The sequence below is a fragment of the Nyctereutes procyonoides genome, unplaced genomic scaffold (genome assembly GCF_905146905.1).
Source record: "Nyctereutes procyonoides isolate TBG_1078 unplaced genomic scaffold, NYPRO_anot_genome, whole genome shotgun sequence".
NCBI classification, from domain to species: Eukaryota; Metazoa; Chordata; class Mammalia; order Carnivora; family Canidae; genus Nyctereutes; species Nyctereutes procyonoides.
Genome location: NW_026575125.1, coordinates 45304169 through 45426064, shown reverse-complemented (window position 1 = coordinate 45426064; position 121896 = coordinate 45304169). Strand labels below are relative to the sequence as shown.

Below are 121896 nucleotides of genomic sequence, written 5' to 3'. Positions count from 1 at the left end.
GACCTTGTAATCCAACTGTTGACTTGCAAGCTTGTTTCCTGCAATGGCTGGCAATTTTCCCACTGAAGAGTCCCTCTTCACCAGTGTATCCTTAGGGCCTAAGCCACCATCACTTAGGAAATTGGTGTGCACACACATTATTTTCTTGTTTAAAGTGATGGACTCTTTAAGAAAATGAAATAGTATGAGGATTCCCAGAGAATATTCTAGAATGTCAGAGAATAGCAGCGCCATCTTGAAGCCTGTGTGTGGAGTTCCATTCATTCAACCTCTTCTCCCACCCCCACCCCCAGGCTGTAGTCAGAAAATCCTGGGGTCTTGTGTATGAAAATCCTTGCACCGTATTGAAGCAAACTGAACTGTAACAGTGACAGTGGGGTCAAAAAAGAGTTCAGAGGTAGCTGGGAAGTTGATAGAACCTTTACGGAGGAACTAGGTTTGAGGGACTAAAGACATAACTCCGGGGTAGTAGAGGATGCAAAGTGCAACTTTCCGGCCCTGAAACTCAAGCCACTGGTCTTCCCCAAGCCCATGTCCTCACTTGGGGATAATAACAGAGCTTTCCTCACAGAGTGAAGAGAATAAACGCTTTGGAGAACGTGCAAAACAGCCTAGCCCACTGAATCTGCTCAGTGAGCAGGAGTGGCTGTGAGTACTCCACCCGTTCCCAGGCTGAAGTCCGCCCCCACCGCCACCTATTAGTTTTGCAGTTTGCAGTCAATGAGTTCACTCCTCTCATAGGACGAGAAAGCTGCATAGGGGGAGTGGGGGTTGGCAGGAAAGGAGGGGGTGGAGGAGGAGTGAGTGAATGTGCGTGTGTTTGTTGGCAGCAGGGGTGGAGGGGTGGGGGGGGAGTGCTTAACTCCCTGTTTACCGGGAGACGGAGAAGGCTAAGCAGGTTCTGGCCCCACTCAAAATGGAGCCAAGGGACTGCCTCGCCTAAGATGGTGGCTTAAGGTCCTCAGTTTCGATTGCGTACCTAGAGGAACCGTGCAGGTCCAAAGCTAGCCGAATCCCGTCCCCTTTTCTCAAAGTGGCGCCCCGCCTCTGCTGGCGTCACGCGGGAGCCGCTAGCGCCTCCCTTCCCCGCCTCTGCCGCGATTACCTCGTGTGCCCAGCCCTCATAAGATGGCGGTCAGGTAGCCTCCCAGCGGCGGCGCCGCCACTCTCAATATGGTACCTGTTTACCCCATATTTCTCCTCCCCTCTCCGCTTCAACTTCCTCCTTGTTTTGAATAAACTTTATTGACTACTTCGAATTGCCTATCACTGCCACCGGGCTTCTCCCAGCGACTTTTTGGGCAGTTATTCCTCCGACCTGGCCGCCGGCTCATCTCATTCCTGGTTGGTGTGCTCGCGGCGATCTCCTGCTGGCCCAGCGACGACGCCGTTTGCTTGTTCACCGGGCAGCCACCGGACTAGGCCTAAGCCACGGGCTCTAGTAGGCCCTAACGGCCGGGCCCGGAGCAAAACCGTGGGGAAAGCTGCTCTGAAGCACCGCCGGGAGCCCAGGGCCGCGCGACCCAGCGGGTGGTTCTGGAGGAAGACTAGCGAGGTTCGCTGCGTTGCCGTGACGATCCCAGAATTCGGCGCGCGCTGCCGGTGGGGCCGGAACTGCTGGCCGATCGTCCGCTGAGTTAGGCGCCCAGGCACTCCAGAGAGCCCGGCAGCCGGCGCGTCGCTGGAATTGAATTCCGCGAGTGTGAGCAATCCCTGCGGCTTTGCAGATGAGGAGGTCTCTGTAGGGCTCGGGACGAAAGACATTCTTGTCAGGTTTGGGGCGTGAGGAGGTTCCTGTCATTTTGGGAGGCGTGAAGAGATCTCGTAAGTTTCGGGGGCTGCAAGAATATTCCTGTCAATCTTGTGATCTGTTAGGAGATCTCTCAGTTTTGAGGGATGAGGGAGTCCTCGTCACTTTTGAGGGGGCTGTGAAGAAATGCCTGCCGGTTTCTGAGCGGTGGGGGGGAAAATCCTTGTTTAGTTGCAGCAATGTGAGGAAATTCTAGTTTCAGAGGTTTAAAGGAGATCCTTTCTAGTTTTGGGGGTGTAGAAGGAACCCTGTTGTCTTTGAGGTAGAGGACGATCTGATCAGTTATGAAATTGAGATTTATTTCATTTGTTGGGGATGATGAGACTCCTGACTGAATGGGGATGGAATGACTTTGAGAGGGAAGGAGAAGACCATTTAAACTCTCAGCATGACCCCAGAACTGTGATTTGAGTTGGGCGCCTAGTCTTGTTTGCCTTGTTCCTGAAGGCATCGAGGTAATTCTCGAGTAATATCTGAGCCAACTTCCAGGGATCCCTCGTCTCTCTCTAGTTGCCCCTATGGGGGGGGGGGGTGAGAAGGGGATTTTTTTTCTAAGGTAACTCAGCCTATTTCTTAAGGCTCTGGTTTGCGTCATAATGAAGAAAGCCCTGGGAAGAAAGGTTGTGAGCAAGGAGAGAGTACCGTGAGGGTTTAAAGAAGCTTCCTTGAAAAGGCGTCAGATGTTTCCCTGAAACCCGGAAAGAAGTTATCACTGACTCTGGGTGCAGAGGGAGGAAGGAGGGAGGGGAAAAGAAAAACTCGACGGTCAAACGCCGCCGTCCTTTATTTGTTAAGGAAATTCTGGAGGCGGTGGACTTTTCTCCGATTGCCCCCTACAGCCACACCAGCTGTGTTGCATCCCGGCAGCATTAACTGCCCATTTGTGAACTGAGGGTTGGTATCCTGGGGGACCTGATTCACAAGGTAAAAAGTGTTGTCTGTGTCCAGCCATCGTCCAGAAAGAACGCGTACTGCTGTCTCCTGCTTCTCTTGACGCTACGAACCTGGCTCGCCGCAGAGCGCTCCAAGGCCAGACGAAGATGGCCTCAGTGCCAGTGTATTGCCTCTGCCGGCTGCCTTATGATGTGACCCGCTTCATGATCGAATGTGACATGTGCCAGGACTGGTTTCATGGCAGGTAAGGAGGGCAGACCAGGCTGGACAGGTGCTCGCTTGCTTCCTCCTTTCTCAGCTCTCTTTTAGATTCCGGCTCACAACACCCCCCCCCCAGGTCCCCTCCCGCCCTGGTTAAGAATTAGTGGCAACCCCCCTTCCAGACCCAGGTTCTCTTCATCCCTCCTTGCAGACTGGGGCTAGCTGACTGTTGGCCTCTGGGGTCTCCCCTTTTTTCTCTTTTCCTGCATATGTTTCTTCTTTGCTCCCTTTTGACTTTTTTTTTTTTTCAAATTTAGAAATATTTTCAGCCACAAAGAATGTATCATTTTTGTATTCTGGCAATTTTGTTTTGCCTTAGACTCTGGCTTTGTGGGATACAGTACAATATTCTTGAGATAATTGAGTCCAACAAACAGATTTCAGTTGTGGCTTTGCAACTTATTATCAGAGTGTCCTTGGGTAAGTTGCTTTGCTTCTCTGAGCCCCATTGTCTTCGCCTATAAAATATATTTAATATGTCTGTCCTTATTATTTAACACATTTTGCATGCAATGAGTGGAGGCAGAAATGCAATAGTATTTATATTTCTTCAGTATTTATCTGCAGAACCATCCAACTAAATTGAATTAAGCAGAAGAGATATTCGGTAAAACAGCAGGAGTAAAACCACTAATAAATTTCCTCCAGTTAACCATGTGTGCACATAAGCACCTGTCACCCAGGATCCCAGAGAGGTTAGTGTGTGGGGGAAAAAATTGCTGCTATCCCATTATTGGGACTTAAACTCCCAGGTATGGAAAGAAAACCATGGGAGGAATTTTTGTACTGGAGTACAACAGAACAGTATATGGTGCCCTCCTCCTGTTACATGTGAGATTCTACAATTTTCAGTTGTCACTAGTCCCTTCCAAATGAGTTACTTTTGTCACACCCAAGATCAAACTGCAAGTGCTGGTACTGCTAAAATTCTGCTCTCGGCAGGGATTGCCCCTTGCAGCACATTCAAATTCATGTTCAGCTGATCTTTATTGAGTATTTACTACATGCCAGGTGTGAAGTTCTGTCTGTGTCTTCATGTTCTTTCCTTTAAGAGGGGACAGACCCACAGGGTGGGGCCTTTTTCTTTCCTCTAGAAATAAGCAGGATTAAGATGATTTTCAGGATTCCTGGTATCTTTGCTAGTGCTGATCAAGTCACTCCTCTGTTTAAAATTGTTTTGGTGGTTCTCCTACAGAAAAAATGCAGTCTCCTTTGTGTGACAGACAAGCCTTTTTGTGGTCTACTCGTTCAGTCTCATTTCCCACCACTCCTCCTCCTGGTTCTTTATTTATGTCCCAGCAAGAATGAACTACTTATAGTTCTGGGAAAATTTTATACTCCTTTATGCCTCTTTCTTTGTGCATGTTATTCCTACTAATGTCCTCCCTTTTACAACTCACAGCATACCTCCTCTGTAAAAGTTCCTTCTGGTTCCCATCGCACTTTGTGTACATCCTTATTGAAAGTAATTATTATATCACATCATAGTTATAAGTACACCTATGTCACTCATTAGCCAGAGCTACTTGAGGGCAGAGAGCTCAACTTTTCATTTTTGGGACCCTCAGAACCTAGTTCAGTGATAAACACGTAATAGATACTGAGTGCCTTTTTGAATGAATGAATGAATGAATGAATGTGTCTTCTTAAATAAAAGCTATTGCCTGTGGCCTTTGGATTCTGTGAGAAGTGTGTAGGTTCAAACCTGGGAAGCGAACTTCTGCCCAGAATATAGAGACCCTAACTGCGCATTCTAGGAACTGAAAACTGGAACACATGCTTTCTATGTGCCAGACCCCATAGGGACTTTGCAAAAATTATTATTATTTTTAAAGATTTTATTTATTTATTCATGAGAGACAGAGAGAGAGAGACAAAGAGAGAGAGAGAGAGAGAGAGAGAGAGAGAGAGAGAGAGAGAGAGAGAGAGGCAGAGGGAAAAGCAGGCCCCTTTCAGGGAGCCTGATGTGGGACTTGCCCCGGGTCTCCAGGATCATGCCCTGAGCTGAAGGTGGCACCAAACCGCTGAGCCACCCAGGCTGCCCACAAAAATTATTTCAATCTACACCAACACTGAAAGATATTTCTTTTTTTTTTTTAAAGAGTAGGTCTTTTTTTTTTTATTTATGATAGTCACACAGAGAGAGAGATAGAGGCAGAGACACAGGCAGAGGGAGAAGCAGGCTCCATGCACTGGGAGCCTGACGTGGGATTCGATCCCGGGTCTCCAGGATCGCGCCCTGGGCCAAAGGCAGGTGCCAAACCGCTGCGCCACCCAGGGATCCCAAGATATTTCTTTTTTAAAATAATATTTTGGGTTTTTTCCTGATGATATATGTGAGACATGCTCCTTGTAGAAGAGACAAAACAAGAAAGAAATAAAAATCATCTATGGATCTGTTATCTTGCATAATCCACTGTTAAATGTTTTGTTGCATTAACTCTTATATTTTGACTTAGAATATAAAACTATGTTTTTTAAACACAGAATTATAAATATCATTTTGTAGCCTGATTTTTATTCTTACTTAACATTATAATGTATTTTACCAGGTCGTCAAGTACTCATCTAATCCTCATTTCTGATAGCCCACCATATATATGTGTCATCAATTACTTGGTCATTTCCTCTGTGGTTGGATACTTACCATTATTTCTACTTTTTTATAATATAATGTGATATGAGGGAAACTTTGGGGATTCTGGAAATGTTTTTTTTTTTGGAAATGTTTTTTGTTTTGATATGGGGTGCTGGTTAAAACAAAAAAACATTATGGTGAACATTGTTGCACAATAGAGACTTGACATTTATAACAAACACAACTGAGGACTTTAAGAATTCCAAGTTAACAAATATGGAAATGGGTTTATGGGCCAGGGTCCTCCTCAATCACATTTCTGTGGTGAGTCCTGTGTTTCTGTGAACACCTAGACAGGTTAATTGCCTTAATGTTTTTTTCCATGAAAGAGACCAAGTTTTTATTTCTTTTCATGCTTCTCTCTATGGGGTAGCAGAAAACAAGGAAGCCAGCTGAGAATCAGGTCTTTGGTGGGTTGCTCTTGCTTACTCAGTGCATTGTGTTCATGCACATGCATGTACACACACACCAGGCTCCCTGTGCTTCTTTTAAGATTATACTTAAACACAATTGCAAGTTCCTCAGTGTTGTGGATTTTTCATGGTTGCTCACAATAATTAAACTCACAAATGCCTATAGGTGATAGAAATTTGGCCGCATCTCTGATGATTTCCATAGGCTAGATTTCTTCAAGTCCAGTTAGGGATTAGTAATGCCAAGTTACTTCCTGGAAAGGTTATAATAAGGAAGGTGACTTCCATTTTGCTGATGAGAATCTAGAATTCATGGAATTACTTTCTGAATCTGGATTTGAACTTAGAGTTACCTGGCTCCAGAGCTTAGGTTCTCGAACGTGGAAAAAAGTTGGTATTAGCTTTATTTCTCCTACTGTAAAGGGTAGGTTTTTGCTAATCACTTTGATTGGTAGAGCAGTGGTTCTCAAACTTTAGCATTCATCAGAATCACTTGAGAGACCTATTAAAAGACAAGATAGGGGATGCCTGGGTGGCTCAGTAGTTGAGCATCTGACTGGCTCAGGGCGTGGTCCTGGTGTCCTGGGATCAAGTCTCGCATCGGGCTCCCTATGGGGAGTCTCTGCCTCTCTCTCTGTCTCTCATGAATAAATACATAAAATCTTAAAAAAAAAAGACAAGGTAAGTAGGCCACACTTTCAGGGATTCTGATTTAGTGGGTGAGTTGGGGCTACCCTCAGAACCACTGATATAGACCATTATTCTGTGTCGATTCCTTCTCTTTCTGTGGAGTGTGACAGCTTCTGATGTTGGGGGATGTGCAGGCTAACATACCATTATTGTACCCTGTTCTCAAAGTGTAGTTCATTAGTAGAATTTGTTAAAAATGTGAATTCTTGGATGCCTGGGTGACTCAGTGGGTTAAGTGTCTGCATTCGGCTCAGGTCATGCATGATCCCAGGGCCCTGGGGTTGAGCCTCACATTGGGCTCCCTGCTCAGTGTGGAGCCTGCTTCTGCTCCTGCTCCCCATGCTTGTGTACTCTCTCTCTCAAGTGAAATCTTTTTTAAAAATAAGAATTCTTGGGCTGGGATCCAGGAATCTCTAATAGAAAGATTCTGATGCACTCTAACTTTTGACAGTCGTACATTGGTGGAGAATTAGGTGGTGAGCATTTATCGATGTCTAGGGCTTTGGCAAAACCTCACCGCTTTGCAGTTTTCCTATCTATAAAGGAAGCATTGGTTGGCACATCCAATGTGGATGTGACTGGAGGTGACTCTAAACTCTAGAAGAAATGGCACTGGCTTCAGAACTGGGTTCGAATTCTGACTCTTTTCAACAAAGGATTTCATCTCTGAAGTCTCAGTTTCCCCAAGAATGGTTGTGATGATTTTTTAAAAAATCTTATTTATTTACTTGAGAGAGAGAGCAAGAGAAGTGGGGAGAGGCAGGCTCCTAGCTGAGCAGGGAGCCCCACATGTGGCTTGATCTCAGGACCCCAGGATCATGACCTGAGCCAAGGCAGACTCTTAACCAATTGACCTAGCCAGGTGCCTGCCCCCCTTTTTAAAGGTTTTATTTGGTTGTGATGACTTAAATAAAATGATAATAAAAAGATACTATAGGCCTTTGTTTACTGAATACTAGCTAATGTGCCCCCCACTATGTTAAATACTTTGCATAGTTATCTTTATTTAATCTTTAAAAAATTTAATTGTTTTTAAATTATGGATTATATTTAATAGTTTTAGAACTGTTAAAGTTATTTATTTAATATTGAGTATGTTGTGGTAGTTTGTGCTTTCCAAGGAATTAATACATTTCATTTAACTTGTCAAATTTTTTTTAAGATTTTGTTTATTTATTTATGAGAGACACAGAGAGAGGCAGAGACACAGGCAGAGGGAGAAGCAGGCTCCATGCAGGGAGCCTGACATGGGACTCGATCCCGGGTCTCCAGGATCACGCCCTGGGACAAAGGGGGTGCTAAACCGCTGAGCCACCCAGGCTGCCCTAAGTTGTCAAATTTAAGTGTGTAGAGTTGTTCACAGTATTCCCGTATCATTTTGATATCTGCAGGCCGGCTGTGTGGTGATATTTCATTCCTGATATTGAAAATTTGTATCTTCTCTTTTCTTTCTCAGACTCAGTAGACATTTGTCAGTTTTATTGAATTGATCTTTTCAAAGAACAAGCTCTTTTTGTTCATTAACATTCTCTGTTGTCTTTCTGTTTTCAATCTCATTGATTTCTGTTTTTATTATTTCCTTCTGCTTGCTTTGGGTTTATTGTGCTCCTCTTTACCTAATTTCTTGAAGTAGGAGCTTAGGTTATTGATTTGAGACTTTTCCTGTTTTCTAATGTAAGCACTTAGTATTATTTTTTATATTTAATAAACTTTTTATTTACTTTGGGGGGAGGGATTTATTTTATTTTTATTGTAATTCGATTTGTCAACATATAGTATAACACCCAGTGTTCATCCTATCAAGTGCCCTCCTCAGTGCCCATCACCCAGTCACCCCATCCCTCCCCAACCTCTCCTTCCACTACCCCTTGTTCATTTCCCAGAGTTAGGAGTCTCTCATGTTGTGTCACCTTCTCTAATTTTTCCCACTCATTTTCCCTCCTTTCCCCTACAATCCCTTTCACTATTTCTTATATTCCCCGTATGAGTGAAACCATATGATGATTGTCCTTCTCCGATTGACTTACTTCACTCAGCATAATACCTCCAGTTCCATCGTCAAAGCAAATGGTGGGTATTTGTCCTTTCTAATAGCTGAGTAATATTCCATTGTGTATATATTCCACATCTCCTTTATCTATTCATCTGTCGATGGACACTGAGGCTCCTTCCACAGTTTGGCTATTGTGGACATTGCTGCTATAAACATTGGGGGTGCAGGTGTCCTGGCGTTTCACTGCATCTGTATTTGAGGTAAATACCCTGTAGTGCAATTGCTGGGTCATAGGGTAGCTGTATTTTTAACTCTTTTAGGAACCTCCACACAGTTTTCCAGATTGGCTGTACCAGTTCACATTCCCACCAACACTGCAAGAGGATTCCCCTTTCTTCACATCCTCTCCAACATTTGTTGTTTCCCGTCTTGTTAATTTTCCCCATTCTCACTGGTGTGAGGTGGTATCTCATTATGGTTTTGATTTGTATTTCCCTGATGGCAAGTGATGCAGAGCATTTTCTCATGTGCTTCTTGGTCATGTCTATGCATTCTTTGGTGAAAATTCTGTTCATGTCTTTTGCCCATTTCAGGATTGGATTGTTTGTTTCTTTGCTGTTGAGTTTAATAAGTTCTTTATAGGTCTTGGATACTAGCCCTTTATCTGATATGTCATTTGCAAATATCTTCTCCCATTCTGTATTATTAATTTTCCTCTTAGTACTGATATAGCTGTGTCCCACCAATTTTGATATGTTTTCCTTTTCATCTAGTTCAATGTAATTTTTAAAAGACTGATATATTTATTTCAGAGAGAGAGGGAGGGAGGCTGGTGGGGGAGGGGGTGGAACAAGGGACGGGAGAGGGAGAGGAAGAGAATCTCAAGCCTAGTCAACCCTGAGTGCAGAGCCTGATGTGGGGTTGGATCTCAGGACTCTGAAAGGGTGACCAGAGCCAGAAGCAAGAGTCAGGTGTTTAACTGCCTGACCCACCCATGTGCCCCTAGTTCAGTGTAATTTTTAATTTCCTTGGAGGCTTCATGTTTGATCTATGAATTGAATATCAGTGTGTTGTTTAGTTTCCAATTGTTTGTAGATTTTCCTTTTATTCTGTTACTGATTTCTGGTTTGGATTCATGGTCAAAGAATATACTCTGTATGATTTCAGTTTCTTTAAATTTATTAAGGTTTAGTGGCTCATTGGTTAAGCATCTGCCTTTGGCTCAGGTCATGATCCTGGAGTCCCGGGATGAGGTCCTGCGTAGGGCTCCCTGCAGGGAGCCTGCTGCTCCCTCTGCCTATGTCTCTGCCTCTCTCTCTCTGTGTCCCTTATGAACAAATAAATAAAATCTTTAAAGAAACATTTGAGGTTTGTTTTATGGCCTGGGATATGCTCTGTCTTGATAAATGTTCCATGGTCACATGAAAAGAACCCTGCTATTGTTGGGTTTTCTATAAATGTCGATTTACTCCTGTTGGTTGATGGTGTTGCTGAATTGTTCTCTGTCCTTGCTGATTTTCTTTATTTTCTTTTTTAAAAGTTTATTTCTCTTTTTTTAAATAATCTATTTTTTATTGGTGTTCAATTTGCCAACATACAGAATAACACCCAGTGCTCATCCCATCAAGTGCCCCCTCAGTTCCCATCACCCATTCACCCCCACCCCCTGCCCACCTCCCCTTCCACCACCCCTAGATCATTTCCCAGAGTTAGGAGTCTTTATGTTCTGTCTCCCTTTCTGATATTTCCTACCCATTTCTTCTCCCTTCCCTTCTATTCCCTTTCACTATTATTTATATTCCCCAAATGAATGAGAACATATGTTTGTCCTTCTCCGATTGACTTATTTCACTCACCATAATACCCTCCAGTTCGATCCACGTTGAAGCAAATGGTAGGTATTTGTCATTTCTAATGGCTGAGTAATATTCCATTGTATACATAAACCACATCTTCTTTATCCATTCATCTTTCGATGACACCGAGGCTCCTTCCACAGTTTGGCTATTGTGGACATTGTTGCTAGAAACATCGGGGAGCAGGTGTCCCAGTGTTTCATTGCATCTGAATCTTTGGGGTAAATCCTCAGCAGTGCAATTGCTGGGTCGTAGGGCAGGTCTATTTTTAACTCTTTGAGGAACCTCCACACAGTTTTCCAGAGTGGCTGCACCATTACACATTCTCACCAACAGTGTAAGAGGGTTCCCTTTTCTCCACATCCTCTCCAACATTTGTGGTTTCCTGCCTTGTTCATTTTCCCCATTCTCACTGGTGTGAGATGGTATCTTATTGTGGTTCTGATTTGTATTTCCCTGATGGCAAGTGATGCAGAGCATTTTCTCATGTGCATGTTGGCCATGTCTATGTCTTCCTCTGTGAGATTTCTGTTCAGGTCTTTTGCCCATTTCATGATTGGATTGTTTGTTTCTTTGGTGTTGAGTTTAATAAGTTCTTTATAGATCTTGGAAACTAGTCCTTTATCTGATATGTCATTTGCAAATATCTTCTCCCATTCTGTAGGTTGTCTTTTAGTTTTGTTGACTGTATCCTTTGCTGTGCAAAAGCTTCTTATCTTGATGAAGTCCCAATAGTTCATTTTTCCTTTGTCTGTTTTTGTGCCAGTACCACACTGTCTTGATGACCACAGCTTTGTAGTACAACCTGAAATCTGGCATTGTGATGCCCCCAGCTATGGTTTTCTTCTTTAAAATTCCCCTGGCTATTCGGGGTCTTTTCTGATTCCACACAAATCTTAAAATAATTTGTTCCAACTCTCTGAAGAAAGTCCATGGTATTTTGATAGGGATTGCATTAAACGTGTAAATTGCCCTGGGTAACATTGACATTTTCACAATATTAATTCTGCCTATCCATGGAATATTTTTCCATCTCTTTGTGTCTTCCTCCATTTCTTTCAGAAGTGTTCTATAGTTTTTAGGGTATAGATCCTTTACTTCTTTGGTTAGGTTTATTCCTAGGTATCTTATGCTTTTGGGTGCAATTGTAAATGGGATTGACTCCTTAATGTCTCTTTATTCAGTCTCATTGTTAGTGCATAGAAATGCCACTGACTTCTGGGCATTGATTTTTGTATCCTGCCACGCTGCCAAATTGCTGTATGAGTTCTAGCAATCTTGGGGTGGAGGCTTTTGCGTTTTCTACGTAGAGTATCCTGTCATCTGCGAAGAGGGAGAGTTTCACTTCTTCTTTGCCAATTTGAATGCCTTTAATGTCTTTTTGTTGTCTGATTGCTGAGGCTAGGACTTCCAGTACTATGTTGAATAGCAGTGGTGAGAGTGGACATCCCTGTCTTGTTCCTGATCTTAGGGGAAAGGCTCCCAGTGCTTCCCCATTGAGAATGATATTTGCTGTGGGCTTTTCATAGATGGCTTTTAAGATGTTGAGGAATGTTCCCTCTATCCCTACACTCTGAAGAGTTTTGATCATGAATGGATGCTGTATTTTGTCAAATGCTTTCTCTGCATCTATTGAGAGGATCCTATAGTTCTTGTTTTTTCTCTTGTGGATATGATCTATCACTTTGATTGCTTTGCGAGTGTTGAGCAAGCCTTGCATCCCGGGGATAAATCCCACTTGGTCCTGGTGAATAATCTTCTTAATGTACTGTTGGATCCTATTGGCTAGTATCTTGTTGAGAATTTTTGCATCCATGTTCATCAGGGATATTGGTCTATAATTCTCCTTTTTGGTGGGGTCTTTGTCTGGTTTTGGAATGAAGGTGATGCTGGCCTCATAGAACGAGTTTGGAAGTATTCCATCCCTTTCTATCTTTCGGAAAAGCTTTAGTAGAATAGGTATTGTTTTTTTCTTTAAACGTTTGATAGAATTCACCGGGGAAGGCATCTGGCCCTGGACTTTTGTGTCTTGGGATGTTTTGATGACTGCTTCAATTTCCTCCCTGGTTATTGGCCTGTTCAGGTTTTCTATTTCTTCCTGGTCCAGTTTTGGTAGTTTGAGGTTTTCCAGAAATCCATGCATTTCTTCCAGATTGCCTAATTTATTGGCGTATAGCTGCTCATAATATGTTTTTACAATCGTTTGTATTTCCCTGGTGTTGGTTGTGATCTCTCCTTTTTCATTTGTGATTTTATTAATTTGAGTCTTTTCTCTTTTGTTTTTAATAAGGCTGGCTAATGGTTTATCTATCTTATTAATTCTTCCGAAGAACCAACTCCTGGTTTTATTGGTCTGTTCCACAGTTCTTCTGGTCTCTATTTCATTGTGTTCTGCTTGATTCTTCATTAACTCTCTTCTTCTGCTGGGTGTATGTTTTGCTTAACTTTCTCCAGTTCCTTTAGGTGCAAGGTTAGCTTTCTATTTGAGTTTTTTCCAATTTTTTGAGGGATGCTTGTTTTGCGATGTATTTCCCCCTCAGGACTGCTTTTGCTGTATCCCAAAGATTTTTGAATGGTTGTATCTTCATTCTCATTAGTTTCCATGAATCTTTTAAATTCTTCTCTAATTTCCTGGTTGGCCCTTTCATCTTTTAGCAAGATGCTCTTTAACCTCCACTTGTTTGAATTTTTTCCAAATTTCTTCTTGTGATTGAGATCAAGTTTCAAAGCGTTATGGGCTTAAAAATATGCAGGGTACATTCCCAGTCGTTTGGTATGGGTTGAGACCTGATTTGTGACCCCGTATGTGGTCTATTCTGGAGAAAGTTCCATGTGCACTTAAGAAGAATGTGTACTCAGTTGCGTTTGGATGTAAATTTCTGTAAATATCCGTGAAATCCATCTGGTCCAGCATAGCATTAAAAGCTCTTGTTTCTTTGGAGATGTTGTTTTTTGAAGGTCTGTCATTTGCAAAAAGTGCCGTGTTGAAGTCTCCCAGTATTAGTGTATTATTAGCTAAGTATGTCTTTACTTTGCTTATTAATTCATTTATATACTTCGCAGCTCCCACATTCAGGGCATATATATTTATGATTGTTAAGTCCTCTTGTTGGATAGATCCTTTAAGTATGATATAGTGTCCCTCTGCATCTCTTACTGCAGTCTTCGGTATAAGCTTTAATGTATGTGAGATGAGAATCGCTACCCCTGCTTTCTTTTGGGGACCATTGGAATGGTTAATGGTTCTCCAACCTTTCATTATCAGGCGGTAGGTGTCCTTAGTTCTAAAATGAGTCTCTTGTAGACAGCAAATAGATGGGTCTTGCTTTTTTATCCAGTCTGAAACTCTGTGCCTTTTGATTGGATCATTAAGCCCATTCATGTTCAGAGTTGCTATTGAAAGATAATGAATTTAGTGTCATCATGATACCTATTCAGTCCCTGTTTTTGTGGATTGTTTCTTTGGGCTTCCACTTTCTTTTACAGAGTCCCCCTTAATATTTCTTGCAGAGCTGGTTTGGTGGTCACATATTCTTTCAGTTTCTGCCTGTCTTGGAAGCTCTTTATCTCTCCTTCTATTCTGAATGAGAGCCTTGCTGGATAGAATATTCTTGGCTTCATGTTCTTCTCCTTTAGGATCCTGAATATATCCTGCCAGCCCTTTCTGGCCTGCCAGGTTTCTGTGGAGAGGTCTGCTGTTAATCTAGTATTTCTTCCCATATAAGTTAGGGATCTCTTATCTCTTGCTGCTTTAAGGATTTTCTCTTTATATTTGGAATTTGCATGTTTCACTCTTAAATGTCGAGATGTTTTATGGTTTTTATTGATTTTAGGGGGGGAATCTCTCTATCTCCTGGATCTGAATTCCTGTTTTTCTCCCCAGATTAGGGAAGTTCTCAGGTATGTTTTGTTCAAATATGCTTTCTGGTCCTCTGTCCCTCTCGGCGTCCTTTGGAACTCCACTTAAATGTAGATTTATCCCTCTGAGCCTGTCATTTATTTTTCTTAACCTTTTTTCATGGTCTTTTAATTGTTTTTCTCTTTTTTTCCTCAGCTTCCTTCTTTGCCATCAACTTGTCTTCTATGTCACTCACTCATTCTTCTACCTCGTTAAACCTTATCATTAGGACCTCCAGTTTGGATTGTATGTCATTTAATTGATTTTTAATTTTGGCCTGATTAGATCTAAATTCTCCAGTCATGAATTCTCTTGAATCCTTTATGCTTTTATCCAGAGCCACCAGTAGCTTTATAATAGTGCTTCTGAATTGGCTTTCTGACATTGAATTGTAATCCAAATTCTGTAACTCTGTGGCAGAGAATACTTTTTCTGATTCTTTCTTTTGTTGTGAGGTCTTCTTTCTAGTCATTTTGCTCAGTGCAGAGTGGCTAAAAATGAGTTGTTCTGGAAAAAGGAAGAAAAAAAGAGGAAAACAAAAACAAAAAAAGACAAGGAGGGGTATCCTCTGGTTCTATGTACTGTAAATCCCTCGACTTGCCCTGGAGCTTTCCAGGGCTGCTTGGTCAAGAACTTGCTCTTCCGGGATCTCTGTGTGGCGCAGTGGTTTGGCGCCTGCGTTTGGCCCAGAGCGTGATCCTGGAGACCCGGGATCGAATCCCACGTCAGGCTCCCGGTGCATGGAGCCTGCTTCTCCCTCTGCCTATGTCTCTGCCTCTCTCTCTCTCTCTGTAGGACTATCATAAATAAATAAATAAATAAATAAACAAACAAACAAACAAACATATAAAAGAACTTGCTCTTCCCCTGTCCTTGTAGCTCATCTTCTGGGGTGGGATCTGTTGTGCTGATTCTCAGGTGTATGCACCTGGGGGAGCTGGCCCACCCCCTGACAGGTGCTCGGCTTTGTGGGAGCTGTTTATCCTGTGAGGCCCCTGTTCCATGGCTGCCCGACCGTCTCAGGTACAGGGTGACACCAGGAGGGACAACCCCACTGGCGGCAGCCGGGTCCCCAGCCCTGGCGTAAGCTCCAGCAGTAACTATCACAGTCTCCCAGTCCGCACTGGTCTGGATGCTCCTTGGGGGTGGGGGGGGAAGGTGCTGATCTGCACAGCTGGAGGGTGCCGGGTGGCAGGAGTGTTCTCGCTGTCCTGTGCCCTCCCCGCCTCCCTCTGTGGGGGGAGGGAGTGCTGGATCCCGGGCTGTGTCCCCCGGCGCCCTGGGATCCAGGGTCTGCGCTGTTAGAATCGTGTTCCAGGGCCCCGCAGCCCCCTCTCCCCAGAGCCGTTGCCCGAGCTTCTCCCAAGGTCCCGCCAGGCACGCACTCCAGCCCTTCACTGAGATGGGCCCATAGTCTGTGGTGCTCTCTCCCCCTGGGAGCACTTCCTCTGTTAGTGACTCCGGAATCTGGAGGCTCCACTGCCCCTCTTGTGGTTCTGCCAGGTTTCCCTGCTAAGCGCCTTTCCATCCGGAAAGAATCCGGTGGGATTTTTTAAGTTCCTGCTTCTCTGGGGCTGGGCTTTCCTGTCCCGGAGCCTTCGCAGTGGCTTTCGCCTGGCTCCTCGCGGGGGGGGGGGGGGGGGGGGGGACGACGGGACGGGGGGGAGGGGGGCTCACCCACTTGATTGGGGGGGCCCTCACCCACTTGATTCTTTTTTATTTTTTCTGTCTTCCTACCTTGTTAGAAGCACAAACTCTTCTCTCTGTAGCGTTCCAGCTGGTCTCTAAATCTCAGGCCGAATTCGTAGGTTTTCAGGATGATTTGAAAGTTATCTAGGTAAGTTGGTGGGGACAGGTGACTTGGGTATCCTACTCTTACTCCATCTTGCCCCGCCCCCTCCTATAAGTCACATCTTAACGTTTTTTTTTTTTTCTGTTTTTTTTTAAAGATTTTACTTATTTATAAGAGAGAGAGAGAGAGAGGCAGAGACACAGGCAGAGGCAGAAGCAGGCTCCCTGTATGGAGCCCAATGTGGGAATCATCTTGATCTTGGATTCTGGGATCTCGCCCTGAGCTGAAGGCAGAAGCTTTAACTGCTGAGCCACCGAGGGGTCCCTAGTTTTTCTTTTTTAAAATTTTTTTAAAAAAATTTATGATAGTCACACACAGAGAGAGAGACAGAGACAGAGACATAGGCAGAGGGAGAAGCAGGCTCCATGCACCGGGAGCCCGACGTGGGATTCGATCCTGGGTCTCCAGGATCGCACCCTGGGCCAAAGGCAGGTGCTAAACCGCTGCACCACCCAGGGATCCCCCTACTTTTTCTTAATGACTTATTTAACATAATGCCCTCAAGGTCCATGCAGGTTGTTGCAAATGGTAGGATTTCTTTTCTTATGGCTTAATGAAATATTATTCCACGTGTGTGTGTATCATATTTTCTTTGTCCATTCATCTTTTGGTGGACGTTTAGGTTGTTTACATGACTTGGTTATTGTGAATCAGGCTGCAGTGAACATGGAGTTGCAGATATTTCTTCAACATAGTGATTTTGTTTTCTTTGAATGTTTACCTAGAAGTGGAATTACTATATCATGTAGTAGTTTTATTTTTAATTTTTTGAGGAGCCTCCATACTTTTTTTCATATTGTCTGTACCAATTTTTTGCTACTATTTTGTTGAGAATTTTTGCATCAATATTTGTCAGGGATATTAGTGTGTAGTTTTCTTGTAGCATCTTTTAGTGTCTTTATTTGGCTTTGGTATCAGGATAATGCTGATCTCCTAAAATGAATATGAGAGTCTTCCCTCCTCTTTGATTTGTTTTGAAGAGTTTGAGAAGAATTGAAATTAATTTATTTAAATATTTGGGTAAAATTCTCTAGTGAAGCCATCTGGTCCTAGGCTTTTCTTACTGGAAGGGTTTTTTTTTTTATTTTTTTTTATTTATTTTATTTTTTTTTAAATTTTTTTTTAAATTTATTTATGATAGTCACACACACACACAGAGAGAGAGAGGCAGAGACACAGGCAGAGGGAGAAGCAGGCTCCATGCACCAGGAGCCCGATGTGGGATTTGATCCCGGGTCTCCAGGATCGCGCCCTGGGCCAAAGGCAGGCGCCAAACCGCTGCGCCACCCAGGGTTCCCGGTTTTTTTTTTTTATTGCTGATTCAGTCTCCTTACTAGTAATTCAGATTTTCTATTTTTTCCCCAATTCAGTCTTGGTAGATTGTATGTTTCTAAGAACTTAATTCATTTCTTGTAGTTTGTCCAATTTGTTGGTGTAGAGTTGTTCATAGTTCAATTTGTTTCCTTTATGTTGTTCAAATTGTGTAATATCTATTTTATCTTCTGGTTTACTGTCTCTGTTTTTCCTCTCTTCATTTTGCTGTCGAGCCCATCCAGTGAATTGTCATTAATGTTATTGTAGCATTCAGTTTTACTAGTGCCATTGGTTCATTTCTGTATCTTCTACTTTGCAGAAATTCTCTATTTTTTTTGCTGACATTTTCTATCTGTTCTTTAGTTTCAGGCATATTTGTAATTGTTTACTGAAGCATTTTTTGATTACTCCTTTAAAATCCTGGTCAGATAATTCCAACATCTGTGTTATCTCAGTATTAAGACTATTGATTTCCTTGCTCATTCCAGTTGTGATTTTCCTTGTTCTGGATATAATGAGTGCTTGTTTTCATGATATCCTGGATATTTGCGATATTATGTTAGGAGATTCAGGGTATTTTATCTTCTGTTTTTGCAGGCGTCTTTAGACGCTACACTTTAGAGGCAAGGGAAGGAGGTATCACTTAGTTACTGACAGGTGGGAGTGGAAGTCCAAGTCTCTTGGTCTCTGTTGACACCCACTACTTTAGGTCCCCCTGCCCCGAGTCAGGTTGCCTTCTCCTCTCCATCTAAGTTCATACATCCAGTAAGTGGCAAAGGTGAATCAAATCCAGGCAGTTTGGCTCCCAACTCTGTGTTTTTAACCTCTGTGCTATAGTGCCTCTGAATACTGTACAGGATGCCGTGAGTGATTGTGGGGATTGTGTCACATTTTTTGACAACATAGGTATAATTCGTAGCTCAGTTTTCTCCCCAGTTCCTTTTATGCAGGCTTCAAATTCACTGGTTTTCCCCTCATCCCCTTAGCCTGCTCTCTTACTTCTTACCACTTATGAAACTTTTGGTATCACTTGTCCATCTTCCTCTCTAGAATGTCCACTCCATGAGGGCAGTGGCTGTTCTCAATCAATATTTATTGAATTTTTTAAAAAGATTTTATTTATTTATTCAAGAGAGAGAGAGAGAGAGAGGCAGAGACATAGGCAGAGGGAGGAGCAGGTTCCTTGCAGGGAGCGTGATATGGGACTCCATCCCCGGACCCGGGTTCACACCCTGAGCCAAAGGCAGCCGCTCAACTGCTGAGCCACCCAGGTGTTCCAATATTTATTGAATTTATGCATTTACCCCTTTAAAAAATATTGGTCGAATGTCTATTGTAGACAAGACTCTCTGGTACACACGCTGGGGATAATTCATCTTAATTTTGAGACCTGGTGCTGTGATAATTGGCCTCTTCACTAAGGAAGCAAGTTAGCACATAGGCACCCTTGGTCCCAGGTGATAATTATTGAGACAGTGCAGCCAGAAGTCTGATTTTCATCCATCTGTCCTCCTGATGTGAGGACTTATCTAGCCCAATGAATGTTTGTTGAATTGAAGAATAAATAAAACAGATCTGGGAGATGGATAAGGGGAAGACTTCTGGTGAGCAAGATCAATGCTTTCTGTCAAAAGTAGTCGGGACAGATAGCAAGTAAATGAGCAGTTGCAAGTCTACATCGTGAGTGTTGAAATAGGGATAGTGTTCATGTGGTGCCATGGTGGCAGGGAAGAGGAAGAGCAGGAATGTTCTAGGCACAGGGAGCTATGTGTGATGAGACCCAGAAACCAGAAAAGCATGGCACTGAGAGTCCAGCTGGGTTTTTAGAGCAGGGCTGACTTCATGAGCATGTGACCAGTCACACAGAGCCTCATATTTGGAGGGAGACCAGTCACACAGAGCCTCATATTTGGAGGGAGACCCCCATTTTGAGGTTTAATGCTCTGTGGTTGTTGTCTTGAAATTCTTAACAACTTTACCTTTGAATTTATGTTTTCTTTATGAAATTCAGTGGGACAGTGGAGTGTGTCCTAGGGACTTAGAGCTTTAGCTCATATGTGGTCCTCCCCTCCTTCTGCCTCCCCACTCCCTAAACAGGTTCTTGGTTGGCTGTTTAGGGTTCTAGGCCTGGGTGCAGGTGCAAGAGAGTTAGGGTTAGGTGCATCCATCCTATGCACTGAGTCACAGGGAGTGGCCTGTGCTTGCCCCTTGAGTTTCCTCATGCCAAGGGAGCATGACAATAAATAACAAATAAAAAGCCCCATGACAAGTTGAGAGAGATTGCAGAAGAAAGGAAAAAGGGTTTTTTTTTTTTTGCTGTTTTATGAATAGGGGGCCCCTGATTTTCAGTTGCACTGGGTCTCACAAATTGTGTAGCTGATGCCAGAGGCCAGAGGTAAGGCCAGAGAGGCAAGGCCTTTTAGACTATGGTAAGCTTATACTTTACCTTAAGAAAACCAGGAAGCCTGTGAGAGGTTCTCAGCAAGGATTGACAGGATCAAATTTGTGTTTTTAAAATGATCACTTTGGCTCTGGTTTGGAGAACCAGTTGGGTGAGGACAGAGTAGAGGCTAGGGACCCACTTAGGAGGGCAGGAGAGTAATCCTGCCAGTTAGAGATAATAGAGGCCTGGATCAGGGCAGGGGGGGTGGTAAGGATGACAGCAGGGCACAGTTGATATCTAATCAGGAGATAGAATGATAGGACATAATGGTAACTTGAATGGCAATAGCACATACAGAGCACTTACAGTGTACCAGGCACTATTGTAAACACCTTATATGGATTAACTCATTTATTTTTGATAACCTTATGATGTACATACAGTTTTTATCCCCACTTTAGGGATGAGAAAACTGAGGCACAGAGAGGTAATAGCCCAAGATCCCACAGCCAATAATGGCAGGTACAGACAGGATATAAACCCAGGCAGTCTGAGGTTATGGTGCCAATTGCCAAGAGAGGGAGCAGGTTTAGGGTGCAGACAGAGGGAGAAATTGAATTTACCTTTGTGAAATTTGAAATATGTAAGGAGGCTATCTAGTAGAAGTACTGGGAGGCATTTCGAGGGAGGGGTCTGAAACTCAGAGGCATCTGGCTTGCTGTTACAGGTGTGTAGAAGGCACATGAAACTCTGGCAGTAAGATCAACAGGGGAAAATGAGGAAAGAAGAATGCCTAGACAAGAAGGCCTAGGAAACATCAACCTTTAAGGAGTGGGCAGGAGAAAAAGAGTGCAGTGGGAAACAGAAGGAGCAGCCAGAGACATAATTAAGATCACATCACATCCCTGCTCGTTATTGTCCCATGGATTTGCACGGATTCACATTTGTAGCCTCTCCCATTGTCAATATTCCTCACCAGAGTAGGAATATTTACCATTGACAAATCTACGTTGACACATGATTATCACCCAAAATCCATAGTTTACATCAGTGTCTACTCTTGGTGGTGTACAATTCTATGGGTTTGGACAAATGTATAATGACATGAATCTACCATTATAGCTTTTTCATATCATACAGATAGTTACACTGCCCTAAAAAAAATTCTCTGTGCTATGCCTGTTTGTTTCTCTCCCCCTCCTAACCTCTGGCAATGGCTGATGTTTTTACCAACCCGATGGTTTTGCCTTTTCCAGAATATCATATAGTTAGAATCATAGAATGTGTACTTTTCAGATTGGCTTCTGTCACTTAAAAATATGCATTTAAGTTTCCTCCATGCCTTTTCATGGCTTGATAGCTCATTTCTTTTTAGCGCTGAATAAACATTTCATTGTTTGGTTGTACCACAGTTTATCTATTCACCTACATCTTAGCTGCTTCCAAATTTTGGCAGTTATGAATAAAGCTGTTATAAACATCCATGTGTAGGTTTTTGTGTGGATATAGTTTTCAATTCCTTTGAGTAAATGCCAAGGAATGTGATTGATGGATTGTATGTTAAGAGTATGTTCAGTTTTGTAAGAAACTGCCAAACTGTCTTCCAAAATGGCTGTACCATTTTTGCATTCCCACCAGCAATGAATGAGAGTTCCTTTTCCTCTGCCTCCTTATCAGCATTTGGTCTTGTCAGTGTTCTGAGTTTTGGGTATTGTGATAGATGTATAGTGATATCTCGTTGTTTTAATTAATGTTTCCCTAATGAAATATGATGTAGAGCACCTTTTCATATGCTTATTTTCCATCTGCATATCTTCTTTGGTGAGGGTTCTTTTTTTTGATGAGGTTTCAATAGAGATCTTTTTGCCCATTTTTTTTCCAATCGGGTTTGTTTTATTGTTAATTTTTAAGAGTTCTTTGTATATTTTGGATAACATCCTTTATCAGATATGTCTTATGCAACTATTTACTTCCAGTCTTTGGCTTGTCCTTTCATTCTCTTGACAGTGTCTTTTAAAGATCAGGGTTTTAATTTTTACTAAGTCTATTTTATCAATTCCTCCTTTTCATGGATTATGCCTTCAGTGTTACATCTAAAACATCATTATTGCTGTACCCAAGCTCATCTAGGTTTTTATCCTGTTATCTTCTAGGAGTGCTATAGTTTTGCATTTTACATTTAGGTCTGTGATCCATTTTCAGTTCATTTTTGTGATGTGTACAAGGTCTGTCTAGATTCATTCATTTGCATGTAGATGTCCAGTTGTTCTAGTACCATTTGTTGAAAAGACTATCTTCTACCTTTTCTCTTTTGTCAAGGATTAGTTGACTGTATTTATGTGGATCTATTTCTGGGATCTCTGTCCTGTCCTGTTGATCTGTTTGTCTATCTTTCATCACTACCACACTGTCTTGATTACTGTAGCTTTTAGTAAGTCTTGAAGTTAGGTAGCATCAGTCTTTCAACTTTGTTGTTTTCATTCGATATTGTGTTGGCTATTCTGTGACTCAGATATTTTGGACAGTGTGAATTTATTGTGGCACCGATCCAATGGGTGATTTTTCTCTAGCCATGTCCAATAGTCTAGTGTTACATAGTTGGATTGTGTCAAGGTTGGAATTTGCACATGGTGGGTGATGGAAAGGCAGTGGAGCAAGGGACTTGAGGATATTTATAGGAGAATAGCTATAGTGAGGAATGCTGGAATCTAAGCTAGATTGGGGAAGAAGGGTGAAGTTAAGAATAGATGAAAAGCAGGATCAAAGGGTTTTAAAGGCAAAGAACAGGTGAAATGAATGAGAGCTGGATGATTACTTATGGTCACATTGTGTGATGTATGAATTTCATATACCAGATGTGGAGCAATTGCAAGTGTTGATAAGGTCTGGGTGATGACCATGAGAATTGATAGCTGAAGGGGGAGTAGGGACAGCAGCATCTGAAGATGAGAATGTCAAAGAGCTAAGGGGCTACAATGTTGGGCCTCTGCATCAATACTGATGTCATGTGGGATATTGGCAGGACTTAGGATGGAGAGGAAACTGTGAGCAGGTTCTTTAATGAGTGAAAAGGAGTATGTTGGGGAATTGAGTAGCTGATGATAAAGAGGAGTGGGAAGAGGCATGGCTAGATGATATGAAGCCCAGAAGAGTAAGAGATCTTACATAGGGGTAGAGGAGAGTTGTTCTCAAAGTCTCACCGGAGAATGAGGGGAATATCTACCCCCAGCACAGCCCTGAGTTATAAGGGTCTGGTAGAAAGCACAACTTCTACCTGACAGGTCTGTACCACAGTGCTTCTTAGGCATTTTGTGGCTAAGGACCAGGTTTGTTTGTTTCTTTAAATTTCCAATTCCTAATGGACCAATCATTTGGTAAAATAAAAATTGAATTGCTAGAAAAGTGGTTGAACAAAAAAAAGGTATACAAAATACAAATCCCAATTTTTTATTGTTAGATTCAACAATAGCCATAAAATTACTCAGCCAAATTGCCATAAAAGTTATTGGATGGTTACTCTGACTTTTTGTACTTATGACAGACCTGTAGTAAACAGCTTACAGATCAGCATTAGTCTGTGGACCACACAATATGGCACTCCTATAGAGAAAATGGCTTTCTTCTAGGAGAAGCTTCCATCAGTTAAGCCAGGATGGTGAAGAAGAGGTTTGTTGTAGGGGATGTCAATTAGAGAGGTTTGTTTACCAAGGAATGGGGTTGCTGGAGGTACAAGAGAAATGCTGATGACCAGTGAAAGTTTGGGGGTAGAAAACACATATATGGGATGAAAGTTTAGGAGAGAGGAACAACTGGAGGGGTTCCTTAATGAGCAGTGTCCAAGGCCAACAGGGTGTGAGACAGAAAGCATAGAGGCCAGGGAAGTGAGTTAATGAATGTTACAGGGCCTATGGAATATATTTAAAGAAAGTTGAAGCAGGTGAAAGGTGAGGTGTGCTTCTCTGTGCTCACCGTGCTAAGCACTTTTATTATACATTCTCTGAGCCCTTAAAAAAAACTCTACCAAATTGATGGTGATATCCTCAGTTTATTGATATGCAGCAGGTTTTACAGGCATAGGATTATCGATTGGGATGGTGGTAGGGTCCTGATCCCAGGAAGTCAGTTGATGAACATGATCTTGGACAAAACAGAGTTCTGCCCTATTTTTTAATGCTCCCTGCTGTGTGTGACTGTCCAAATAATTTAGGAATTTGATCTTAGCCAGAGTTATTAGGAGGGCTGTTGATGACTTCTTTGGTTAGGAAGGGTTTAGTTTTGTAAGATTACCACCTCACAGACATGCAAACTCAAATTTTCAAAATTAAATATTTTTTAGACATTACAGTATGAAATAAGTAACACATGTTCATTGTAGAGAATTAAAAAATACAAATAAGAGAAAAATGATTACTTGTTATACTTCACTCAGAACCACTATCAATTAAAATACTCTTCAATTCTTTTCATTTAGTCAAGTAAAATAGCTCAGTAAAGTTTAAGTTTTTGATTATATGTTGAAGTAAGAATATTTTGGATATATTGGTTAAAATAAATCTTATTAAAATTAATTTTATCTGTTTCTTTTTACCTTTTTAATGTGGCTACTAGAACATTTAAACATACATATTTGGCTCACATTATATTTCTTTTTTAAAAAAGATTTTATTCATTCATGAGAGACAGAGGCAGAGTCATAAGCAGAGGGAGAAGCAGGCTCACCATAGGGAGCCTGATTTGGGACTCGATCCTGGGCCATGGAATCACGTTCTGAGTCAAAGGCAGATGCTCAACCAGAGTCACCCAGGCGTCCCTCACATTATATTTCTATGGGATGGCACTGTTCTAGAATCTCTTATAGCTTTAACCATTCTGAGTCTTTAAAAAAAAAAAGATTTATTTATTTATTTATTTGAGAGAGAGAGAGAGTGAGTGTGTGAGCCAGTTAACAGACTGAGCCACCCAGATGCCCCTTGACCATTCTGAGTATTTTTTTAAAGATTTTTTGTTTGTTTATTCATGAGAGAGAGAGAGAGAGGCAGAGGGAGAAGCAGGTTCCCCCAGGGAGCCCGATGCAGGACTTGATCCCAGGACCCCGGGACTGCAACCTGAGACAAAGGCAGATGTTCAACCCCTGAGCCATCAGGTACCCCTACCATTCTGAGTCTTTTTTTTTTAAAGATTTTATTTATTTATTCATGAGAGACACAGGCAGAGGGAGAAGCAAGCTCCAATGCAGGGAGCCTAATGTGGGACTTGATCCTGGGTCTCCAGGATCACACCCCGGGCCAAAGATGGCGCTAAACTGCTGAGCCACCCAGGGTACTCACCATTCTGTATCTTAATGAAGCTTGCTGTGTACATTTTTAGCTCTGGTATAATTGTTTTATTTTTTTTATTATTTTTAAAAGATTTTATTTCTTTATTTCAGAGAGAGAGAGAGAGCATATGTGAGTGGGGGAGGAACAGAGGGAGAGAGAATCCTGAAGTGGACTCCTCACTGAGTGTGGAGCCTGACATGGGGCTCAATCCATGACCCTGAGATCATGACCTGAGCTAAAACCAAGAGTTGGACTCTTAACCCACTGAGCCACCCAGGCGCCCCCATGATATAATTGTTTTAGACCAGCGTTGTTCAATATACTTTTTGTATTAATATGTTTGATAATCTGCCCGGTATGGTAACTTGTAGCCACATGTGGCTACTGAGAATTTGAAATATAGCTAGTATGATGTAGGGAGTGCATTTAAAATTTTATATAACTTGAAATAATTGAAATGTAAATAGCTATGTGTACTGGACAGCACAGTTCTAGACCTTATGAAAAATAACATTTTCATAAACCTTGGCCGATTTTTCTCTTTTCTAGTTGTGTTGGTGTTGAAGAGGAAAAGGCTGCTGACATTGACCTCTACCACTGCCCCAACTGTGAAGTCTTACATGGGCCCTCCATTAGTAAGTAGATCTTGAGGTTTCCAAGAGAAGGTGGTCCAGAGGTGAGACAAAGCTAAGGAAACTTGGAAGGGAGATTGCCTTTGCCTGAGCACTTGGGAAATAGCAAAAGCCTGTGCAGGCCCCACAGGCTAGCAGCTGCCCCACTGAGAGGGCAGAAGTACAGAGCTTTACCTCCCTAGGGACTTCCCCTGGAGGAAACCTCAAACTCACTAGGAACTTTCCTTGAGTTTGTGAGGGCCTCGTTGGCTTCAGGTGCTCCAAGAGGTTGCTAGATTGGAAGAGAATCAGGATCTGTTGAGGCCTTTATTCCTGGAACCATACATAGCTCATGGACGTTCTGACTCACAGTCTCTGTCTTTTTCTGGCTTAGTGAAAAAACGCCGTGTATCTTCAAAAGGGCACGATACACACAAGGGGAAACCAGTGAAGACTGGAAGCCCTACATTCATTCGAGAGCTCCGGAGTAGGACCTTTGACAGGTGAGGGTTGGTACATGCCAGGGCTCTGGGAGGCTAGGATCTGTTTCTTTCCAGCTTTCCCACTGGCTGCCCTATCAGATGCCTCCCTGACTTGGGAATGTCTGCAGGGCTCTGCCTGTTCCCTCTGGGGAGGGATCTTCTGTTTTAGTCATTTTCTAAGAAACATTGTTAGAGTTTCATTTGACATGCAGTGTATGTTAATGTCCGCTTGTAAAAACTTCTGGTAGATTGGGAATCAGTTTTTGCCTCTTAGGAGAGGGTATTTGCATTCACCCAAGAAATGCTTCAACTAAGAGTCTAAAGATCAGAAAGTTTAATTCTCTCATTTTGAGAAAAGGAAACTCTTTTTAAAAAATATTTTATTGGGGATCCCTGGGTGGCTCAGCGGTTTAGCGCCTGGAGTCCCGGGATCGAGTCCCACGTCGGGCTCCCGGCACGGAGCCTGCTTCTCCCTCCTCCTGTGTCTCTGCCTCTCTCTCTCTTTCTCTCTCTATGTCTATCATAAATAAATAAATAAATCTTTAAAAAATATTTTATTTAAATTTAATTTTCCAACATATAGTATAACACCCAGTTTTCATCCCATCAAGTGCCCTCCTTAGTGCCCATCACCCAGTTACGCCATCCCCCCACACTCCTCCCCTTCTGCAACCTTTTGTTTCCCAGAGGTGGGAGTCTCTCACGGTTTGTCTTCCTCTCTAATTTTTCCCCCACTAAGTTTCCCTCCTTTCCCTTAGAGTCCCTTTCACTATTTAAAAGGAAGCTCTTTAAAATTTAAATGTTTGAGTGATCATGTATTTCTTTTAAATCCAAAAAATTTTTCCTTTTTAATCTGTTTTTTTAATTTTTTAATTTTTATTTCTAAATTAAACTCTGTGCCCAAAATGAGACATGAACTCACAACCCCAAGATCAAGAGTCACATGCTGTACTGACTGAGCCAGCCAGGTGGTTTTTTCCCTTTTAAAAATATTAAAATGGGCTTATTAAAAATAAATTACATGAAAAAAATGAGTTAGAAAAGTAATGAATAAAGCGCTCTCTTTTGCTTAGTTTTTAATTCATGCAACCATTTTCAGCTTTCCTGTAATTGAAATGTTATTTAGAATTATGTATCTTCAACTTAATATTCCTTGATTTGTTTATTCAGGGGCAGCGAGTCTCCTTTCTACTCCCTCAGATCCCTTCCCTAGTTACCAACGTCTTGTGCGTTTTTTAAGAAATAGATTTTGCTTAAATAAACGTCTTTGTGTGTGTGTGTGTATCCTGCTTTTTTAAAAAAGCATAAATACACTCTGTATTCTGCATCTTGCTTTTTTTTAGCCTAAATTATATATCTTGGAGATTAATCCGTAACAGCATATACAGATGTTTTTCATTTTTCATGGGTGTTTAGTATTCCATTGTAGGGATATATAATTTATTTAACCAGTCTTCTATTAATGAACATTTAAATTGATTCTAATATTTTGCTGTTAGAAAAAAGTGCTGCAGTGAATGTCTTTGTACTTAAGTTTTTGCATATGTGGGTAAGTATATGTGTAGCTTTACTACCTAAAAGCGAAATTGCTAGATCAAAGACCATATGCTTTAAAAATGTTGATGAAAACACTAATTCAAAAAGGTATATGTACTCCAGAGTTTCCTTGTAGGAAATTTTAATCTTAATTTTTATGTAGTCAATTTTATTTATTACTATTTTAAATTACTACTGGGCCTGGTCTCATGTTTTTTCTGCTATTCTATGACTTCATTTTTTTCAATTTAATCTTAGATCCATCTAGAATTATATAAAGAATGAGATAGACATTGACCTTAATATTTTTCCAGATGTCTGTTTCAACACAACTTGGTCAATAGTTTATCTTTCTCCAGCATGGTTTTTAAAAAATGTTTTCTAGTTAACTAAGTATGTGTTGAGAAAGTGGTTGTAAAAATTGTTTTTTTTTAATCAGTCTTATCATTTTTTCTTTTTTAAGTTTATTTTAATTCCACTGTAGTTAACATACAGTGTTATATTAGTTTCAGGTGTATGATATAGTGATTTCAACAATTCTATGCATTACTCAGTACTCATCATAATAAGTGTAGTCTTAATCCTTGTCACCTATTCACCAATCCCCCACCTATCTCCCCTCTGGTAACCATCAGTTTGTTCTCTATAGTTAAGAGTCTGTTTTTTGGTTTGTCTCTTCATTTTTCCTTTGTTTTGTTTCTTAAATTCTATATGTAAGTAAAGTCATATGGTATTTGTCTTTCTCTGATTTATTTCCCTTAGCATTATACTCTGTAGGTCCATCCATGTCATTGCAAAAGGCAAGATTTCATTCCTTTTTATGGTTGAATAATAGTTATTGTGTGTGTGTGTGTGTGTGTGTGGATAGATATATAGATAGATGGATAGCACATCTTTATCCATTTATCTAGTTCTTAAAAATACTATTTTTATTTTTTTACGTGTTCTTAAAAGATTTTATTTATTTATTCATGAGATACACACAGAGGCAGAGACATAGGCAGAGGGAGAAGCAGGCTCCCCGGAGCCTGATGCAAGACTCCATCCCAAGACCCTGGGATCATGACCTGAGCCAAAGGCAGATGCTCACCACTAAGCCACCCAGGTGCCCCTATGTATTATTTTTAAAGATTGTATTTATTTATTTGACAGAGCATGAGCGAGGGGGAGGGGCAGAGGGAGAAGCACTCCTTGCTGAGCAGGGACCCTGACTTGGGGCTAGATCCCAGGACCCTGGGATCATGACCTGAGCTGAAGGCAGATGCTTAACTGACTGAGCCACCCAGCTGCTCCTATCCATTTGTCTATTGAATGACACTTAGGCTGCTTCCATAATTTGGCTATTTTAAATAATGCGGCAATAAATATAAGGGTGTATATACCCTTTTGAATTAGTGTTTCTGTATTCTTTGGGCAAAATACCCACTAGAGTGATTACTGGATCATATGGTAGTTCTATTTTTATTTTTTTGAGGCACTTCATAGTGTTTTCCATAGTGGCTGCACCAGTTTCTATTCCCATCAGCAGTGCATAAGGGTTCCTCGTGGTGTGTTTGTCCACATCCTTGCCAACACTGGTTTCTTTTATTTTTGATTTTAGCCATTCTGACAGGTGTGAGGTGATATCTCACTATATTTTGGATTTGCATTTCTCTGGTGATGAGTGATGTTGAACATCTTTTCATGTGTCTGTTGGCCATGTGTATGTCTTCTTTGACATGTCTTCTGCCCATTTTTAAATTGGATTACTTGTGTTTTTTTGTGTTGAGTTTTGTAAGTTCTTTATATATTTTGGATACTAACCCTTTATTGGATATGTCATTTGCATATTAGTCTTTTCTATTTGCCAATATATTTTTTTTTAATTTTTAAAAAGACTTTATTTATTCATGAGAGACAGAGAGGTAGAGATATAGGCAGAGGGAGAAGCAGGCTCCCTGTGGGGAGCCCAATGCAGGACTCCATCCCGGGACTCCGGGATCACACCCTGAGCCGAAGGCAGACGCTCAACCACTGAGCCACTCAGGCATCCCTTTGTCAATGTTTTAAATGGGTGATGCTGCTTTGGGTTTGAGTAAATTAGTTAAATTTGCAGATACATCTTTTTTTTTTTTTCTGAGAAGGCTGTTGGCTAATTTTTTCTCTTGCCATCCAAAGAAGAGTACCCTATTGACAAAATATCCTTGGTTAAGCTCCCCACCTCTGCCAATGACCAGGCTTCTTGCCTAGGATAGGTCATTTCTTCCTTGGCACATGAGGTGTATGCCATTAGTTGCTAACCCACCTTAAGGTCCACGAAGGAATGCCCCACCTCTTGGCTGAATGGCAACATCTATGAGGCCTTCAGTGGCAGAGCCTCTGGGGCTCAGTCTTTCTCTCATGTGGCCCACAGCTCAGATGAAGTGATTCTGAAGCCCACTGGAAGTCAGCTGACTGTGGAATTTCTGGAAGAGAATAGCTTCAGTGTGCCCATCCTAGTCTTGAAGAAGGATGGATTGGGGATGACGTTACCCTCACCATCATTCACTGTGAGGGATGTGGAACACTATGTCGGTAAGCATCATGGACCCTTTTAACTGTGACATTGTTTATTCCCATCAAGTCCTGTGACTCTTCCCCTCCAGTTTACCTTTGCATTTCTTTTCAGTCATCTTGGAAATCTGAGGTAAAGTGATTTATCCAGAGTCATTCTTTGGCAAAACTAGAACCAAAATCCTGCTTTTCTTTTCCTTTTCCTCCTCATAGGCCACAACCCCCCCAGGCTGAGCACCACCCCCTCCCCCACCTTTTTCTTACCTGGGGAATTCCAGGGATCTTGGTGGTCTCTCTACTGTTGAGATGAGAAAACCTTTGACTTTCACCCTCATGTTCCAGTTGTCTTCTGGGCATGAGTTTTTGGAGATAGGAAGAGAAGTGAGAAAATTGGGCCCGGGCACGTGGATTATATCATGAGTGAGGCTGTATGTCAGGCTCTTCTGTTGCTCTAGCAGGCCTGGACCCAGCACATAGATCTAAGGAGAGTGTGAGGGATTCCTACCCCTGCCTCCCAAACATACACACACAAATATAGTGTCTGAGGTGAGAAGTTTTGAGTGTTTGTCCATTCTAGGGACAGGTGAGGAGGGGAGGGAGGCTTCCCTGGTCCAAGACCACTTGGTGCAGAACTCATCCCTTTATTCTAGGTTCTGACAAAGAGATTGATGTGATTGATGTGACCCGCCAGGCCGACTGCAAGATGAAGCTCGGTGATTTTGTGAAGTATTACTATAGTGGGAAGAGGGAAAAAGTCCTCAACGTCATTAGTTTGGAATTCTCTGATACCAGGTAGGAGGGACAGGGGTAAGTAAAAAGCATAACAAAGTCCTGGAACTTGTGATATACTGAGTATAAGTGTTCCTTTCCCTTCCTCTTGGTCGTTTCTTCCTTTGGGATGATGAGCTATTTTACACGTTCTAGGGTAGATGGGTCACATTATGACAACCAAATTGTGTTTCTCTTCTACAGTTTCTATCAATTGAATAGAGAATACAGTACCTATTTTAATTATTTTTTGTCTCCTTCAAGACCTAGGACAGCTTTCTGTGACCTTTTTTGGGATTTAGATTGTGGCATGGTCACTGTTTAACTCCAAGGATAGGTCCTCTGTTCCTGGAAATAGACTTGCTGAATTAATTACAAGTAGTTTCTCTAAGGATAAGGTTTCTTAGATTTAAAAGAAAAAAAAAGCTGATAATCTTTAAATGATTCTGTGTGGACTCATGCACTCAGTAGATACATGTAGTCTTCTCTGTGCTCAGAACTGTAGGAGATCTCCTAAAATTGTAACATATCTTTTTGCACTTAGAAAGCTACTGTCTGATTACTTTTTTAACTTTCAATTTTGACATTAGAGATTTACAGGAAGTTGCAAAAAATATGCAGAGAGGTCTTGTGTATTCTTAAGCTAGTTCCTGTGAATGGCAACATCTTACATAACTGTAGTACCATTAAAACCCTTGCTGTTGGTTTTAACATACGGAGTTAACAACCTGACGGAGTTAACAACCTGAGGATTTTTTTAAAAATGTATGTTTGAAACTCACTTCATATTGAAATACTATTTGAATTAGCTTCCAGAGGTACAGAGGGGAAAAAAAAATAGACAAAATTAGAACCAAAGGAAAATAAAAGTGGGAAAATAGAATGCATCTGGTGGGTATTCTGTACACAAAATATATGTATGAGTGTTTGGATAGTTGGTAGAGAAGGACTGTAGAGTTTTCTGTGAATTTCCTGAAGGTCAGGAAAGGGAGGGGAGTGCAAAATTATAAGGTTTGTGGTTTTATATAAGGTAAAAACACCCAGATGTTTGGGGGAAGCACTTCTTTACCTGAAACTGAGCCCTTGAGAGGTTTCTCTAATGGTTCCTCATAAAGAAGACACTATGAGATGGAGACAATACAATGATTGTTTTTGACCAATTGCCAAATAAGTGGACCCAGGTCAGGGGAGCTATGAGCATTTAGTGGAGGAAATGATCTCCTTTGACTGGGAAATGCTGTGGAGCTAGTACTTGGGACTTCTAGAGCTGAGTGGAATGAAGATGCTGACCAGACTTACAAAGATAAGGGTCTTATTGTCCTTGAGGAATTCTGTGGAAAGAGCTTCTTTTTCTTACTTGACTCTCACTGGGATGGGGAACATTTTATTCAGTCTTTAACCTTAAATTCCTAATCAACTGACATCTACTTTCCACCCCTTCCTTGCTAGGCTTTCTAACCTTGTGGAAACTCCCAAGATTGTTCGGAAGCTCTCATGGGTGGAGAACCTCTGGCCAGAGGAGTGTATATTTGAGAGGCCCAATGTGCAGAAGTACTGCCTCATGAGTGTGCGGGATAGCTATACAGACTTCCACATTGACTTTGGTGGCACTTCGGTCTGGTACCATGTCCTCAAGGTAGGAATGAATGTGACTTCTAGAGGCAGCCTGGCCTTGGGCCTCCCTGTTTGTTTCAGGTGGCACCACAAAATAGGCTGCTGAGGTCTAATCTGCCTCCCAGATTCTATTTGGGTGACATTTCCATATAACTACTCTATTGGGGTTGGGTACTTGGTGGATATGCCATATAAACTGTCTCTACAGTTTCGATGCTTAATATTTTTTTGAATAGCCTAAAGTTTTCTCTGACTGTTAGTCTTAATTAAGCCAATCCATACTTCTATCACTATGTATGGAAATGCCTGTATTTGCTGTATAAGTTCTTGGTAACATGAGAAATTTCCCCTCCCCCCATCTTTATTGAAGCATAATTTATGTATGATATAATTAGTCTATTCCAAGTGTATAGTTTGATGAGTTTTGACAATTATATGTAGTCACATAACTGCCACTATCATCAAGATAGAGTATATATGACAATTTTTTAAATATAAACTGTCCCATGGGTAGTTTCACTTTTAGTGGTTGTTAAAATTTTGTAATTAGCATATTGATTGTGAGTGACTATGGAAGGATTTTTGAAGTCTGGAAAACAAATTTCCTAAGTAATTTTTATTCTTTTCCACCATCATACTATTTATTTTTCTTATCCAAAATGCCAGGGAAAGAGCAGAAAATTTGGATATGGCTCTTGTCCAAATGATCATGAATCCTTTTTTTTATTTTTTTTTTAATTAATTTATTTATTTATTTATGATGGTCACACACAGAGAGAGAGAGAGAGGCAGAGACATAGGCAGAGGGAGAAGCAGGCTCCATGCCTGGAGCCCGACGTGGGATTCGATCTCAAATCTCCAGGATCACGTCCTGGGCCAAAGGCAGGCGCTAAACCGCTGCGCCACCCAGGGATCCCTGATCATGAATCCTAAACTAGTTGTTGCCATTGGTTTAGCATGAAATTAGAGCATGTAAATCACTATTATGCAAATGTTAGATTTAACTTTTTAATTTTATTTTGAGAGAGAGAGAACACAAGTAGGAAGGCCAGAGGGAGAGGAAGAGAGAATCTTAAGCAGACTCCGCACTGAGTGTGGAGCCCCTTGTGGAGCTTGATCTCACCACCATGAGATCATGACTTGAGCTGAAACCAAGAGTCAAACACTTAAATGACTCATTTAAGTGCCACTCAAGTGCCCCTAACTTTTTTTATTTTAAAATAATTCCTGTTTTATAGAAAAATTGCAAAATGGTAGAATTCCTCTGTGCCCTTCACTTAGATTTCCCAATGTCACCATTTTATTATATTCTTTCTCTAAAGCAAACATAATAGTTCTATTTTTTTCTAAAACTTTTGAGAGTGGTTACAGATGTGGTGTCTCTTTATCTGCTGATAAATCAGTGTATTTCTTGAAAACAAGGGCATTCTCTTATATAACCACAGTATAGTTATCAAATTCGGAAGATTGATATTGATATAATGCTATTATCTAACCTACAGATCTGATTCAAATTTCTTCACTTGTACAATAGGTAATTTTTAGTGTTGTTGCTTTTCTACATTGAAATTTATTTTCATGAAATACTGGTTAAACTAATCAAGCTGTAGGTTGGGGATATTTTCGTACTAGTGGGATTTTGTTTCTTTTCTGCCAAATAATCTATCTGATGATTGTCCAGGCAAAACATAATTAAGAAATAAAATGTTATTCCAACAGATAATCACTTAACATATAATCTTCTAGAAGTCCTTAAGCAATTACTGAACTTTAAAACTTTTATTAGCTTTGATTGCAAGTGTGAGAAGGAACATTCTCTGTAAACGGCATTTAAAGGCAAATTCAATTTTCTATTCATCAATAATGTGGATTTAAAATCTCCTAGGGAAAAAAAATCTCCTAGGGCTAGTAGTATTGATCTATTCATCTGTAGAAGCCATTTCTCATTTGGTATTGCATCTAAAATAGGAGCTTTGGGTGTACATTTGTCCTAAGTTGAACAATTTTGTTTGAAATGCCCTTTCCAAATAATTTTTGTCAATCTTATAGAAGCTGAAAAGCACAAAGTGTACTACAAAGGGACCTTTTGAAGTTTTTCAAGTTCACATAAAAATGATTCTTGGATAGGTTTGGGAAAGAATTCTGTCATATTACATGGTCTTGGGGCATGAGACAGAATATTCTTTTGGAGACCCTCTGGAGGATTTTTCTGGAAACTCTTGATATTTTTGGCACTTCAACCTCTTTTTATTTCAGGGTGAGAAGATATTCTACCTGATCCGCCCAACAAATGCCAACCTGACTCTCTTTGAGTGCTGGAGCAGCTCCTCTAACCAGAATGAGATGTTCTTTGGGGACCAGGTGGACAAGTGCTATAAGTGTTCCGTGAAGCAAGGACAGACACTTTTCATACCTACAGGTCTTCCCTGGGCCCCTCTGGGATGGTTTCAGGAGGGCAGGAAGAGAAAGGGAGGTTGTGACACCAGAGCCAACCCCTTCCCATGATGTATTGATCTGATTATGTGGGATATTCCTTCCATATCAGCTGACTCAGAACTGGACCTCAAGAAAATTCACATGATGGCCAGTGGGCAGCATGATTACTTGATGAGGCTGCAAGTGAGAAGGTCCAGGAAGAGGTTGATGGACTCCCTTGCACTGGGCTGATGTCACTTTGGTGGACAGAAAGAGAATATATCTCTCAGCCCCATGACTCTAGGGATAGTGGCTGGGAGGCTGGCAATGCAGGCTATAAATCAGAATGACCTGGAGTGAGGGTAGGACTTTTCCTCCCTAAACAATACATGCCTAGAATTATGAATTTGTAGGTCTAGGGTGGGATCTGAGTGTGTGTTTTGAAAAAGTGCTCTCAGTTGTCTCAGTTTGGGGAAGCTGACATCTTTATTGAGTTTTCCATGAACCCAGTATGTCTTTATCTATATAGATTTTCCTTGATTTTTTAATCTTCATTCTTTGATTTCAGAATTAACGTTAAATTTTCTCAAAACTGGTAGAATTCTCTAGTGCAGTCACATGGACCTGTAGATTTCTTTTTTGAGGTTTTAATTTAACATTTGATTTCCTTAAACTTCGGTAGGCTATTCAAATTATCTGTTTCATATAGAGTGAGCTATGGTAGTTGTACTTTTCAAGGAATTGGTCCATTTTATCAAAGTTGTCAAATTTATGTAGAGTTGTTTGTAGTATTTCCTTACTATCCTTTTGATGTCTTCCATGTCTTTACTGATATTCTCTGCTTCATTCCTGATATTAGTTATTTGTGCCTTCTCTTATTCTGTGTCAGTCTTGATGGAGGTTTGCCAATTTTTGAAGTTTTTAAAGAAACTTTATCTTTTGCTTTTATCTTTTTCCTTCCTTCTGCTTGCTGTCTTGAGACAGAAGCTTAGATTACTGATTTCAGATTTCCCTCTTTTCTAATGTAAGCATTTAGTGCTATAAGTCCCCCCTCAGCACTGATTTAACTGTCACATATTTTGATATATTGTATTTTCATTTTCATTTAGTTACATGTACTTTTAGAAAAATTGGATGTAATTCACACACCATAAAACTTAACATGTTAGGAGCGCCTGGATGGATGGCTCACTCCGTTAAGCACTGGACTCTTGATTTTGGCTCAGGTCATGATCTCAGGGTTGTGAGAAAGGGAATAAAGGGGAAAGGAGAAAAAATAAGTGGGAAATATCAGAAAGGGAGACAGAACATGGAAGACTCCTAACTCTGGGAAACGAACTAGGGGTGGTGGAAGGGGAGGAGGGCGGGGGGTGGGGGTGACTGGGTGGCAGGCACTGAGGTGGGCACTTGATGGGATGAGCACTGGGTGTTATTCTGTATGTTGGGAAATTGAACACCAATAAAAAATAAATTTATTATTAAAAAACAAGGGTGCAGTTCAGCTTTTTTTTTTTTTTTAGAGGAGAAAGGGGAGCAGAGGGAGGGGCAGAGGGAGATCTGATGTAGGCCCCACACAGAGTGCAGAGCCCCACATAGGGCTTGAACTCACAACCCTGGGCCATGACCTGAGCCATAGTCAAGAGTTGGACACCTAACCAACTAAGCCACCCAGGTGCCCCAGTGCAGTTCAGTTTTTTTAAAAAAATATATTTACAAGGTTGTGTATCCATTACCACTATCTAATACCAGGAAATTTTCATCACTTCAAAAAGAAATCCTGTACCCATTAGCAGTTATTCCTCATTCCTTCCACTCCTCCTCCCACCCCTGTCAACCACCTTTGTCCATTTTTTTAGATTTTTAAAATTTATTTGTGAGAGACACAGAGAGAGGCAGAGACATAGCCAGAGGGAGAAGCAGGCTCTACGCAGGGAGCCTGATGTGAGACTCGATCCGGGGACTCCAGGATCACGCCCTGAGCCAAAGGCAGACGCTCAGCCACTGAATCACCCAGGTGTCCCTTGTCCATTCTTTGTATATGGATTTGCCTGTTCTGAGTATTTCATATAAAAGGAATCATTCAGTATTTGGTCCTTTGTGTCTGGCTTTTTCACTCAGTAAAATATTTTCAAGGTTCATCCATGTTATAGCACTTGTCAGTACTTATTCTTTAAATGGCTGAATCATATGCCACTGCATAGATATACCACATTTTGTTTATCCTTTCAACATCTTAATAGATATTTGGGTTGTTTTCACTTTTTGACTGTAATGAATAATGCTGCTGGGAACAATCATGTATGAGTTTTTGTGTTAATGTATAATTTCAGTTCTCTTGGGTACATACCTACAAAAGGAATTGCTGAGTCATATGTTAACTCTGTTTTAACTTCTTGAGGAACTGCCAAAATGTTTCTAAAGCACCTACACCATTTTACAGTCCCACTAGCAATTTATGAGGGTCTCAACTTTTCTACATCCTCCCCAACACTTGTTCTTGTCTGTCTTTGTGATTATAGCCATTCTAGTGCATGTGAAGTGGTATCTCATTGAGATATTAATTTATGTTTCCATAATGACTGTAAATGTTGAACATTTCATGTGTTTATTGGACATTTGTATATCTTTTTATGTAGAAGTGTCTATTCAAAACTTGCCCATTTTTTAATTAGGTAATTCGTTTTTTTTATTATTGAGTTGTAGAAGTTCTTTATATATTTTGGTTATTAGACCGTATCATCATATATGTGATTTGAAAATATTTTATCTCTTGTCACTTTCATGAGAGTGTCCTATGAAGAACAAAAGTCCAGTTTATCTACTTTTTTTTATCTACTTTTTAAAAAAGATTTTATTTAGGGATCCCTGGGTGGCGCAGCGGTTTGGCGCCTGCCTTTGGCTCAGGGCGCGATCCTGGAGACCCGGGATCGAGTCCCATATCGGGCTCCCGGTGCATGGAGCCTGCTTCTCCTTCTGCCTGTGTCTCTGCCTCTCTCTCTCTCTCTCTCTCTCTCTCTCTGTGACTATCATAAATAAAAAAAAATAAAAATAAATAAAAAATTAAAAAAAAAAGATTTTATTTATTCATGAGAGACACACAGAGAGAGGCAGAGACATAGGCAGAGGGAGAAGTAGGCTCCCCAAGGAGAGCCTAATGCAGGACTCCATCCCAAGACCCTGGATCACAAACTGAGCCAAAGGCAGATGCTCAACCACTGAGCCACCCAGGTGTCATCTCCTTTTTTCTTTATTTGCTTGTACTTTTGGTGTCATATCTAGGAGATCATTGCCTGATTCATAATTTAAGGTCATGAAGATTTACCTTTGTTTTCTTCTAATAGATTTGTAGTTATGGTTATTACATTAGGTCTTTTATCCATTTCAAGTCAACTTTTGCATATGGTATGAGGGAAGGGTCCAATTTCATTCTTTTTCATGTGGCTGTCCAGTTGTCCCAGAATCATTTGAAAAGACTATTATTTCCCCTTTGAATTGTCTTGCTACCTTTGTCCAAAATTAATTGACCATAGATGTATTGATTTATTTCTGGGCTTTGAATGAATTATATTCCATTGATCTTTATGTCTATCCTTATGACACTATCACACTATTTCAATTACTCTACATTTGTTGTATTTTTTTATTTACTTTTTTTTGTAAGTTTTAAAGGAAGGAACTGTTAGCCCTCCAACTTGGTTCTCCATTGTCTTTATTTTGTTGAGTCCATCTGTTTCATTATTTATTTCAGATATGGTATTTTCCAGTTCTAAAATTTCCATTTGTTTCTTATTTATATCTTCTTTTTCTTTTTTCTTTTTTTAAATTTTTATTTATTTATGATAGTCACACACAGAGAGAGAGAGAGGCAGAGACATAGGCAGAGGGAGAAGCAGGCTCCATGCACTGGCAGCCCGACGTGGGATTCAATCCCAGGTCTCCAGGATTGCACCCTGGGCCAAAGGCAGGCGCTAAACCGCTGCGCCACCCAGGGATCCCTATATCTTCTTTTTCTTATTTTATTTCAAGCATGTTTATACTTGTTCATTGAAGCATTCTTATGATAGCCCCTTTAAAATTGTCATATAGAAAAAAAAATAAAATTGTCATATAGGGATGCCTGGCAAGCTCAGTCAGTTAAGCATCTGCCTTCAGTTTAGGTCATGGTCTCAGGGTCCTGGGATTGAGCCAAGCATCAGCCTTCCTGCTCAGTGGGGAGTCTGCTCGTCCTTCTCCCTCTGCCTCTCCCCCAATTGTGTGTGCGTGCTCTCTCTCTCAAATAAATAAATAAAATAAAATAGTCATATAGTTTTAACATCTTTGTCTAATATTATATTGTATAATTCTGGATTTTCTTTTCTGTTGCACAGATCTGTTTGTCTATTCATATATCAATATCATGTTGATTTGATTACATTGGTTTTATATAGAATGTTTAATATATGGTGAGACAAGTTACCTTCCCCCACACCCATCTGCTTTTCTCTTTCATAGTTTTCTGTGCCCAGGTATTTATTCATTTATTTATTCATCTTTGAATCCTTTGCCTAATAGAGTGTCACATAATACCTTTTCGACCCTGGGCACTTAATAACTGTTTGATGAATTGAATTTGCCTATCAGAGATTTGAATTGTATTAATTCACTTATTGGTATGAAGTCCCATGAACTGGGTATAATCGAGTTTATAAGCATTGCATATCTACTGAATCCTCCGACATTGGGCTAAGTGCTAGAGACAAAAGATCAATAGGCCATTTCAGTATCATGTTTTGAATATTTTTTTGTTTTGAATATTTTATATGTTTTTGAATGTTATATAAATGGAATCATACTAGATAATAATTCTCAACTTGCTTTTTCTTCTGAACACTATTATGAGATTCACGTTGATACATGTTCACTCATGTTACTTACTTTCCAGTATTCTGTTGTATGAGTATATGGCAATTTATCCATTCTCCAGTGGATGTACATTTCATGAAGGATTTTGTGTGGGGATGACATGGACAGATTTATTTTTATTTATTTATTTATTTATTTATTTATTTATTTATTTATTGTATTTTAGATCTGTCATTTAGGGTTGAGATGTGGAGGATAGATTTCAGAGATTGAGATTAGTATAGAGAGCAGTGGTTTGCAAACACTTTGGACTCAGGACCCCTTTATACTCTTTAATATTACTGAGGACCCAACAGAGTTTTTATTTATGTGGTTTATATTCATCAGTATTTACCGTATTATAAATTAAAACAGAAAAATTCAAAATACTTGTTTATTAATTGAGAAATTATAATCTCATTATGTGTTAGCATGAATAATTTTTATGAAAAATAACTTTTCAAATAAAAATCTAGTGGGAAGAATGGCATTTACATTTTTGCAAATCTTTTTAATGTCTGGATTAATAGAAAATGACTGGATCCTCAAATCTGCTTCTGCATGTTGTGATATCCTGTCATTTACCCTCTGGAAAACTCCACTGTATACCTGTGAGAGAATGAGGGTAAAAAAAGACAACCTTTTAGTATTATCAAGGGCATAGTTTTGACCTTGCTAGGCTCTCAGGGAGTCTCAGAGTCCCAGCATTCCCTGGACCATACTTTGAGAACCACTGGTGTAGAGAAGCCAGTTTGAGGCTGTTGCAAGTAGCCTAGGTGACAGATAATGAGGGATCTGAACCAAGGCATTGGTAGGAGGGATGGATGGATGGATGGATGGGGAAAGGGAGATGAATATGAGAAAGGTTTAAGAAGAAAAATTAGGTCTCAGAGGGCAGTGTAGAGTCAAGGGCAAGGAGAATGATTGAGTTCCAACTAGATGCATACTTTACAACCAACCTGTGAAGTAGATGTTTAGCTAGAAAATGGCAGACTTTGAACTCAGGTTTGTTCAGCACAAGAGCTCTTTGTTTTATTTAGTTAAAAGGGAGAGACTTGGCAAGGAGGTGATGCCCTTTTAAGAGATGAGAGAGAAGATGGTTGAGGCAGCAGAGAGACTTGAAGTCGAGGGGGGGGGAAATAGGAATTTAATAACCCCATATAAGTTGGTCCAGTTCAGGTTTCTAATGGTGGCAGCATAGGTGATGGGAGAGTGGAGGAGCCAGAACTTTGAGTCAATGCTGGCTTGCCTGCTCTAAGGAGTTGTGTTTGAGCTGAGTGGGACAGTGCTGTCCAGAGGAAGTAAGGCACTCTGCCAGCTATGATTTTGTCATGTTACACTGCAGGATGGATCCATGCTGTGCTGACCCCCGTGGACTGCCTCGCCTTTGGAGGGAACTTCTTACACAGCCTTAACATCGAAATGCAACTCAAGTGAGTGCTGAAGCCATTGTGATCCCACGTTGGCCATTCCCATCTGCTGGGGTCCTTGGGTTCTCCCCTCTAGTGAGGAGTGCAATATAGAGGATGCGAGATGATCAGAAAGAAATAGATATTGGTTCCTGATAATGATCAGTGTGAGGATGAATACCCCTTCCTCACTTAGTCATTTATGTGACTTTGGGCAAGTCCCATAACCTTTGAGCTCAAGTTCCCTAACCTACAAAGTTGGATTTGACTGGGTAGTGGTGATGATTAGAGTTAATGAATACAAAGCATTCAGAACAATACCTGATACATAGTAGGTGCTCAGTAAACAGGATCTCTGTTGTCATGTGCTTCTTCTAGAGCCTATGAGATTGAGAAGCGGCTGAGCACAGCAGACCTCTTCAGGTTTCCTAACTTTGAGACCATCTGTTGGTATGTGGGAAAGCACATCCTGGACATCTTTCGAGGTATGGATCCCTTTGCCAGCTGCCCCTTTTGCCCTGCTTCCCTGGGTCTGAGCATGCATGCATGTGTATGTACATGCACATAACCGTCACCTCAGTGAAGATGCAGTACTGTTCCATCACCACAGAGATCTCCCTAGTGTGCTACTCCTTTATAGTCTCACCTACGCATTCCCCTTGCACTGTCCATAACTTCTGGAAACTGCCAATCTGTTTTTCCATCTCCATAATTTTGTCATTAAAGGATGCTATAAAAATGGAATCATATAGTGTGTAATCTTTTGAGATTGGCTCTTTTACTAAGTATAATGAAAGGTAGAGTGCTGATTTTAACTTTATTTAGCAAAGGTGGGTGAGAAAATTGAATCACAGTGAAATTATCCCTATTTCCTGCTAATTGAAGACTAAATCTGGACAGTCTGTTTCCTGAATGTGCTTTCTGGGGATGGGGACAAGGCCCAGTCCTGACCATCCTGGCACCATTGTGTTGGTTCCCAGGTAGAAGCCAACCTGCTGGGATTCCTCTTTCCTGGTCTATTTTGAAATAGAGCAGCTCCCTTGTTCAGACCTGGGATTCTTCAGGATAACTTGACCATAAGGAATCAGCATTTTAAAGTTGCAAAGAACTTCAGAGGCCAGGGTGCCTGAGTGACTCAATTGGTTAAGCATCTGATTCTTGGTTTCAGCTGAGGTTGTGAGATCAGGCCCCCTATTAGGCTTTGCGCTCAGTGGGAAGTCTGCTTGAGATTCTTTCACCTTCCTCCCTAATCCCTCCACTCCTCACCCTGCTCATGTGCGTATGCACATATTCTCTCTCTCTCTCTCTCTCTCTCTCTCTCTCTCTCACACAAATAAATAAATAAATAAACAAACAAACTTTAAAAAAAGAACCTCAGAGGCCGGTGAGTAGAGTTTCCTTCCCACTACTTCAAGCCCTCATTCTGCCACCTATTCAGGTTATCACTCAAGTGTTCAGTCAGAGGCTAGATGACTAACCACTTATTACCTGTTCTGAACAGTTTAGTTCAGTAGAAAATTCTGTATTGAGCCAAAATTTGGCTTTTTGTCATAACCTCCTCCTGGAGTAACTTAGAATAAGGGTATTTATTAATGGCCCTTCAGATCTATGTAGGTGGCAATCATGGTCCTCCTGAGTGGTTACTTTCTCTGTCAAGAGTCAGACAACCTCCAGTGTGGTAGAAGGAACACAGGCCTCAGATTTAGATAGACACAGCTTCAGTTTTGTGCCCTTGGTTAAGTCTTTTTGCCTCTTTGAGCCTTCGTTTCCTGAACTGTAAAGTGAAGATGATGATATTTGGCTTAGAGGGTGGGTATAAGGATTAAATGAAAGAGTAGATATTAGATGTCTGGCATGTAGAAGGTACTCATTAAACGAACAGTATTATAAGAACTGAGATCTGGGGTTGTGCTTAGAACCTTGAGCATTTTTTCTGGTTGCCTGAAAAAAAGTAACAATTCCTTCACTTCCCGGCGTGGCTTCATTGACCTTCTGCCTTCCTCTTGCCCCATTTAGGTTTGCGAGAGAATAGGAGGCATCCAGCGTCCTACCTGGTGCATGGTGGCAAAGCTCTGAACTTGGCCTTTAGAGCCTGGACAAGGAAAGAAGTAAATATACACTTTTCTCTATGTCCTTAGAGTTTGCCCTCAGTAGGCACTGGCTTTGGGTATCTACCAAAAGATGCTTTGGGGAAGTAGAAGAGATGGGGGAGGCTTGTGGGCTCCTGGGGTTAGAATGGAGGACTGGGCTAGGACTCCTTGGATTACATTTTCAAACCTTTTGTTCTGATTATAAAAAGAAATTAGAAAGACTACAGAAGAGTATGAGAAGGGAGAAACATCACCTGTAATTTTAACACTCGGAATTAACATTAACATTTGGATATATTTTCTTCTGGTCTTTTTTATATGCATTTAAGAAACATGATTGCTATCACTCTGTACATACAATTTTGTATCTGAATTTGTTGACTTGTGTTCATTTTCCTGTGTCATCAAAGTTCTCCATTGTTAATAGCTAAATGATATTCTTTTGCAGGGATGTACCATCCTTACCTAACCACTTGTTTATTGTTGCTTTATTTATTTGTGGGGTAGTTACAGAAAATCATACAGTGTCTATTTGCACCAACCTTTGTCCCTCATCTCTTGACTGTTGCTTCAGGATGGATTCCTAGAAGAGCAATTATTGGCTCAAAGTATATGAAAAAATGTAAGGCTCTTGATGCATACTGCCAAAAAGGCTTTTTAGAAATACACCAATATCCATCTGTCCAATTGAATACTAAACAGCTATAAAAGAGATTAAGGAAGTTTTCTCTATACTGATTTGGAAAGATCTCCAGAATTTGTTAGCTAGAGGCATAGAACCATGTGGATGATGTGCTACCTTATGTGTTAAAAGGGGGGAAATAAAAATTATATTTTTATGTGCTGAGGACACAATCTGGAAGACAGTAATAAAAGTGATTACCTGTGGGTATGGGCTAATGGGACTGATGGCAGGGACAAATATATATTGAGGCTTTTCAATATATATCTTTTTATATTTGATTTTTGACCTATGTAAATGAATTACCTACTCAACATGTTGACTTTAAAAAAAACAATTTTAAGAAATGCAACAAAACAGAAGAAATATCAAGATGTTCTCTTATGCTTTTGATATTCTTCATAGACTTTCCCCCCTGCATACAGTGTCCCAAGGAGACCTTTTAGCCATTTTAGGCTTAACCTGCATAGTCTCCCCATTTCTGTTGCCAACTTTCCCCTCAGACATCATTGGACTTCATGTTTTGGGACTTCTCTTCTCCCTGGACATACCTGCATCTGGGCCTTAGCCTACTCTTCTATTTCTCCACATCGCTCAGGTGTGGCTACCTTCTGACCACTGCCCCCCACCCCGCCTCCCGACCATGAAGTGACCTTCAGAGTGACTCTGTCCCAGGAACAAGAAAGGAGAGGGATGAGTCCTCAATACTCATACCTTGAGCCAGGATGACCCCAAATAGCATGGCCAAGGGGAGCTGAAGAAGAGTAGGACACAGATCTGAGGAGCCCATTCTCATGGAAGTAGTCTTTTGTGAAGATTACTTCCATGGGAGGTACTTGCTCCCTCACCTTTCCAGAGCCACTGGGCCTGGAGGAGGGAGCTATTAAATTTATCCAGCTAGATCACGTGGATCCTCAGACCCTACCCCTATCCAGCCACCAAAATAGATTCCAGATAGATTAAAAGAATTAAAGTGATAAAGAATCAAACCATGGGAAATAAGGTAATGCTGAGGATTTTTTTTTATCAGTCCTCTGGATACAGAAGTGAAGTGAACACTGGTAGAAGAAATCACAAGGGAAAAGCTTGAGAGATCTGTCTACCTAAAGATGGAAATCTCGAGGACTCAAAAAGATTGCAGACAAATTAAAAGAGACCTCAAGAGATCCCAACCTGGGTTGCTGTTGAGCTAGCCATGGCCCTGTAGGTGCTCAGCACTGAGCTCTGTCCTCACAAGTGGAGAGACTGGGTTGTCCCCAGGGATCTCCCCCAGGTCCTTGACTTTTTTGAGGGGTGTGGCTCCTCACCGAGTTCCTCACACCCCTTTACACTGTCCTTTATCAGATAGAGGTTTTGCAAACATTTCCCTGCAGTCTCTGATTTGTCTTTACAGTGTTTTTCAAAAAAGTTTTTGTTTTTTAGAAACCCGATTTATCAGTTGTTTTTCTTTTATGGTTCATGCTTTTTGTGTCCTCAGAAATCTTGATCTAACCCAAGGTTGCAAAGATTTTTGCCTCTGTTTTCTTCTAAAGCTGTTATAATTTTAGATTTTACATTTTAGCCTTTGATCCATTTTGAGTTTATGTGTGTGACAAGATATGGATTGAGGTTCTTTTTTTTGCATACGGATATCCAGTTGGTCCAGTACCGGTTGTTAAAGAGACTACCCTTTCTCCATTAAATTACCTTGGTACCTTTGTCAAAAATCACTTGTCTGTTTATGTGTGGGTCTATTCCTCATGCCTTTTGTTTGACAGGCTCTGCCAGACCACGAGGATGAGATTCCGGAGACAGTGCGGACCGTACAGCTCATTAAAGATCTGGCTAGGGAGATCCGCATGGTGGAAGTAAGAAGCAGGGGCACAGGGGAGGCATTTGGGAAGGGCTCAAGGCTCAAGTGGTATGTCAGGCTTCTTCAGTTGACTTGAGAGCTCAGGGGAAGGGTTGGCAAAACCCCACCAAGGACTCTATTTACTCATTTATTTATTTATTAATTTAAATAATTATCATGGGCCTCCAGGGTGCCTCACATTAGGCTAGGTGCTTACAATACATAAATAATTCATTGCCCACAAAGAACTCAGAATCTTGTAGAAGACCCTGGGTAAAGTCCATTGCCTAAGCCTCAGTTTCCTTGTTTCTAAAGTGGGGATAATTACACCTACTCAGGGGTTGTTAAAATAAGGTGACACAGGCTGAGCACTTGAGTATAGTACTTGCAATGTAGTAAGTGTTCAATAAATTCTGATGGTGGGTCATGATAGTGGTGGGTGGTGGAGGTCATAGTAGGAGTTGTTGGTATTAATATTTTGACTCAGTCTCTGCCTTCTACAAAATGACAATTCTCCCAGATTAAACATGATTACAAAGGCATTTTTTAACAGGTGGCTTATACCATGAGGCAGTAAGGTATAGATGGTAAGAGACTCAGAGAGACGGATTCTGGTTCCTGCTCCTTCACATGCAAGCCTTTCAGAGCCTTAGTATACTTATCTATAAAGGGAGAATGTAAAACTACCTTTTCAGAGTTTTGTTAAGATCAAGAGCTAATGTATGTAGAGCCCCTGCACAGTGCCTGGCAGAGTAAGTACTCAATAAATGTGAACCATTGTTATTAATAGACTTTGTAGCAAAGAGAGAACTTGGTGTGGGCTGGTGAAGTAGCAGAGGCACCAGAGGACAATTGGACTTAAGGAAGTTTAAACTCTCCTTTAGCTTAGAAGCTTCAAATTTCCATTTAGCACTCAGGATATAGGCACTAAATCTATGCTGAAGGGTAGTCAGACTGAGCCACTGGGAAGTTGGGCTTCTAGCCTCACTGTGTGCAGCATGTTTTACTGCTTACACCATAGCTTACATTGTCCACCTCCTACCTCCTTTTCCTCCATTCCTATCTGTCAGAATCCTTCAGATTTTAGTTACAGGACCTACCTTTTCTCCAGCTCTTTCCACTTACATCAATTTTGTATATACAAAACTTTAGGCTCATTAAAAAAAGGATGTAGAGATGGATCATGTCTGGTCCATTGGCTTTCAAATGTTTTAAAGTGATGGAACCATTTTTTTCCCTCCATCAAATGAAATCTTACATGGAAGGTCAATAGACAACCAATCAAAGCACAGCTGATGTGAATAAGGTGAAGGCAAGAGGCTTAGACCTCCACATGTTCCTCTTGTTTGCCTTCCACCCACCTCCAGTCTTCAGGGATCCTCCCAAGAAATTCAAAGGAGCCACGGGGCATCTTTGAAAACCACCTTTCTAGTCTGCTCCTTTAATTTTACAGCTGAGCAAACAGAGCCTTAGTAGTCAGATCACTTACCTGAGGTCACAGAGCTAGCTAGTGGCAGAATTGGAACTAGACCCTGTCTTGAATCCTGCAGTCCTTAGGGTTGGAACCACACAGTTTAGGACTCAAGTATTTTCTGTCTCACGCCAGCTGCATTTGGAGTCTACTCCAATTTTGACAGTAGTGCTGGGCTTTTCCTCTGCTCGTCTTCTCCTTACTTGTTGATGACTGAGTAAAGAAATGCCACCCAGTAAATTCTTGATGATGAACTCACTGTGAAAAAACTAGGGTGTGCATCTAGAGGTGGAGCATCTGTAAGCTGCTTCCATGGCATTACTGCCAGTGCCATGAATAGACCACTGCTCTTAGCATAGAGAGAACCTTTGAGTAAGCTCTAACCCCCTCGTGTACTAATACTCTTGTAGGATATCTTCCAACAGAACGTTGGGAAGGCGAGCAATATCTTTGGGCTGCAGAGGATCTTCCCAGCTGGCTCCATTCCCTTAACCAGGCCAGTTCATTCCACTTCAGTATCCATGTCCAGGCTGTCACTGCCCTCCAAAAGTGGTTCAAAGAAGAAAGGCCTGAAGCCCAAGGAACTCTTCAAGAAGGCAGAGCGAAAGGGCAAGGAATGCTCAGCCTTGGGGCCTGCTGGCCAATTGAGCTATAATCTCTTGGATACATACAATCATCAGGCACTGAAGACAGGCTCTTCCCAGAAAGCAAAGGTGGGTGCTGGCCCATGGGTTCAGCCCAGCCCCTTTGGGTCCCTTGGAAGAGCAGGGTATCAAAAGGATTGTCTTGTATTCCCACCTCCCGTAGGGCCCCTGGTGTTAGGCTACCAGTCCCACTCATTTAACAGGCATTTATTGAGACCTTGTCTGTGCTGGGCACTGTGATAGGTGCTGTGAATGTAACCCTCAAGAGACTGACAGTCTAGTGAGAAAGACAGGCATGAAAACAAATGAGTGCAATGAGGTATTATAAATGCCATATATGGGACCCTCAGACACAGAGGGGGGGATGAGTTTATCTGAGCAGGAGTGATGGTCAGGAGCTTTTCTCAGCAAACATGACTATCTGAGCTAAATCTGGAAATGCTGGATGGGAGTAACATTTAAGAATATGGTACGTGAGTGTCAGGTTGGAGTCTTGAACAGGTCCTTAAGAAAAGCCCTTCTCCAGAACTCCACCTTGCTTCAAGATTGTGATGCTCTGCATGGGCATGTGAAGATGCTCTCCCCACTTTTTGGGGAACACGTTTTACAAGATTGATAGGTTCCCCCCGAGGTAGCCACACATTCTCAGCCTCCTGTTCTTGTGATGATTTGGGGTGGGAGTGGGGAACAGTGTAGCAGGAGGCCTTGGTTCAGGTGGTTTTTAACAGTGAACTCAACCAGTGAAACCAAAAGGAACTGGTCATCCTGATTCACATGAGAGTCCCAGACAGGTGACAACTGAGCCTCCTCCTCCTGCAGTTCAACATCACTGGTACCTGCCTGAATGACTCAGATGATGACTCACCAGACTTGGACCTTGATGGGAATGAGGGTCCGCTGGCCCTGTTGGTGTCTAATGGCAGGTAAGATGGGAAGAAGGAACACAGAGATACTGGGACTCAGTGGCAACATGTCACTGAGATAGAGCATGGAATTGGGACCCGGGGCTGGGACATGGGTGGGGGAGGGACTGCACTTGGGGAAATACCCATATATTATCAGATATCGCTTAGTTCAGAGAACCATGGTGTGTTGGGGGAGAGGCCTGGAATCTAATTGGCAGTCTGAGAAAAGTCTTGTATAAGTTGTAGAAATTTCAGCAAGTCAGTGGGTCAGAACCACTGGCAGAAATAAAAGGGAATATAGCATACTGATTAAGAGCATTAGTTGTTTTTATATATCTTCTGCTGTTAGGGTTTTAGGAATTTTGCAGAAGTATTTGCACAGGTGTGTTAAGAGAAATGTTCAGTGTTCATAGCATCATTGTAATAGAAAGTAATTATAATTGTGTTTATCAATAAGGGTTGGTTAAATGAATTATGGTACCTCTATAGGATAGAATACCATGTAGCTGTTAAAGTGAATAAATTTAATATCTGTTGACATGAAAAGGTGTCCAAGACGTATTCTTAAGTGAAAAAAATCAGGTTACAAAATAATACATAGTAATAGTTCCATTTTAATTTTTTAAAAAGGTGTGTGTGCACATGTGTTTGTGTGTGTGTGTGCTTGTGTAGAAAAGCGGCATACAGACTTCCTTATTTTTAATTTAATTTTTATGAGGAGGTTTAAAATTTAATATATGCTGTTTAAAATTGCAGAAGTATGTAACAATACATAGTGAAAAATTTTATCCCCCCCCGTCCGTGTTCCCCAGTTCCCCTCCCCATGGACGACCAGTGTCAATAATTTTCTTCTAGAGATAATCATATGTATTCATGCAAATAAATATATTCATTATATATTTTATACTTGTCACACCAAACTTGTAACAATAGTTATCTCTGGAAAGTAGGATAGTAGGGGAACCAGGAGAGGAAATTTTCACTTCAGTAGCATTTGGATTTTGTACAAGAAGCATGTATTACTTTTCTTTTTTATTTTATTTTATTTTATTTTATTTTAATTTTTTTAAATAAATTTATTTTTGTCAATATACAGAATAACACCCAGTGCTCATCCCATCAAGTGCCCCCCCTCAGTGCCCGCCACCCAGTCACCCCCACCCCCTGCCCACCTCCCCTTCCACCACCCCTAGTTCATTTCCCAGAGTTAGGAGTCTTTCATGGTCTGTCTCCCTTTCTGATATTTCCCACTTAGTTTTCTCCTTTCCCCTTTATTCCCTTTCACTATTTTTATATTCCCCAAATGAATGAGACCATATAATGTTTGTCCTTCTCCGATTGACTTATTTCACTCAGCATAATACCCTCCAGTTCCATCCACGTCGAAGCAAATGGTGGGTATTTGTCATTTCTAATGGCTGAGTAATATTCCATTGTATACATAAACCACATCTTCTTTATCCATTCATCTTTCGAGGGACACCGAGGCTCCTTCCACAGTTTGGCTATTGTGGACATTGCTGCTATAAACATCGGGGTGCAGGTGTCCCAGCGTTTCATGGCATCTGTATCTTTGGGGTAATGTGAACTGTGTGGAGGTTCCTCAAAGAGTTAAAAATAGATCTGCCCTACGACCCAGCAATTGCATGTATTACTTTTCTTAAAATAATTTTTAACAGAACATTTTCTAAAAGATTAAAACAAAAGCATTCACAACAAAAAAACACAGGCTTGGGAATCAGTCCTGAGTTTGAATCCCAGCCCTGATGCAAATTCACTGTGTGTGATCAATCTTGGCAAATTAATTAACCCTGCACCTCAGTGTCCTCATTATATCTCTTCTATAGATAAAGCTTACCCTAGGGTTGTTGGAGGACTAAATAAGGTAATGTATGTGAAGTCCTTATCACAAGGCCTAGCACATAGTAAATGCTTAATCCGTGGTAGCTCTTATAAATAAAATGATGAAGATGAAAAGTGATGGTGATGATGGTATGGGTATAGCCAGAAGCTAAGCAGATCATCAGAAATCCTGAAACATGTAGGGAGGCAGAGGAAGACAGTAAGAGTGATCATCTGGACCCCCAGAATACCAGACAGGAACAGTTAAGAACCAAGTAAAGTATGAACAGCATAGGAAGGAACACAAATGCCAAGGATACCTTCGTCGCATTTTTTTGTGGGGAAAAAGGATCCCAAGGGCAAGTAGAGTAGGTCCACCTGGCTGGAAAATAAGGGAAAAGGAAGTGTGAGATTAGGGCAGATTCTGAAAGCAGCAGAGCTATTCTTGGGATTTGAGAACCAAGTTGCTAAACAACAGACTGTTGAACGTTGCCTTGGTCCATGATAGGTCTCCTGAGGAGGAGAAAATTGAGAGTCCCTTTTTTAATTAATTAATTAATTTATTTATTTATGATAGTCACAGAGAGAGAGAGAGAGAGAGAGAGAGAGAGAGAGAGAGAGAGAGAGGGAGGCAGGCAGAGACACAGGCAGAGGGAGAAGCAGGCTTCATGCACCGGGAGCCCGATGTGGGATTTGATCCCGGGTCTCCAGTATCGCGCCCTGGGCCAAAGGCAGGCGCCAAACTGCTGTGCCACCCAGGGATCCCCGAGGGTCCCTTTTTAAAAATTTAAATTCAATTTGCCAACATATAGTATAATACCTAGTGCTCATTCTATCAAGTGCCCTCCTTAGTGTCCTAGGGGTTCAGCCTGTAATGGCTGTTGAGGACACAATGAAACATTTTCCCCTTCCCCACTAGCCTTCTTTATGCTGCTTCTGTTACCTTCTGCAGCTGCCAGAGACTGCTGTTAAGTGAACCTAGAGAGACAAGATAGAGAAATATTTACAGACCATATGATATTATGTCTGGGCTTTTCTCCAAAATAATACAGTGTCCTGCAGAGGACTGAGGTACAAATTAAACAAGATTTGCTGTGTTGATAATTAATGAAACTTAGCTGAGTGAAAGGTACATAAGAGTTATACTTTTATATTGTTTATGTTTGACATTTTTCATATTTAAAAGACCAGCGTATAAATAGCTACCACTTATTGAGCTCCTGGCTCTGCATCAGACTTTATCTAAGCTGTTTAGTACATTATTTTATTTAATCCTCACAACAACCCTGAAAGTTAAATGTTGCTATCCCCATTTTATTAATGTGGAAACTGAGGCCCAGAGAACTTAATGATAAGGTTAGCTAGCATTGGGCGCTTGCCATGTCTTGGTCTCTGTATTAGCTCATTTGATCCTCCTAAAACCCTGTGAGGTAGAAAATAGGTCAATTTAATGTCAGCCAATTTACTGAAAGCTAGTTCACCAAATAACTGCTGAATGTATGTATCAAGTATACTGATTTACCAAAAACTTGTTTTTTTTTTTACCTATACGATTTATTTCAGCAGTTTGTACTGGTTAATGTTGTTTACCATATCTGACAGGATTATTTAAGCCATTTTTTTAGTTCCATTTCTTTTATATGTATTTTAACAGCTTTTTTTAGGTATACCCTACATACCTTACAATTAACCTGCTTTAAGTATACAATTAAATAACTTGTAGTAAATTTGAAGAACATGCAACTATCACTGCAATCCAATTGTAGAACACTTCTATCACCCCAAAAAGATCCCTCTTATTCACTTATCATTAGTCTTTTGGTTCTCTTTCCCAGGCCCAAGGAACCACTAATTTACTTTCTGTCTCTATATTTGCCTTTTCTAGACATATATAAATGGAATAATATAATATGTGGTCTTCTATGTCTGGCTTTTCACTTAGCACAATGTTTTTAACGTTCATGCATGATATAGTGTTTATCATTAATTGGTTCCTTTTTATTTCTGAATAGTATGGATATACCACATTTTTGTTTATCCATTTACTGGTTGATGGTTATTTGGATTGATTCCACTTTTTGGCTATTATTGATAATGGTGCTATGAGCATTTGCATATAAGTTTTTGTATGGACGTATGCTTCTGTTTCTCACTTAGGAGTAAAATTTGGGGTCATATGGTAACTTATTGTTTAATTCTTTAAGAAACTGCCAAAATTTATTCTGAAGTGTCTGTACCACTTTATATTCCCACCAGCAGTATATTGGCTAACAGTTGTTATGATCTTTTTTATTATAGCCATTCTAATGAATATTAAGTGGTATCTCATTGTGGTTTTGATTTGCATTTCCCTAATAACTAATGCTTTGAGCATCTTTTTGTGTGATTATTGGCCATTTGTATATTATCTTTAGAGAAATGTCTATTCAAATCTTTTGGTCAGTTTTTTTAAAATTTTTATTTATTTATTTATTTTAAAGATTTTATTTATTTATTCATGAGAAACACAGAGAGAGAGGCAGAGACACAGGCAGAGGGAGACGCAGCTCCATGCAGGAGCCTGACATGGGACTTGATCCCGGGTCTCCAGGATCACGGCCCAGGTTGAAGGCGGTGCTAAACCGCTGAGCCACCAGGGCTGCCCCAATTTTGCTCAGTTTTAAATTGGCTTGTTTGTCTTATTATTGAGTTCTAACAGTTACTTAAATATTCTGGATACAAATCCTTTCCCAAATAAATGATTTGCAGAGATTTTTCTCCCAGTAGTTGGCTTGTCTTTTCATTTTCTTTCTTTTTTTTTTGTCTTTTAATTTTCTTAATGGTATCTCTTTGAAGCACAAATGTTTTGAATTTTACCTAATCCCAGGTCATCGAGGTAGTTTCCTATATTTTTTCCTAGAAGATTTTTTAGTTTTAGCTTTTACATTTAGATCTAGGATCCATTTTGAGTTAATTTTTGTGTATGATGTAAGAATACACATTCATTTCTTTACATGTGTTATCCAGTTTTCTCAGCACCATTTGTTAAAAAGACCATCCTTTTCCCCCACTGTATTACCTTAGCACCTTTGGCAGAAATCAATTTACCATAAATTGAAATGTTGGTTCTAGACTCAGCTGGTCCCATTGATGTATATGTCTATCCTGTTCTTTTTCATTGAAGTTCAATTTGCCAACATACAGTATAACACCCAGTGCTTATCCCATCAAGTGCCCTCCTCAGTGCCCATAACCCAGTTACCTCATACCCCCACCCACCTCCGCTTCCACTACCCTTTGTTCATTTCCCAGAGTTAGGAGTCTCAATTTTTGTCACCTTTTCTAATTTTTCCCACTTATTTTCCCTCCTTTCTCTTATAATCCCTTTCACTATGTCTTATATTCTCTGTATGAGTAAAATCATATGATGATTGTCCTTCTCCGATTGACTTACTTCACTCAGCATATCCTCCAGTTCCATCCACGTCGAAGCAAATGGTAGGTATTTGTCCTTTCTGATGGCTCAGTAATATTCCATGGTATATATATATATATACCACATCTTCTTTATCCATTTATCTGTCAAAGGATATCGAGGCTCCTTCCACAGTTTGACTATTGTGGACGTTGCTGCTATAAGCATTGGGGTGCAGGTGTTCCAGCGTTTTACTGCATCTGTACCTTTGGGGTAAATACTGAGTAGTGCAGTTGCTGGGTCATAGGGTAGCTCTATTTCTAACTCTTTGAGGAACCTCCTCCACACTTTTTTCCAGAGTGGCTGTACCAGTTCACATTCTCACAACAGTGCATGGTGCTGGGAAAGTTGGACAGCCACGTGCAGAAGAATGAGACTAGACCATTCTCTTACACCATACACAAACATAAACTCAAAATGGATGAAAGATCTAAATGTGAGACAAGATTCCATCAAAATCCTAGAGGAGAACACAGGCAACACCCTTTTTGAACTCGGCCGCAGCAACTTCTTGCAAGATACATCTATGAAGGCAAAGTAAACAAAAGCCAAAATGAACTGTTGGGACTTAATTAAGATAAAAAGCTTCTGCACAGCAAAAGAAACAGTCAACAAAACTAAAAGACAACCTACAAAATGAGAGAAGATATTTGCAAATGACCTATCAGATAAAGGGCTAATATCCAAGATCTATAGAGAACTTATTAAACTCAACAGCAAAGAAACGAACAATCCAATCATGAAATGGGCAAAATACATGAACAGAAATTTCACCAAAGAAGACATACACATGGCCAAGAAGCACATGAGAAAGTGCACCGTATCACTTGCCATCAGGGAAATACAAATGAAAACTACAATGAGATACCACCTCACACCAGTGAGAATAGTGAAAATTAACAAGACAGGAAACAACAAATGTTGGAGAGGATGTGGAGAAGGGGGATCCCTCTTGCTCTGTACATGTCTATCCTTTTGCTAATATTATACTACCTTGACTACTGTTGCTTTTTAGTGCATTTTGAAGTTGAGTAGAGAATCCTCTAATTTTGTCTTTTTTCAAAATTCTTTTGGCCATAGTAAGTCCTTTGTATGCCTGTATGCATTTCAGTATAAGCTTATTAATTTCTATAAAAGAAATTAGCTGGATTTTGATAGGGATTGTATTGAGTCTATAGACCAATTTGGGGAGAATTGCTATCTTAACAATATTGAATGTGACCATGTGTTCTTCTCTTTTTAGTACCAAGAGGGTAAAGAGCCTATCCAAGTCTCGGCGAGCCAAGCTCACAAAGAAGGCGGACAAGGCTAGGCTGATGGCAGAACAAGTGATGGAAGATGACTTTGACTTGGATTCAGATGATGAACTGCAGATTGATGAGAGATTGGGAAAGGAGAAGGCAACCCTGATAATAAGACCAAGTGTGTACCTATTCTTTCTTGTTCCTTTTCTGCCTGTTTCATATTTGTTTTGGGTCCTCTTGATAGGCCAAAGGTCTTAGGCCTGAGCTTGTTGATATTCTGAGTTTACCAGCTCTTTAGGTTTCTATGTATTCTTTGCTCTAGAGATTTATTTATAAACCAGTTCCTAATCTCCTTAAATTAGTTGTCTTTGGTCATTACTTTTAGGAAAATTATATTCTTTCTTTCCCCCCCTGGGTATTGGGCCCAGATGTTAATCTTAGCTTCACAATATGTGCATTTCACTATTTTTCTAGAATTTCCCCGAAAGTTACCCCGTGCAAAGCCTTGCTCTGACCCCAACCGAGTTCGTGAACCAGGAGAAGTTGAGTTTGACATTGAGGTAGGAGCCTATTCTGTGTCTGGTCTTCTGCCATTCTGGTTACAGAAACAGAAGACAGATTGTCATTCTCGTGGGTGCGGGGGGGACAGGGAAGATACCCTATGCATTCAGTTCCCAAAATATTTATTAAATGAAAGATTGTGTGCTAAAGTGCAGTGCAGCTGAGCATATGACTGGAAGATTATAATTTAGTAGAAATATTTTTAAATATTTCAAGGTAGAATAAAAGGCATTGTGATTAAATATTAAATATATTAAAATATATATTAAAATGTAAGTATATTAAGATATAAATTTAAAATGATTAAAATATTAAAACATATTCAGGGTTGAATAAAAAGCATTGTGATGTAGCAGAAAGGAGTATCTGATTTGGATACCTTGATTATGACCTTATACAACTTATTTACTTTACTGATGAACCTTAGTTTCCTTACCTGTAAAACAGGAATTAAAATACCTACCTCATACACACAATAGACAGTTAAAATGCCTATCTCGTACATACAATAATAGCTACCTCACAAAGATGCTGTGGAGATTAAAATGAAAGAGTGAATATTCTGCTTAGTGCTTGGTCTATACTTGGTGCTCAGAGGAGATTAGTATCTGGAATAAGAATGTCAACATTGTATCCCAGGGCCTTACCAGGGCAGCTCTCAGCAGCCAAGGTGATATCTCTTTCCCAAACAGGAGGACTATACAACGGATGAGGACATGGTAGAAGGTGTCGAAGGCAAGCTTGGGAATGGGAGTGGCGCTGGTGGAATTCTTGATCTACTCAAGGCCAGCAGGCAGGTGGGGGGACCTGACTATGCTGCCCTCACGTGAGTACTGGCTTCAATCTCCCCTTCCGGGCCATCAGACAACACCCCTTTTCCACTCTCCCCCCAGAAGGCTAGATCAGCCGATCAGCAGATATTTCTTGAGACATTTAAGGGGACAAAGAACCAGCGAGGTCATCAGGGCTGAAAGAATAAAGCAGACATGAAATCCATCCTGAGGAACTTAAGATCTGATAGACAGTAGATGTAAAAACTTCAAGGGGGGGTTAGTTTCGGGTTCTTTGGGAGTTGGAAGAGGGCCTAGAAGAGGCATGGAAGGAAAACTGGGCCTTGTTTTGAAAAAAAATGAAAGAATTGAGCATGAGTAAACAGAGGGAAGTGCACTCCTCTTTTTGCCACCTTCCTTGCTGTCTTTGGAGACTTGAGGGCAAGAAGGACTGGCCTTGACATGCAAACAGTCTTTGACATACTGTCTTGATCTGTTGGTTTAATTTCTCATTTATCATTTGGAATGGTTCTCTTCTCCTTCCTTCCACCCTCACACCCAGAGCTGTTGTCCCTCCTCCTTAACTATTATGATGACTGGTTTCCTCTGACAACTAGAGAAACTCCCTTAGCATTTCTTCTCTGTCCCTTGCAGCGAGGCCCCTGCCTCTCCCAGCACTCAGGAGGCCATCCAGGGCATGCTGTGCATGGCCAACCTGCAGTCTTCATCATCCTCCCCAGCTACCTCCAGCCTGCAGGCCTGGTGGACAGGGGGCCAGGACCGAAGCAGTGGGAGCTCCAGCAGTGGGCTGGGCACAGTGTCTAGCAGCCCTGCTTCCCAGCGCACCCCAGGGAAGCGGCCCATCAAGCGGCCAGCATATTGGAGAACCGAGAGCGAAGAGGAGGAAGAGAATGCCAGTCTGGATGAACAGGACAGCTTGGGAGCATGCTTCAAGGATGCAGAGTATAGTAAGGGCAGCTGAGCACTTGGGTCCAGCCAGAAGTGCTCCCCCTGGCCCCAGTCTCAAACCCAGTTCCGATCCAGGACAGCCTGTGACAGTAATGAGCAAGAGACCTTGCCTGAAGTTTGACGCTTGCTTTCTCTGAGTCATGTTTTCTTAATCCATAAAATGGAAATATCTACAGGTTGATGCAAGAATTAGAGATGATGCTTGTACAGAGCATCATTGTACATTGTCTTGTTCATGGAAGACCCTCAGAAAATAATTAGCTATCATCCATTTTTTAAAGATTTCTTTATTTATTAGAGAGAGAATGTGGGGGGAGGGGCAGATGGAGAGAGAGAGAGAGAATCTCAAGCAGACTTCATGCTGAGTTTGTAGCCCAACACAGGGCTCAATCTCACGACCCTGAGATCATGACCTGAGCTAAAATCAAGAGTTAAGCACTTAACTGACTGAACTACCCAGGTGGCCCAGCTATCATCCATTTTTAAAATTGTCTAACCTTCTTTGCTGGAAACTCTTTTTTCAAACCCTCTTGCCTATTTTATTTTCATCACTTCTACTTACTTCTCTATTGTTTGATTCATCTTGCAAAGGTATATAATGACCTTTCAGTGTCGTTTTACATTTAAGAGACAACCTTTTTCAAGCTAAGATTTATTAAGTACTACATTATATAATGCACATTTTTGTATACTGCAGCTGACTTTAATATGGGTTTTTTTAACTTTTTTTTTAAAATTTTTATTAATTTATGATAGTCACAGAGAGAGAGAGAGAGAGAGAGAGAGAGGCAGAGACACAGGCAGAGGGAGAAGCAGACTCCATGCACCGGGAGCCCGACGTGGGATTCGATCCCGGGTTTCCAGGATCGCGCCCCAGGCCAAAGGCAGGCGCCAAACCGCTGCGTCACCCAGGGATCCCTAATATGGGTTTTAATATTATTTTTTAAATTAATTCTCATTGATTAAAATTTGAGCAAGATGGAGAAAGCAAAGTGCCCTTTGATGAATTCTTTTCTCTGAGGAAGGTTACCCGAGGGCAACCTATGTTATCAGTTGATATATACCTTTCATTTTCTTGTACTTACAACCACACATAGACACAAATAGATACAGTTTTGTGTAGTAAACATGGTTCTGCAACTTGCTTGCACATCTTCAACATCAGTGTATAGAGATCTGTCTACTTCATCCATACATGGAGATCTACCTGTTGTATGGTAGTCTACGTAGCATAGGTGGGCCATTCTATGTTTAACCATTCGCTACTGATTGACATTTAGGTTGTTTCTAATTTGGGGGTTTGACTAACAATGCTGCAGTGAAAATTCTGGTAAATAACTCTTTGCACCCATGTGCCAGCTAACATTTCTGTAGGGTAACTAGACCTGCTAAGTTGAAGAGTATATACAAAATAAATGTTAATAGTGCCAGATTCCCCTCTGAAAGGGCCAATATATGAGCAGTGTATGAGCCTTACTACTAGTAGTCAATATTATCAGTCTTCTTAATTTTTGGAAATCTGATAGCAAAAAATGGTGTTTCAGTTTGTTTTATACGTTTATTGGCTCTTCTTTATTTTTTTAAAAGATTTATTTATTTGAGGGAGAGAAAGAACATGCACAGGGGGTGAGGGAGGGGCAGAGGGAGAGAGTCTCTAGCAGACTCTGCACTGATCATGGAGTCTGATTCAGGGCTCAGTCCCCAAACCCTGAGATCACAACCTGAGCCAAAATCAAGAGTCGGCCACTTAACCAACTGCATCACTCAGGTGCTCCTTCTTTATATCTTTTCTGTGAATTAATTCATTCAATCTTTCACCCATTTTTCTATTAGGATGGTGGTTTTTTATTGATCTGTTGTTCTCTATTCTAGATTTCTTAGTGTTTTTAAATATATTGTTGCAAAATGTTTTAATCTGTTGCTTGTATTTTAATTTTATTTATGGTATCTTTTAGCATGTAGATTTCAGTTTTTGCCTCATTATCTTTATCAATTTTTTTGTAATTTGTGTTGTGTAAGAAGACTTTCATATATTTTTACTGAAAACATGCATAGAAGTTAAAATATTATCTTTCTCTGGAATTAAGTTTTATGAATCTAACTTAATTTTTTCCATATGGTAAGTCGTTTGCCCCAACACCATTCATTCACTAGTTCATTATCCCCCTGGTTTGAAGTTCCTCTTTTGTCATAAACTAAATTCCCATGTATATGTGGATTTGTCTTTCTACTCTATTCCCAGCTCTGTCCCTTAATAGCTGTATAACCCTGGGCAAGCTCTCTGTGTTTCTCTTATAATAGTACCTACCTCACAGCTTGTTGTGAGAATTAGATTAATGAATTAATATACATAAAGCACTTAGAACATTGCCCAGCACATTTTAAGTACTGTGTGTTAGATATTATTAATATTTTTCTGTTCTATAAAATTTGTCCCTTTCTGTTCAGATACCTCATAGGTTAGTTACTATAGGCCTTGTGTCTGGTAGGGCAAATCCCCTCTGCAGAATTTGCATCAGACCTAAGGAGAGCACAGATGTTCAGCAAACCCCATCATCTCTGAATGGAGCTGTGATGAGTCTTAGGGACATACAAAGATCCCCTGGCCACTCACCCTACCTTCAGCAGACAGTTGCATCAACCTACAGCTAAAACATCTGCCCTGGTCTGACTACTCCCCTCTGGCTTTCTGCTTTGCCCAGCAACATGAGAAAGGTAGTTTAATAAGGAGATGCCAACCTACTTGTTCTTATTTTTCCAGAATTTCTAGGCCATTATTGAATTTTTTCTATTCCAAATGGATTCTAGAATCAGCTCATCAAATTCTATGGAAAATCCTTTATGAGATTTGTTTATTAGGATTGCATGGCATTTATAGATAAATTTATGGAAACCATTATCTTTCATTGGAGGCCTTTCTGCTATAATGGCACCTGTGTATTTTTGAAAAACTTCATGTCCTAAAAACTTGTACACTAAAAATAATAGGGCTTACAAGAAAAAGAGGGTTAGGGGCACACTCCTCAAAGTTTCTGTGGCTTTGAAGCCAAAACACCCAAATAATCCTTTCCCAGTTAGCAAGGCATTTGCACCTAGCATCAGAATCCATGGATTCTTTGTAACCTTATACCTTGGGCTGAGGCTTCCTCCTTCAAGATACAGATTCTTGAGGACATTTGCTTAAGGTAGAAATCAGGTCCATCAAATTAAAATCTGATCCAGGGCCTAATCTTTAGCAATTTTTTTTATTTTTTTTAAAGTTTTTTTTTTAATTTTTATTTATTTATGATAGTCACACACACAGAGAGAGAGGCAGAGACATAGGCAGAGGGAGAAGCAGGCTCCATGCACCGGGAGCCCGACGTGGGATTCGATCCCGGGTCTCCAGGATCGCACGCTGGACCAAAGGCAGGCGCCAAACCGCTGCGCCACCCAGGGATCCCTTTTTTTGTCTTTTTAAACACAGGGCAAATGTCTTCAGTTTCCTGTTCCGCTTTCTTAGCCATCCCCTTCTCCCACCAGAGCTTAATTTTATAGAAGACAAAGGCACCATTTGCTCTTCCTCTAGTGGGAGGCACGATTGCAGGATTTTTAGCTTTTGTCTGTAGATACTCATATATTGTTAAGGCTTTCTCAGTTGTGAGAAAATCGTTATTGATTGGTTAAAAAAAAACATGCCAGGGAAAACTGCTTTTGAACCAGTGCAACTTCTGGATGGCTTTGATGTCATTCTGCTAATTACCTTTAGGACATGAGTGATCACAAAACAGACCATCTTCAACCATGGTCTGTCTCTCTATTCAGGTTTTCTTGTATATCTCCAGTTTATTTACTAAGTGTTTTATAGTTTGGTTCATATTGAAAGTGGCATCTTTTTATCTATTACATTTTCCATTTGGCTGTTAATTAGTATGCAGGAAAATAATTGATTTTTCTGTTTTGATCCTGTATCAGACTGCCTTCCTATACTTATACTAGTTCTGTTAATTTTTCAGTTAATTGTCTTGGACTTTTGAAGTAGGTGATCTATGTCCCTTATTTTAGTATGCTAGGGCTCCCATAACAAAATACCACAGACTGGATGGCTTAAACACCAGCAGTTAATTTTCTCACAGTTATGGAGGCTGGAAGTCCAAGATAAAAGTGCTAGCAGTGTTTGGTTCCCCTGAAGCCTCTCCTTGGCTTGCAGATGACCACCCTTTTGCTGCTGCTGCTTCTGATCTTCCTTTTGTGAACATGGGCCCCTGATGTCCCTGCGTATATTCCTAATTTCTTCTTAAAAGGACACAGTCAAGCTGGATTAGGGCCCTCCTATTGGCCTCATTTTAACTTAATTATCTCTTTGAAAGCCTTATCTCCAATTATAGTCATATTCTGAAGTACTGGGGGTTAGGAATTCAACATATGAATTCATATGCAACATATGAATTTAGCTCATAATAACCCTTTTCTTTCACATATTCATATATCTAGATTTTTCTAGTTTTATTACAGTGTTGAGTAGTCAGTGATAGGGGGGCATCCTTGTCTTGTTGCTGACTTTAAAGGTAATGCTGCCAGTGTTTTTCCACTTACTACATAGGGCTCTGTAGGTCTCTGGTATAGGCTATGTTCATGAAGTTCAGAGGAGTATCTATCTCTAGTTTGAGAAGTTTTTTATTTTTTTTAAATCAGAAATAGAATTAGGTTTTAGCAAATGGTTTTTGGCATCTTTTGATTAGTTTTTCTCTGTTAATTGGTTGATGGAGACTTACAGTAAGTAATAGAATTATTGCTTTTGAGGTGACATTTCCTTCTTGGGATTGGCTGTACTTGATCATGGTGTTTAACAATAGTTTGTTTAGTTCATTTGGTTACTAATCATCTTGTTTGTTTACTATTAATTTTCTGGTTTTATTTTACTCCTTTCTCTTAATGTTCTTTGTACAACATCTCAGATTGAAAACTCTTTTATTTTCAGTGTGTTTTCCCTTTTGATAAAGGGTTTTTTTAATTGTATTTTTAAAATTAGCATGAAGTAAAATGAGCTCTGTTGGTATACATGTTTAGATTCTTGTAACCACCACCAAAATGAGCACACAGAACCTCCTCAAACTCCCTTATGTTGTCCCTTAGTAGTCATGCCCTTCCTCTACCCCTAACACCTGGCAGCCTCTGAGCTCCTCTCCATCCCTGTGGTTTTTGCCTTTGCCAGAATGTCAAGTAAATGGAGTTACACAGTATGTAATATTTTCAGATTAGCCTCTCTTACTCAGCATAATGCCCTTAAAATTCATCCATGTTGTTGTGTATCGATAGATTATTACTTTATATTGCTGTAGTCCATTGTATACCATAGCTGCTTTTTCTCATTCACTGAAGGACATTTGAGTTATTTACCAGTTTGGGTGATTATGAATTGAGCTGCTATGAACATGCACATACGTGCAGGCTTTTGTGTAAACATGAGTTTTCATTTCTTGGACTTTATGGGCAGTGTATAAGAAATGGCCAAGGTGTTTCCCAGAGTGGTTGTGCCATTTTACATTCCTACCATTAATGTGTGAGAGTTTTAGTTTCTTCACATACTTGTCAGCACTTGGTATTGTCATTGTATTTATTTTAACCGTCCTAATAAGCATATAGTGCATAGCTCATTTAATGGCTTGTCTAATGGTTAATGATGTATCTTTTGGCCATTCGTGCATACATCCTCTTTTTTGAGAAGTCTTTTAAGTACTTTGACTTTTGCCTATTTTTTTATTGAGGTATAATTAACATGGAATATTATATTAGTTTCAGGCATACAATATAATGATTCAACAGTTCCCATACATTACTTAGCGCTCATCAAGATAAGTGTACTCTTAATCCCCTATATCTATTTCATCCATTCCCCCTAACCACCTCCCCTGGCAACCAGCAGTTTGCTCTCTGTATTTAAGATTCTGGTGTTTTGTTTGTTTGTTCCTGTGTTTTGTTTCTTAAATGAGTGAAATCATATGGTAATTGTCTTTCTTGTACTTATTTCACTTAGCATTATTCTGTACAGGGCCCTCCACATTGTTGCAGATGGCAGGATCTCATTCTTTTCTATAACTAATAGTCCTGTGTGTGTGTGTGTGTGTGTGTGTGTGTGTGTGTCTTGCATCTTTATTCATCTCTGGATGGGCTTATCTGTGGATGAGTTACTTTCATATCATGACTATTATAAATAATGCAATAATAAACAGCAGTGCATATATCATTTCAAATTAGTGTTTTCATTTTCTTTGGGTAAATACCCAGTAATGGAATTACTGGATCATGTGGTCATTCTTTTTAATTTTGAGGAACCTCCATACTGTTTTCCATAGTGGCCATACGATTTTGCATTCCCAATAGTACACAAAAGTTTCCTTTTCTCTCCATCCTTGCCAACAATTGTTATTTCTTGTCTTCTTTTTTAGACATTCTGACAGATGTAAGGTGATACTTAATTGTAGTTTTGATTTGCATTTCCATGATGATTAGTGATGTTGAGCATCTTTTTAAGTGTCTGTTGGCCATCTCTAGGTCTTCTATGGAAAAACATTTAATTCCTCTGCCCATTTTTTAAAAGATTGATTATTTATTTATTTATTTATTTATTTATTTATTTATTTATTTATTTATGAGAGACAGAGAGAGAGAGGCAGAGACACAGGCAGACGGAGAAGCAGGCTCCATGCCGGGAGTCCGACATGGGACTCGATCCTGGGACTCCAGGATCAGGCCCCCTGCCAAAGGCAGGTGCTAAACCGCTGAGCCACCCAGGGATCCCCTCCTCTGCCCATTTTTAAATCAGATTACTTGGGGGGGGGTTTGATGTTGAATTGTATAAGTTTTTAAAATATTTTTTTGGATTTTTTGGATATTAACTCTTTATTGAATATACCATTTGCAGATATCTTTTCCCATTCCATAGATTGCCATTTTGTTTTGTTGAATGTTTCCTTTGCTCAACAAAAGCTTTGTATTTTGGTGTAGTCCAAATAGTTTAATTTGGCTTTAGTTTCCCTTGCCTGAGAAGACTTATCTAGAAAAATGTCTCGATATCCAATGTCAAGATTACTGCTTGTGTTTACTTCTAGGAGTTTTATGTTTTCAGGTCTCACATTTAGGTCCTTAACCCATTTTGGGTAGATTTTTGTGTGTGGTCCAATGAAAGTGGTCTAGTTTCCTTCTTTGGATGTAGCTGTCCAGTTTTCTCATCACCATTTGCTGAAGAGACTGTCTTCCCCTTTGTATATTCTTGCCTCCTTTGTTGTGGGTTAATTGACTATATAACTTTCTGGGTTGTCTTCTTTTTGATTGATCAATGTGTCTTGTTTTATGCCAGTACCATACCATACTGTTTTGATTACTGCAGCTTTGTGTAGTATATTTTGAAATTTGGGATTGTGATACTTTAGCTTTGCAGCTTTGCTCTTCTTTTTTAAGATTGCTTTGGCTATTCAGGGTCTTTTGTGGTTCCATACAGATTTTAGTATTATTCTAGTTTTGTGAGAAAATGTTGGTATTTTGAAAGAGATTGCATTAAATCTGTAGATTGCTTTGGGTAGTATGGACATTTTAATACTAATTGTTACCAATCTAATTATTTTCCCAATCCATGAGCATGGAATGTGTTTCCATTTGTGTTATCTTCAGTTGCTTTCATCATTGTTTTATAGTTCGTCCCTCAAAATACAGATCTTTCACTTTATTAAGTTCATTCCTAAGTATTTTATTATTTTTGGTGCAATTGTAACTGGAATTGTTTTCTTAATTTCCCTTACTGCTACTTCATTTTTAGTACATAGAAATGCAAGAGGTTTCTGTGTGTTTAATTTTGTTTCCTCCAACTTCAATGAATTCATATATCAGTTTTCATAGATTTTTGGTGGTGTCTTTAGGGTTTCCTACATATAGTATTATGTCATCTGCAAATAATGAAACTTGTCCTTTTTCCTTACCAATTTGGATACCCTTTATTTCTTTTTCTTGAGTCACTGCTATGGCTAGGACTCCATTACTATGTTGAATAAAAGTGGTAAAAGTGGACATCTTGTCTTGTTTCTAATCTTAGGGGAAAAGCTCTCAGTTTCTCCCTATAATGTATGATGGTTGCTGTGGTTTTTTCATAAATAGCCTTTACTGTGTTGAGGTATATGTTCCTTTTAAGCCTACTTTGTTGAGAATTTATATCATGAATGGATGTTGTACTTTGTCAAATGCTTTTTCTACATCTACTAAAAGGATCATATGATTTTATCTTATTGATATGATGTATCATGGTGATTAATTTGTGAATATTGAACCACCCTTGCAACCTGGAAATAAATCCCACTTGAATATGGTAAACGATTTTTTTAATAGATTGTTGGATTCAGTTTGCTACTGTTTTGTTGAGGATTTTTGCATCTTTTGTAGAGATATCGGCCTGTAGTTTTTTTGTTTTTGTTTTTGTTTTTTAGTGTGTTTATCTGGTTTTGGTATCAGGGTAGGTAATGGTGGCCTTGAAGAACGAATTTAGAATTTTTCCTTCCTCTTCAATTTTTTTTTGAAATAATTCAAGAATAGATGGGTATTAATACTTCTTTAAATGTTGGTAGAATTCACTTTTGAAGCCATCTGGCCTTAGACTTGTTCATTGAGAGTTTTTTGATTATTGATTCAATTTCATTGCTGGTAATCAGTTCAGATTTTCTATTTCTTCCTGATTCAGTTATGGAAGATTATATGTTCCTAGGAATTTATCCATTTTTTTCTGGGCTGTTCAATTTGTTGGCATATAATTTTGTATAATATTCTCTTAATAATCCTTTGTATTCCTGTGGTGTGTTTATTATTTCTCTTCCTTAATTCTGATTTTGCTTATTTGAGTTCTCTCTTTTTTCCTTGGTGAGTCTGGCTAAAGATTTTTCCATTTTGTTTATATTTTTAAGGAACCAACTCTTTGTTTCATTGATCTGCTCTATTGTTTCTTTCATCTCTATTTTATCTATTTCTGCTCTACCCTTTATTATGCTCTTCCTTCTACTCAGCTTGGCTTTGTTTGTTCTTCTTTATATAGATCCCTTATGGATAAGGTTAGGATGTTTATTGAGATTTTTCTTGTTTCTTTAAGTAGGCCTGTATTGTTGTAATCTCTCTTAGAACAGCTTTGGTGCATCCCAGTGACTTTGGACCATTATGTTTTCATCTTCATGTGTTTCCATGTATTTTTTAATTTCCTCTTTGATTTCTTAGTTGACCCATACATTGTTTAGTAGCATGTTATTTAGCCTCCATTTATTTGTGTCCTTTTCAGAGTTATTCTTGTGGTTGATTTCTAGCTTTATACTGTTGTAGTCAGAAAAGATACGTGATATGATTTCATTCTTTTTGGATTTATGAGACTTGTTTCATGGCCTAATATATGATCTATTCTAGAGAAGGTTCCATGCACTTTAAAAAGGGTGTGTATTCTGTTGTTTTTAGGTGGAGTATTCTGAATATATATACATTAGGGCCATCTGATCTAATGTGTCATTCAGAGCCATTGTTACCTTGTTGCTTTTCTGTCTGGATGATCCTTTCATCGATGTAAGTGAGGTGTTAAAGTCTCTACTATTATATCACTGTTACTTTCCTCCCTTATCTGTTAACAGTTGCTTTATGTATGTAGGTGCTCCCATGTTGGGTGCATAAATACTGAAAATTGTTCTGTCCTCTTGTTGGCTTGTTCCCTTTATCATTAGATAGTGTCCTTCTTTGTCTCTTGTTGCAGTCTGTTTTAAAATCTATTTTGATATTAGTTTTGCTACCCAGCTTTCTTTTTGCTTCCATTTGCATGGTAAATGTTTTTCCATCCTTTCACTTTCAGTCTACATATGTCATAGATCTGAAGTGAGTCTCTTGTGGGCAGCATATAGATAGATCTTACTCTTTTATCCATTCCACCACCCTATGTCTTTTGATTGGAGCAGTTAGTCCATTTACATTTAAAGTAATTGTTGGTTGGTATATACTTATTGCCATTTTGTTATCTTTCAGTTGTTTTTATACTTCTGTGCTATCTTCCCTTGTAGTTTAATTGCATTCTTCTGTGATATGCTTGGATTCTTTTCCCTTTATTTCTTGTGTATGTATTACAGGATTTTGATTTATGGTTACCATTAGGTTCATAATAACATCTTTTGCATATAGCAGTCTATATTAAGTTGATGTTTGCTTAAGTTTGAACCCATTTAAAAGCATTAAATTTTTACCATTTCCAACATTTTATGTCTCCAGCGTCATACTTTACATCCTTTTATTTTGTGAAGTCCCTTAACTAATTTTTATAGATATAATTGGTTTTACTGCTTTTGTGCTTTAACCTCCATACTGGTTTGATGAGTGATTTCACATACTACTTTTATTTTTTATTTTTATTTTTTTTCACATTACTACTTTTATTATGTGTTTGCACCTTACTTGTGAAAATTTTCCCCATTGTTTGCTTACTCGTGATCATGGCCTTCTCTTTCCACTCAAAGAATTTCCTTTAACATTTCTTGCAGGGCTGATTTATTGGTGAGGAAAGTAGTCATGTAATATGTGACCTTTTGTGTCAGACCTCTTTTGTTTAGCATAATATTTTCTAGGTTCATCTAAGTTGTAGTATATATCAGTATTGTTCTGTTTTATGGATGAATAGTATTCCATTGTATGGATATGCCACAATTTGTTTATCTATTCATCTGCTGATGGGCATTTGGGTTATTTCCACCCTTTGGCCATTATGAATAATGCTGTTATAGACGTTTGTGTCTGTTTCTGTGTGGACAAATGTTTTCATTTGTCCTAGGCATATACCTAGGAGTAGATTTGCTGGGTCGTATGGTAATTCTATGTTTAACTCTGATAAATCATCAAACTGTTTCTACAGTGACTGTATGACAATTGGTATGGTAGATAATATTGAGTGTTCTAATTTATGTATTTTTGGTATTCCCTCTGTATTTAGTCTTTTTAAAATATCTTTCATCAGTGTTTTATAGATTTTACATATAGATACTGTACATGTTTTGTTAGATTTATCCCAAAGTTCTGTATTGGAGATATTATGAATGGTACATTTTTAAACTTTTGGTTTTTAATTGCTTAATGATAGGATGCATAAATATGATTGATTTTTGTCACTTGACTTTCTGTCCTGCAACCTTGGTAATATTCACCTATTCTAAGTTTTTAAAATATATTCTTGGGATTTTTTTTTGTATAGATGATCATGTCATGTGCAAATATGGACAATTTTATTCATTTCATTCCAATCTGTAAATCTTTTATTTCTTCTTGCCTTTTTTGTTCTGCCTAGGACTTTGAGCACAATGTGGTGAGTGAACACCTTTACCTGTTTCCAATCTAAGGGGGAAATCATTCAGTTTTTTCACTATTATGTTGTTAGATGTAGGTTATCAGGTTAAGGAAGTTCACCTCTATTCCTATTTTGCTGAAAGTTTGCTTATGAGTGGGTATTGAATTTTGCCCAGTGTTTTTGTTCCATAAATGGATATTATCACATGGTTTTTCCTCTTTTGTCTGTTAATATGGTAGATTTCATTGATTGATTTTTAAATATTGAACCAAACTTAAAATTACAATATAGACCTTACTTGATATGGCGTATTATTCTTTTTATATATTATTGGATTTGATTTACTAGAATTTCACTGAAGACTTTTGTGTCTACGTTTATATGGATATTGGTCTATAATTTTCTTTTTACTCTCTGACTTTAGTTTTTGATATCAGGGCAAAGAATGAGCTGGGAAATATTCCCTTCTGTTCTATTTTGTAGAAGCGGTTGTGTTTAGTGATTTTTTTCTTTTTCAAATGTTTAGTAGAACTTGTGAGTGAAACCACCTGGGTCTAGAGATTTCTGTTTTCAGGTTTTAACTATGGTTTTATTTTCCTTTGTAGGTATAGGATTATTTAGGTTATCTATTTCTTCTTGGATGAGTTTTGATAGTTTATGTCATTCAGGGAATTGGTCCATTTCAGCTAAATTGTAGAATTTATGAGTGCAGAATTGTTTGTAGTATCTCCTATTATCCTTTTAATGTCTGTGAGGTCTTTAGCATATCTCTCTTTTATTCTTGATATTAGTGATTTGTGTCTTTTTTTTTTCTTTGTCATTCTTGCCGGCATCTTATCAATTTAATGGATCTTTTCCAAGGACCTGTTTTTGGTTTTATTTAATATTTACTACCATTTGTTTTATTACTCAGGGTTTAGTCTATGTTGATAATTTTGCATTGTAAATTTGAGAAGAATGTGTATTCTACTAGTCTTGGGTGTTCTATAAACTTCAGTTAGATCAAGTTGATTGATAGTGATGTTCTGTATCTTTGCTGATTTTCTTTCTCCTTGTTTTATCGATTACTGAGAGAAGTTTGAAGTCTCCCAAATATAATTAAGGATTTTTCTATTTCCCCTTTTAGTTCCATAATTTCTACTTCATAGACTTGGAAGCTCTGCTATTAGATGCATTCATATTTAATATTGTTATGTCTTCTTGTTGAGTTCACCCCCTTGTCATTATGTTATTTCCTATCCCAGGTAATTTTCCTTGATGTAAACTTACTTTGTCTGATGATATCAATCCAGCTTTCTTTAATTAATTTTGGTATGATACTTTTACTATCCTCATTTATTCATTCATTCATTCATTCATTTATATTTACTATGGCCCAGAACTCGGTCTGTATCATTTATCTTTGGTTCCCAAGTGATATTTAATTCACATTCACACAGAATTAAGAGGAAAAAAGCTTGATTCTGTCCTCACTGCTATTCACTTAAATAATTTAGAATAAGATGAGGCCTCATTTCTCTCAACTAAACCAAGAGGAAACTTGTATTTACTGTTTGAAAAAAAAAGGAAAATAAGCTTCTAAGATTGAAGTGACCCATTCATTAGAGGTCAGGAAACCTCACACCTCACGTATCAGCAGGGAAAATGCAAATGGATACAACCACATAATCATTTAGTGTAATTTAGAATTCTGACTTCAGTGCTTGCAGGGATGTGGCAGGAACAAACTGGTGCAATCTGGTGCCAGGAACATGCATTGTGAAATCTCATTTAGCCCAGAGAATGTGTCCCATAAATCCATCAGGAGACAAGTATGCCAATATTCCCATAGGAGGCCTTGATGCCCATCCCTTGGGGAAAGGAGAAGTCAAGGGTGATAAATGTTAGCACAGAAATAATGAGCTAGATTTATCCACAAAAACATACAATCTCAGATGTAGCACTGACTAAGAAACAATGACATTTCGAAAAATCAAAAACATACACAACGCTACTTTTCAGGGGAGATTTAAGTTACTGTTCTGTCCTTTTATTTTGAACATATGTATGTCATTTCATTTAAAGTGAGTTTTTTGTAGCCAGCATTTAGTTGAATCTTGTAGTTTTTAAGAAAATCCTTGTTGATAATCTTTCTTTAGGCCATTTACATTTAATGTAACTAATGATATGTTCAGATAAAGGCTTACCATTTTATTATTTCATTTATATCTATCTCCTCTGCTTTTTTTTCTCTCTCATTTCCCCCCTTCATTTGAATTGTTTGAATAACTTTTAATATTTGGCTTTAATTTATCAATTAAGTTAAAATTTTACTATTTTTCTTTGTATAACACCACTTTTTAAAGAGACTGTCCTGTCCCCATAGAATGGCCTTGGTACCCTTGTCAAAAATCAGTTGACTAGGGGTACCTGAATGGTTCAGTTAGTTAAGCATCTGACTCCTAATTTCCTTTTTTTAAAAGATTTTATTTATTCATGACAGAGAGAGAGAGAGAGAGAGGCAGAGACACAGGCAGAGGGAGAAGCAGGCTCCATGCAGGGAGCCTGGCGTGGGACTCGATCCCAGGATCTCCAGGATCTGGAGGATCACACCCTAGGCTGAAGGCGGCTGGGCCATGGGGCTGAGCCACGGGGCTGTCCTGACTCTTAATTTCAGCTCAGGTCGTGATGTCAGGGTCAGGAGATCAAAGCCTGCATTGGGCTCTGCACTGGGTATGGAGCCTGCTTAGGATTCTCACTCTCCCTCTGCCTTTTCCCTCCCTCTCCCCATTCATACTTGCTCTCTTTCTCTTGCTCACTCTCTCTAGAAAAACAAAATCCATTGACTATAGATGTAGGGTTTTTTTTTCTAGACTCTCAGTTCTATTCCATTGATCTATATGTCTATCCTATACAACTAACTATCCTAACCTACTACTACAATTTATGGATCACTGTTGCTTTAAGTTTTAAAACTGGGAAATGGAATCCTCCAACTTTGTTCTTTTTCAAAATTGTTTTTGCTATTCTGGGTCCCTTACAGTTCCATTGGAATTTTAGGATCAACTTTTCCATTTCTGCAAAAAAAATGCCATTGGTATTTTGATAGGAATTGCATTGAATTTGTAAAATGCTTTGGGTATTATTGCCATCTTAACAATATTAAGACATCCAATCTATGAACATAGGCTGGTTTTCCATTTATTTAGGTCTTTAATTTCAGTAATGTTTTGTAGTTTTCAGTATAGAAGTCTCATGCCTCCTAGGTTAAAATTTATTATTTATTCTTTTCGATGCTATTATAAATGTAATTGTTTTCTTAATATTCTTTACAGATTGTTCTTTGCTAGTGTATAGAAGCACAACTGATTTTTATATTGATCTCATATCCTGCAACTTTATTGATTTCTGTTATTAACTAATAGTTTTTTGAAGATTCTTTAGGATTTTCTGTACATAGAATAAGATCATCTGCAAATAGAGTTTTATTTCTTCCTTTCCAATTTGGATGCCTTTTATTTCTTTTTCTTGCCTAATTGTTCTGGATAGAACTTCTAGTACAATGTTGAATAGTAGTGGTGAAAGTGGGCATACTTGTCTCACTCTTGGTCTTCAGGGAAAGCTTTTAGTCTTTTACTTTTAAGTGTGATGTTAGCTGTGAGTTTTTATAAATGTCTTTTCTAGTTTCCTGAATGTTTTAATCTTGAATGGGTGATGGGTTGTCATTCTTTACTTGCATCCACTGAGGTAATCATATGTTTACTTCATTTTATTAATGTGTATATTATATTGACTTTCCTTTTTAAGGAAAAAGAAAATATATTTTTGTCATTAAACCTTAAGTGAATTTAATTTTTTCTTTCATATAACTTTGAAAAATATCATTCCTTTTTTCTTTCAGTTTTATTGAGAAATAATTGACATAGAGCACTGTATAAAGTATACAGCATAATGATGTGACTTACATATATTGTAAAATTACCACAGTATGTTTAGTTAACATCCATGATCTCATATAATTACAAAAAAAAAAAGGTTTTTTCCTTGTGTTGAGAACTTTTAGGATCTATTCTCTTAGCAACTTTCAAATATACCAGACAGTTGTATTAACTATAGTTGTCATGTTGTACACTAATAATTAGTATGTATTTATCTTATAACTGGAAGTTTGTACCTTTTGACTGCCTTCATTTCATTCCCCCGCTGTCCAATCTCTGCCTCTGGTAACCACAAATCTGATCTCTTTTTCTATGAATTTAGGGTTTAGATTCCACATACAAGCAAGATCATACAGTATTTGTCTTTCTCTGACTTGTTTCCCTTCACATAATACTTTCAAGGTCTATCCATGTTGTTGCAAATGGTAGGGTTTCCTTCTTTTTTATGGCTGGCTAGTATTCCATTACACATATACCACATTTTCTTTATCCATCATGCATTGATAGATTAATTTTGTTGTTTGATTACTTTTTTTATGTTGAACCACTCTTGTATTCCTGGGATAAATTCCTCTTGGTCATGGTATATAATCCCTTTGATAGGCTGCTAGTATTTGACTGAGGAGTTTTGTATCAATATTCATAAACTATATTGTCTGTAGCTTTTTTTTTCCCCTGTATTTTTCTGGCGTTGATGTGAGGACCTCATAAGTATGAGTTTGAATGTGTTCCCTCCTCCTCTATTTCTTGGAAGATTTTGATAAGGATTGGTCTTAATTTTTAAGTGCTTGGTAGAAATCACCAGTGAAGCCATTTAGTCCTGAACTTTTCTTTATTGGAAGCTTTTTTTTTTTTAAATTTTTATTTATGATAGTCACACACACACACACACACAGAGAGGCAGAGACACAGGCAGAGGGAAAAGCAGGCTCCATGCACCGAGAGCCCGACGTGGGATTCGATCCTGGGTCTCCAGGATTGCGCCCTGGGCCAAAGGCAGGCGCTAAACCGCTGCGCCACCCAGGGATCCCTATTGGAAGCTTTTTGATTAGCAATTTAATCTCTATACTGTTATAGGTTAGCTGAGATTTTCTGTTTCTTTTTAAGTCAATTTAAGTAATTGTGTGCTTCTAGGAATTTGTCCATTTCATATAGTTTATCTAATTTGTTGGCATATGATTGTTCATAATATTCTCTTACAATTCTTTTTATTTCTGGAAGGTCTGCGGTAATGTCTCCACTTTCATTTCTCATTTTAGGTGTTTGTGTCTTCTCCTTTTTTTGGTCAATGTAGTTAAATACTTGCCTATTGTTGTTGATCTTTTTTTTAAAGAATGAACTTTCGGTGTCGCTGATTCTATTGTTTTTATTCTCTTTTTAATTTATTTCTGCTCAAACCTTTATTATTCCCTTCCTTCTGTTGGCTTTGGATTTAATTTGTTCTTTTTCTCTTTTCTTAAGGTATAAAATTATATAATTGATTTGAGATCTTTCTTAATAATGTGGCATTTAGAGGAATAAATTTCTCTCTGAGCACTGCTTTTGCTGCATCTAAGTTTTAATATGTTGCATTTTTATTTTCATTCATCTCAGAGTTTTTCTAATCATGCTTGCAATTTCTTTGATGTATTGGTTGTTTCAGAGTATGTTGTTTAATTTCTACCTATTTATGAATTTTCCAGTTTTCCTATCACTGATTCCTAGTTTTATTCCATTCTGGTTGGAGAAAGATACTTCAGTCTTTTAAGATTTATTGATACTGGTTTTGTAGTCTAAAATGTGGTCTATCCTGGAGGATGTTCCATGTATATTTGAGAAAAATGTATATTCTACTGTTTTGAGGTGGAGTGTTCTGTACATGTCTATTAGGTCTAGTTGATTTATAGTGTTGTTCAAGTCTTCCAGTTCCTTATTGATCCTATGTCTGGATGTTCTAGCCACTGTTGAAAGTAAGGTAGTTAAGTCTCCAGCTGTTATTGTGGAACTGTTTCTTCCTTCAATTCTGTTAATGTTTGTTTCCTATGTTTTGAAGCGCTGTTGTTGGGTGCATATATATTTATAATAATTATATATTTCCTTGACTGATTAACCCTTTCATTAATATGTAATGCCCTTCTTTGCTTACTGCATATTAGAAAAATTACTTCACTCCTTCTTCCTTCTGTGCTTTTCCTTTATTTTACATTATTACCACACTCACAATACTTACGATACCATATATGTGTGAATTTCTCCAACCAAACAATTCTCTGTGAGACCAGTGTGGTGTCCTATAATTCAACTCAATTCTGACACTGTTTACCAGAAAATAGCATCAGATCCCACAGGTTAAGGGCTCAATCCCACGAGACTTTTCCCACCACACCTTGGATGTCAACCACAAGTCCAGGTTGTCATCTGTGCTTTTGACCAATATGCTATAAATCTGAGGCTTCCATGACTGCTTCCTCAGGTTCAGTTCATTGGATTCAGGGAAACAGTTTATGTACTGTTTAGCAGTTTATCATTAAAGGATATGATGATAAAGTATACAGATGAACATCTGAATGGAAGAGATGCATAGGGCAAGGTGCATGGGGAAGGGTGTGGAGCTTCTCCACCTTCTCTGAGCATATCTCTCTCCCAGCACTTCCATGTTGCATGTTTCATCACCAACTCAGAAGCTCCCTCAACCCTGTAACTTTGGGATTTTTATGCAGGCTTCCCTATTCAGGCATGATGAATTACTAATGCCAAACTCCATTTCCAGCCCCTGTCCCCCCTCTCTGTGGGATATAGGGTTGGGGCTGAAAATTCTAAGCTTCTACTCATGGCTTGATCTTTCTGGTAACCAACCCCTATCTGAGAGTTGCTGGGTACTTACACATTTCTAATTATTCTATGTTCTTGATTGACTGGCACTTTTATTGCCTCCTGTAACAATTTTTTACTTACTTGTGAGATATTAGTATAGCTACCCCAGCTTGCTTTTTGGTTAGGATTTTCATGGAATGTCTTTTTCCATGCTTTCATTTTCAACCTAGTTGCTTCAACCTGTGAGTCTCTTGTATGCAGTATATAGTTGAACTATGTTTTTAATCCATTCTACATTGAAGTGGTGAATTTGCCTCCTAAGCTAAGAGAGCTTAATCCATTTACCGTTAAAGTGGTTACCAATAGGGAATGACTTATTTCTGCTATTTTGCTATTTGCTTTCCATGTGTTGTATCATTTTTGTTCCTCATTTCCTTGTCACTGCTTTCTCTTATATTTGATTTTTTTTTGTAGTGTACCGATTTGATTCACTCCTCACTTTTTTAATGTGTGTTTTAGGTTTTTTTTTCATAGAGTAAGCCCTGGGGATTATAATTAATATTTTAACTTTATAACAGTCTAGTTTGAATCAGTACCATTTCGCTTCTGTAGCTTACAAAGACTTGTCTCACTATATCTGTGTTTTTTGTCACAACTTAAACCATTATACATTGTGTTTCTACTAACATAAATTTATAGTTATTATTGTATGCATTGGAATTCTAAATCATAGCATACAAAAAGAGGACTCAGAAACCACAAATACAACAATATGGGCTTTAATATATACCTCTATATGTAGTTCTCCTGGTGGTTTTTGTTTCTTTGTATAACTTTGAGTTATTCTCTAATATCCTTTCATTTCAGCCTGACAGACTCTATTTAGTATTTCTTAAAGGGCAGGTTTACTAATGACAAACTATCTTAGATGTTGTCTACTTGAGACTCATTAATTTGCCTTCATTTTTGAAGGATGATTTTACTCCCTATATTATTCCTCGTTGACAGTTTTTTATTTCAGCATTTTACATATATCACCTAACTGCCTACTGGTCTCCATTGTTTCTGATTAGAAATTGATTGTTAATCTTATTGTTTATCCTCTGAGATGACAAATGCTTGTGTCTTGTGCTTTCAAAATTCTCTCCCTGTTTTTATCTATTGACTATTTGAATATAATGTAGCTCAGTGTGGATCTCTTGAGTTTATCCTACTTGGAATTCATTGAGTTTCTTAGATGTTTACCTTCATGTATTTCATAAAATTTGGGAAGATTTGGCCATTATACCTTCATATAATCTTTCTGCCTCTTTTTCTCTGTCCTTTCTTTCTGGAACTCCCATCTGAATATGTTGGTAAGCCTGATAGTGTCCTACAGGTCCTTTGCCTGTTCATTTTTTTTTCTTCTTTCTTTCTACTCATCAGAGTGGATAATTTTAACTGTGCTATCTTCACATTCACTGATTATTTCTTCTGCCTGCTAAAAATCTGCTATTGAATCCCTGTAATGAATTTTTCACAACATTGTACTTTTCAGCTCCAGAATTTCTATTCAGTTCCTTTTTATATTTTCTAGCTCCTTATTTATATTCTATTTTTTGCTGAAAAGTGGTTGATTTAAAGTCCATTTCAGCTTCCTCCTGGAGAGTTATCAATTTCTTTTTTTCTATAAATAAGACATACTTTGTTTCTTTGCGTGGCTCATAAGGGGTTTTTTGTTTTGTTTTGTTTTGTTTTTGTTTGGAGCTGAGACATTTTGAATATTATATAATGTGGTAAGTCTGGAAGTCATATTCTCCTTCCTCCCCAGAGTTTGCGTTGTTGGTTATTGTGAACTACAGTTATCTATTTATTTAGTGACTTTCCAAAGGATTTTTTGTAGATGATGTCCTTTTAGTGTGTGGTTGCTGAAGTATCCATTCTGTTGCCTCAGTGGTCAACTGAGATTTCTTGACAGGAATTTCCTTAAATACCAAACTAAGCAGAATTTTTTGTTATTGTTAAGCATTCCTCTTGTATGTTTTTGATTATATTCCATTGTCTCCAAAGTGTTTACTCTTACCACTTTTACTAGCTCAATGGTTACTACAGTGGAGGGACAAATACTTGGAGCTCCTAACTTCATTTTGGGAGCATCATTCCTTCTACCTTTGTATTTTTAATATGTGTATCTTAATTTGTATTTTCTTTAAATGTCTAGACTTGCTTATTATCTACATCTTAACCTCTCTTGAATAAGACAGGAACCTTAGAATGGAATTTCTTTTGCATGTTACTTTATACTTATTATCTCTCAATCCTCACAACTTTGCAAGGCATGTGGTACTTTTTCAATTTTATGGGTGAAGATAGTGAGACCCAAATAAGTTTTCCTAAATCACAAAGCTAATGGATCAGTCCAGGATTTCAAAGTAATATCTAATCCCTAAACTTAAGGTTTTTCTTTTTTTTTTAACTTAAGGTTTTTCTACCATGCCATACTTCTTTACTTGAGATGGAAAGCCCTTTTAGAGTCAACAAAATTACATTGACAACCATTGGGACTATTAGGGATGGGATCTTTTTCAAACAACTGTTACCAGCAGCCATTTATTTTGAGGGACAGTCAGTGACCCTTCTTTTTTAAAAAAATCTTTATTAAGGTCAGAAGGCAGGGGTTTTACTTCTTTGTTCAAAAAAGGAAGGCCTGGAAAATGAACTCATTTTCTTATAAAGAGACCCTATTAGAGGGAAATACAAGACTGGATTCCTCTGATGAAGCAGAATTCTGGAGAAATTTGAGGCTGATCATTAGGAGTAGGATCATTAGGAAGAAGTTTCACTCTCACTTTGCTTCTCTTAGAGTTAGAAGCAGTAGCCACAGAGTTTGGCTTCATCAGTAGGATCTATCTATATCATCGTCCTGTTAAATCCTATATATGTTGTATGTGGATTGTGAGGAGAGTATGATAAAACTGGATGTTTGTGATATATGTGTATAGAATGAGATACCTGTGTATATGTGTTTTGCCATTCAGATCATTCAGTAATCTTGTTGCCAGTTCAGCCCAAGTGGTCTTTTTGTTTCCTTTGTGTGAATAATGTATATAGCATTTCTTTTTCCATTTCATCCAATATGTATTGAGTACCTACTCTGCATTGTGTTAGATTCCCTTAGTTTGAAATCAAATAATACCTATCCCTGCCCTCATTGTAAATTGGGGGTGACATATTTACTTTTCAACTCTTAAATACTATGTAGCAAATAACTCCAGTAGAGTATACCTAGGATGCTCTGGAGAGTTAAGGAGGCATCTGAATCAGATTAGGAGAACAAGGAAGGCTGCTTTAGGAAGTGAATCTTAGAGCTGAATTTTGCAAGATCTGTAAAGTAACTCATGAGGTTACTCACTAAAGGGATATTGAATGAGTGAATCAGAATTAGGTAATGCTTAGAGAAGGACATTTGCAGCAAAGGTACAAAAGTAGACATGAAAAGTATGTGGCACATTCAGGGATTCCTACATTTGAGTATGAATTAAGTCAAGGGTCTACTGGTAGAGAAATGGGAGGAGCTGAGGTGTAGGTATCGTTCTGTTTTCACCCTTCTGGATGAGATCTCAGTTTACCTGCTTTTCCCTCTCTCTGCAGTTTACCCTTCCCTGGAGTCTGACGATGATGACCCTGCTTTGAAATCTCGACCCAAGAAAAAGAAGAATTCAGATGATGCTCCATGGAGTCCTAAAGGTGATCAGTATTCTGTCCTTAAACTCTGTAGGTATGGTTTGGGGAAAATAGGCTGGGGGTAGTTGGAATATTTAACATAAGAAGACATGATTCAGTCACTCCTTTGTTTATTCAGCAAACATTTGTTGAGTACCACCCACGTGCTAGGTATCATGTTAGGTGCTGGAGTGAAAATGAAAATAAGACACATTTCATGCACTCAGTTCAGCAAAGCCAGAGGTAACGGAGCTTATTGCTTCTGATATTATATGGCTCGAGATGAAAAGAAGATCTTGAGCAGATTCCAACAAGCAGTGTGAGGCTTCTGAGAACATTCTGCTACCATCATCCCAGACCTTTGATAATATGTTGTCAAATGAGAGAAATTGTGCTGACTGTTGAATTATACAAGGCCCAAGACTCCTTAGACTGTCAGCTGTACTGGCTAAGAGGCCAGCTCTGAGGAAGGCAGAATGATCATTGAGTAGAACATGGAATTTAGGGGGTAATAGAATTTTATTCATCTCATTGATTGGGTGGTTTTCACATTGGAGGGTATGTCAGTTAGCTTTTCCTGCTTATCAAACTACCCAAACTTAGTGGTTTAGAACAATGACAGCTGATCATTTCTCATGAATTTGTAGGTTGTCTAAGCTATTGTTCTAGTTTGGACTAGCTTGGCTGGGGCTGGATGGTCTAAAAAGATCTTCAGAGATCTAGCCCTAATTTAAGGTGGCTAGTGCCTCTCTCTCTGTGGTCTCTCCTGGTCAATCTGGAAGCCAGCACAAGCTTTTTTTTTTTTTTTTTCCACAAGATAGCAAAAGCATGTCCGCTGGCAAGAGAGCAAAAGCCCCAGTTTGCAAGCTCTTTTCAAGCCTCTGCCTATGTTATGTTTTCTATTGTCTCACTGCCCAAAGCAAGTTACATGGTCAAGCTTCAATTTGAGGGGTAGAGAAATAGATAATGTCTTTTGAGAGAGGGAGCTGCAGAATCCTCCTTTGGATGCAGGGAGATGTGAGTAAGTTGAAAGCCAGTACTGCAGCAGTCTGCCACACAGGGTGCTGGCACCTCAGTACCTGTGGTTCCCCAAGAGACCCCCTGCTGGCCCCACCCATCCTTATTTGGCCTTTCTGCTGTCTGCTTGGGGTTGGGGGAAAGGGGTGGTAGGGTAATCCTAGGAAATATTCTCTTAGTGAGTCAGTCAACAAATGTTACTATTTTCTGATTGTATTTTTCCCCATAGTTTCTGGCTAATTAGCAAATTAGAAAAGTCGGAAAATACAGAAAATAGAAGAAAGGATAAAGAAGAAACCACTCATGATTCTGCTACCCAGAAGCAGCCCCCAGTGTTAATGTTTTGACATGTTTCCTTCAAGCCTGTTTTTCCTCTTTATTTCTTTTTATAGTTGAAATTACAGTGTATACATCCTGTATCTTGCTTTAAAATTTTTTTGCCTTTTAATCAAATTAATATGTATATTTGGTAGCAAATCAAATAGTACAGAGAAGTTTATGATGAAATGCAATGGTCTTTGCCTCTGCTTTCCCCACCTCCAATGCCATGCCTAAGCAACAACCTCCTGGTTTTCTTTTTTCTGGTTGTTACCTCCAAAACTCAAGAAAATAGGGTTTATACCACATTTCTTGATGTATCAACTTAGCCTCTATTTCTCGTTCTCTCAGCTTTGTCAGTCTCTCTTGATTACCCACTTTCTAAGATACAGATGTTAGTACACTACTCTTTCTTCTTCTAACTTTCTATGAATGCACATTTTCATTTACATTGTAAAAGTTATTAGCATTTACATTGCCTTGTGATTAATATTCTATATTAACTAGGAGTTGACTGTAAAAGTTGAAAACTAATAAATGTACCTGGCCTTTTAAGTATTGTTTCATAAATATGTCCTTATGCCATATATATAAACATAAAATATAAACATATTTTAGTGGCCACAAAATATTCTATCCCATGGACATACCTTATTTACCTCCTTTAACGTGAGGCTAAAAGCCTATTGCCAAGTTTTCACAATTAGTAATAACATTTGGGGTGAACATCTTTATATGTGTTGGTGTCTCTATTTACTTAGAATGAATCCCTATTAAACTCTAGAAGGACAAAAAGTACATGTGGGTATAGTAAAAAGTCTCCCTCTCACTCCTGTTTCACAGCCCTCACTTCCCCACTAGAATTCTCTACTAGAGAGTTGCTATAAGCTCTTAATTTCCAGAATTCTGAAAAACTTTGTTCTGACAATTTTTACCAGTTTTTTCATTATTTTAATTCAGGTGTGAGTGTTTGGAGGTCCTTAACTTTGCCATTTTTGCTGTTGTCATCCATCATGACCTAGTAAATAGTTCAGGATACATTTCTATGAAAATGACATTTTCTTCTATAACCATAATACCATTTTATGACACCTAAGGGAAGTAACATTTATTTTCTCATATCATTTAATATCAAATCCTTATTTGGATCCCCCCCCAATTGTACCAAAAATATCTTATAATTTGCTTATCTAAATCAGGTTGTAATCAGGAGTAAATTGAATTTAGATTAAAAAAATTTTTAAGACATTTTGGGGGGCACAGTTGGTTTTGATTTGTATTTCCCTATGTTGAGTGATCTTTTCATGTGTTTGTTAGCCATCCAGATGTCTTCTTTGGAAAAAGTATCTATTCATGTCTTCTGCCTACTTCTTAACTGGATTATTTATGTTTTCTGGTGTTGAGTTTAATAAGTTCTTTATAGATTTTGGATACTAACCTTTTATCTGATATGTCAGTTGCAAATACATTCTCCCATTTCATCAGTTGCCTTTTAGTTTTGCTGATTGTTTCCTTCACTGTGCCGAAGCCTTTTATCATGATTAAGTCTCAGTAGTTGCTTTTGTTTCCCTTGCCTCTAGAGATGTGCCTACTAAGAAATTACTGCAGCTGAGGTCAAAGAGATTCCTGCCTGCGTTCTCCTCTAGGATTTTGATGGCTTCCCATCTCACATTTAGGTCTTCCATTCATTTTGAATTTGTTTTTGTGTATGGTATAAGAAAGGGATCCAGTTTCATTCTTTTTTTTAGAGTTTATTTATTCGAGAGACAGAGATAATGACAGTGACAATGAGAGAGAGCACAAGTGGGGAGGAGAAGGAGAAGCAGGCTTCCCACTGAGTAGGGAGCCTGATGCGGGGCTCAATCCCAGGACCCTGGGATCATGACCTGAGCTGAAGGCAGACACCCAACTGACTGAGCCACCCTAGTGCCCTCAGTTTCATTCTTCTGCATGTTGCTGTCCAGTTTTCCCAGTACCTTTTTTTGAAGAGACTGTCTTTTTTTCCATTGGATACTCTTTCTTGCTTAATGAAATACTTGACCATTCGTTTGTGGGTCCATTTCTGGTAGGTTCCCTATTCTGTTCCACTGATCTGTGTGTCTGTTTTTGTGCCAGTACCATACTATCTTAATGATCACAGCTTTGTAATATAGCTTGAAGTCCAGAATTGTGATGCCTCCTGCTTTGCTTTTCAACATTCCTTTGGCTCTTTGGGGTCTTTGGTAGTTCCATACAAATTTTAGAATTGTTTTTTTCTAGGCCTGTGGAAAATGCTGGTGTTATTTTGATAGGGATTGCATTGAATGTGTAGATTACTTTGTGTAGTATAGACATTTTAACAATGTTTGCTCTTCCAATTCAAGAGTATGGAATGTTTTTCCATTTCTTTGTGTCTTCTTCAATTTCTATCATAAGTGTTCTATAGTTTTCAGCATACAGATATTTTACCTCTTTGGTTAGGTTTATTCCTAGGTATAATATGGTTTTTATGGTATATTATGGTACAATTGTAAATGGGATCACTTCCTTAATTTCTCTTTCTGCTACTTCATTATTGGTATATAGAAATGCAACAGATTTCCATATGTTGATTTTATATCCTGTGATTTTGCTGAGTTCTTGTATCAGTTAGTTCTGGCAATTTTTTGGTGGAATCTTTTGGATGTTCTACAAAGAGTATCATGTCGTCTGGGAAGAGTGAAAGTTTGACTTCTTCTTTGCCAATCTGGATGCCTTTTATTTATTTTTGTTGTCCCATCTCTGAGGCTAGGATTTCCAATACTATGTTGAACAACAGTGATAAGAATGGACATCCCTGTCATGTACCTGGCCATAAGGGAAAAGCTCTCAGTTTTTCCCCATTGAGGATGATATTAATTGTGGGTCTTTTGTATATGGCTTTTATGATGTTGAGGTATGTTCCTTCTATCCGTACTTTGTTGAGGACATTTAATCAAGAAAGGATGTGTTTTGTCAAATGCTTTTCCTGCATCTATGGAGAGGATCATAAAGTTTTAATCCTTTATTTTATTAATGTGGTATCACATTGATTTGTAAATATTGAACTACTCTTGTAGCCTCGAATAAATCTCACTTAATCATGGTGAATAATCCTTTTAATGGACTGCTGTATTCCATTAGCTAGTATCTTGTTGAGAATTTTTGCATCCATGTTCATCAGGGATAATGGTCTGTAATTCTCTTCTCTAGTGGAGTCTTTGTCTCGTTTTGGGATCAAGGTAATGCTGGCCTCATAGAATGAGTTTGGAAGTTTTCCTTCCATATCTATTTTTTGGAACAGCTTCAGAAGAATAGGTATTCATTCTTCTTTAAATGTTTGGTAAAATTCCCCTAGGAAGCCATCCATCCCTGGGAGATTTTGATTACTGATTCGATTTCTTTTTTTTTTTTAATTTTTATTTATTTATGATAGTCACACAGAGAAAGAGAGAGAGGCAGAGACACAGGCAGAGAGAGAAGCAGGCTCCATGCACCGGGAGCCCGACGTGGGATTCGATCCCAGGTCTCCAGGATCGCGCCCTGGGCCAAAGGCAGGCGCCAAACCGCTGCGCCACCCAGGGATCCCCACTGATTCGATTTCTTTACTGATTATGGGTCTGTCAGATTTTCTGTTTCTTCATGTTTCAGTTTTGGTCATTTATATGTGTCTAGGAATATAACTATTTCTTCCATATTGCCCAATTTGTTGGCATATAATTGCTCATAATATTCTCTTATAATTGTATTTCTGTGATGTTGGTTGTGATCTTTCCTTTTTTATTCATGATTTTATTTACTTGGGTTATTTCTCTTATCTTTTGGATAAGTCTGGCTAGGGGGTTATCAATTTTGTTAATTCTGTCAAAGAACCAGCTCCTAGTTTTGTTGATCTGTTCTACTGTTTTCTTTTATTTGTATGTTACTAATTTCTGTTCTAATCTTAACTACTTCCCTTCTGCTGGTTTTGGTCTTTATTTGCTGTTCTTTTTCTAGCTCCTTTAGGTGTAAAGTTAGGTTATATATTTGAGAATTTTCTTGCTTCTTGAGGAAAGCCTGTGTTGCTATATACTTCCCTCTTATGACTGTCTTTGCTGTAACCCAAAGGTTTTGGATTGTCATATTTTCATTTCCATTTGCTTCCATGTATTTTTTATTTATTCTTTAATTTCCTGGTTAACCCATACATTCTTTAGTAGAATGTTCTTTAACTTCCATGTGTTTGTGGTCTTTCCAAATTTTTTCTTGTGGTTAAGTTTTGTAGCATTGTGGTCTCAAAATATGCATGGTATGATCTTAGTTTTTTTGTACTGATTGAGGGCTGATTTTGTGACCCAGTATGTGATCTATTCTGGAGAATGTTCCATGTGCAGTTGAAAAGAATGCGTATTCTGCTGCTTTAGGATGCAATACTCTGAATATGTCTGTTAAATCCATCTGGGGGGCACCTGGATGGCTCAGGCATCTGCCTTTGGCTCGAGTCATGATCCCAGGGTCCTAAGATCAAGTCCAACATTAGGCTCCCTACAGGGAACCTGCTTCTCCCTCTACCTATGTCTCTGCCTCTCTTTGTGTGTCTCTCATGAATAAATAAATAAAATCTTTTTAAAAAGTCCATCTAGTCCAGCCTGTCTCTCAAAGTCATTGTTTCCTTGTTGATCGTCTGCTTAGATGATCTGTCCATTGCTGTGAGTGGGCTGTTAGAGTCCCCTGATGTTATTATATTATCAATGAATTTCCTTAATTTTATTATTAATTCATTTATATATTTGGCTGCTCCCAAGTTAGGGTCATAAATATAATTGTTAGATCTTCTTGTTGGATAGACCCCTTTATTATGATATAGTGTCCTTCTACATCTCTTACTACAGTCTTTCCTAAAATCTAGTTTTTTGTGATGCCTGGGTGGCTCATTGGTTGAGCGTCTGCCTTTGGCTCAGGGCATGATCTCGGAGTCCTGGGATCGAGTCCCACATCGGGCTTCCTGCATGGAGCCTGCTTCTCCCTTTGCCTGTGTCTCTGCCCCTCTCTCTCTGTCTTTCATGAATGAATAAATAAGTAAATCTTAAAAAAAAAACATTTAAAATCTAGTTTTTTCTGGGGGTCCCTGGGTGACTCAGTTGGTTGAGCACCTGACTCTTGATTTTAGGCTTGTGTCATTATCGAGCCCCATGTTGGGCTCCATGCTGGGTGTGGAGCCTGCTTAGGATTCTCTCTCTCCCTCTGCCCCTTCTTTCCCCTCCCCCCCAAAATCTAGTTTGTCTGGTATAAGTATGGCTACTCCAGCTTTCTTTTGATATCCATTAGCGTTATAGATGGTTCTCCATCCCCACACTTTCAATCTGGAGGTGTCTTTTGGTCTAAAATGAGTCTCTTGTAAGCGTCATATCGATGGGTCTTGTTTTTTTTAATCTATTCTGATACCCGCTGTCTTTTTTTTCCCCCCTGTCTTTTGATTGGAGCATTGAGTCCTTGTACATTCAGAGTAATTATTGATAGATATGAATTTAGTGCCATTGTATTACCTGTAAAGTCACTGTTTCTGTAGATTGTCTCTGTTCCTTTTCTAGTTGCTGTTGCTTTTGGTCTCTCCTGCTCAAAGAGTTCCCTTTAATATTTCTTGCAGAACTGGTTTAGTGTTCATAAACTCCTTTAGTTTTTGCTTGTCTTGGAAGCTCTTTATTTCTCCTTCTATTCTGAATGACTCCCTTACTGGATCAACTATTCTTGGCTGCATATTTTTCCCATTTAGCACTTTGAATATATCATGCCCCTTCTTTCTGGCCTGTCAGGTCTCTGTGGACAGGTCAGCTGCTAACCTTATGTGTCTACCCTTGTAAGTTAAGGACCTTTTGCCCCTTACCTTGTATTTTGTAAGTTTCACTATACTATGCCATGGTGTTGACCTGTTTTTGTTATTTTGAAGGGAGTTCTCTGTGCCTCTTGCTCTCGAGTCCTTGTTTCCTTAACCAGATTAGGGAAGTTCTCAGCTGTAATTTGTTCAAATAAACTCTCTGCCCCTTTTTCCCATTCTTGTTGGCTTCAAATCATTTTTAAACATAAAATATCACCTTTAAAGAAATGACTTTAACCTTCTGAATTGCTTATTTTAGAATCTGCATACTGCTTATACAGAAAGTTTTTAATAATAATAACAACAACAACAGCAGCAGCAATAGCTAACCAGGGATTCCTTGGTTATCCTCAAATCTAGGTCAGTACCACTTCTTTTTTTCTGTGACATTGACTTTTTTTGTTAATTAAAAATAGAATAGTACAGTAAATTCCCATACATCTACCATTAAGAATCTAGTCATCAAATCTTGCCATGTTTGATTTATCTGTTTTCTTTTTTTTTTCAAAATTGCGCTTTGAAGCAAATGCTAGATATTGTGTCATTCCCTATCCTCAATGTACTTTACTATACATCTCTAAAATGAAGATATTTTCTTGTTTTTAAGATTTCATTTATTTATTCATGAGAGACAGAGAGAGAGAGAGAGAGACAGAGACACAGGCAGAGGGAGAAGCAGTCTCCATGCAGGTAGCCCGATGTGGGACTCGATCCTGAGACTCCAGGATCACGCCCTGGGCTGAAGGCAGGTGCTAAACTGCTGAGCTACCCAGGGATCCCCGACATTTTCTCATATAACCACAATCCTGTTATCATACATAGCAAAATTAATAATTTGATAATTCCTATATATTATCTAGGTCCATAATAAAGTTTCCTCAAGTGTCTAACCTAAAAGGTATTTTTACAGTGGATTTGTTTAAATCAGGATCTAACACAGTTTGCATAGCATTTGGCACAAATGCCTTTTGAATCTTTTTTAATCTAGACCATTCCCCCTTTTTTGTTTTGTGCTATTTATTTGTTTTAAAAACTGGCATAATTGTCCTGTGACACATCCTACCTTCTAGATTTGTTTCCTTGTGATACTGTCTTTTTAATGAAACCAAGCCAGTTATCTTGTAGAATGACTGATTGTTTTCTTGTGTTGTCATTTAACTCGTTCTCTTATCTCTGTGCTTCCTAAAAACTGGAAGTAACATGAGATACTTACTTGGTTTTAGATATTTGGTAAAAACTACTTCCAAGGTATGCTGTGAATTCATATTGCATTGCATCAGGAGGCACATGAAGTCAGCTTTCTCACTATTAGTAACAGTCAGGTTAATACTTAGTTAAGGAGGTGATATGATCTCAGCATTGTGAAGTTAGTTTTTTCCTTGTGAGACTAGCGAGGAATATGTGAGTTTAATACTTTGGTACTGTGTCAATATGCAGGTCCCTGGAATCAGTTATTTTTTTAGGGCTTGCAAACCTGTGATTTTCCAATTTTGTCATTCCTTCTACATTTATTAGGAGGCATAATTCTGTAAAGAATGGCTTTCCTTCATCATCTGGGGCTCTTTGATTATCCTGAAATACACTTCCTATGTCAAATGTGTGATAAATAATTTTTTTAAATAACTGTTTTTTGATTCAAGGTTATTAGGGCACTATAAAAGGGTCATACAAGAAGATACTCTTCTTCAGGAGCTCATAGCCTGTTTGGTTGGCAGAATAACACACAGCACATCAAAGTTAGAGGATGAGACAGGATGGTATGTGCTACATATTAAGTGACTGTTACATGTCATAAGTTCAGGAGAGGGAGAGGTCGATGTGAGCCAGAGAGGTCCTAGAGGATTTGTATAGAAGGTTGATTTTAGCTTACCTTGAAGGATGGGCAGGTTTTGAAGAGGTGGACAAAGGAAAGAGGATACTCTAGGCAGCGTGGACATTTGAGGATGAAGGCACGGGGTGAGAGGATGCACGGCACATATTCTGGAGGTATAATTAGGAATCCGTTCTGTCTAGAGAACCTAAGAACATAGGTGTGGAAATAAGGTTGAGGAGGTAGGGAGGCAAGGAGCAGAACGTGGTCAACCTTAAATGCCAGTTCAAGAAAGTTAACTTTTATCCTATGATCATTGTGTGCTTTGTATACTTTGAGCATTTGTAAATTAGCTTCTTACCTGATGGGAAATAAAATCTGACTTTGTAAAAAGCTAGAATCTGGAAAACCGATGAGACCACCTTTGAGGGAGGTTCAGAGGTAGGGAATATGCTTGACATTCAGATAAATGTTCTCATCCTGTTTCCTCTGCAGCCCGTGTGACCCCAACTCTACCAAAGCAGGACCGTCCTGTGCGTGAGGGGACCCGGGTAGCTTCCATTGAGACAGGCTTGGCCGCAGCAGCTGCAAAGCTAGCCCAGCAGGTAGGTGCTGACAGCCAGTCAGTGGCCCTGCTACTGATTCCAGTTTGCCTTAGAGACCTAAAACTCAGAACTTCAGGCTGATAGGATCCCACTGTTGTTTCATTGAGGAGTTGGTAGCCTTTGATCTTTATCCTTGGCATTAGTCCTAGCCTCCTATATCTTTCACAGCCCAATGCAATGACAGGCTACTTCCATAGGTCACAAAGTTAACATGACTTAGAATGAAAGAAAATAGGGGGCCAGAGAAAAGCCCTTATCATTTGCCTTTCTAGGTGTGTAAAAACCTATTAGATGGAAAGGACCAGGGCTGTCCTTGAATGAGAGCATTTGCCTTCAGATGAAGCCCCAAGGAGGGTTACCAGCTGAGTATACTCAAGTTCTTAGCCACCCAACCAGTACTGGAATTTGATTTTTGGGGAGAGGCTTTTCTGGTCCTCTAGACCAAATATTATTGTCTTAATATTCACCCCCTACTTCCCAAGAAAACATCAACCACTAGTTTTTGTCCTAAAGGGTCTCTTCAAATCAAATTGAATGAATGAATCAAATTGACCTCCTAACAGGTTACAGTTTAAAAAGGTCTTTAATGTGTAGACTGTGCTCATCAACCCTGGGAGCAGTTGGAGTTTAATTTTCTGGTTATCTCCTTATCAACATCTCCTTGGCTCCTAATGTGTCATCCCATTGCTTAGAGCATTTATTGAGCATCTCCTTTACGTTTTGTGCTTCCATGTACAGTGTCTCATGTAATCTGCCCAGTAGCCGTATTCAGTAGGTGATATTTTCATCATTTTGCAGGTAAAGAAAATGAGGCTCTCTTTAAGGGACTAGTCCAGGATATGGAGGAGACAAGATTCAAACTCATATCCTCTAACTTCAGATTTCATGTTACTTGCTATTTCAATAAAATAGTTAAATGTTTATATAACTTAATAATTATATCCTATTTAAATAAAACAGAATAGGATGATGTTTTTAATAAATGCTGTTATACAGAGCTCTAAAGGTACTTAGAAATGTCTCAGAGGCTGTTGAGAGCCAGCAGAGAGCAAGCAGTCCAGGCAGGCCACTTTGATCACAAATTCTCTGTTACGTACATCCTAGTGCCATATAAGATGTAATTTAGAAATAAAAGGGAGGGGGGCTTTTAAATAAACAGATAATTGAAGGTGTGAAAACTACTTTGGGTGCCTTCTAAGGAGCTCACTTCGGTTTGCTCAAAGAAGAGGATTTGAAATTTGGGAGGGGTTTTGCAGGCTAAGCTTTTAGAAGGAACCAGGGAGGCATTCCAGAAGAAGGGAAATCCTTGGCAAAGCACACAAGGTCCTCTTAATTTGACCTCTGCTCACTTCTCCTCCCCGGCCTCCCCACAGCCCTGCATGCGCATGTTTTGCACCAGCCATACTGTTGTACCACGGTGTTTGTCGTTCACTTGGTGTATATCCCATTGCCTCATGCCCCTGTGCCTTTGCAAGATTGTTTCCTCTGCCCACTAGGGATCCTCCCTTTTAGATGCCTTTTAGATGCACTCCTTCATACCACCTACCACCAATTTATTTCAGCAGCCTTCTGTGCCTCTCTGGTATTCTCTCCTAGTACTTAGAAGTATGCCTTTCTGTATCCCTTTTTAAACTGTGAGTGCCTCAAGGGTGGGGATATATGTAATTTAACTTGACATCCCCACTAGACTAAACATGTGTTTTAGTCATTATTGGGCCTGTGAACGAATGAATGCATGAATGAATGATCCGGTCCCTCTGGATTAGAGGCTTCAGGTTGGGCAAGGGGGTAAGATAAATTCAGATTAAAAAAGGGATTGTAGAGCCAGCCTGCCTGAGTTTGAATCCTCACTCTACCACTTCAGCATGTTACTTGACTTCTCTGTGCCTCAGTTTCCTCATAAACTTTGAGGAGTAGATGAGATAATGTGTGGCAAAGCTCTGAAAATGGCACTTGCCACATAGTAAATACTATAGACATGTTAGTTTTCCGGGGTTATCATTGTGAGTTGGGAAAGTATGAATGATAAGACCGTGGAGGACCATGAATGTCAGACTACTAACAGGTTTTTGAGCAAGGAAATGTGCAAGGTGTAAGTGGTCCTGTCCTCAGACAGCCTAGTGTTCAGTGAGGGAATCTGGATGAAGTATACAAGGAGATGACAACAAAGATAGAAAAATGTAGGCTAAAAAAATTTTTTTAAAGAAAAATGTAGGTTATGTCACCTAGGTATGAATGGTTAATTTCTGGATTCAGATGAGAGAAATGGGGGCAGAAATGTTTCTGGTATAGGTGGAACAGCAGTAAGGTTGAAAAAAGATTCTAAAGCTAGATGGCTTAGGTCTGGATCCCAACTTGGTCACATCATGATCCTATACCCTTGAGAAAATGCTTTAATCTTTCTCTGCCACAATTTCCTCTCCTAAAAATGGGATTTTAACTCTTTCTTCTCATACTTCTTGAGTATTAAATGAGTTAAATTATAGAACAGTACCTACCGTGTATTACTAATATTATTATTATTCTTGTCCCCCAGAAATTCCTATGGTAGCCACAGCCTGTCAGATCTTCCGAAGGCAGGAGTAGGCCTGTGTTGCCAAGGCAAAGAAATGTAATCACTGAGTTGGTTTGTGTGGCTGTGTAGCATTTCAGAAGGTGAAGTCATTCACATGCTCTCAGACTACCTTTCCAGGTTCTCAGGGCTCCAGATGCCCACTATATAGGTACCCGCTACGCAGTGGATAGCAGATCCATAGAACAATGGATGGATGAAATCCAAGATATTGGGTGAATTGACATAACTCCTTATTCCTCCTTCCCATCCAGAATTGTGTTTTAAGACCCACTGACCTGGAGGATTGTCAAGTCCTCCATTAAAAGAAAAGACCAGCAAGAGGAGGAAAACCATTGTAAAAGTAATGAAGATAGAGTAATAGTTTACTACTTGTTGAGTACCTACTATGTGCTATGTGTTTTTATATCATTTTATTCTTCCTGACAACCCTGAAAAACAGATTTATTTTGCCCATTTTACAGATAAGGCGATTGAGATTCACAAAGGTTAGTAACTTGACTGAAGTCATCCCACCCAGGGAGCACAAACCTAGATTTGAACCCAAGTTTTTCTTTAATTCCAAAGTTACTGCTCTTTCACTCCCAGAGGCCCCTCTTTGAGAAGTGTGCAGGGTGGGTATTCAGATAGGCCTGGCTAAATCCTGGACCCAACAACTCTTCACCTGTGAGGCTTTGGGTTCAACTTACTTAATATCCCCGCACCTCAGCTTTCTTATCTATAAACTAAGGGATTTTCCTTCTCGTGGCTACTCTGAGGAATTAATGAAGTAAAGTATACAGTTGACCCTTGTACAACATGGCTTTGAACTTCACAGGTCCACTTGTACATAGATTTTATTACAGTAGCACTGTAAATGCATTTTCTCTTCCTTATGATTTTCTTAATAATTTATTTTCTCTGCCTTTATTGTAAGAAGACAGATAACATAACAAAATATATGTTAATCTACTGTTTATGTTATTAGTAAGGCTTCCAATCGATAGTAGGCTATTAGGAATTAAGTTTTGGGGATGTCAGAAGTTATATGTGGGATTTTTGCCCACATGGGGGGCGGTCAGTACCCCTAATCTGTACATTTTTCAAGGGTCAACTGTATAAAGGGCCTTAGCTGCTAGCATAAATTTAGCTATTCTTATTAGAAGTGTCCATGGTCCACCTCATAAATGGCAGTGCTAGGACCAAAACTCAGGTCTCTGAATTCATTTTCCTTTCAGTACCACTGTACTGATTAGTGGCAGTGATAACTTAAGGATGGATGGTCCCAAAGAGTTGATCTCAGGTGTTAGGCCTGTGTTGTGTGTACATACGTCCAGCCTAGACTTGGGGTGGGGGTGGGTTGCAGGACCACATTGACCAGTGTCTGGTTTCCTTTCTGGGCAATTCTTTTCTTTCCTCCAGTCCTGAATTTCCCCTCCCACTCGGCTTATATTTCAGGAGCTACAGAAGGCCCAAAAGAAGAAATATATTAAGAAGAAGCCTTTGTTGAAGGAGGTAGAACAGCCTCGCCCTCAGGAGTCCAACCTCATTGTGGCAGTACCAGCTCCATCTCTGGCCACTACACCCCAGCTTCTCACCTCCACCTCCCCGCCACCTCCTCCTGAGCCTAAACAAGAGGCCCTCTCAGGAAGTCTTGCTGACCATGAATATACTGCTCGTCCCAATGCCTTTGGTATGGCCCAGGCAAACCGCAGCACCACACCCATGGCCCCTGGCGTCTTCTTGACCCAGCGGCGCCCTTCAGTTGGCTCCCAGAGCAATCAAGCAGGACAAGGTACGACTGCCACGTGGTTGCAGAACTGAGAAGGAGCTTAGGGTCACCAGCTCCAAATCCTGAGCACTCTGGTAGATGAGAATACTTGGGAGGGACACAGCTAACCTAAGGTGCTTGGATTTGAACTCTTAGGCCATGAAGAGACATTAACTGTGTTACACAGAGGTGTTTCAGATGTGGGTTTAGAAAGAACCTTCTGGTGACCAGAGTAGAGGGTGGACTGCAGGTGGGAAGTCTAGAGAGGGGACATCTGCATAGGTTCAGGTGAAGAGAGGCTGGGGCTATAGCAGAAATGGAGAGGAAGGAGGGGATAAATTGATAAAATATGGAGGAGGTCACATGGGTCATGAGAGATGATCTGATGTGGGGAGAGAGAGGAAGAGGCGATGGGAGGGGTGCCCAAGCCCTCCTTTTCTTCACTTTGGCCTTCAAATCCCAGTCCCTAGAGTGTGCCACTCGAGGGTGGTGAGGTCAGTGTGGCATCAGGTGATGAGGATGGGGGTTTCTTTTCTCTTCTTCTCTTTATCTTTTCTTTCTTTTTTGAAGATGAGAATTTCTAATGAAACAAGGCCCTGAGGATGGCACCTTCATGGACATTGAGCTATAATCACTAACCAGGCACTTGTGTAGTCCCAGTGATCAAGATAAGAGGACAAGGAGGCATAACCACAGCCCTGTAGAATTTAGGAAGGAAAATGAGACCAAAGAAATCAGTGAGGGAAAGGAACCAGACAGACTAACCAGGGATTCGGTAACTGCTGCAGGAGGTCATGGAAGGAAGAGCAAAGACATGTGGTGTTGGATGGAAATAGTTAAGGAGGATTTCTTGCCCAAGGTGTGCCTGGAGGCAGCATAAGGATGGGGAGACTGTGGGCAGAGGAACAGAGGAATTGGGTAGACTGAAGGTAGTTGATGCTGGAGTTGCTGCTGAAGCCCACGCCATAGCCTTTACTTACCTCTCTTTTCCCCACAGGAAAGCGTCCTAAAAAGGGCCTGGCCACAGCAAAGCAGAGACTTGGCCGTATCCTGAAAATCCACAGAAATGGCAAACTACTTCTGTGAGCCCCCTAGTGTCCTGCCCCTCACCCCCATTGTCTTCTCCATAGTCAACTCTCTGGGGTACTCCTGAATCCTATCTGCCCTGGACAAGGTGCTGAGGCGCATTGTCCTGCTTTCTTGGAACTGACCAAAGGCATGGACTCCCTCTATGGGCCCCTTCACCAATTCCCCTAACTCCCTTCCCTACTTCCACTAGAGAATCCTGCCTTCCTTTTCCATACCTCTGAGTAGCAGGTGAATGGGAGAGCTTTCTGGCTGACTAGAACCCTCTTTTCTGCTGCTCCAACCCATTTTCTTGTTACCAGCCTCATCTGCCCTTTACTCTCATCCCCACTTAAAACTGGAAGGCAGGTTGAGGGGAGGCATAAAGTGAGCCTTGGCCTCTTGCTATTTCCCAGGTCATGAAGTGGGAGGCCCAGTGCTTAACACTTCCCACAGCTCCAGCCCTGTTTTCCAGAAGCCTGCCCACCTCTGCCCATATTTCCTTCCCCTCCCCAACCCAGCGGACATGTCCCATTCCAGACTTGTTCCTGGGAGAAGGGTCTAGCCCTGCTCCCTTTTGACAAATGCTTGATGAAAATAAAGAGGAGGGCCCAGAGTCTCTCTACTGCCCCACCATGGCCATTTTCAGAGGTGGACTAGAAAAGTTATGGGCTGACTTCACTCATCTTTGAGAAGAAGAGAAATTTCTGTCACTTCCTAAGGTGGAGAGAGGACCAACACCTAAGCCTTTAACCATGGCTTTGTAGCCCACTGGAGGAAGCTACTTTTGGGTGGCTACAGATGAGGTCCCCTGTCCCCGGGTGAGCTTCAGGTATTTTCCTAGATTTTGAGGTCCTGCAGAACATTATCCACGTGGCTATATCTGGGCCCCAGGAGGTGAAAAACCATCTCCCAAAAGTCTGAAAGTTCCTACCACTGAAGCAGATAACCCTGGCCCTGCGTACAGCCTGCTCTCTTTACCTGTACCACAGAGCACAGCCTGGACCTTCTGGAGAGGATGTGACAGGACAGCTCACCCCTGGGTTCTCCATCAGGACCTCTCTGCTTCTTTCCCCACTTAAGGTCTTGGTCTGAAGAAGACCTCAAAACACACATCTTCATGTCTGGGCCTTTATACTCCCAGACATCAGGTCACAGCTCCAGCAGAGTGCAGATGGGTTACTCAGGAACCTGAGCCTGGAAGAAGAGATGCCCATCTGTAAAGGAGCAGATCATCTGATCCTCCACTCCCGGTCTTCCCCTTGTGGGTGTCTTTATCATTCAGACAGTGCCCAACCCCTCTCCCTCCTCCTCCCCGGCCACCTCCCTCCACCACTGCCTGTCTTGCCTCCCTGGCAACCTGGACTGGATGGAGAATACCCCACTCCCTCCATTTTGGTACTGCCCAAGTGGAGTGCATCCTTGCCCTCTACTTCCCACTCTGACCTCACCCCAGTTTGCCCAGTGCTTCTGGGGAACTTAACAGCTACCATGCAGGCCACAGGAGTATGTGAGGTTTCCCTTGTCATCTTTGTGTCTCCAGTTTGTCTTTCTTTTCTCTATAGCCCCACATCTACTCTCCTTATTTGGAATCAGGGGTCCCTTAAACCCATCTGCTTTTTTTTTATTTTGGGGACCCCATGGGCCATGCAGCCCTCCATCTAGTCACACCAAAGGCAAATAGCCTGGCTACCTCCCCCCCCCCAGCACATGAGGTCCCCACATCCCTCTCCTCTGTTTCCACCCAGCTTTGCTTTCTTGGGGTTTTCAAGGCAGCAGAGGGTAGTGAGGGGAGGGAAGTGGGGGCAGCCTGTGTCCCTGTATATGCAACTGCCTGATTGGGCCCTGACTGCTGTAACCAAGACCAGGACCCCAGCCCTTCTGCCCATTAATAGCACCCCCCCCCAACTTGATCTTTCAAAGGCAGCTAATTGCTAGCAAATCCCCCTGGTTCCAGGCCTCTTTCCCCTCTGTTTCTTTGTTAGAAGTTTCTGTGGAGCTAAAACCCAACCTCCATTTGACTGGGTTTCTGTTTAGTTTAGTTGGGCTCTCAGAGACTCCTGTTTGTTGTTTTGTGTTTTAAATGAAAAGCAAGTTTACCCTCAGAGTTATGCTTTTCCAAAGAGGCTAGTATGCTTTTTTTTTTTTTTAATGTTTCAGGTTCTAAGTGAAGTGAGTTGGAGAGGGATTGGGAGTGGTAGTAACTAAGGTGTAGAACATGGTGAGAGTTCCCTCTGGTCTCCAATCCCCAGCACAGAGCTGGTGGTTGGATAGGGGGTAGGGAGAGAGGATTTCTATTCACCTTTAATATATTTTTACAAAAAGCAAACAATTTAAAAACAAGCCCACCGCTTCTGTACATGTCTAAATATATTTTTAGAAGTGGGTAGGATTGTGAATTTCTGATGCAGGGCCTTTTTATAAACAGGTTAGAATAGCATCATACAGACTTCTCTGTTGTTTTTTTCCCCTGTTTTTTTCTTATGTTGTGTTACTAATGTAATTTATATTTTTTTTAGATCCTCCCTTTCCTATAGAGATAAAAGTGATTTATCTTGGCAATTGCTTTGCTTGGAATTCTTTTTTTGGTGGTGGTGGTGGTGGTGAGGGTGGTAGAGGGTGGTGGTGGGATGGGCCCAGGAGTGCCACCTTCTCTTTACATTCTCTCTGTCTCTTCCTTTCATGAACTCAGCACAGCCTTACACCCAAGTTAGGGAAGGGACAGAATCCTAGCCTTCATGAGAGACACAGTTGACACACCAGAAACAATCAGAAGTACAGTGAGCAGAAAAGAAAGGGGGTAACAATTCAAAGTGGCCTGACAAGTTTGTTGAGAAGGCTTTCCATATCTTCCATGGGCTATTTTTAGTGGTTATAACTTGTATCCTCTTTGAATGTTGGGTTTCTGAGTTTGGTTTTTCTTACCTTTCTTTTTATCTGACATGCTCCTCCAGGCCAAAATTGATTACTGTGCTTAGGTCGAGTTCAAGGGATAGAACATAATTATTAGAGCTAACATGTCATGCTCATCATTTTCTCGTGCTAGATACTACTCTTAGTGTTCTGTGTATTTCGATTCATTTCATTCTCACTGACATCCTCATCCTGCTGATAAGAAAACAGAGGCAAAGAAACCTTGCAACATCAAACATCTTACTTTGTGGGGCCAGCCTGGTTCCAGAGTCTGTGTTCTTATCACTGTACACACCTGTTGCTGATAACCACTACTATTTATTAAGTGCCTTTTCTGTGCCAGCCGGGGGGCTAGGGGTTTTACTAGGATATTTCATTTAATTCTCACTGACAATCTTGGGAGATAGTTCCTAGTCCTGGCCAATGGTCTTCCACAGCCAGCAGAATCTGCTGCGTGACTCCAAAACTAATGCTCTTTCCTCTCACCATCTTAGAAAATCTTTTGCAGATCAATGACCCAACAGATGTTTATTGAGCGCCTGTTGTGTGCAAAATATGTAGCATTGGGAACTATGTCCGAGGAGAGCCCATTGGGATAATGTCAGGAGCCTCAGTTCCAAATCTACTACCACCCTGACTCTTTGTGACCCAGGACAGACAGCTTACTGTCTTAAAGTCGCTGTAAAAGGAGTTTGGACCCAATGAGAATTTCTTCATCCTAGAGATTCTACTACTGTGGGTCTGGGATGCCTCTCTGGGTTTGGAACCTCCTGGCTGAATGGCTTCCTCCAGCTCTTCCAATCTGAATCTTGGTATTAGGATCTAGAGAGAAAAGGTCCTTCTCTGGGGCATGGAGAACTGTATCTTCTGGTAGAAATGCAACAGGAAAGGGGCAGGATTTCAGAGCCTTTGCAGGAATAGTGGACTGGGTTCTCCTTGTCATCAACTCCCAACCTACCCTCCCCAGGGAGGGGCCCAAAGCACTGTCACCAGCCAGGGATTAAAGGATAAGCTCGAGTCTTCATCATCTTATTTCTCACCCAGGCAGGAGGTGCCAGCAGATCAGAGGCTTTTGTCTAAAAATTAGGAAAACAAGAGCACCCAACTTTAGTCTTTCCTTTTCCAATATGGAGTGGAAAAAATACACAGGACTTGTCACTAAAATCCTGCCTTCTCAATGACCAAGTAATTTGGGAACTATTGCTCATCTAGATCTCAGTTTCTACATTGCCCAGATGGAATTAATTCAATTATGAAGCCTTCTAGTAGCATGGTCACCTCCAAACTTTCTGGATGCTGTTGATTCCCAAACCGAATCTTCCTAGACCTGACCTGTCCTGAGTACAGATCCCCAATTCTGCTAGTTCATGTTGTATTCCCTGCCTTAAGTACACAGGCCCTTCCCTTTCCATCAGGCATTCTGTTAATGCCAAGTTGATTGAAATGAAACTTGCCCTCCACTAAACTGAGTGGAACAGAAGACCACCATATGGCACAGTGTTCTGATAGAGATGAGCACAGGATGCTAGTCAGGGAATCTGTCCTAATGAAAAAAGCAAGGAGTTTAGGAAGCAGATAAGTCTTCCTGTCAGGAGTGATGCCTGAGCTGAAGGATTTGAAGTAATTAGCCAGTCAGTGGAGAACAGTGGAAAGAGTAGTCTAAGCCAAGATAATAGCATGAATAAAAACAAGCGGGAGGGGGCACCCATGCACATGTAGAGGACAAGCAATTTAATATAACTGCAGCTGGGACTTTCACCTGGGTGATCATATGCAGAATCTCCAAGAGGGAATAGGAAGTTGGAGAAGACATGATCAAAGTTGATTGGTTTTTAGGCGTAATATTTATTTTTAAACCTCATATATATATATATATAATTGGAGGATATGTGATTTTGATGTTAGTCAAAAGACAACTGCGTCCCCTGAATGACAGAGAACCATTAAAGGGTTTTAAGCAGAAAATGACACAATCCAACTTGCTTTTTAAAAATATCCCTTTGTCAGTCAAAGTCAGGAGTGGATTAGGAAGGAGCAAGATGAAGTCGGGGAGACCAATGAGGAAGTTACTGATGAAGTGATGGAGAGGGTACCATCTCATCTTCTAATGCCCCATCAAATGCCACTTCCCTAAGGTAGCCTTCACCCAACTGTCAAGTCAATTCTGACTTTTTCCTGGACTTCTACATCTCATAAAGGGCAGAAATCCTAGGCTATCTCCAGGAGGCAGACCCATGGAGTTGTCCACTCCTACAACCCACAAGACAGAAGTTGCCCTCCTTTCTACCCCTTTCAGCTTTTTAACTCTCAAAATAGTTGACTTTTGAGGCCCTCTCCTTCCCCATAAGACCACAACATAATGCCAGCACTCACCAATGAATGTGGTAAGATATACAATACCCATTTTATATTTTTCTAGTCAGGAGCCAGCAAGCCTCCCTTCACATTCCATTCTATCATACACAACCTTTCAGTGTCACCTCCTGAAAGTACTCTTTTCATCATCCCCTCCTGCACAAGAACATTTGTGGCTTCCTGCTGCTTATCATACCTTCTGGGTTTCAAGGCTTTTCAGAACCTGGCCCAACCTGAAGACCCTGCGCTTTGGTAGAAAGAAGATGTGCCTGGGAGTTGAAAAGACCAATGATTGAATTCCAGCTCTACCACCTATGTGATCTTGAGCTGACTATATTTCTTTGACTCAGTTTCATCATCTGTAAAATCAAGATATAATCCTTACTTCACAAGGTTGTTGAGAGGAATTAAAGTAGCTAGTTTCTTTAAAGAGTTTATTCAATATCTGACACTCCAGTGATCAGTAAGTTTTCCCCACTTAAAACTTTCCCAGTAAATCCTATAATCTTATAAAAGATTACAGAAATAGCAAGCTTTCAAAGGAATTGGAGAGAATATTCCAAACTGGCAGGAAATTGAGTTGGCTCCATGATGAAAGTGCTTGAAAGGCCTAAAGAAATGGCTGAGTCAATAGGTATAGTGAGCCTTACAGTCCTATAGAGGAGATATAACTAAGTCTGTGACACAGAGTTGGTGGAAGATGCCAAAGTATCCGTGCTAATTAAATATCTGGTTCAGTTTTACAGTGGTTTTATTAAAGCCTCTTGTGTCAGTCCCTGTGCATACCATTGGAGGGCTTGATCCTCAAGGCGCATAAGGTTTAGAACCCAGACTTGGAAACCCAAATACATCCTACTGGGATAAATATTATGTTACAAATAAATATGGAGTACTATGGAAGTATGAAAAAAGGAGACTGAAGCCAGTCTGAGGAGCAAAAAAGACTTTTAGAAAGTCTGAGTTGAATATTGAAGGGCATTTACTAGGCAAGGGAAGGCAGAAAGAAGTATTGGAATAGAGCATTCCAAGCAAAAAGAATAGCATAAGCAAAAGTAGAAAGTTGAAGAAGCCTGGTGTGCGGCTGGAAGTACAAGCTTTTGAGTTGGCTAGTGTAAAGCCTAGAGTAAGGTGGCAAGTGTTGAGGAAGGAGCTAAAGAGGTGGCAGGGATCTGATTGTGGATGTTTTCTCTGGTGACCCTTGGGGGTGGGAGGGACAGAAGCAAGTTACTATGGAGGCCAGTGTGAAAGGTTTTGCAAGATTCCAGTTAATATGCAATGAGGTTTAAACTAGGGCAGTGGCTATGAAGATACCAGAGATATTAACCCACATTTCTTTTTTCCCCTTTTACTATGAACATTTGCAAACATTCAGAAGTCATTTTCCATGAACACCCATATATATCCACCATCTAGATTTTACAATTAGCATGTTACCACACTTGCTTTGTCACACATATCTATTCATCCCTCTATCCATCAACCCATTTTATTTTTTATGTGCTTCAAATTAGACATTTGTATATGTCCCCTGAAACTAGTTAACTAGAGTTTAACATACAGTTGTGATTCTTTTTTTAGCTAAAATTTCCAAATAATGGAATGTGCATATCCTAAAAATATAGTTTTATATGTTTTGATAAATGTATAAACCTGTGTAACCTACACCCCTATCAAGATACAAAACATCCTTGATACAGAGAGTTCCCATGTGTTCCTTCCCAGTCAATCACAGCCCTTCCCCCTTCCAGAATAGGCCTTGAGTTTAAAAGTGTAGGATTTGAAATGTGTGAAAATAGAAAGATGACCCAGGTGGAGAAAGCCTGAGTGGCTCTCTCTCCAATGAAGTCATGAAGGCAGGTAACCATAGAGGATACACAAGCATTAGTAAACAAGCTTGAATGGATGCCTTTCAGCTTCCTCCCATCCCCCTACAGAGGCTCATCTTTATAGGTCAGTGCATGAAACAGTGAAACAAAGAACAGCGGAGTCAAGGGAGTGCCACATCGTCAGGAGTTTACAACTTGCAGGGGGAGACAAACACTGATAGTCACAGTTAAGTGTAAGAAATGTTGAATGTTGCATTGCACCAGGGTCAGTGCTATAACAGGAAAGAATGGAAAATGAGGTGTAAAATACAAGTGCCCTAAGGGTTTGTGGTGTGTGTGTAAATGAATGTAGATGAGAGGGGATCAGGGAACAGGGAGAGAGAAGGTGAATGATTCAGACTCTTGGGACTGGAGGAGCTCAAAGGAAAAAGGGGAAAAGAACACTTAAGCAGCCATGAAAAATTTCCTGGACGTGAGAGGAGTTAACTCTTGAAGATTGTTTACTTTGATACTAAGTGTGGTAGACATAAAGATGTTTTAAGTTACAAATAACAGAAAACCCAAGTCAAGCATGGAACATTAACTCATAATTGCAAAGTCTAGAAGTATGTGGATTTTTGGCACAGTTTTAATCAGAGCTTTGGTTCTGATTATCTCAGTTCTGCCCTCCTGTGTGCTAGCTTTGTCTTCGGATACTTCTTCATGATTACAAGATGGCTGAACACAGCACAATGCTTCCACTTGTTCTTATTTGCCATCTGTACATCCTCTTTGGTTGAAAGTGCCTGTTCAAGTTTTTTGATACTTTTATTTATTTATTTTTATTTATTTTTAAGTTTTTTGATATTTTTAATTGGCCTATGTGTTTTCTTACAATTGAGCTTTGAAAACTTTTTATGTATTTAGGATATAAGTTCTTTGTTGAATATATGATTTGCAAATATTTTCTCCCAGTCTATAGCTTGTCCTTTTATTCCCTTATCAGTATTTTATACAGCAACCCTTTTTAATTTTGACAAAGTCTAACTTAATTTTATTTATTTTATGAATTTTCATGCTTAAAAGTTCTTCGTTTAACCTTCAGTAATGAAATTTTTCTCCTATGTCTTAAAAGTTTTATAGTCTTATGTTGTATATTTATAATCCATTTTAAGATAATTTTTGTATACTGTAAGACGTTTAGGTCAAGGTTCTTTTCTGACCTATGAAATCTCCAGTTATATCAACAGCACATGTTGAGAAAATTGTCCTTTCTCTATTGTATTCCCTTCGCCCCTTTGTCAAAAATCAGATAGCTGTACTTGTATGTGTCTATTTCTGGAGTCTCTATTCTATTACATTGATCATATGTTTCTTTTTTTAAGATTTATTTTTATTTATTTATGATAGACATAGAGAGAGAGAGGCAGAGACACAGGCAGAGGGAGAAGCAGGCTCCATTCCGGGAGCCTGATGCGGGACTCGATCCCGGGACTCCAGGATCGCGCCCTGGGCCAAAGGCAGGCACGAAACCGCTGAGTCACCCAGGGATCCCCTGATCATATGTTTCTATCCTTCTACCAGTACATTAATGTTTTCATTACTGTAGCTATATGGTACAATATCAAGTTGAGTGATTTCCCCCATTCTATTTTTCTTTATCAAGATTGTTTATCCCAGAGCCTGTGCCTTTTCATATAGATTTTAGAATAGGCCTACAGATATCTTGTGCCTACAGATATCTTGCTGGTATTTTGAAAGGAATTGCTTAAATATACAGATTTTTATTTGTAGAGAAGTGACATGTTGCAGGTTTTTAAATACTTGTACATTTTTATATAATTTTTAATTGAAGTATAATATGCATACAGAGAAGGGCACAAACTCTAACGGCACAGATTGAGGAATTGTTACGAACTGAACACATCTGTGTAATCATTACCTAGTTCAAGAAATATAATGAGTAGCACCTAGGAGATTGAGTCTTAACACAAAAAACATAGGAGATAAGCTCATAGACTCACTTGAGATGAAGTATTTAAAGAGTTATACCCTCAGGAAAAGGTATATTTTCTAAAATACACTTCCCACTGGCATATGGACACAATGAAGCAGCTTGTCTGTCTTGGCCTGGGCTTTTGAAAGGGGACAAATTTTTGCCTATATAAGTTCTTAATCATGTAGTGGAGCTTCACATGGGTTTGTAATTCAAGCCTGTACTGCTCATGTGTTTCCAAAACCCACAACTTGTGAAATGAACGAAAAATTAGTCTCGCTGGGGCAGCTGGCAAAAGCAAACACCAAACCTCTCAGTATGAAACATCTGTAAGCCAGGTTAAGCAAGAATTTCATAAATACAACCCAGTTGAACATAAATTACTTCACAATAAGCAAGAGCAAACACAACAAATAATAGGATTAAACCTCCATGAACTTCAGATAATAGAAGGATCTAAGAGTTAATAAAGTAGGTATGTTAAAATTGATTATGAATATAAAAGAAAAACCATAAAAGAACAAAACACTATTTTTAAAAAACAAGCAAATTTGAAATAAAAAGAACCAACAGATTTCTAGAAATGAAAAATGCAATAATTTAAATTAATAGATGAATTAAACAGATTAGACACTGTTGAAGAGATCATTTAACTGGGAGACAGATTTTAGGATATTACCCAACAAATGGCACATAGAGAGAGGAAAAAGGTAAGAAGCTAGAATATGTGGGGAAAAAAATGAGAAGCTCTCATAAATAAGTAACTGGAGTTGCAGAAGGAATAAATAGGGGGAAACAGGGGAAAGAAATGTACAACTGGTTTGCTCAACACTTTCATTTGGAAATATATCCAAAATGTAACTCCTGATTTTCCCTCCTCAAACCTGCTTCTTCTCTGGCTTCCCTCATATTAGTAGATGGCAACTTCATCCTCCCAGTTCCTCAAGTCAAAAACTTGGGTAATCCCTGATTCATCTTTCTCTCTCAACTTGTATCCAAGCTGTAGGCAAATCCTGTTGGCTTTCCTTCAGAATGTTTCCAGAATCTGACCACTTCTCTCTCTGTCTCTCTCAAAATAAATACATAAATAAATAAAATGTTGGAGAATTCTACCTCAGAGAAGATGGAGAAGCCATACTTTTCCCTATTCCCTACACTAAGTGCAACTAAGGCCCCTGGATATTATATTGAAAACAAACATGAGACTTTGAATGGTAGAGAGAAGTCAGATCCACTAAGGACATTGGGACGTGAGAAACAATACTGTGTAGTAAGCTCCTTAGACCTTTTGCATCATACTAAACCGGATATTGGAGAAACCAACAACCCACAAACAGCAACAGAGGCAGACAGGAAAACCCTGCTTTCTCTAGCCAAAGGACCAATAAAGGGGCAACTTAGCAATATAGAAAACTTAGGCAATGACCATTCTACTGCAGCAAACCACAGAAAAGCTATGGCTCCTCTCCAACCCTCATAAACAACCCAGAGAATAGCCTAGACTGGGTTGTGACGAGACTCTTCAACCTCCCTCCACCTTCCACCAAGGTGGTATCAGAGAAAGTCAGGTGAAAGCTGGGACTTACACTCCCACGTGGCAGTAATGAGGTGGCACCACACCTTCCCGATCCAGAGCCTTCTCAAAGAGGCAAGATTAAACAGAAGATTAAACTAAGGTCCTGAGTTTTACAAAATAATACCCAAAATGTCCAGGCTTAAATAAAAAAAAAATCACCTGCTGTACTAAGAAAAAAACAGGAAAATCTTGAATGAGAAAAGACAACAGAGCTAATACCAAGATGACACAGATGACAATCTTCTGACAAGTATTGTAAAGGAGCCATAATAAAAATGCTTCAATTGGCAATCTCAAACCCACTTCAAATAACTTAAAAATATTAAAAGTCTCAACAAAGCAATAGACAATATAATGGAGAACCAAATGGAAATTTTAGAACTAAAATAGAAAATAACGAAAATTAATAACAGTGGATGGTTTCAATAGCAGAATGAAGACAAATGAGAAAATAACCAGAGAAACTGAAGATAGAATAGAAATGACCCAGCTGAACACAGTTCTAGAACTGAAAACTGACTTCAGCTAGGCTATATTTATATAGAAGATAAACATACAAAAAATCAATTGCATTTTACATACTATCATAAAATTAAGATTATGTAAACTAAACTATATAAATTTTAAATGAACAATTGCTATAAAACAAAGTACTTATATGTGAATCTAACAAAACATGTAAGAATCGTATGCTGAAAACTATAAAATGCTAATGAAAGATATCAAAGATCTAAATTCACAGAGACATTCCATGCTCATTGATTAAAAGATTCACCATAGCAAGGATATCTTTTCTCCCAGAATGATATATAAGTTTAATGGAATTCCTACCAAAGCTACCAGCAAGGATAGATTATTCTAATATTTGCATGGAAAGGCAAGGGAACTAGAATAATTGAAATGGGTTGAATGTTGGTTCCCTAAAACATACATCCACTTCCTAACCCCCAAGTCTGTGAATGTGACTTTATTTAGCAAAATAATCCCTGCAAATATGATTAAGTTAAGGATCTTGAGATGAGATCATGCGGATTATCTGAGTTATTACTAAATGTAATAACTGTCCTTATAAGAGATGACACAGACACAGGGGATAAGGCACGTGAAGATGGAGGCAAAGATTGAAGTTATGCAGTCACAAGCCAAGAAACACCTGGAGCCACCAGAAGTTAAAAGAGGAAAGGAAACCATCTCCCCTGTAGCTCTTGGAGGGAGGGCGACCCTACCAACACCTCTACAGGTGGCCTCCAGAACTGTAAGAGGATAAATGTATGTTGTTTTGGGACATCAAGCCAGAAATAGATCATTTGTAATAGACAACAGGAAGCTAAGACAATAGCTAACAGAATTATGGGGAAAGAAACAAGTAGGAAAGTCCTTCTATTTGACTTTAACAAATTATATAGCCACAGTGATCAAGACTGTGTGGTTTTAGCAGAAAGATGAGCACAGAGATCAATTAAAAAAGAACCCAGAAAGAGCTATCTACACACAAATACAGCCAACTCATTTTTTGAAAAAAGTGCAAAAGCAGTTTAATGAAATGATAGTCTTTTTTCTCCAAGTTGTTAATTTAAATTCAAAATAGTTAACATATAGCGTAGTATTGGTCTCAGGAGTAGAATTTAGTGATTCATCACTTACATATACACCCAGTGCTCATCATAAGTGCCCTCCTTAATGCCCATCACCCACTTAGCATATTCCCCACCTACCTCCCCTCCAGCAAACCCTCAGTTTGTTCTGTATAGTTAAGAGTCTCTTGTGGTTTGCCTCATTCTCTGTTGTTTTGTTTTGTTTTTATATAGAGAGAGCGAGCAAGGTGGGAGGGAGGAAAGGGAGAGAGAGAATCTTAAGAAGGCTGCATGCTCAGTGCCCAAGATGGGGCTCAATCTCACCTGAGATCATGAGCTGAGCCAAAATAAAGTCAGATGTTTAACCAACTGAGTCACCCAGTTGATATATATACCATATATGTGTGTATAGTGTGTGTATATATATATGTATATATATATATAGTGTGTGTGTGTGTGTGTGTGTGTGTGTGTGTGTGTGTACACACCACTTTTTCTTTATCCATTCATCAGTCAATCGACAGTTGGGCTCTTTCCGAAATTTGACTATTGTTGGTAATGCTGCTGTAAACATCAGGGTGCATATACTCCTTCTAATCTGTGTTTTTGTATCCTTTGGGTAAATACCTAATAGTGCAATTGATGAATCATAAGGTAGCTCTACTTTTACCTTTTTAAAAAGATTTTATTTATTTATTCATGAGAGGCAGAGAGAGAGAAGCAGAGGAAGAAACAGGCTCCACGCAGGGAGCCCGACGTGGGACTCGATCCCGGGACTCCAGGATCACGCCCTGGGCGGAAGGCAGACGCCAAACCGCTGAGCCACCCAGGGATCCCCCACTTTTAACTTTTTGAGGAATCTCTGTACTGTTTTCCACAGTGGCTGCACCAGTCTGCATTCCCACCAGCAGTACAAGAGAGTTCCCCTTTCTCTGCATCCTCACCAACATTTGTTGTTTCCTGTGTTGTTACATTTAGCCATTCTGACAGGTATGAGGTGGCATCTCACTGTGGTTTTGATTTGTATTTCCCTGATGATGAGTGATGTTGAGCATCTTTTCACGTGTCTATTGGTCATTTGGATGTCTTCTTTGGAAAGGTGTCTATTTGGCGCACCTGAGTGGCTCAGTCGGTTAAGCATCTGCCTTCAGCTTACCTTACCTGAAGGTAAGGTCCTGAGATCAGGTCCCACATCTGGCTCCCTGCTCAGCAGGAACCTGCTTCTCTCTCTCCCTCTGCCACTCCTCCTGCTTGCGTGCGTGCGTGCGCGCGCTCTCTCTCTCTCTCAAATAAATAAATAAATAAATAAATAAATAAATAAATAAATAAAATTTTGCATCCATGTTCATCAGGGAGCTTGACCTGTAATTCCTCTTTTTAGTGGGGTCTCTGGTTTTGGAATCAAGGTAATACTGGCCTCATAGAATGAGTTTGGATGTTTTCCTTCCATTTCTATTTTTTGAAAGAGTTTCAGAAAAATAAGTAGTAATTCTTCTTTAAATGTTTGGTAGAATTCCCTTAGGGAAGGCATCTGGCCTTGGACTCTTGTCTGTTGGGAGGGAAAGACAGCCTTTTCAACAAAAGGGTGCTGGAGCAATTGGATATATATAGGTAAAAAAAGTGAACCTCAATCTAGACTTCACAGCTTATACAGAAATTAACTCAAAATGGATCATAAATTTGAATGTAAAATATAAAATTATAAAACTTATAGGTGAAAATCTTCAGGACCTAGGCCTTGGTGAAGAGTTTTTAGACATGACACCAAAAACATGTCCATAAAAAAGGATAAATTTGATTTAATCAAATTTTGCTCTAAGAGACTTATATGATGCTCTCTAAATGACAAAATTATAGAAAAGGATAAAAAAGATTATTGGTTGTCAGGGATTAGGGATGGTTGTAGGGGAAGTGGGGAATGTTACTATAAAAGTGGGGGAAACATGAGGAAGATCTTGATGGTGATGGAACAGTGCTGTATCTTAATTGTGGTGATTACAGGAATCTACACATGTGATAAAAGAATGGAATAATACACAACACTGTGCAAAATCATCAAATTCCTGGTTACACACCTACATAGCACAATATAATATTGTACTGTAATTATGTAAAATCCACCCATTAGAGGAAACTGAGTGAACATGGGACCTCTCCGAATTGTCTCTGCAACAGTCTTTAGATGTATAATTTTAAAATAAAAAGTTTAAAAATGTAAGTCAAATCATATCATTACTTAGCTCAAAATCCTGCAATGATTCCTCAGTCCACTCAGAGTAAAAGTCCAAATCTTTGGTTTGTCAGGCCTTACCTGTCACTCATGTCAACTTTCTGACCTCTTCTTTCACTCCCTTGATTTACTCTAGTCTAGCCACACTGACCTCCTTGCTGTTCCTTGAAAGTGCCAGACATACTCCTGCCCTTGCTCTAGCTAAAAATTTATAAACCCTCAGTTCCGGGGATTTTTCTTCACTTTTGGATCATTTCTTTCAATCTGTTTTCTCCTGTTCTTTCTGCAATCCCTATTAATTGGAAGTTAACTCTTCTGGTCTGGAACTCTTATTTCTCCTCTCTCTCTCTCTCCTCTCTCTCTCTCCATATTGTTTGGATTTACTTCCTTGAGTATCTCTTCAAACACATCGGCCAACCCTTTCAACAAGTTTTTCATTTATGCTAATACAGTTGACCCTTAAACAACAGGTGTCTGAACTGTATGAGTCCATTTATATTGCAGATTTTTTTTGGTAAATATAGTAGTGTATTACAAATGTATTTTCCTTATGATTTTCTAAATAACCTTCTCTGTAGCTCACCTTATTGTAAAAATACAGTATATATCACATGCAACATACAAACGCATGTTAATTGACAGTTTATGTTCTCAATAAGGCTTCCAGTCAACAGTCAGCTATCAGTAGTTAAGTTTAGGAGGAGTGAAAAGTTATATATAGATTTTTTTTTCTTAGAGACAGAGAAAGGGAGAGGCAGAGGGAAAGGGAGAAAATTCTTTTTTTAAAGTTTTTATTTATTTATTCATGAGAGACACACAGAGAGAGGCAGAGACATTGAGGGAGAAGCAGGCTCTCCAGGCAGGGAGCCCAATGTGGGACTTGGTCCCAGAACTCTGGGATCATGCCCTGAGCTGAAGGCAGATGCTCAACGGCTGAGCCACCCAGGCATTGTGGAGAGAATTCTAAGCAGTCTCCATGCTCAGCATAGAACCCAACACAGGGCACAGTCTCACAACCTAGAGACGATGACCTAAGCCAAAATCAAGAGTGGGACACAACCGACTGAGCCAGCAGGCTCCCTGTATATAGATTTTTAAATTTTATTTTATTAATTATTTTTAAAATTCTAGTGTAATTGACATACAGTGTTATGTTAGTTCCAAGTATGCAATGCAGTGATTCAGCAATTCCGTACATTACTCAGTGCTCATCATGATAAGTGTACTCTAATCCCCATCACCTATTTTACTCATATCCCCACCATGGTCAGTGCTCCACCCCTGAGTTATTCAAGAGTCAACTGTGTATTTTTAATTTCCAAAAGCACATTTTGTTGTTTCTAAAATAGTATTTCGTTCTTGTTTCATAAATATTTTATCTTACTCCTGAGGAATGGCTAATCCCTTTTTTAAAAAAAGATTGCCTCTTACTGCATAGTTTCCTTCAAATTTCCTCCCATCCCTCTTTTTCATGTTCAGACTTTCCACAGGTGGCTGATAGTTTTTATAAACATGTTCCCTCAACTCCCTATGCAATATAGGATTCCTAACCTCATTTATGTCTAGATTCCCTCATTCCAGAGACCCTCTGTTTCACCCTCTCCTAAGAAAAGTTCTTGAGTCTTCTGGCAGGACACAGGAGATAAATCACCCATTTCACAGAATGACAAAGGGATCTGGAAATCTAAGTGCTTCTTAAACCAATTTTCATGCAATTCCTGTTTTTAGTCCCCCTTTCAATTACTACTTCCAGAAGTATCTGAAATATGCTAATGACCTTTTCTACAGAAATAAAAAAGCCAATTCTAAATTTTACACGGAGTTGAAAGGGACCACAAATAGCCAGGACAATCTTAACATGAACAAAGACAAAACACTCACATTTCCCTATTTTAAAACATAATACAAAGCTACAATTTTCAAAAGAGTATGTCCTGGCATAAATATAAGCATATAGGCCATGAAATGGAATTGAGAGTCCAGAAATAAACCTACACCCCTATAGGTAATTGATTTTCAACTAGAGTTTCCAGACCATTCAACTGCAAAAGAATACTCTTCAACAATTGGTGCTTGGACAGTTGAATATCCACACGCAGAAAGATAAAACTGGACTCTTACCTCACACCATATACAAAAACTAACTTAAAATGAATAAAAAAACTAAATGTTAGAACTAAAAATGTAAAAATTTAAAAAGAAAACGTCGACATGGGATTAGGTATTTATGACCTTGGATTTGGCAATAGATTCTTAGATATGACAAGAAAAAGATAAACATCAAAAGAAAAAAGAATAGAGGTGCACCTGGGTAGCTCAGTCAGTTAAGTGCCTGACTCTTGATTTTGGCTCAGGTCATGATTGCAGGGCCGTGGGATTGAGCCCTGTGTCAGGCTCTGCTGGGTGTGGAGTCTGCTTAAAATTCTCTCTCTCCCTCTCCTGCTGCCCCCACCCCTGCTCGTGCACACATGCTCTCTCTCTCTCTCTCTCTCTCTCTCTCTCTCTCTCAAAAAGTAAATACATAGTCTTCATCAAAATTAAAGACATATATATTAAAGAACCCTTTGAAGAAAGTGAAAGGACAATCTACAGAATGAGATAAAATGTTTGCAAATCACGTATCTGGTAAGAGTCTAATATCCAGGATATACAAAAACTCTAACAATTCAACAACAAACACAGTCCTTATTAAAACATGTATTGAATAGGTAGATATTTCTCCAAAAAAGATATGCAAGTGGCCAATAAGAACGTGAAAAGATGCTCAACATTATTAGTCATTGGGGTTTTACAAATCCAAACACAATAAGAGTCCACTTCACACCCACTAGAATCGCTATAATAATTTTTTAAGATTTAATTATTGATTTCAGAGAGAGAGAGAGAGTGAGAGAGAGAGAGCAAGTGGGGGGAGGGACAGAGGGAGAGAATCTTCAAGCAGACTTCGGATTGAGCGTGGAGCCTGCTGTGGGGCTTGATCTCACGACACACAAAACCACAACGTGAACCAAAATCAAGAGTCAAGTAAATGCTTAACCAACTGAGCCACCCAGGAGCCCAGGATGGCTGTAATAAAGCAAAATGACTACTGTTGGCGATGATACGGAGAAATTGGAACTCTTGTATATTGTTGATGGGACAGTGAAATGGTGCAGCCAGTGTAGAAAACAGTTTGGCAGTTCCTCAAAAAGTTAAACATAGAATTACCATATGACCAAGAAATTCCACTCCTGGGTAGATACCCCCAAAATTGAACACGTATTTAAACAAATACTGATCCATGAATGTTCATAGCAGCACTATTCAAAATGACCAAATGTCCATCAATAGATGAATGGATTTTAAAAATGTGTCATACCAATACAATAGAATATTATTTAGACATAAAAAACAGATGAAATACTGAAACATACTAAAACATAGATGAGCCTCGCCTTCCACCACTAAATGTATAAATCTGTTTCCATTTGCTCCAAACTCCTTTCTTTCCATCTCGTTATCTAAACCTCACCAACTCCCTCCAATTAGTTCTCTTTCTGCATTTTCAGCATCTTTCTCTAATATTTATCTCCTTGTGTGTGTTGCTTGTATTACAAATCTGTATCTCCAGTGGCTCCATCTCATAAGTATTAAAATATACTTAGTGTATGAAAAATAATAGTTTAGGGAGCACTGTTCTCATTTCTTTACTATTTATTCACTTCTCAACCTACATCACTCTGGTGAGGATTCCATCACTTTTTAGAGTGCTCTTCTAAGAAACTGATGACCAATAGGTTGCTAAACTCAATGGTCACTTTTAAATGTTCATCTCTTTGACCTCTCATCAGTATTCAACACAAAGCTTATTATTCCTTCCAATTTTAACAACATTCTGGCTTTATCTTCCTTGCTATAACATTTAATACAACATAATGCATTTTCCTCTTATTCTCTGGTTACTACTCGGAGTCTATTTTGCCATAAACTTTTAGTATGTGTAACCACTAAATACAAATATTCCTCCGAGATATCTCCTAAAGCTCTTCTGTACTTTATGCTATCTCCCTAAAAAATCTCACACACACCTATGGATCTAAGTACCACCTGTGTGCTGATAAAAAGCGCTTACTACAAGAAATTCAAGCGATACAGAAAAGTACAAAGAAGAAAGCAAAACTATCACCTTAAAACACCACACTCCAAATCAGCCATCATTAACATTAGGTGAACATCATGTCAGACATCTCCCAATGCATGGAAAAATGTTGTCATTAAGTTCTTCTATAAGACGATGCACTAGTGGGCAATTTTCTCTTGTCTCTTGGATTGCGTTTTCCTTCAAACGAGGTTTTAAGCCCGTCTTTGCATATTATGCTCCTGTTTACTTTTTTTTCTTTACTACGTTTGCATAATAGCCTGTTTCTTTCCATGTTGCTTATACTTAAATCGAAAGCCGTGTTCAGTCTGCTATTTTCTTTGATATGCGGTAGATGAATTCTCCCACACTCGTATTTACCTAATCTGGAAATTTTTCTCCCCCTTTCTCAGGACTACACTGTAAGATATGTGCCTACTTGTCCATTTCACTGTAGCCTAAGGGTTCATAGAATGGTGGTAATAGTGGTGGTGGTGAGTAGTCACTTGGAGGGTCTGGGCTCTAATGTTTTTCAAATTTATGGCATGGGGTTAGCTTCCTTCCTTGTTTTGTTGTGCCTTGGTGTGCTTTGTGCTGGATTTTATTATTTCTCTTTTGGGTTCACTTTAGTAGGCACAGGAGGAGGGAATTCTGTGATTTGATTATTTGACTTTATGCCACCATGTTTTTCCCTGGCAGCTGACAGCATAATTTATATTTCCAGTCTGGACTTTGCTTCGTTCTCTAGATTCATATAACCAATGGAATCATTGACACTCCTCCCCACCACTGCCCCCCGTGTTGCAGCAATCACTGCCCTTGGCCTACCCACAACAATTTCCTGCCTCACCTTTCCCATGCAGATATTTCACAGAGATCCCTTGATTTCAAGGAGGAAATGAGAACTGATCTAAATGAGTGGTAATGTTCAGAATCCTCTTAGTTATTGATTGGCCTAAGGGTGAGCATGCAAGGGAGGCTAATGTGATACAAGAGGAATTCTGCCAGGAAGAAACTTTCCTTTCTGAACACAATGACAGAGCTTCAAAGGAAGAAAACCTTCCCCTGCTTTTCTCTTCTTCCTGCCCTGGACTTGGATGCATTGAACAGCATTTGTGACCATGAGGAAAAAAGGCAAGAGAATTACTGGGGTGTCAGCATTGACATTTTGAATCACTGAACCAACTCCAACAACTACCTTTCATTTTGTGAAAGTTTAGGCCCCGTTTGTTTAAACTACCTCTAATTGGGCATTCTGTTGGAATCTGCATTGGTGTCAGCAGCCAAAAGAATTACTAACTGCGATGCACACACCTCAAAGTGAACATAAGTGAACTCATGATCCTCTCCACTAAACTCCTTCAGTCTCCTCCATCTTAGTAACTCTTTACACCATCGACTCAGTTGTCTAAGTCAGAAACACAAGAATTTCCTTTGAATCTTCTGCGCCCACACACCCCAACATCCTATCACCAAAGGTTGTCAATTCTCTCTCTTAAATATCTCTCCAATCTTTCCATATCTGCTGCTACCACTCCAGTCCAACATAGCAGCATCTATCTCCTGGAGTACTGAAAATCATTCTTAACACATTTCCTCTAGCCCACCTCCAATACATTTTCCCAAACCAGCAATAGTAATGTTTTTTAAAGAAATGTTATCTGATCAAGGCCGTCCTCTTGGTTAATATTCTCTAACGGTTTCCTGCTTGGAGTTAAGTCCAAACTCCTTTTTTTTAAAAAAAAAGATTTTATTTATTTATTCATGAGAGACACAGAGAGAGGCAGAGACATAGGCAGAGGGAGAAGCAGGCTTCCTGCGAGTAGCCTGATGTGGGACTCGATGCCAAGCCCCAGGATCACGACCCGAGCCAAAGGCAGACGTTCAACCACTGAGCCACCCAGGTGCTGCAAGTTCAAACTCCTTACAGGGCCTACAAGACCTAAAGTGATGTGAACCTTGCCTACCTCTCTAGCTTCACCTCAACCTTGGTCTTCCTCAATCTCCAGATTGGCATTACTGGCTTTCTTTTGCTTTTTTTTTTCTTTTTTGCTTTTGCTTTCTTAACCACTTTAGACTCTTTTTCATGTCAGGAGCATATATACTATATATACTATATATAATCTATGTAACATATTTATAATAATATTATATATGACCTATAGTATACAATTATAGGTATTTAGAATAACCAGTAAAGTCAAAGATGCCCATGATCTATGATCTAGAAAATTCTACTTTTAGGTGTATATCATAGAGCAATGCTTTTTCAAATTGCTGGGTATAGCACTTTAGTGAATGTGTTGCGAAATTAATGTAGTGGGTTGGGATTGTTGTTAAATGGACTAGAAGAGAACTAGGATGGTTTTCTATCCTACCACTAGGATGGTAAATAAGGATGTCTAGTCTTACGTGTTTTAACCCCAGCCATTCTTTAAGTTCTCTTAATCTCTTTTCCTACCTGTTTATCTCCATACATGCTATTTCCTCAGTTGAGATCATCCCCCTTTATAACATGTCCTAGAATTACTTCATCTTTCTTCATCTCACTGGCCGGAACCTAGTCACATATATACATTTTCCTATGACAGAAGCTGAGGTATGTAGATACTTGGTACCATTTTCTAGTGCACTTTCACATACTTCTTATAATGGTTTCCCTGTCTTAATTTTGTAATCTTATTCCTTTAATGCCTGAACTACTGACCAAAGTATTTGTTTCTAACTATTACTAAGTACTGATTTTAGCTGTTACCATCTCACCTTCCAGGCAAAATGAACAATCACATATAATAGTCAAAGTTTTACTCCTTGAGGGGAATTCCTTTCTCAATTATCCTTCAGAACCTAAGTGGAATTGTTATACTCCTGTCATCTAATTCCTGGTGTTTGAATGACATGATCAATCTCTGGTCTATGAATCTTCAGCAAGTAAAGTGAGAAGGAAACATTGGAGATTTGTCAACACCAAAGAGGTGTGTTTACTGGACTCATCCTAATTTTATAAGCTCACTGTGATTCCTGCTGCCTGCTCTCCTTATTTTCCTTAATATCTTCCCATTCCCAATCCTGATCCACTCTTATTGATTCCTTGAGATGCCCTCCCATCTTCAACCCACCAAGTACTACAAGGAATTCTTTTATGCTTAAGTTGACCAGAGTCAGTTTATGTTGGTTGTATTCCAAAATCCTGGCTGACAATAGAAGTTAAGAAGTAGAATTCAGGCAATGACTCCCTGGGAAATTTAGGATTTCTTATCTGTTTGGAATTCTTATTAATATTTCTAGACAGGAGTATAGTGGTGAAATAGTTAAATTACTGAGCACCTAGAATATGCTCTCCAATGAAAACTAATTTTGAGTGATTACATTCTATCTAGGGAATATGAAGAAGACATGAGGAACTCAAGTACCATAGGTCATGTGGCTTCATCCGACCTACTAAATTAAGGCAAGGAAGTGATGAACTCCCTAAATTGTCACCACAAAGAATGGATTAAAACCCAAGTGCATTACACCTAAAGTAGCTAGAAAATGAATAGCAAATAAAGCCTAAAGCCAGAAGAAGAAGGCAAATAATAAAGATTTGAGCAGAAATAAATGATATAGAAACAAACAAAAAACCCAAACCAATAGAGCAGATTAATGATACTAAGAGCTAGATCTTTGAAAGAATTAATAAAAGTGATAAACCCATAGCCAAACTTATCAAAAGAGAAGGTTCCCAAAGAGATAAAGTCATGAATGAAAGAGGAGAGATCACAACCAACACCACAGAAATACAAACAATTATAAGAGAATACTGTGAAAAATTATATGCAACAAACTGGGCAATCTGGAAGAAATGGATAAATTCCTAGAAACTTAACAAACTACCAAAACTGAAACAGGAAGAAATAGAAAATTTGGACAGACTCATAGTCAGCAAAGAAATTGAATCAGTAATCAAAATCTCCCATCAAATAAAGGTCCTGGACCATATGGCTTTCCAAGGGTTATCTACCAAACTTTTTTTTCTTTTCCTTTAATTTAAATTCAATTAGCCAACATATAGTTAAGTACATCATTACTTTCAGATGTAGAGTTCAATAATGCATCAGTTTCATATAACACCCAGCGTTTATTACAACACATACCCTCCTTAATGTCCATCACCCAGTTACCATATACCCTCACCCACCTCCCTTTCAGCAACGCTCAGTTTGCTTGATCTTAGGACCCTGAGATCTGCCGTGACCTGAGCTGAAGGCAGATACTTAACCAACTGAGTCAACGAGGTGCCCCTCTACCATGCAATTAAAGAAGACTTCATATTTATTCTTCTCAAACTGTTCCAAAAAGTAGAAATGGGAAGAAAACATCCAAACTCATTCTATGAGGTCAGCATTACCTTGATTACAAAATGAAAGACCCCATTAAAAAAGAGAACTACAGGTCAAGCTCCCTGATGAACATGGATGCAAAAATTCTCAACAAAATACTAGCAAATCAAATTCAACAGTACACTGAAAGAATTACACAATCAAGTGGGATTCCTGGGCTGTAGGGGTGGTGCAATATCTGCGAATCAACCAACGTGACACACCACATTAATAAGAGAAAGGATAAGAACCATATGATCCTCTCCAAAGGTGCAGAAAAAGCGTTTGACAAAATACAGCATCGTTTCTTGATAAAAATCCTCAACAAAGTAGAGATAGATGGGACATACCTCAACATCATAAAGGTCATATACAAAAGACCCACAGCTAATATCCTCAGTGAGAAAAAACTGAGAGCCCTTCCCCTACAGTCAGGAACAAGACAAGGATGTCCACTCTCACCATTACTACTTAACATAGTATGGGAAGTCTTAGCCTTAGCAATTGGACAACAAAAAGAAATAAAAGTCATCCAAATTGGCAAGGAAGAAGGTAAACTTTCTCTCTTTGCAGATGACATGATACTCTGTGTAGAAAACCTGAAAGACTCCACCAAAAAAAAAATGGTAGAACTGATACAAGAATTCAGCAAAGTTGCAGGATATAAAATCAACATACAGAAATCTGTTGTATTTCTAGACACCAATAACAAAGCAGCAAAAAAGACAAATGAAGGAATTGATCCCATTTACACTTATCCATAAGATACCTAGAAATAAACCTAACCAAAGAAGTAAAAGATCTATACTCTGAAAACTATAGAACACTTAGGAAAGAAACTGAAGATGATCCAAAGGAATGGAAAAACATTCCATTCTCATGGATTGGAAAAGCAAACAAGGCTATTCTACCCAAAGCAATATACACATCTAATGCAATCTCTATCAAAATAGCACCAGTATTTTTCACAAAGTTAGAACAAACAATCCTAAAATTTGTATGGACCCACAAAAGACCCCAAGTAGCCAAAGGAATGTTGGAAAAGAAAACCAAAGCTGGAGGCATCACAATTTGGATTTCAAGCTACATTACAAAGCTGTAGTCACCAAGACAGTATGGTACTGGTACAAGAACAGGCACATAGATCAATGGAACAGAATAGAGAACCCAGAAATGGACCCACAACTGTATGGCCACGTAACCTTTGACAAAGCAGGAAAGAATTTCCAATGGAAAAAAAGACAGTCTCTTCAACAAATGGTGTTCAGAAAACTGGATGGTGACATGTGGAAGAATGAAACTGGACCACTTTCTTACACCAGACACAAAAATAAACTCAAAATGGATGAAAGACCTGAATGTGAGATAGGAAACCATCAGAATCCTAAGGGAAAACACTGGAAGCAACCTCTTTGACCTTGGCTGTGGCAACTTCTTATTAGACACATCACTGGAGGCAAGAGAAACAAAAGCAGAAATGAACGATTGAGAGTGCATCAAGATGAAAAGCTTCTGCACAGTGAAGGAAACAATCAACAAAACTAAAAGGCAGCCTATGGGATGAGAGAAGATATTTGCATTGACATAGCTAATAAAGGGTTAGTGTCCAAAATCTATAAAGAACTTATTAAATTCAACATCCAAAAAACAAACAATCCAGCTAAGAAATGGGCAGGAGACAGGAATAGGCACTTTAAAAAAAGATAAAGATTTCTTTTTAAGAAAGATTTTATTTATTTATTTATTTATTTATTTATTTATTTATTTATTTATGAGAGAGAGAGAGAGAGAGAGATCATGAAATGGGCAAAAGACATGAACAGAAATCTCACAGAGGAAGACATAGACATGGCCAACATGCACATGAGAAAATGCTCTGCATCACTTGTCATCAGGGAAATACAAATCAAAACCACAATGAGATACCACCTCACACCAGTGAGAATGGGGAAAATTAACAAGGCAGGAAACAACAAATGTTGGAGAGGATGCGGAGAAAAGGGAACCCTCTTACACTGTTGGTGGGAATGTGAACTGGTGCAGCCACTCTGGAAAACTGTGTGGAGGTTCCTCAAAGAGTTAAAAATAGACCTGCTCTACGACCCAGCAATAGCACTGTTAGGGATTTACCCCAAAGATACAGATGCAATGAAACGCCGGGACACCTGCACCCCGATGTTTCTAGCAGCAATGTCCACAGTAGCCAAACTGTGGAAGGAGCCTCGGTGTCCATCGAAAGATGAATGGATAAAGAAAATGTGGTTTATATATACAATGGAATATTACTCAGCCATTAGAAACGACAAATACCGGGATCCCTGGGTGGCGCAGCGGTTTGGCGCCTGCCTTTGGCCCGGGGCGCGATCCTGGAGACCCGGGATCGAATCCCACGTCGGGCTCCCGGTGCATGGAGCCTGCTTCTCTCTCTGCCTGTGTCTCCGCCTCTCTCTCTCTCTCTCTCTGTGACTATCATAAATAAATAAAAAAAATTAAAAAAAAAAAGAAACGACAAATACCTACCATTTGCTTCAACGTGGATGGAACTGGAGGGTATTATGCTGAGTGAAATGAGTCAATCGGAGAAGGACAAACATATGTTCTCATTCATTTGGGGAATATAAATAATAGTGAAAGGGAATAGAAGGGAAGGGTGAGGAAATGGGTGGGAAATGTCAGAAAGGGAGACAGAACATAAAGACTCCTAACTCTGGGAAACGAACTAGGGGTGGTGGAAGGGGAGGGGGCGAGGGGTGGGGGTGAGTGGGTGATGGGCACTTGATGGGATGAGCACTGGGTGTTGTTCTTTATGTTGGCAAATTGAACAACAATAAAAAATAAATTTATTATTAAAAGAGAGAGAGCGCACGCACGCAAGCAGGAGGAGTGGCAGAGGGAGAGAGAGAAGCAGGTTCCTGCTGAGCAGGGAGCCAGATGTGGGACCTGATCTCAGGACCTTACCTTCAGGTAAGGTAAGCTGAAGGCAGATGCTTAACCGACTGAGCCACTCAGGTGCGCCAAATAGACACCTTTCCAAAGAAGACATCCAAATGGCCAATAGACACGTGAAAAGATGCTCAACATCACTCATTATCAAGGAAATACAAATCAAAACCACAGTGAGATGCCACCTCATACCTGTCAGAATGGCTAAATGTAACAACACAGGAAACAACAAATGTTGGTGAGGATGCAGAGAAAGGGGAACTCTCTTGTACTGCTGGTGGGAATGCAGACTGGTGCAGCCACTGTGGAAAACAGTACAGAGATTCCTCAAAAAGTTAAAAGTGGGGGATCCCTGGGTGGCTCAGCGGTTTGGTGTCTGCCTTCCGCCCAGGGCATGATCCTGGAGTCCCAGGATTGAGTCCCACGTTGGGCTGCCTGCGTGGAGCCTGTTTCTTCCTCTGCTTCTCTCTCTCTCTCTCTCTCCTCTCTCTGCCCCTCTGAATAAATAAATAAAATCTTTTTAAAAAAGACAAAAGTAGAACTACCTTATGATTCATCAATTGCACTATTAGGTATTTGCCCAAAGGATACAAAAACACAGATTAGAAGGAGTATATGCACCCTGAGGTTTACAGCAGCATTACCAACAATAGTCAAATTTCGGAAAGAGCCCAACTGTCGATTGACTGATGAATGGATAAAGAAAAAGTGGTCAGCCATCAGAAAGAATGAAATCTTGCCATTTGCAGTGATGTAGATGGAACCAGAGTGTATTCTGCTAAAATCCATAAGAGACTCTTAACAATGGTAAACAAACTGGGGGTTGATGGAGGGATGTGGGTGGATGATGGCTAGATTGGTGATGAATATTAAAGAGGGCACTTGTGACTAGCACTTGGTGTTGTATAAGTGATAAATCACTGAATTCTATTCCAGAAGCCAATATTGCACTGTATGCTAACTAATATTTAAATTGAAAAATAATAAAGAATAACAAAATCCTTCAAGAAAAAAAAATCAAATAAAACTCCTCAAGTACATTCTGTGATTATATTAAGAGATCTCATATAGCTCGGTTCCCAGGGCTAACTAGAAAACCTGATCCTATGGATTGGCCAAATATACAAGCTGAAATTATAGCCTCTTCAGGGATCTTAAATGAAAATTAGCAAGTTAATTGGGAAATAGAAAACCTTGACAATTGAAATAAGCATCTGTGAGAGGTTTTGTGGTAATTCCTTGGTGAAATCTTACCACTTCAGGGTGAAAGAA

The 121896-nt window shown here is 39.5% G+C and overlaps 1 protein-coding gene across 5 annotated transcripts; it reads left to right on the top strand.

Moving 5' to 3' along the window:
• Window positions 1-1268: 1268 nt before the first annotated feature.
• Window positions 1269-97316, top strand: PHF8 (PHD finger protein 8). Of its 5 annotated transcripts, none has more exons than XM_055337763.1 (22): window positions 1269-1824; window positions 2759-2948; window positions 25870-25955; window positions 26326-26434; window positions 30342-30502; window positions 31132-31273; window positions 32699-32885; window positions 35120-35282; window positions 41505-41592; window positions 41947-42053; window positions 43585-43676; window positions 46098-46187; window positions 48053-48355; window positions 49106-49209; window positions 55731-55909; window positions 56206-56291; window positions 56985-57085; window positions 57717-58030; window positions 79695-79790; window positions 89258-89367; window positions 93377-93713; window positions 94687-97316. In XM_055337763.1, exons 2-22 carry the CDS (start codon window positions 2851-2853, stop codon window positions 94773-94775), a joined length of 3042 nt encoding a protein of 1013 aa, XP_055193738.1. In that variant the 5' UTR covers window positions 1269-1824; window positions 2759-2850; the 3' UTR covers window positions 94776-97316. The 5 variants fall into 5 exon arrangements, with proteins under 5 accessions (XP_055193738.1, XP_055193735.1, XP_055193740.1 ...); XM_055337760.1 differs by having other exon boundaries at window positions 56985-57118; XM_055337762.1 differs by having other exon boundaries at window positions 1622-1702; window positions 56985-57118.
• Window positions 97317-121896: the final 24580 nt, after the last annotated feature.

Excerpts from the sequence above, each read along its gene's own strand:
- PHF8 (XM_055337760.1), top strand. The coding sequence starts at position 2,851 with ATGGCCTCAGTGCCAGTGTATTGCCTCTGCCGGCTGCCTTATGATGTG. Across the intron at positions 26,435-30,341 it reads CGGAGTAGGACCTTTGACAG|CTCAGATGAAGTGATTCTGA; the intron begins GTGAGGGTTGGT and ends TGTGGCCCACAG. Across the intron at positions 42,054-43,584 it reads CATCCTGGACATCTTTCGAG|GTTTGCGAGAGAATAGGAGG; the intron begins GTATGGATCCCT and ends TGCCCCATTTAG.